Here is a 144179-nt window from a genome sequence, read left to right on the forward strand (position 1 = left end):
GGTACCAGCAGCAACCTCCATTTCGGCCTTTCCGGCCCAATGCCAACTGGTCTTCTACGTCCTCTACCTCTGCATCAGGACGAGGTTCGCGCGGTGGCCGAGGCACCCAGGTCTCTTACAGACCTACTCGCAACTGGAGACCCAGGCCTAAACCACCTGGGTCTAAGGGATCCACATCCCATGGATCCTCCGCCCAATGACTCCTTGCAACAGCCGGTGGGCACCAACAAAGTAGGCGGACGCCTGCTCTTGTTCCGCCAAGCCTGGCTCTCAGTCGTCTCCGACGAGTGGGTCAGAGAACTGGTGTCCACCGGATACAAAATAGAATTTTCCTTTCCCCCCCCCTACGCGCTTCTTCCAGTCTTGTCCTCAAAGGTCAAAAGCCACTGCGTTTCTCCAGGCAATACGGGCACTGCAAAGGAACGGAGTCATCATTCCGGTCCCCCTAGAACAAAGATTCAAGGGTTTCTATTCGAATCCATTCGTGGTCCCAAAGAAGGACGGATCACTACGTCCGATACTAGACCTAAAGCTACTAAACAGATTCGTAAAAATCCGGCACTTCAGGATGGAGTCCCTCCGTTCTGTAGTCGCGTCTATGGAAACAGGAGAATTCCTGGCATCCATAGACATCAAGGATGCCTACCTGCACATACCAATCTTCCCTCCGCATCAGCAGTTCCTTCGCTTCGCTTTTCGCAGGGAACACTTCCAATTTGTGGCCTTGCCCTTCGGTCTCGCCACCGCTCCCAGAGTCTTCACGAAGGTCATGGCGGCTGCCATGGCCATTCTTCATTCCAGGGGAGTGGTGGTAATTCCGTACCTGGACGACCTACTGATAAAGGGTCCTTCCTACCCAGCGTGCGAAGAGTCCGTCGTTCTCACGGTGGATACTCTTACTCGCCTGGGATGGAAGATAAACTTCGAAAAGTCTTCTCCAATTCCGGCTCAACAGATCTCCTTTCTGGGGATGATACTAGACACTTCCCACGGTCTGGTCATACTCCCTCAAGACAAGGCTTTGGCCTTGCAGCAGGGAGCTCAGAGTCTTTCCCGTCCAGTCTCCCACTCCATTCGTACCAGCATGCGAGTCCTCGGGCAGATGGTAGCTGCCATGGAAGCGGTTCCATTTGCGCAGTTTCACCTCCGTCCCCTGCAGCATGCGCTACTGTCGGCTTGGGACGGCAACCCGTCCTCCCTCGACCGCCGATTCATCCTGCCCCCACGGGTCAGGAAAACCCTCAGGTGGTGGACGCTGAAGTCCTCCCTAACCCAGGGAAGGTCCTTTCTCCCAGTACGGTGGCTGGTGGTGACCACCGATGCCAGTCTCCTAGGATGGGGAGCGGTCTTCAACCATCACACAGCCCAGGGACGGTGGTCCATTCAAGAATCTCGCCTTGCCATCAATATCCTTGAGATTCGAGCTATCCGACTAGCTTTGTTCCAGTTTCACCGCTTTCTGGCAGGTCACCCAGTCAGAATCCAGTCCGACAACGCCACGGCCGTGGCGTACATCAACCGTCAGGGCGGAACCCGCAGCAGGACGGCCATGCTCGAGGTGTCTCACATCCTTCATTGGGCGGAGTCAAACCAGTCGCCCATCTCGGCGATCCACATTCCAGGTGTGGAGAATTGGGAGGCGGACTTTCTCAGCCGCCAGGGCCTCGCCGCCGGAGAGTGGTCCCTTCACCCGGAGGTCTTCCAGCAGATTTGCCATCGCTGGGGGACCCCGGATGTGGATCTCATGGCTTCCAGGATGAACAACAAGGTTCCTCAGTTCTTTGCTCGGTCCCTCGACCCACGGGCCCTCGGAGTAGACGCCCTGGTCTTGCCTTGGCGCCAATTCCGCCTCCCGTACATTTTTCCTCCTCTTCCCCTGCTACCGAGGGTCATCAAAAAGATCAGGGCAGAGGGGGTGCCAGTGATTCTCGTCGCGCCAGACTGGCCGCGTCGGGCATGGTACGCCGAACTGGTTCAGCTGGTAGCCGATGTCCCCTGGCGTCTTCCAGATCGCGTGGATCTTCTTTCACAGGGCCCGATTTACCACCAGAACTCAGGGGCCCTGTCTTTGACGGCTTGGCCGTTGAGTCCTGGATCCTAGGCCAAGCGGGTTTCACTCCCGAGGTGTCCTCCACCATGATCAGAGCCAGGAAACCTGTTTCCATGCGCAGTTACCACCGTACCTGGCGAATTTTTTTCTCATGGTGTGATGCTCAGGGACGATCTCCTCTAGTATTCTCTATTCCTTCCATACTAGAGTTTCTTCAGTCTGGACTAGAGTCGGGACTTGCCCTTAGCTCCCTAAAGGGTCAGGTTTCGGCTTTGTCAGTCTTTTTCCAGAGGAAGATTGCCAATAGGTTGCCGGTGAAAACTTTTTTCCAGGGAGTTTCCCGTGTGGCGCCTCCCTACAAATCGCCCTTGGATCCGTGGGATCTTAATTTGGTTCTCGGAGCTCTTCAGGAGACTCCCTTTGAACCGCTACAGGACGTTTCCTTGACCTTCCTTTCCTGGAAGGTAGTTTTCCTTGTAGCCATTACGTCCATCAGAAGGGTTTCGGAGTTGGCTGCACTCTCCTGCCGCCCTCCCTTTCTAATTTTTCATCCGGACAAGGCGGTATTGAGGACCTCTCCCACCTTTTTGCCCAAGGTTGTCTCTTCTTTCCACCTCAATGAGGAGATTGTTCTGCCTTCGTTCTGCCCGGCACCATCCCATCGTATCGAAAAGGCTCTCCACACTCTTGATGTGGTGAGGGCTCTTCGTCGGTACGTCTCGAGGACGGCTCCCTTCCGCACGTCGGACGTCCTGTTCGTACTTCCAGAGGGGCCCAGGAAGGGTTCCCCCGCTTCAAAGGCCACTCTGGCTAAATGGATTCAATCAGCCATTCAAGAATCCTATCGTGTCAAAGGGGTTCCTATCCCAGAGGGGATCAAGGCCCATTCTACTCGGTCGGTGGGCGCCTCGTGGGCCATTCGGCACCAGGCGTCAGCACAGCAGGTCTGCAAGGCTGCGACGTGGTCCAGTTTGCACACTTTTACCAAGCATTACCACATTCATTCTATCTCTTCCGCAGACGCTGCCCTTGGCAGGCGCATTCTGCAAGCGGCAGTTCCTTAAGCCGTAGGCCAATAGTACATGGGGTATTAGCATATTGCTCCCCACCCAGGGACTGCTTTTGTACGTCCCATGGTCCTGTGTCCCCCAATGAGGCGTAGGAGAAAAAGAGATTTTTGTATACTCACCGTAAAATCTTTTTCTCCGAGACACTCATTGGGGGACACAGCACCCACCCTGTTAGCCTGTTTTTTTTTTGGGGGGGCTTGTTGTTTACTTCTTAGTTTTGACATAGTCTGTCTTTGTTCATGCTCCTACTGCTTTACTACCGAACTGGTTGAAATTGTATCCAGTGAAGGGGTGTATACTGCAGAGGAGGAGTTAATCTTTCTGTCTACTTAGTGTCCTCCTAGTGGCAGCAGCATAACACCCCATGGTCCTGTGTCCATGGTCCTGTGTCCCCCAATGAGTGTCTCGGAGAAAAAGATTTTACGGTGAGTATACAAAAATCTCTTTTTCTACACTCGGGTCAGGAGTGCCGCTAGCCAGTCCGAGCATTGCAATCCGATCTCTGTTCGATTTATACAGTTGTCTGGCTGCGCCTTTAACAGATATTCAAGTAGGAAGCCATTATTACCTAATCAAAAGGATAGATTATAGTAATCTGACTTCCACCAACTTAGGAGGCTTACAATAGTGCACATGCTTCACTGTCACCCCATTTATTGTCTAAGGGACTGCCAGTCCAATAGCAAATGAATGGTGCAATAGTGCAATTGACTGCAGCTCCATTCTAAAAAGGACTGGAAGTGCCCCAATCTGGCAATGGATGGAGATCCCCAGCAAGCAGAAGACCACTAATCTAGAAGTTATCACTTCTATCTACCAATACCCATTTAGGAGGGCTTGTTCACTATTGGACCAGCCCTCCTGAACAGCAATGAGGCACCAAGACTTAGTCCGAACAGTCATTCTGTGCTGACAGTCCCTTTAAGTTCAGAGAAGGGGTATAGAAAGTTTGATATTGGTTGTCAAAACAAAAAAACACCACACGGCCATGAAAAACTGAAAGATGCCAATATCCCAAAATAAATGACCAAATGTACCGTTACATGTATTAGTAAACAGAGATTCACTATTATATGGCCAATTCTGGGTATAAGGGGTCTTTTTAAAAACCCTTTTGATCTGTGAGGGGGTCTCAGAACCCAAACTTTATATCAATGGGGCATTGTATGGACTGGCCGGAAGTGAAGCGTGACCGCTACACAGAAGTACATGAAGCCTTCACGCTCAGATCGGGAGAGCCGCCGGCCAGTCCGTTCCCATCTTGGTCTGATTTATACGACTGTGACTGTGGGGGGTATAATATATTTAAGAAGTAAGTAAATATCATATCCCATAGAAGTGGATAGGACAGACTACTTGTCTTGTATGTGATAGAAAATAAATATTTCTGGGAAATACTGGAAGTCCTTGACTTTGTAAAATTTTTACTTAACATTCGTCCACTTATATTAACAGGGCAGAGCCTTAAAGCTCCGCTACATTGTGTACTTGATTACAACATTATTAATTTCTGATAATTCTCCATTTACAGAACATTCATCTATACAAAACTTGTCTTTCCTTTATTAACAGATGAGACGGCCCGTCTTCAGCAACCCGGTGGCGTAGGGAGACAGCCGGCTTACTGAAGGCAGATCGTATCGGACAGAATTGGTCGCGTGGTCAACCTGGCCATATCAAATTATAAATATAGGAAGAAAAAAAAAAATCCGATTCTTGAAGTCGCCGTCATGCGCACGTTACAAAACTCCGTAAATGTACACCTTTCCTGTATCTTAACCAAATATTCTTTGGAATATAAATTAAGCCCTAAAAAGGTTTCATTTACAGAAAAATCACAATCCATAGTTTCTAAGGAAAATGACTGACCAGCAGAAGGCCACGTGTATAGAAAACAATGGTCAAATACTGTATTTTGTCTGGCAAAAATAGACACTTTGTAGTATGGTACAATTAGTTACAGTTTTTGCAGTTACATTGATGCATAATTATAGTGCAAACCCTTTTCCAAAAAAAAAAAAGAAAAGTAAAATGGAGCAAAATAACATTTCAGGTGTCCGTTGGAGAGAATGTTACTGCAACCAAGTCAGAAATGGCCGTGGCTATCCAACAAGGGCAAGTTTTAGCCCCCGAAATGGATAGAAATACTCCAAATGTGATGGTCCAGTCCCAACAAGTACCTTAAGGAATGAATGTGATGTCCATCGTACACACGATCTAATCCGGGATGTATCTCACGTGTTAATAGATCTTCCATCGCGCTCCGGTCCATGTCGTTCAGGCCGTGACAGACAATATGGCCATTCTCCTGAATCTGATGCGAATACAAAACACTTGAAAATGACAGTATCTCGTTCATTAAAGAAAAAAAGGAAAAAGGACATCTTCCTGCATTTACTCCACAGAGGTCAAGAGATGTGAGAAATTTGGCGGACACGAGTCTTTATCTCCTGTCGACACAACGGACAAGTCTCCAGCTGCAGAGCGCACTCCATACACAGATCACTGCGGAGGAAGAAAGGACAGTTTCCATTATTTCCCTTCTTGTACCTAATAGGGTACAGGTAGATTCTAGCTGTAAATATCTAGTTTTTTGCAAACTGCAGGCTGCCATTCCTATCTGCTATTGCTGCAGTTACAGCGTTTAGGAAAGTGGGTCGCAAAGTTTGCTGAAGAAAGGACTTCCCACGTAGGCGCGGGGACTCAAACGTATTTTTCAAGAATGCCGAAGACACTGTTAGCACCCGAGCATGCTCAGATAACACCTTATCCCAGCATGTCCGCTCATTACTGCTCATCACCTCTCCCCATTCTTGAACAACTTTCTTTAAGAGACTGTCAACACACAATGACTGTTCAAACAAAGCACTTTCCCACATACTTGTTTTCCCATCTATGTCTGCCCTCCTCTGGTTCCTATATAGCCACATCTATCAAAGCAGGAAAATGGATGGAAAACGAGCAGGTAGGAAGTCGCACTGAACTGCTCCGCTATGGCAGAAGGTGCAGCGAGCATCTGTGCTGGGTTTGAACAGTCATTTTGTGCTGACAGACTGGTTGGTCAAGAATGTGGAGTACATCAGCACAAAAAGACTTCAAACCAAGCACGGACGATCAGTGCACACTTGCGATGGTTGAGCAGTTCAGTGCACCTTCCCACCTATCTTCAGAGTTTACCTGCCTCAGTGAAAAAAAATGGATGCAACTAGAATACCTGAGGTGGGGGGGAAAAACACAACACGTTGCGTTTCTCTCCTGTGGTAACGAACATGGATGTGTGAATACAGCCTTAGAAAGAAAGCTCTGCCCGCTACTGTCTTTCCAATGGCACAGAGCCATTCTAAGGTCACTAACGCATTGTACAGATGCCAGACGATACTTTAGACTGTTTCCACTTATTAAAAAAAAAAAAGCAAAAAAAGGGAGTAGAAAACAGCCTACTGTGGTGTAATCACTTTTCCTGTGACAGTCGTTGATGTTTTTGCAACAAATTCTTCAAAATGTCATGTGTGGGTCATGAATTGTAAAAACTTAACGCTCTAGTGATATTTTCTCATGACAGTAGAGTCAGTAATGTGGTCGCCACATCTCAATTTATTGAAACAAAAGCAAACAGTCATGAGACCTTGAGCATCAATTATGGCTGACAACGACGTCTGTTGCTCTTCTCAAGTGGAGTTACTGTCTGCTGAGGCATGGAGTCCCTCTCGTCTTGAAGGGCGGCCCTAAGGTCATTGAGGTTCTGAGGTACAGAGTTACGAGCCTCTACACGGCGGTTCAGCTGATCCCATAGGTTTTCTGTGTGATTGAGGTCTCCAGCAGCCGTTCCCTAATGATGGGACCTCGATGAGCTGGAGCATGGTCGTCGATGAAGATGAAGTTTTTGCCTCTGGATGAACAACACAGTCCTATGACTGGACTAATGATGTTATTCATGTAGTAGGGGCCCATCACTGTACCATCCACAAAATGTAGGGCAGTTCTGTATTGACTAGACACACCTGCCCACGCCAACACCACCACCAAAGGATCGTCTGGCGACAACAATGGCTGACACATAGCTCTACTTGACGCCTCCAACATTGTTGGCGGCCATCATTTCTGCTCAGCACGAATCGACTTTCATCACTGAGGCTCACAGGTCCGTCGTCCAGCGTAGATGCTCCTTGGCCCATGTGTCGGTGTCTGGCGGTGTGGTAAGGTAGCCATACAGACCACACTGATGTAAACGGTTTCAATTGGTCTGACGTGACATTTGGGTTCCTCTCACCTCCCTTACATGTGCCTGGAGTTGTGTGGCATTCATCATCCGATTCTGAAGGGCTTTTTTCACAATAATGTCAGATGTGGCCAAAGACGTCCACTTCTCTGCCTCTATCGCTGTTGCACCCTGCTAGTGACTCTGTGACCCTCTAAGCTCAGTGGTCGCTTCCATCTGAGAACATCCTGCTTGAAGCTTCACAATGGCGAGGTCCTGGTCATCAACTGTTAAGTGTCATCTTGGTCTCATGATGTCAATATGTGACCAGCATGATGTGGAGAACTGAATAATACCAATTCTAATTGAACCCCGAAATGTATTGGCAGATTCATTTACCAGACACCTGCTGGGAGTTTTGCCATTAAGTTCCTTGTTAAAGAACAGTAAGTTGTGCAAAAAGTCCTGAAACACTGAATAGTCGGACATATGCGATCACAAGTTTAGAGACATTACAATAAGTTCTGAAAAGGTTACAGAGCATTTTAGGTTCACCTGAAATTTCACCCGAAAGCCGAACATCCCTAACTTTATGTGATTAGTGTATGTGCAAAAATAGGGATTTTTGTGTACTCACCGTAAAATCCTTTTCTCCGAGCCATTCATTGGGGGACACAGACCGTGGGTGTATGCTGCTGACACTAGGAGGCTGACACTAAGTGATACAAAGAAAGTTAGCTCCTCCCCTGCAGTATACACCCTCCTGCTGGCTCTCAGCTAACCAGTTCGGTGCAAAAGCAGTAGGAGATCAATAACATATGAGCGTATAGCATGTCACATTACATATGAGAGTATAGCATGTCAAATTATAAAACAAGCACAAACTAATAATAGAGAGGGAGCTGTGTCCCCCAATGAATGGCTCGGAGAAAAGGATTTTACGGTGAGTACACAAAAATCCCTATTTCTCCTTCGCCTCATTGGGGGACACAGACCGTGGGACGTCCCAAAGCAGTCCCTGGGTGGGGACAACATCAGAACAGGCCGGTGTAACCGCTACTTACAAGTGCGTCACCGTGGCCTGCAGAGTCCGCCTGCCCAGACTCAAATCTGTGGAAGTGTGGGAATTATAATGCTTCAAGAATGCATGCGGACTGGAGGAATTCGCAAGCTTGCGGCCGTGCTTGCCGACATCTGGTGTCTAGAGCCCTCAGACAGGGAGATAGGCTGACATCTAGCACGGAAGGACTCCTGGATGGTGAAAAGAATCCACCAGGCTAACATGGCTGATGAAACGGCTAAACTCTTCCTGTGACCGTCAGGAAGCCTTCTTACCATTGAGAAGCCCAAGTAAAGTGTCCAACCTTCGGAAGGACGCCGTCCTCGATACGTACCCACTCGGAGCACTCACTTCTTCCAGATTATGGAGAACCAATTCCGTTTTGTGGACTGGAGCCGAAAGAGATGAGAGAAGGACGATGCCCCTGCGACAGTGGGAATACAATACCACCTTGGTAACGAGGGAAGGAGATGGCCTGAGGGCGACCTTGCCTTGATGGTAATAAGGAAAAAAAGTCTGAAAGAACAGAGCGGCGAGCTCTGATGACAGGAACGCAGAGAAAAAAAAAAAGCGACCGGGGAGCGACCATCCCTGATAGTAAAGTCTGTCCGGATCAAAAAAGGAGTCTACTGTAAGATCCCCAGGACCATTAAGGTCCCACAGATCTAACGGTACACGGTAGGGAAGAACTACAGGTGAAGACTCCCTGCTAGAAATTCCATATTTGCAGTTTTGTCGCAATAAGACGGAAAAAAATACTAGTACGGCAAGCGAGAGAACCTGACAATGTCAGTGTGGGTCTCCCGGGACCACTGGGGCCCTTTCTGCTTCCGAAAAGATCTCAGAAGTAGTGGAAGAGGGGTTATGGAAATTGGTACCATGGAAGAACAGAGCATGCACTGCGATGGTCTTGGATCTCGATGTCAAACCATGAACTGGAATACATTGGTGTTCAATTTGGACGCCATCCGACCTACATCTGGAGCACTTCAGTGAAGGCAGATCTGATGGAAGACTTCCGAGTGAAGTTCCCACTCACTTGAGGAGAAACCCTGACGGCTGAGTATGTCTGCCGCCCAGTGTTCTACTCCAGGGATATGTACTGCTGAGATCACGGAGTGATAGATCTCGGCCCATCAGAGAGTGCGAGGTACCTCGGCCATGGCGCTGGACTGTGGGTACCTGCTAGATGGTTGACGTATGGCGCAGCCGTGGCATTATCCAATTGAAGACAGATGGTTGACCCACCTGAAGGCAGTGGACCTGCTGTAGGATTAGCCGTACCGTTCGGATCCCCAGTGCAATGATCGGGAGAAGAAGACTGGCATTGGTATTCCCTAATAACCATTGGACCAGGAGAAGGCTCTGGATGAGGAAGGAGCTCAGAGACTGCCCTTTGAAAGCCTGATTGACTTGCTGAAAACGAGCGGAGTGAAAGAAACTGCTTCCATTGTCGTCTTTCCCCAGAACCCTCCTAGCGAATTGAATGAACCGAGGGAATGAGTGACCAAGTGCACGAGCTCCCTGTTGAAGGGCCACGACCTTGACTCAAGAGAGGATTACCATCCTTCTTGTGCAGGATCATCCTCAAAAAGGATCTGCTGGGCTGGGAATGAGGAAAAACTTGTCCAAGTTTAGCTGCTAGCCCAAGTGAGAGGGTATTGCAAGTGATATAGACGACTCAGCGTAGTCCTGGAAGAGCGGCTAGAAAGTCGACCAAATAGGGCAGGACGACTGTGCTTCTAGGGTGCAAGAGGCACATGACAACCGCCATGACCCTTGCGACCACTCTGGTGCGGTAGCTAGGCCGAAGGGCAAGGTCGTGACTCGAAAATGCTGTTCGCGAATGGAAGGCGAAGGGATTATTGTAGAGGGGAAAAATAGGAATGTGAGGGTAAAAATCCCGAATGTCGATGGATGCCAGAAACTCCACATTTTTCTGTTGAAGTAATGGCTGAGCGGAGGAACTCCATTTGAAAAAGGAGGACCTTGTCAAAGGTTGTTAGAAGTTTGAGGTCCAGGATCGGTCTTACTTTTTATTCCCCCTTTTTGGAACCAAGATCCCTTAGATCTAGACTGTCCTGGACAACGCTTCCACTGCTGGTTGGGTCTGTAGAAAAGATACGATCCCTTGTTAGTCTCCCTCTCAGAAGATTTGATTGGCCAGCTGTACTGTCTTCGGGGAAAGGTTACTTGTGTGAATCGAAGTAGTTAAGGTCTCTGACCAGGAGACTATTGGTCCAGCAACCCATGTGGCGGCTAAGGAAGGGTAGAGCGCTGAACCCAAAGCCACAAGACGGAACGAACCAGATTTGCTATCCGACCGTCTGTGGTATTTTAATTGATACATCGGGCAGGGACACTGGTAGGTATACCACAAGAAATTCTACCCGGTTAGTCTGCCAAGTGGCAGAATGCGGGACTGCATCCAGCAGGTCAGGAAAATACAGTCTCTTGCCATCGTCATGCAGAGTAGAAAATTAGGAACCCTCGATCCACCATCCTCTTAACAGGGAGGAATCGTCCGCTTTCTTGCATCAGCCGCTAAATAGTTGTGATACAAAGACGCCAGGGCAGGTTGTCTGGCGATAGGCCTGGATGCAGAAGAGGATACATGGAGGCAACACTGCATGTGCTCGTCTGTTGATGGTGTGGGGGGGGGGGGGGGGGGGGGGTAAGAAATCGGTGCCCTTTAAAGGACCCGTCGCCCTGAAAAATCAGACCAGGTATGGCATCCCACGTAGAGGCTTCTGTCCAGGGAACTGCTCGTCAATTTGTTGATATAAATAGGCGAGTCCCTCTTTTTCTGAAGCTCTGGCAATCCAAGGCAATATGTGATCCATATTCAGAGCGTTGTTGTCAAGAAATCATAGGGGAGAGATCAGGAAATGAAAACTTCCATTTTCTAGACGCCTGTACATTTTTCTAGAATACTTGCGGCCTCTGCTAGCCGACGGCTCCCATTGTAGAAGAGGGACCAAGTATATCGGTCCTGCGAGCACTCCGAGCCACAGAGGGTTCACAGAGGGATTCGATCTCTTGGTCAGAGAAACCATGGGTTGCGGTTAGTGACAAAGTCCACTGAGGGGGACTAGGTATTCTGAGATAACTGGGATCAGCGGCGGAGGGCTCCAGAGCTCAGTTAGGGTGACCAGCTTCGGATTGAACATGTGCCCTTAAGACCAGTGAATACTGGTCAAGTGCCTTTAGGGGGGCATACTGTTTATGTGCCTTTAAATGGTCATGTGCCTTTAAGAACCAGGGTATACTAGTCATGTGCCTTTAAGACCAGGGCATACTGGTCATGTGCCTTTAAGACCAGGACATGCTGGTCATGTGCCTTTAAGACCAGGACATGCTGGTCATGTGCCTTTAAGACCAGGGCATACTAGCCATGTGCGTAAGACCAGGGCATACTGGCCATGTGCGCAAGACCAGGGCATACTGGTCACGTGCCTTTAAGACCAGGGCATGCTGGTCATATGTCTTTAAGACCGGGGCATTTTTCAAGGATTACGCCAGAGGTGAAGCCCCTTGTGGGGAACTAGGTACTCTGGGAAGAGCCGGGATAGGCGGCGCGCCGAACAGGGGAAAATGTGCAGAGCCCTCCAACCGTTCGAGTCCCGGCACGTACCCCAGTATGCAGCTTCGTTCAGCAGGTCAGAAGGTAGAAAAAAGATCCTGTGCTGTTGCTGCTGTTTGGACGGTGCAGGGACAAAGAAAAAACCCTCAATCCATCGTCCCTTTAGCAGGGAGGTGGAGAGGAACCGTCCGCCTCCTTGTACCATCCGCTCTTAATAGTGGTGGTGCAGTGGGGGCTGCTCGGACACCACGCTGGAATGTGCCTCTGAACAGCCGAGGGTAAAACCTGGTGGGCAGGGCTGAATGTCCGGCAATAGGCCTGGCTGCAGAAGAGGATACTGGAGGGGACACTCCAGTGCTCGTCTGATAAGGGAGGGGGGAGATCTGTGCCCTTGAAGGGGCCCGTCGCCCCTAGAATCAGCTCAGGCAGTGGCTTCCCACGTCGCAGGAGAGGATACGGAGAGGTAAGACTCCCGTGCTCGCCTGTTGATGGTTCGGGGAGATGGGAACATGAAAGAATCCGTCGCCCCATTCGTCCGTTGTAAAGGTAAAAAGGTAAAAGTAAAAAGAGTTCTTTGGGTCTGAATAGCAGACTAGTCCGTGTGCCTCCTACGGACACTAAGCAAGAACTGGTTAGCTGGGAGCCAGCAGGAGGGTGTATACTGCAGGGAAACTAACTTTCTTTGTATCACTTAGTGTCAGCCTCCTAGTGGCAGCAGCATACACCCACGGTCTGTGTCCCCCAATTAGGCGAAGGAGAAATTGTGGGACTTTTTGAAGAGTTACAATTGATGAATCAGCCACAAACATATAGAAGCAAAAAAAAAAAAAAAAACGACCAATGGCAAATTTAGTAATCAATAACATATTCTTTCAATTTGCACCATTTTGGACGTATAATTTATGTGCTCACCAGTGTTTGTTTTTTTTAAATATATGTTTATTACCGTATATACTCAAGTATAAGCCGACCCGAGTATAAGCCGACCCGAGTATAAGCCGACCCCCCTAATTTTGGCACAAAAAAAACTGGGGAAACTTGACTCGAGTATAAGCCTAGGGTGGAAAATGCAGCAGCTACCGGTGAATTTCAAAATTTAAAATAGATGCTCCATACTGTTCATTATGGCCCCATAGACGCTCCACATAAAGCTGCCCCATATATAATGCTCTGCACTGTTCAGTATGGCCCCATAGATGCTCCACATAAAGCTGTGCCATATACAATGCTCTGCATCTTTGATTATGGCCCCATAGATGCTCCATAGAAAGCTGTGCCATATACAATGCTCTGCACCTTTGATTACGGCCCAATAGATAGCTGTGCCATATATAATGCTCTGCACCGTTCAGTATAGCTCCATAGACGCTCCACATAAAGCTGCCCCATATATAATGCTCTGCACAGTTCATTATGGCCCCATAGATGCTCCACATAAAGCTGCCCCATATATAATGCTCTGCACAGTTCATTATGGCCCCATAGATGCTCCATAGAAAGCTGTGCCATATACAATGCTCTGCACCTTTGATTATGGCCCCATAGATGCTCCATAGAAAGCTGTGCCATATAAAATGCTCTGCACCTTTGATTATGGCCCCATAGAAAGCTGTGCCATATACAATGCTCTGCACCTTTGATTATGGCCCCATAGAAAGCTGTGCCATATACAATGCTCTGCACCTTTGATTATGGCCCCATAGATGCTCCATAGAAAGCTGTGCCATATACAATGCTCTGCACCTTTGATTATGGCCCCATAGATGCTCCATAGAAAGCTGTGCCATATACAATGCTCTGCACCTTTGATTATGGCCCCATAGATAGCTGTGCCATATATAATGCCCTGCACCTTTGATTATGGCCCCATAGATAGCTGTGCCATATATAATGCCCTGCACCTTTGATTATGGCCCCATAGATAGCTGTGCCATATATAATGCCCTGCACCTTTGATTATGGCCCCATAGATAGCTGTGCCATATATAATGCCCTTCACCTTTGATTATGGCCCCATAGATAGCTGTGCCATATATATAATGCTCTGCACCTTTGATTATGGCCCCATAGATGCTCCACATAAAGCTGTGCAATATACAATGCTGCTGCTGCTGCTGCAATAAAAAAAAATAAAAAAACACAAAAAAAAACACATACTCACCTTTTGCTTGCAGCTCCTCAGCGTCCCTCCGCACTGACTGATCAGGCAGAGGGCGGCGCGCACACTATATGCATCATCGCGCCCTCTGACCTGCACAGTCAGAACAAGAGGACGCGAAGACAGAGCAGCGCTCGACGTGTGGAACGCGGACAGGTAACTATGAGATACTTACCTGCTCCCGGCGTCCCTGGCTCCTTCTCCCGGACAGCTGGTCTCCGGGTGCCGCAGCCTCTTCCTCTGTCAGCGGTCACCGTTACCGCTGATTAGAGGAATGAATTTGCGGCTCCACCCCTATGGGAGTGGAGTCCATATATATTTCTTTAATGAGCGGTCCCATGTGACCGCTGAACAGGGGACGAGCTGCGGCACCGAAGACTGTGGGACGGGCAGGGGGAGCGCCGGGACTAGGCGAGTATGCGACACGCTCTCTCCCCCTCACCCGCCGACCCCACCGCCGACCGTGACTCGAGTATAAGCGGAGAGGGGCACTTTCAGCCCAAAAATTTGGGCTGAAAATCTCGGCTTATACTCGAGTATATACGGTATATTAGAATAAAAAAAATTGCTTAAAATATACTTTCAAAATGGTGCAAATTGAAAGAAGAATTTGGCACAAATTAAAAAAATGTTTAAACTACAAAAACTAGACAATAGGGAACCTTAATGCAAGTAGGGGCACAAAATAAAAGTGACCGCTGCACTTCAGTGAACCCGTCCCAGCCAATGTGGCCTTGCCAAGGTGCATTGACCGACCTGTGTCCACAAGGCCTCAGTTCTGTGTCGGCCACCTCGTCACAGCAGAGCGTGCAGCAGTTCTCCCGAATGCTGACTTGTTTTAACAGTGCTAAGCGTCTGTGCCTGGAGAGAAAGGAAAAAAAAAAAAAGTCATTTATTGCTTATAAATACCATGCCCTTTAAGTGGCCATATACCGGGACACTAGCCAAGCACTGAGATTTATCCATCTGATGTGTATGGAGACCCCTGCACTAGATTCTGGGGTATGGGGGCGGAAGTCCTGACATTTTGGATTCTAGCATGCCCAGTCTCAGGCAGTGATTCCTCCTCCCTATCTTGGCCATATGTACAAGCTTTTGTAGACTGGGCAAGTACTTAAATGGGTCATCAACATCAGATTGTTGGGGGGTCCGAGTCCCGATGATCAACCTATATCAGGGCAGTGGTGCATGAGAATCTCCTACCTTGGCAAAATGACCTTTTCTTCAGGAGCCAACACGGCATATTCGTTAAAAGTGCTAAATTTGTTTGCAGGTGGATATTTAAAGGGCTTCGCTCCAAAATTGAACTCGCACTGCTGATAGGACATGAAACTTGCTGCAGCAAAAAACCCCGATCTGAGGAGGAGAGGGGGAAAGGGTCACTGATGGCAGCTGCATTACACAGGACGCAACTGTAACATTCACTAAGGGACAATGGCGCCATAAAATACAATGTTGGATAGAACTACCATCCCAAGACAAGCAGTGTGTACATAGTGTGCTATGCTGGGAAACAGTGATGATATAAGTGTCCCCTTGTTAAATGCTGTTGTCAATCACTGACAGCGGTATATAAGGGCTTGTTCACACTATCCTTTTTTTGCTGCGGATTTTTCAGCTGCGGAATTGGAAAAACCACAGTGCAAAACCGCGGTGGTTTTCACTGCGGTTTTTTGTGCGGTTTCTACTGCGGATTCCACTGCGGGTTTCCAACTGCACTTTCCTATTGGTGCAGGTGGAAAACCGCTGCAGAATCCGCAGATAAGTAGCATGTCAATTCTCTTTTTTTTCCGCAGAAAATCCGCGCTGATTTTCAAGCGGAAATCCGCAGCGTGGGCACAGCGGGTTTTGTTTTCCATAGGGTAACATTGTACTGTACCCTGCATGGAAAACGGCTGCGGATCCGCAGCTGCAAATCCGCTGCGGATCCGCAGCAAAAACCGCAAAGTGTGAACATAGCCTAAGACGCGCCAGCCGGAACAAAGTCACAAGTCCCACCCATCAGCGCCCGTCACGTGATCGCCGGGTCTGCAGAAGACCTATCATTGTGAATCTCCTGCGGCCGGCAGTTGTAAGAGATTGTAATCTTTGCTATATATGAAGCACTTCTATATGTAGCAGTAGGCATTCAGACTATCACAGCTTCAAGTCTCCTAAGAGGACCATTAAAGTAAGAAAAAAAAATAAAAATTTCAAATCGCCCCCCTTTTTGACCCATTAAAAAAAAAAAAAAAAAAACAACAAGAAAAAAAACCATCTGGTATCGCTGTGTTAAAAAATGTCTGCTCTATCGAAACATAAAAAAAATTAATCCGATTGGTAAATGGTGTAGCAAAAAAATAAAAGACCAGAATTAAGGGTTTTTTTTGTCCACCACAACATTGCATTAAAGTGCAATAACAGGCGATCAAAAGATCGTATCTGCACCAAAATGGTATCAATAAAAGCATCAGCCCGGCACACAAAAAAATAAGCTATCACCCAGACCCAGAAAAATGAGAACGTTAAGGCTAAGTGCACACGTTGCAGAATTGCTGCGGAAATTTCAGTGGCAATTCTGCAACTCCTGCCACAGGTATATCGCATGCAGAATTGACATGCATATTCCCACAGAAAACTAGCGTTTTGCAAGCGATCTGTAGCATTGCTTGGAAAACTGATTGACAGGTTGGTCACACTTGTCAAACATAGTGTTTGACAAGTGTGACCAACTTTTTACTATTGATGCAGCCTATGCCGCATCAATAGTAAAAGATAGAATGTTAAAAATAATAAAAAAAATAAAAAAAATTGTTATACTCACCTTCCGCAAACAGCCGATCTCCTCAGCGGCTTCTGTTCCTATAGATGTGTGTGTGCAGGACCTTCGATGACGTCGCGGTCATGTCACCGCGACGTCATCGCAGTTCCTTCACACACACCATCTATAGCAGAGGTGTCAAACTGCATTCCTCGAGGGCCGCCAACAGGTCATGTTTTCAGGATTTCCTTAGCATTCCACAAGGTGCTGGAATCATTCTGTGCAGGTGATTAAATTATCACCTGTGCAATACAAGGAAATCCTGAAAACATGACCTGTTGGCAGCCCTCGAGGAATGCAGTTTGACACCTCTGATCTATAGGAACGGAAGCGGCCATGTGCACCGCTGAGAGGCGGGAGGACTCCGGGGCCATCAGAGGGTGAGTAGATAACGATTTTTTATTTTAATTCTTTTTTTTAACAATTATATGGTGCCCAGTCCGTGGAGGAGAGTCTCCTCTCCTCCACCCTGGGTACCAACCACACATGATCTGCTTACTTCCTGCATGGTGGGCATAGTCCCATGCGGGAAGTAAGCAGATCAATGCATTCCTAGGTGTGTGGAATCCCCGCGATTCCGCAAATGTAATGAACATGCTGCGTTTTTTTCTGGAATGCGATTCCGCTTAGGAAAAAAATGCAGCATGTGCACAAAAAATGCGGATTGCATTCTATTAAATAGGATGCTTAATGTGAGCGTTTTTTTTTCGTGGTTTTATAGCAAAAAAACGAAAAAAACCTGCGATAAATCTGCTACGTGTGCACATAGCCTAAAGGGTCTCGGAAAATGGCGACAAAAATAAAAAACTTTTAATGCAAATTTTGGATTTTGTTTTGTTCACCACTTAAAATAAATAATAAGCTATACATGTTTGGTATTTGTGTACTCGTACTGATCTGAGGACCGGAGAACCCCTCTCTAAGGGGATACGGCTTAGTGAATGGGATCCCATAGGCATCTGAAGAGAGTAAATCCCTTTAAATCTTAAAGGCTGAATTGGCGTGTCTGCATTATCTAGTGTACCCCTAAGGCACTTTTATGGGGCGACTGCTGGTATATATTCAGGGCAGACAAAAATAGTCTTCCATTATCTGTCCAAATTATATAAAAACACATGCACAATATTAAGCATTTCTCCTTGGAAAACTGGAGAGATGCCGGAGGGAGCAGCAATGCCAGCACAATGGGAGAGACGCTCCGAGGACAATGGAGATGGAGTAAAATCCATTCATGTCATTATATTAAAAAAAAAAAAAAAAAACACAGACGTTATTCCTTGTGATTCTCATATACACTCCCTTTATGGCAGGCACCATACAAGCCCAATACGGTACATAAAGTGTCACAACGTGCGGAAAATACACAGTGATTCCAGTATAAGACCCAGATAGGATATGGAACTGTTTCTCTAATCCATTAATCACAGGCGCCGGGAAAGCAAACACAGCACTTACGTGGTGGAAGAGAAAACTTGTTTCTCAGGCGGAAGTTGGCTCCCGTTAAGAGAAAAGACCATTAACTTTTTATGCAAGTCCAATAAAAAGCCGACAGTGTCTCCTGCAGGACAAAGACACAGAAAGAAGAAATACAAATGTACAAGCAAAAATGGAAATATCAAGTAGAGATTGAACATATGTTCACAGCTGTAAGATAAATACACAGAATATCTCCCAAATAATCATGCAGAGACCCCACTTTGCTACAAAGTCTGATTTCTGTTGAATCTGAACTCCAGGCTATGTGGGTGCTGAGGCAGCAGAGGCGCCAGCTCAGGCAGCAGCAGAGGCGCCAGCTCAGGCAGCAGCAGAGGCGCCAGCTCAGGCAGCAGCAGAGGCGCCAGCTCAGGCAGCAGCAGAGGCGCCAGCTCAGGCAGCAGCAGAGGCGCCAGCTCAGGCAGCAGCAGAGGAACACAGTTTTCTTCATCAGAAAAATGGTGCACAATTTTGAAAAGATGTAAATTAGAAAGTTGCTCGTTCTTACAGACACAATCACATATCTTTGAAGATGGGTATAACCTTTTAAACCATTCCCAACATATGACATACAGTTACGTCATATATCGGGTCCCTTACTTTTGCGGCAGATGATGGATTCATTATTCAGCCATCATCTGCCTCTAACAGCCACGGGTTAACAGCTCCTGGTAATTAACATGTAAAATGGTGCTGTCAATCTCAAATAGTGGAATTTTTTTTTTTTCAGTAAATATAATTATTGAAATTTTAAACAGGAAAAACAGTAAAAAGAATCATTACAATGTCCAGAGCTATACATTACATCTCTGAGAACACAGCATCAAATAGTGGAATTTAACATGCACTGGCAGGAGGGTGCATTATTCCAGATGCCTACTGTCGTGCTCGTGACGCCAATGGGTTGCCATGACAGCCAGGAGTCTGCTGAAGACCTCTGTGCTGGTCACGAATGTTTTCCTGTGAAAGCCAGCGTTTGGTTGGCATTCATAAGAGATTGTGACTTTCACTATACATAGCGGTGCTGAGGCCCTGCTACGATCAGGTGATCGCAGATTTATGTCCCTTAAAGGGACTAACAAAAGCAGTACTGAGCTATGTGGCTCTGGATCCAGCACTGAAGTGAAATACATTTACTGGGAGCTGCAGCACAATCTGCCTGGTCTCTCAGTGTGCCAAGCGCACCTCTCACCCTTCCTCCTCTGTAACCCGTGAGCTGTTTTGCTTTGACAAGGCAGGGTTGGAAAGGTTTCTCCACTTATGAGCCACAAGTAGATTTCTCTTATAAGATGAACCACAAAGTTTTTACATTGGCTATTGTTTGATGAAATGACAGCGACCATTTAAAGATCTCAGGGTTCCTACCTTCTTTCCAGCAGGGATGTTGGTGAGCTTTACTTTTAGCATTATACCATATCAGCTGCCTGCAGCCATCGTACGCACACGAATACTCATCATCCCCGATGCCGTATCCTTCCTATGTGCACACAGAGAAGACAGTGAAACAGAATGCATTTGTACTGTATTATAGGCGTCTATGCACAGAGGAACCCCCTATCCCCACAACTGTAGCTCTCACCTCCACCCAAAAATGAAATAAAAAGCAGACAAAGGGTCGCATGTAGCCCTCAATGGTACCAAAACAACTACAGTTTGCCCTGCAAAAAGCGAAGCTGCCGACGCATTTACAGCCGAGGAGCCGGTCTACACAAATCAGAAGCATCAGGGAGGCGCTTACATGATTAAGGAACTTGCTGTCTTTGGTCGCCCAGCCTATCTGCATGACTCCAGAGGTGATCACCGTTACTTCATAATACCAAACACCATTGTCTACACAGAATGTGCAGCGAACACTCTCAAAGGAGGAAGCATCGCACCGGGCCTGCGGGAAAGAGAAGAAGGAAAAAAATAAATAAATCTTAAAAGGGTTGTCAGGGACATTAACGTTAATGACCTAACCTTAGAATAGGTCATCAATATCTTAACGTTGGAGGTGGGACACCCAGGACCCCCGCTGATCAGCTGTCGGACGGAATTGCTCAGCACAGAACAGCTCCGTCGACAGTTTAGTGGCTGTGGCCGGGTACTGCACATCCGCGTGGATGTGCAGTACCCCGCAGTGGCCACTATGCAGTCGATGGAGCTGTGCAGGTCTGTAACTGAGTAGTTCCAGCCGCCAACACCAGAAACAGCTGATCGGAGAGGGGTGACGGGTGTCGCACCCCCACTGATCACACATCCTGAGGGCTGACCATCAATGTTAAAGTCTCGGACAACCCCTTTAAATATTATAGGACAAAACAGAGGAGGAGGATGAGACAGAATAATCTAGTGCTAGCGTTATACTACAACTGCATTTGTCGGATTGTCCCAACTCCTTGTATGAGGATTAGCAGGAATATAACCCTTACTTCTAATCCATAGGGGGAAATCTTCAGGTACTCGCTCACGTCATTGCTGTTCAGCATGGCATTGATGGGCACTAGGTCAGCTTTCTCGTACGTCAGTTGTCTCCCTTCTTTCAGGACTGCAACAGAAACAGGTAATGGAAATCCGTAGGGGGCGTCTGCTCCACATTATGTACAAGGCGAGAGGACACTTACATAAATTGTCCAAGCTCCACTGGGCACAGAAGCCCACCTGACGCTTCAAGAAATCCCCATTATTTGTCCACGTCTCAAGCAGGAGAAGACGATCGCTTATCCGAGACTCGGAAACAGTCATTTTATTTTCACCTACAAGAATGAGTCAGCAAGGAGGAATGATCGCATAATAATAATAATAATAATAATAATAATAATAATAATAATAATAAATATTATAACCCCAGAATAAAAACCATCACCCCAAAAAACGTCGCTCCTTACTTGTTTGTGAAAACTTCTCCAGTGCAATAAGTGCAAACAGAATGACCATGGGATGAAACCTGAAATTCTAGATCAGAGAAGACAAGACTATTCAAGGGGTTGTTCAGGACCATTTCACATCTTCTAGTGATGGCCTCACCCCCAATCAGCAGACTGCAGGAGCTGGCTGCACATAATGTGCCGAGCCAGAGTGCCACAGCGCCACACACTGTAGTGGCCGCTCTCAGGTACTGCCGCTCTCAGGTACTGCAGCTCAGCTCTCATTCACTTCAATAAGAACCGAGATGCAGTACCCCAGAACAGCCACTATGTCATATGCTGGTCAGAGAGGATCACTAGTAACTATTCACACTCACCAGACTTTCTAACAAGTACTCCAAAATCCCAGGGCTCAGCAGAGAGATACTAGCGGGACCTAAAAGGAAAAAATATATATATTAAAAAATATTGTAATGTAATATACCAGTGACTTTCACCTTTCCTATCAAAACTGCAAAATCCAGGCTTAACCCCTTTGGGACAGGATGACTTTTCATTTTTTGATCATCTTCTTCAGAGGGTCATAAACTTATATATATATATATATATATATATATATATATATTATATATATATATATATATATACACACACACATACACACACACACACACACACACATACATACAGTGCCTACAAGTAGTATTCAAGCCCCTGCAGATTTAGCAGGTTTACACATTTGGAATTAACTTGGCATTGTGACATTTGGACTGTAGATCAGCCTGGAAGTGTGAAATGCACTGCAGCAAAAAAGAATGTTATTTGTTTATTTATTTTTTTTAAATTGTGAAAAGTTTTTTCAGAGGGTCATTTATTATTCAACCCCTCAACCCCCCAGAATTCTGTTTGGTTCCCCTAAAGTATTAAGAAGTAGTTCAGGCACAAAGAACAATGAGCTTCACATGTTTGGATTAATTATCTCTTTTTCCAGCCTTTTCTGACTATTTAAGACCCTCCCCAAACTTGTGAACAGCACTCATACATGGTCAACATGGGAAAGACAAAGGAGCATTCCAAGGCCATCAGAGACAAGATCGTGGAGGGTCACAAGGCTGGCAAAGGGTACAAAACCCTTTCCAAGGAGTTGGGCCTACCTGTCTCCACTGTTGGGAGCATCATCCAGAAGTGGAAGGCTTATGGAACTACTGTTAGCCTTCCATGGCCTGGACAGCCTTTGAAAGTTTCCTCCCGTGCCGAGGCCAGGCTTGTCCGAAGAGTCAAGGCTAACCCAAGGACAACAAGGAAGGAGCTCCGGGAAGATCTCATGGCAGTGGGGACATTGGTTTCAGTCAATACCATAAGTAGCGTACTCCACCGCAATGGTCTCCGTTCCAGACGAGCCCGTAAGGTACCTTTACTTTCAAAGCGTCATGTCAAGGCTCGTCTACAGTTTGCTCATGATCACTTGGAGGACTCTGAGACTGACTGGCTCAAGGTTCTCTGGTCTGATGAGACCAAGATCGAGATCTTTGGTGCCAACCACACACGTGACGTTTGGAGACTGGATGGCCCTGCATGGCCCTGCATACGACCCCAAGAATACCATCCCTACAGTCAAGCATGGTTGTGGCAGCATCATGCTGTGGGGCTGTTTCTCAGCCAAGGGGCCTGGCCATCTGGTCCGCATCCATGAGAAGATGGATAGCACGGCCTACCTGGAGATTTTGGCCAAGAACCTCCGCTCCTCCATCAAGGATCTTAAGATGGGTCATCATTTCATCTTCCAACAAGACAACGACCCAAAGCACACAGCCAAGAAAACCAAGGCCTGGTTCAAGAGGCAAAAAATCAAGGTGTTGCAGTGGCCTAGTCAGTCTCCTGACCTTAACCCAATTGAACTTGTGGAAGGAGCTCAAGATTAAAGTCCACATGAGACACCCAAAGAACCTAGATAACTTGGAGAAGATCTGCATGGAGGAGTGGGCCAAGATAACTCCAGAGACCTGTGCCGGCCTGATCAGGTCTTAGAAAAGACGATTATTAGCTGTAATTGCAAACAAAGGTTATTCCACAAAATATTAAACCTAGGGGTTGAATAATTATTGACCCACACTTTTATGTTTAAAATTTATAAAAATTTAACTGAGCAACAAAACTTTTTGGTTTGTAAGATTTATGCATCTGTTAATAAATCCTGCTCTTGTTTGAAGGCTCTAATTATTTGCATCTTATTAAACCTGCTAAATCTGCAGGGGGTTGAATACTACTTGTAGGCACTGTATATACATACATACATAGCATCGTGATTACTCGCTAATCCCACCCCCTGCACAGTAGCTCCGCCCCCACCCCATTACCACACACAATCCCGCCCCCCACCCCATTACCACACATAATCCCGCCCCCCACCACCACACATAATCCCGCCCCCCACCACCACACATAATCCCGCCCCCCACCACATCACCACATAATACCGCCCCCCTTTGATTTTACACTGTGAATAAAAAGTATTATTAGTATTATTCAGATTTTTAATTAGTATTGTTATTAACTTCACTTAAAGTTAATTTACCACCTGCGTAAGTGCTATTGAATGTTGTCATTTACTTTAGTTTAATCACTAGCAGATGCTGACTGTATTATAGCCGGTATCTGCTTTGTCTGTGACGGACATGTACACAGGTTACACCTAGGAGATGTCCACCTTTGAGGACATTTATTTTTACGTATATTGAGCTAAAAACTACAATTTTGCAATTGGTCTTCATTAAATGTATTGTGCAGTTTGTGCTTTTACTGGCTCCTTGCTTCCCAGCACATTGGACTTTGATGTGGTTTGTCGTCCTAATTCAGTGGAGAAGACCATGGAAAGAGAAAATAAACGTTCCAGTAAGAAATTCAGAATGAGCTCACTGACGGATTCTCAGTTTACTTATTCTGCAGTAGCAGAAAATAGAAAATGAAATATGGAGGCGCTATTACAGCGATTATCTGTCCATTCCATGACAGGTGAATAATACAAGTAATCGGGAGAGTAAGTTGCAGTTGGTGGATTTACTGAGGACATAACACTCACCTGCCAATTTCTCTGCCAAGCAGCCTAAAACTGCAGTGGTGTTACGGTGCTTGGCGGGATTACTGGAGTCTTGGACCGCCGTGGCCGCGCTTAGATTTAATTTCTCCGTCAGCTTCTGTAGGGCATCCTGTAAAGAGAAATGATCAGGGCTGAGTGATAATTGTAGGCGAAGTATCTGGATAAGCGGCCGCTTCTAGCATCAGATCGACGCCGTGAACACTCAGCAGTTCTCTCCCGGGACTGAGCAGACGGATCGCGCTAAGGATGCAGTCACCGGGCTAGTCAGGGTCGCTTCCGAGTCCCAAAATCAGGGTTGTGCCATAGATGAGGGGATAAGTAGTCAATCGCTGGGGGTCCCTAGTGCCGAGACCCCTGGGTCAGTGAATGCGGATAGAAGAGTCTGCAGCACCGCCACACTCAGACTACAACTGGAATAGTGTGCGCATGCTCAAAAAGAGGACGGCGGACCCCCGCTCTCATGTCTGGAGGTGGTTTAGCAGAGGGCACCCCAACAATCACCCCACCTGGGATTGATGAGGAGCCGTGATTGTGGAACAACAACCACCCTCCAGTTCTTGGTAATTTTTTCATACTATAAAATTTTTTACTAAAATTGAAGATTACCGAAAGTCCATTTAAAAAAAAAAAAAGTTTAGAAACTTTATATTGGTTGGTAATGCCAGAGACCTGCATCTCCCAGGAAGCCTATACTTTACACAGCCATTATTAAACCGTTGGCATGTCTTTATGGAGCGATTAGGGCACATTCAGCGCCCCGTGCACCCTTCATTATGGCGATTCATGTGGAGCTGAGAATACCCACATGACACGCACCTTTGTTGGCAGCGGACATTCATCCAGGAGCAATGTGATGACGGCCGGACCCAGAGGATCTTCTAGTGGAATGACTCTGATGAGGGACTGCACCACGTCCAGCCAGCCGTTATCTGTACGGGAAAGCAGAGCGCTCACAGTGATGCCACAAAGGAGAAAAAAAAATAAAAAATACACCATATGCCCGACTGCAGAGAGGATGACAACTCCCACCAGGCTCCGGACATTATAGGGAGGCGGAATAAGAAACAGGGAATTACAGAGGTTGGTCCAGTTCTTATAGTTTATCCTCATGTATATCAGATCAGTGGAGGTCCGACTCTCTGCAGCCCCCTGTCAATCACCTGTTAAGGTCCATTTACTCTTCACAATTACGATGACTGGTCTTAGAAAAGCTCATTTCACTATAAACGTGTAGTGTAAACAGGCGCAAAATGCTCATTTGTCATGTGAAAAGTTCTCGGCAGCACGTCATCTAAATAGGACCTGTGCTGCCAAGAACAATGGCAGCCTATATGTACTAAATCTAATATTGATCATTCAGTGCCTGTGTAATCGGGGTACTAAACGACAGCCAACCGGTAAACAAGTAGCTGATCGGCTGCCGCTTAGTGGCCCACCCAACGTGTCCAGTGATGGTCTCATGCCCTGTCCCACTGCCCGCAGTCTCACATGCCCTGTCCCACCACCCTTTTACATAGGCAGCAGAGTAACTCCAGCGTTTGTGCGAGATGGCCCATAGGAGGCCCCACTAAAAGAGGCTTCTTCCCGATAGCACTGGACACATTGGGCAGCTAGTCTGAAAAAGGGAATAGAAAGAACAGCAGGGGGCGCTATAACCAGTATGTAATGGCAATATTGCACACAGGAGCATTTTATTCCATTACTCCAATGGGGCCGAATGAGTTGCTGATCCATCACTTTGGATATGGTATATGAGGACTCTAGGCTACAAGAAACCAACTAGCCAAATCTAGGAGCCAACAAGAAAAGTAAATGCAAAAAATAAATAAAGTACCTGTTTCTGCCATTTCATGCAAAGTGATCATGGAATATGGGGGCTCCTGGTCACTGAAAAGCAAATGGTTACAGGTAATATCTCACCGATTCATCAACACCAATCAGTGATACAGGGGTTACAGGATCAGCACAGAGTTGATGAATCTGTTTTTTCCCCCCCCCGAAAATAAAGAGCAAGCTGGACAGTAGGAAGAGATCACAGATGCTTTTGCCATGCATATAAGCCAGGGACATTTTTTGCAGCTCTCATAGAAATGAATGGAGAGAGCAGAAAATCTGTGACCACCTCTCCTTTCCTGACAACGAGCCGCAGCCTGTTCTTAAGATAGATGGTGGTTTCAGCGGTGAGACCCATGTCTACTGATGTGCCGCAAGTCTCTCAGATGGGATCACCCCTTTAAAAGGGAGTCTTTCACCTCAAAACGCTAATTATACCACTTATACAGATGTGTAGGGGATTTCGCCCTTTTGTTGTTTTTTCCTTCCAACTATTTCATAGGCAAATGAGGGGCTTCCGGACGGCTTTGGTGATCATGGACCCTACAGCAGCGTTCACACAGCGCCATCGCCGGCTTTGGTTTTCTCATCTATCCATAGTAATAAGCTGACGGGCGGAGGTGGAGAGCAGCGTTATAAGGGTTATTCGGGGGTCCTTTCCACCTGGGAAGTCAATGGTGCTGATGATGTTACGACCCCAGACACATACATGATAGGTAGGTATTGTGCACACGTCTTGGCAGTGTCGGGTGGTCTTCCATTATTGGCAACCTTCCAATATGGGTGTGAGTGGCGCAGGATAGACCCCTTTAAACTCAGACCCCTAAAGCTGACAAATAATAATAATGTGAATTTAGTGAAAAGTAAAAGAAATCCATTGCTGGAAGTTTAGATACCTACATCTTAGTATCTATTGTGACACTGTATGGCCTTACATGATGTAAGCAGGATGTGAACTAATACCCCGGATTAAAAAACCCAACTTACTTGTCTACAAGAGTTCTTATGACGGCCAAAGTATCCAGCACCAGGCCGTCCACATTGGGCTTTTTCCTCCGTGGCTCATGTGGTCCCCTTCCTCTCCTTGGTGGTCTTACTGGGTCTCTTGGACGGTTCCTAGATTCACTGGCAGGTACAATACGGCTCTCAGTTTGTTGGCTGGGCGAGTCTACATTGTCCTCCGCCCCGCTATCTTCTCTGCAAACGCAATTGTTCCCCATGTCACTGGTCCCCGACTGTTCATTTAAATGGACTGGATGGTGCCCAAAGTGCAGCAGAAAACCTTGCACAAGGCTCCTGCTAGCGTGAAATGCAATCCAAGCGAGCACAATCATCTAGAACGTTGGACATGTCGCAGCTGCGTGATCAGGAATCCGGATTTTCTCCATCCTCTTTGTGCAGGGTGCCGAGAGGTCCGCTACCCAAAATTATCTGGGACCAGGATCCATGTCTCCAATGCAGCACTGGAAAAAAGAAGAGGGCGTCAGTCCAGGTAGCAATGAATACAAGACAGACCTATGAACTCATGTTATGACCATTTATTGCAAAACCACCCTTTAAATGACTGCAGTGCATCATACCATTGTCCTGACTGTGTGATGACGTAGCGGAAGGCACGTGCGACAGAGGACGGAAGAATCAGCTCAGAGACCAAAGCAGCTCCCGCAATAGCACAACCAGGGGCTGACAAGGCTTCAGTCATTTCCATAGGCCCTCGTCAATCACAGTGGTCGCAGCTATTTTTTGGGGGAGAGGTTGAAGAATTCTGCAACCCATTTCCTAGTTCTTTAAAGTGGATCTGTCATCAGACTTCATAATATAAACTTCATGAATTATAAGGGTATGTGCACAAGCTGCGGATTCTGCTGCGGATTTTTCCGCAGCGGATTTGGAAAATCCGCAGTGCAAAACCACTGCGGATTTTCTCGCGGTTTCTTCTGCGGTTTTTCAACTGCACTTTCCTATTGGTGCAGGTTGAAAACCGCTGCGTTTCCGCGCGGATTTTTCCGCAGCATGTGCACAGCGGGTTTTTTTCCCATAGGTTTACATGGTACTGTAAACTTTGGGAAAACTGCTGCGGATCCACAGCGTCAAATCCACTGCGGATCCGCAGCAAAATCCGCAGCGTGTGCACATACCCTTAAAGGGACATGATGAGCCCTCCCAGCCTCACTGACAGCTGCAGCTTGCACTGAGCAGTGCGAGATCTCAGCAGCAGCAAGGAGGAGGGACACGGAGAAGCCGTCAAACAAGCTAAGTGGGCAGACATTTGGTTTATCTTTCAAAAAGGATTAGACAGCCATGCCAACATGATTTTTCAAAGGAAATACACTGGCCTCATCAGGTTTCTGATCTATATATTGTGTAGTTTGTATTATTTAAAGGGCATTTCTATTTTAGTAAAAGGTAGCATTTTGCTAGAATATGCCATCACGTCCTGAAAATGGAAAAAAAAAGGGGGCAACTAAGTGTAGACCCTTCACCGTTCTTCCTTTCCAAAGGGGCTAATCCGAGAAACCCAATTGCAATTCCCTGGGAAATACCTACAGCATCAGAGGTAATTCATAGCAATATACCATCATGTGAATATCCCTTTTATATGGTGAATATAAACATTTACCCCAATCAAAAGTGCAATAAACAAGATGGGATTTTCAATTCTATTAAAAAAAACAAAAAAACAAAACTTGCATTAGAACAAGACACACTGGAAAAACCTATATAACCACCATCAACTATAGGAGGTCTGCAGCGGATATGTACATAAAAATGTACAATGTAAAATATGGTCACACAATCTTTAATTATTTTTAATAATAATATATATTTTTATATTGCGCTAATATATTCTGCAGCACTTTACAGTTTGCACACATTACCATCGCTGTCCCCGTTGGGGCTCACAATCTAGATTCCCTATCAGTATGTCTTTGGAATGTGGCAGGAAACCTGAGAACCCGGAGGAAACCCACGCAAACACAGGGAGAACATACAAACTCTTTGCAGATGTGGTCCTTGGTGGGGCTTGAACCCAGGACTCCAGCGCTGCAAGGCTGCAGTGCTAACCACTGAGCCACTGTTCCGCCCTTGTAAACACAAGCACTTTTCCATTTTACCACTTATTAAAATTTGCAACCGTTCCTGAGATATTATCACTTTTCTTTACAGCTTGTTGCCAAGGAGACCGACCACCTCTGCCGTCTAGATTGTAAGCGCTGAGCTGAAGCGGTCCGGGATCGGGAGGTAACAGCGATCCTGGCAACCAACTTCAAACCAGCGCTTACAATCCCACTAGAAAAGAGCTTGTAAGAACGGTGCATGATCTGCTGTCTCGCCGCAGTGGTCGGTCTCCAAGGTAACGAGCTGAAAACAAAAGAAGAAAAAAAATGTTAATATCTCAAGAACAGCTGAAAATTTTAATAAGCTGTAAATTGCAAAAACAGAACAGTTCAACAAGATGGGAATAACCCTTTAATACATGGACAGCTGAAGTCTGGCCATTGTTAGTGGGTCAAATGGGGAGTCCCAAGTGGTGACCCCCATCTATAGGGCTGGACACCCACAGGGGTCCTTGTGCCATTGGTTGCCCCATACCGACCCGCTAACAATGGCAGGTCCAGGTCCGGTGACGCCGTGTCGCCACGACATCCAGCAGTCGTGTCCTTACCGTGCAGTACAAGGTGCACCTGTCCGGTCAGGCCTCCACATGTGATGTCACAGCAGCACAGAGGATGATGTCCTCCTCACACCTCACGCCTCATCTGCAGGACAAAGAAGCAGGCGACACAATGAAGGGCTGGGCAGCACCTGCCATGCTCTGCTGCACCCCTCCCCCAGCTCTGGGATACATGCATGTACCGAGCAGCCTCTCACCGTTATAAGGCTCTCGCACTATACCGCGCACTTCCTGTTTCCTTCGCCTCTCTGTCGTTGAAGACAAGACCAATCGTGACGACACCAGCCGGGAAGTGAGTTGTATCTTCTGCGCATGCTCACAACCTTCTTTCCCTTGCACTGAAGCCGGGACGGCCATCTTTATTAAGACGCGCTGCGATTGGTTAGTGTCTTCAGACAGGCATGCTTGGATTGGTTGGAAGGTGACGTCAGCGAGGATTTCATTGGTCGTTGCTATGTAGTAAGGCTGGTGTTGATTGGCTAGAATCGCTATCAGCTATACTATAGCTTTTGCTGGAGAGAGCAGTGCAGAGAACGGCATCGGTAAGAAGGGGCTGTCTGCCGGGTGTGGGGGGCTGCAGGGGTCACCTGGGGGAGAGCAGGGATGGGGGGGGGTCTGGTTGAGTAGCTATTTGTGGTCTACTGTTCTGTTACGTCACCCTGTTGGCTGCTTGTTGTAGAACTACAAGTCCCAGTATCTGAAGCTTGGGAAAAGTTTGTTTAACCCCTTAAGGACCGGCCAATTTTCAGTTTTCGCTTTCTCATCTTCTTCTCCGAAGAGCCGTAACTTTTTTTTTTCTTTGCCGGATCGGTTGGAATTTTGACGCAATTGGTTTCCTGCGCTGGAAAATGGTGGAAAGAAATCGCAATGGTGAAAAAAAAAAAAAAAGCGTAATTCCGCCAAGTGGTTAAACAGCAGTGATCGGAGGGGGGCTCTGATCGCTGCTTGTGTAGGCGGATACCAGCCATAGAAAATGGGTCGGCCCCCGCCGTGTGTGGCGCCATACAGCAGCGTAATGCTATGTCATTGGGCAAGAAGGGGTCAAAACAAATGTGCCGGCATTGCTGTGCACTCCCAGTATGCACAGTACATGCATAGGGCACCCACAAAAAGGACGCTCCTATGCACGCCATATTTAATAGTTTTATGATCAGCACCCCCTCCCCCACTACTAGAAAAGGGGGCTCCTCATCGCATGAGGAGTGGATGGACACACACTGACCAAAGCTCCCGAAATGCAAGACCCTAAAAAACTAACTTGGCTGAATCCCTATAATTGGAAGTTCAGTTGATGTATTGGTTGGTAGCGCCAATTACATGAAGTGCAATGGCATTTTAACTGCAGAAATGAAAAAAAAAAAAGTGTAAAATTTACATTAAATATAAAGGTAAAACGCATTAAAAAATATCTATATAATCGATAGTACAATCATGGTTCTTGTTTTTCCGCAGGGTTCACAATGGACGGACATGAAGGGGATCTGGTTATGAACAAACGGTTTGTGACAGAATCAGAAATAGAGGAAAGACGGAAAAAAAGGCAGGAAGAATGGGAAAAGGTGCGGAAGCCAGAAGACCCAGAAGGTAGAAGGGGAAGAATAATGATTCTTTCTTTATAAGGGGGGGGGAAATAAATGTACTGTATGTTTTACAATGAGAGATAACCTCCCTTGTTTATTAGCCAGCATGTCCAATGTTTACGCAGGGAGAGCGGGGCAGGGACAGTGGGAAATGGAGAGCGGGGGAGGGACAGTGGGTCATGGAGAGCGGGGCAGGGACAGTGGGTCACGGAGAACGGGGCAGGGACAGTGGGTCACGGAGAACGGGGCAGAGAGAGCGGGGCAGGGACAGTGGGTCACGGAGAACGGGGCAGAGAGAGTGGGTCACGGACAATGGGGCAGAGAGAGCGGGGCAGGGACAGTGGGTCACGGAGAATGGGGCAGAGAGAGCGGGGCAGGGACAGTGGGTCACGGAGAACGGGGCAGAGAGAGCAGGGCAGGGACAGTGGGTCACGGAGAACGGGGCAGAGAGAGCGGGGCAGGGACAGTGGGTCACGGAGAACGGGGCAGAGAGAGCGGGGCAGGGACAGTGGGTCACGGAGAACGGGGCAGAGAGAGTGGGTCACGGAGAACGGGGCAGAGAGAGTGGGTCACGGAGAATGGGGCAGGGACAGTGGGTCACGGAGAACGGGGCAGAGAGAGCGGGGCAGGGACAGTGGGTCACGGAGAACGGGGCAGAGAGAGCGGGGCAGGGACAGTGGGTCACGGAGAACGGGGCAGAGAGAGCGGGGCAGGGACAGTGGGTCACGGAGAAAGGGGCAGAGAGAGCGGGGCAGGGACAGTGGGTCACGGAGAACGGGGCAGAGAGAGCGGGGCAGGGACAGTGGGTCACGGAGAACGGGGCAGAGAGAGCGGGGCAGGGACAGTGGGTCACGGAGAAAGGGGCAGAGAGAGCGGGGCAGGGACAGTGGGTCACGGAGAACGTGGCAGAGAGCGGGGCAGGGACAGTGGGTCACGGAGAACGGGGCAGAGAGAGCGGGGCAGGGACAGTGGGTCACGGAGAACGGGGCAGAGAGAGCGGGCAAGGGACAGTGGGTCACGGAGAACGGGGCAGAGAGAGCGGGGCAGGGACAGTGGGTCACGGAGAACGGGGCAGGGACAGTGGGTCACGGAGAGCGGGGCAGGGACAGTGGATCACGGAGAATGGGGCAGAGAGAGCGGGGCAGGGACAGTGGGTCACGGAGAACGGGGCAGGGACAGTGGGTCACGGAGAGCGGGGCAGGGACAGTGGGTCACAGAGAATGGGGCAGAGAGAGCGGGGCAGGGACAGTGGGTCACGGAGAACGGGGCAGAGAGAGCGGGGCAGGGACAGTGGGTCACGGAGAGCGGGGCAGGGACAGTGGATCACGGAGAATGGGGCAGAGAGAGCGGGGCAGGGACAGTGGGTCACGGAGAACGGGGCAGAGAGAGTGGGGCAGGGACAGTGGGTCACGGAGAACGGGGCAGAAAGAGCGGGGCAGGGACAGTGGGTCACGGAGAACGGGGCAGAGAGAGTGGGTCACGGAGAATGGGGCAGAGAGAGCGGGGCAGGGACAGTGGGTCACGGAGCACGGGGCAGAGAGAGTGGGGCAGGGACAGTGGTCACGGAGAACGGGGCAGAGAGAGCGGGGCAGGGACAGTGGGTCACGGAGAAGGGGGCAGAGAGAGCGGGGCAGGGACAGTGGGTCACGGAGAACGGGGCAGAGAGAGTGGGTCACGGAGAATGGGGCAGAGAGAGCGGGGCAGGGACAGTGGGTCATGGAGAATGGGGCAGAGAGAGCGGGGCAGGGACAGTGGGTCACGGAGAACGGGGCAGAGAGAGCGGGGCAGGGACAGTGGGTCACGGAGAACGGGGCAGAGAGAGCGGGGCAGGGACAGTGGGTCACGGAGAACGGGGCAGAGAGAGCGGGGCAGGGACAGTGGGTCACGGAGAACGGGGCAGAGAGAGCGGGGCAGGGACAGTGGGTCACGGAGAAAGGGGCAGAGAGAGCGGGGCAGGGACAGTGGGTCACGGAGAACGTGGCAGAGAGCGGGGCAGGGACAGTGGGTCACGGAGAACGGGGCAGAGAGAGCGGGGCAGGGACAGTGGGTCACGGAGAACGGTGCAGAGAGAGCGGGCAAGGGACAGTGGGTCACGGAGAACGGGGCAGAGAGAGCGGGGCAGGGACAGTGGGTCACTGAGAACGGGGCAGGGACAGTGGGTCACGGAGAGCGGGGCAGGGACAGTGGATCACGGAGAATGGGGCAGAGAGAGCGGGGCAGGGACAGTGGGTCACGGAGAACGGGGCAGGGACAGTGGGTCACGGAGAGCGGGGCAGGGACAGTGGGTCACAGAGAATGGGGCAGAGAGAGCGGGGCAGGGACAGTGGGTCACGGAGAACGGGGCAGAGAGAGTGGGGCAGGGACAGTGGGTCACGGAGAACGGGGCAGAGAGAGCGGGGCAGGGACAGTGGGTCACGGAGAGCGGGGCAGGGACAGTGGATCACGGAGAATGGGGCAGAGAGAGCGGGGCAGGGACAGTGGGTCACGGAGAACGGGGCAGAGAGAGTGGGGCAGGGACAGTGGGTCACGGAGAACGGGGCAGAAAGAGCGGGGCAGGGACAGTGGGTCACGGAGAACGGGGCAGAGAGAGTGGGTCACGGAGAATGGGGCAGAGAGAGCGGGGCAGGGACAGTGGGTCACGGAGCACGGGGCAGAGAGAGTGGGGCAGGGACAGTGGTCACGGAGAACGGGGCAGAGAGAGCGGGGCAGGGACAGTGGGTCACGGAGAAGGGGGCAGAGAGAGCGGGGCAGGGACAGTGGGTCACGGAGAACGGGGCAGAGAGAGTGGGTCACGGAGAATGGGGCAGAGAGAGCGGGGCAGGGACAGTGGGTCACGGAGAACGGGGCAGAGAGAGCGGGGCAGGGACAGTGGGTCACGGAGAACGGGGCAGAGAGAGCGGGGCAGGGACAGTGGGTCACGGAGAACGGGGCAGAGAGAGTGGGGCAGGGACAGTGGGTCAAGGAGAGCGGGGCAGGGACAGTGGGTCATGGAGAACGGGGCAGAACGAGCGGGGCAGGGACAGTGGGTCAAGGAGAGCGGGGCAGGGACAGTGGGTCACGGAGAGCGGGGCAGGGACAGTGGGTCACGGAGAACGGGGCAGGGACAGTGGGTCAAGGAGAGCGGGGCAGGGACAGTGGGTCACGGAGAACGGGGGAGAACGGGGCAGAGAGAGCGGGGCAGGGACAGTGGGTCACGGAGAATGGGGCAGAGAGAGCAGGGCAGGGACAGTGGGTCAAGGAGAGCGGGTCAGAGAGAGCGGGGCAGGGACAGTGGGTCAAGGAGAGCGGGGCAGGGACAGTGGGTCTCTGAGAATGGGGCAGAGAGAGCGGGGCAGGGACCGTGGGTCTGATTCTTTTCTGCTGGAGAGGAATTACACTCCACAACAGGCAGTGAACAGCAAGTGAGGCAGATGTTAGAAAGCTTGTGGGGATTTTTAGGATTAAAGATTCCATGATTTGCAGATGAACGTTATCTTATCTAGGGAGATCACATTGGCTGTAAATATGGGGAATGTTTAATATATTTTATTTTTTAAATTTCTCTCCATTTATAATTTTGTATGTGAATTACACTGACTTGTTTTTGATTGATACCAGAGTGCCCAGAGGAGGTTTATGACCCACGATCTTTATATGAAAGGCTTCAGGAACAGAAAGAAAAGAAGCAACAGGAATTTGAAGAAAAGTTAAAATTCAGTAAGAATCATTTCCATGTCCTGCTTTACACTGTGACTGTCACATCGGTAATGGAGCGACCGCTCAGCACGTGGACCCTTTTTTTTTTTTTCTTGCAGAAAATATGGTCCGAGGTTTGGAAGAGGATGAATCAAACTTTCTTTCCGAAGTTTCAAGGAAACAAGAGTTGCTGGAAAAGCAAAGGAGAGATGAAGAACGAAAAGAATTAATGGAATTTAGAATATCCTTTCCGAAACGAACTGTTGAGAAAGTGACGTTAAACAACTACACTTAGTAGCAGCCACTAAGCAATGTATGGGGCCACTGTATTCTGCCCTGTACATGGCTTATATCCTGCCAATGCCTGAGCAGATTTTAGACTGTGGTGGGGCTGGATTTTAGCTAACTGTGGTGGGGGGACGGAGTTTAGCTGACTGTGGTGAGGGATGGATTTTAGCTGATTGTGGTGGAGGGGACGGATTTTAGCTGACTGGTAGGGGGATGGATTTTAGCTGACTGTGGGGGGGGTACGTATTTTAGCTGACTGTGGGGGGGACGGATTTTAGCTGACTAGTGCTGGTGGATTTTAGTTGACTGTGGTGGGGGGACAGATTTTAGCTGACTGGGGGCGCGGATTTTAGCTGACTGTTGAGATGAGAAATGAACATGTCTACAAGACTAATGAAATACGCCATGTATATATCTTGGGACCTTCCCTCCATTGTTTCGTAAATAATTGCTCCACTATTAAAAACTGATTCTTAATTGTCTTGGCCCACAATGCCCGGACTATAGCCAGCACATCTACAGAAAATAAGAAGAGGGAGACCGAGAAGAAGCCGCTGGCAAAACCCCCCGACAACAAGTATAAACTTTCTCAGTCCAAGTTGCTGGCAGGAGCCGTGCGACACAGAAGGTCAGCATGAATGGCTCAGTGATTATTGTTATAAGGTTTGTGCCGACCCCATAAAATTGGGGGATAAAGTCCTGATCCCGAGAACAGGGCTTGGGCAGGCTCCACCTCCCTTTTTTGGGGATCGGTACAGATCCTCAACAATCAGGTTAGTATCTCCTATCTAAACCCTTTTAGGCTACTTTCACACTAGCGTCGGGCTCGGCCCGTCGCTGTGCGTCGGGCCGAGGTTACCGACGCTAGCGTTCTCTGCGCCGCACAACGGGGGCAGCGGATGCATTTTTCCAGCGCATCCGCTGCCCCATTGTGAGGTGCGGGGAGGTGGGGGCGGAGTTCCGGCCGCGCATGCACGGTCGGAAAAAGCGTACCGTCGGCGGCAAAAAACGTTACATGTAGCTTTTTTTGTGCCGACCTTCCGCCACAACACGGCGCAACCGTCGCATGACGGTTGCGACGTGTGTCAATCCGTTGCAATACGTCGCATAATATTAGTCTATGGTGAAAAAACGCATCCTGCAAGCACTTTTGCAGGATGCGTATTTTCTGCAAAACGACGCATTGTGACGGATTGCAGTTAACGCTAGTGTGAAAGTAGCCTAAGGTGTGTTTTGTTTTTTTTTTGTTATTTGCACATACTGTATTTAGGTGTAATATCGATATTTATTTATTTTTTTAGTAATTCTGAAAGCTCCAGCGCAAAGAAATTAAAAGTTGAGCAGGAACAAGAAAAGTTAAAAGGTATGTCTTATTAATGTGGCCGTTTCTGGTGTGTGCCGGGCCACTAGTGCCAGTGATTATTGGTTACTTGTATATTAGGTGTCGGCCATATTTTCATACCTTGATGTTTTGTGTTTTCAGAGAGCCGCTCCAGCTCTGCCGACAGCTCCTCTACCACCATTCCCCGAGTCCATTGCCCTCCAGCCTCCATCTGTATTGGAATCTTACCTGGTCTCGGCGCCTATTCAGGAAGCAGCGATTCCGAGTCCAGCTCGGACAGTGAAGCCACGATAAATAACATGGGGAAGATTGTCTCCTCCGTATTTCGCTCCGGCACGTTCCTTGATGCACCTTAAAGTGCGTCCGTAAACCAGGAATAGTTGCTCTCGGTAATCCCAGCAGCGATGCCATCTGCTCACATGGACACAGTCTCTGCATATAAACCGTGGAGCGCCCAGACATCATGCCCACTTACCACCCATCAGAATATCTTTCTTTTGTGCAGTGCGTTTTTAAGCTTAAGAGCTTATTAAAGCAATTAAACTTGGAGATGTGTGCTCGTGTCATCTCGGCTACAAACATGGGCCATCGATTCTGCAACTCCTTCACTAAATACATCTGATAATGTTGAGATTTTTCTCCATGGTGTTACTCAAATCTGTGGTGTACAGTGCCTTGAAAAAGTATTCATGTCTCCTGGGTCGTCGTCCTGCATGAATGTGAACCTACACCCTAGTCTCATAGGCTGCAAAAGACTAAACAGGATTTCCCTTTTATTTAGCTCCATCCATCTTCCATGCATCCCCAACAGCATGATGCTGCCACCACCATGTATGATGGTGAAGATGGTGTTTTAAGGGTGATATGCAGTGTTCATTTTCCACCACAAATAGTGTTCTCTATTTACTCCTGTAAGGACTACTGTAGTCTCATCGGACTAGAGTCTTTGGCGTCATGTTCATAAGTTTATTTCAGGCCCATATCATTAATGATTTGTATAGATTTGTCCAACACAGACGTCATTTCTAGACTTCTACAGATCCAACTCTACTTCTATTGTTATACGGATGCAAAAATGGTGTCAGAAGAGAAACCCTGGACGCTCCCTTTGCCTCCAATAATTCTGGATATTGGCATGCTTGAAAAAGTTTTTATACAAAGTTTAACAACTTTCAAAATAGGCTTCCTTTAAAACTTTTCTTACATTTTGCTGCTGCAAAGTGTCTGAAACTCCTTTTTATCTGGCTGAGTGCTTTGTAAAAATGTAACAAATCCATCAGATCTCTGCTCCTAGATATGATAGCTCTCCCTTCCCTTATCTCAGTGTGAAAGATAGCAGCAAGTTGGGTTGTACACAGATCTCAAAAACCTTGGGGGAGTAGAGGAAAGTATCTGAAAGAAGAGCAAAAAATAGGGAAGGCACATGAAGGGGAAATAAGTGCAGGATAGAAGCTGTATGATTATTAGCTACTGAAAGCTTCAACACCCTAGATACACATCCAGCATGTATTACAGGGAGGGACCCTCCCTCAAGAGAAAAATCTAAAACTTGGCTGCAAACTGCATATCAGCTTTATACAGGTTGGAATTAGGACAGAACAGTAATATTATCTTTTGCATAATACTTTAAGGTAAATGTATTTGGTATAACATGTAAGTTTATTGAAAAAGACGGTGAAATATACACAAAGTATAGAAATATGAATATGGTCATAATGTATCTACCTCTAATTCCTACATAGAAATATAAAATAAGTGCACGGTTTTTGGACTAGGAAGTAAAACCTTTTTATCATATATGCTTGATATTTTAGGGCACCCTTTTATTCTTATACCGTTATTTTAAGGCATTGTGATCTACAACGGCAGTATAAAATCTCGTGACTTATCCTTCTGCTCAGCCTCTGAGCTCATAAACTGGTACCTAAAAGCAGTCATGGCTTCCTTACAAACGGCCTGAATTTGCCTGACTTTCTGGAAGGGAAGAACGTTCCTCCAAACTTCCGATACGTTCAGTGCATCTCTCGGAGTGGTTTCGAAGGCTTCCTTTCATTTGGCTGGTCCTTCCCCATGAGTTATGTCGTAGATCCACTGACTAAGATGATCCATCAATTGTAAATTTGCGAATTTATACATCTCCACTTTTTCTAATGGGTTTTTCACCAGATCTTCATACGTGACCAGCATGTATTTCCCTTTCATGAATGGAGGAGGTTTGTGGGTGGCCATCTTGTACATATTGACGTGACTCTCGCAGATTTTCTGTAAGACCTCGTAGTTTGTGTCCTTTATCTTCGTGCCGTTGGTGTCGAGGATGACGCCATTGTCACCCGCAAGAGCTCTGAGTCTGTCCGAGAGACTTTCCGATTGCTCGAGGGTCTCGTACCAAATGGAGAATTTTCAGGTTGAAGGAAGGGTCTTTGAGAAGAGGATAGAGCACCGTGATGTCCAGGAATCGAAGCTCTTTCACAACAATGTGGCTATACTTTTCACATGCCTTTTCCACTTTACTAAATGAATGGTTTCCGCAAGGTTTCCTACAAGCCGTTCCATTCGTGATGTTGGAACGCGGAGGGTGAACAGAGAGCCGTGTTGGAATACCACTGGAACAGATTCCAAACTTTCTTCTTCGTGTTCAATACATACATAGAAACTGACATCGCATTTAAAGACCGATCGGATCATGTCCCTTACGGCCATGTGAAGAACGTGGGCACTGTAGCGCGGTAGGGACTTCCATACGTGCCAAGCCGGCTCCATCAAGTAGAAGACATCAGGGTGCTGGCTAAAAATGTGACCTAAGAAAGATGATCCAGACCTCCAGGTGGAAAGGATGAGAAGATGAACCTTCCTAGGTTGTCCTTCCGTAGTCTGTGAATTAACGTATGATTTTTGGTCCAAATTAACCAGGAAAATGATTTGTAGGAATATTACTACAGAAATTACACAGCCCATCACCCTTATCTTGGCCATGGTTTCCAAATGACCTCTTACTATAAAAAAAACAAATAAGCTAAATCCATCAAATAATAAAAATATATTGTAAACTACAAGTTAGAAAGGTATACTAGGTAAGTTTGTGTACTACATTAGTGACTTACTAAATCAACCACTACATTTTGACACTTCTACAGTCTTAACTATTAGCAAGTATCCATCGTTTTAATTATTTTTTTTTATATAAATTAATAGTAAATGTGAAAATAACATAATTTGTAATATATCTTATTAAAGAAATCTGTTTCTTTCTCCTTCTGGACTGATCATTCACTCTCAATTCATGGGTAAAATCTCTATCTTCAGTGTATACAAGCTTTTCCATTACAGAGATAGAAGATGACAGTTGATGCTTATAAAAGTCTATGGAGGAGGGAGGAGTTATAGGCGGAGACAACATTCTGCTGCAGGTTCTCCTGAAATTACAGTTACACTTCCCAAAAATTTTTTTCCAACTGTCATCTTCGACCTCAGTACAGGGAGTTATTCACTGAAGACAGATTGTACAGAATTATCTCTGAATTGAGAATAAAATATCAATTCAGGTATAAAAGAAGCTGATTTCTATAATAAGATATGCTTATCTTCATGGGTATAATTGATTTATAACAAAACATTCCTTTTTGAAGGGAAGCTGCCAGCATGATGTAGCAGAGACCCTGATTCCAGTGATGTCACTTACTGGACTCTTCTTGCTGCAGACCTTGGCACTCTCCACAAGGAGAGATAGTATTCCTTAGAGTCCCATCAGAGACCTCTCATCCAGCCAAATCAGATCTCTTTCTTTGTGCTGAAGAGGGGTAAACACCCTGAAACACGTGTCTGTAAATAATACCTGGTTTGGCTTTTATCCTAACTCGTGGCAATGCTCGATAAGGGGGTTGATATGGACCTTTAGAGTTAAAACTTCTAATAGGAGGCAACAGAGTTTATGTCCTCTGCCTAAGTTAAGTGGACGCACATGTTTTTACATTACCACTACACTTCTAGTGTATGTGAGAAATGTCACATCATATCATGCAGCAGCTACGGGTAGGAAACAGTCTAGAGACACTGAACGTCTCTGCACTTCTCATGGCAACAAGCATGCAAACAGAAACTGGCCATATGGGAATGGTCATGTACCAGGCAGAGGACAGTGCATTAGGATCTTGCATAGATCTTCTTGTAGGAGTTCTCGGGAAAATAAGGACATGTACGAGAATATACCTATCTGTCCTAATAACTGCAGGAAATCTTAGGCCTTATTCACACGAGTAAAACCTGGAATTTAACCGCATTGCATGTTGCCAACTCTATGTCATATAGCAATACAGTGAGACCTCTCCTAAAGACCACCTCTCGAGAAGACCACCCCCTATCCAGACTCCATTTCCTGTAACAGATTTTCTAATTCACCATGTATTCTGTATACGGCCCATTATCTTTGAGAAGACCGCCCCCTAGAAGACCACTTTTCAATTCAATTTTGGGTAGTTGTATCAAAGAGTTTCCACTGTAGTCAGTTCAAATCACCCTCTTTTCTCAATAAAATAATAATATAAAATCTTTAAAAAATTAAATCTTAAATGTTATTAAAATAAGATAGATGAAGAAAGAGATAGAGAAGACGATAGAGAGATAGAGGAAAAGAGAGAGATAGAGGGTGATAGAGTGAAATAGAGAGATGAGAGAAATAGATAAACAGATTAATAGATGATAGATAAGATGGATAATAGATAGAAAATAGATGATAGATAAGGTAGATAATAGATGATGGCTAGATAATAGATGGATAACTAGATAGATAATAGATAATAAATATATAGATGATAGATAAATAGATGATAGAGAGAGAAAAGAGAGACCATTTTACAGCACCAAAGCTTGGGTCCCCATTGACTTCTATGGGGTCTGGTTCAGATTCAAGTTCCGGTAGAGTTCTTGTACAGGAACCGTACCTTTGGACTAAAATTGGCTCAAATCTGATGACCCCGAACATCCACGTGTCCGCTCATCCCTACACACAGCCCAATGATCCTTGTTCTCCTCTTCATGTTCTGACGTTTCTCCATATGGAGGGCAGGTCTACTTTTCCCACTATTATCTTTTATATCATGTCGCTTAGACCTGCCATATAAGTATAAGTCACCATTGTCCGCAGAGACGTGGCTTATATGATAAACCAAGGACCCTCACTTGGCTCCTTCTCCCAGGAGAGTGACGGCTTATACCTGGCCAAAACACTCGACATAAAGGTTAATAATGGGGGAAAAAAACTTTAATTCGCTCTTAGACATTAATTCCCCTCCCATTAAACTTATATACAATCACATTACAGAAGGGAAGAACTATGAATAACAGATACTTGTAGATGTTACTTACATTTCTAAAAAGGAAAATCATTTGTGTGACCAAATAAATAGTAATTAATTGAATGAAGCAGGGAGCATACATGGGATGCGTTACCTTAGATGCAGGCGTTATCCGCTCTTATAAGGAGGCATGTTTCCATCTCTGCACAGCGCTGTGAACACTGCATGAAAACAGGACATGTGCCAGACGGACACGGTATACAGCAGGAGATGGCGGTGCGAGCAGATCACCTGTGTGACTATGTATAGATACACAGCAGCGTATGGCAGGGGAGGTAACAGAATATGCCAGAAGGACAGATGGCAGTGTATTCCCTGTGGGCGCAGATATAAGGATGCTGCTTTATCTTTGTCATTTGTAATATAATCTGCTTCTTTCACCTCCTGGATTGATCTTTCATTCTCAATACATGTTATTCACTGAAATATTACATCACTGCTATAAGAGATGACAGTTGGTGCTTTTAAAATTCTATGGAGAGGGAGGAGCTAGAGGCGGAGACAGAAATTCTGCAGCAAGTTCTCTTGAAACAGTTACAGTTCTCCATAGAACCTTATAAGGACCAACTGTCATCTATCTCAGTAATGAGAAAATCTGTATCACTGAGATATTACATTACTGAGATAGATGACAGTTGCTGCTTTTAAAATTCTATGGAAAGGGGAGGAGCTAGAGGCGGAGACAGAAATTCTGCTGCAAGTTCTCCTGAATCAACACTCACAGTTCTCCATAAAACTTTATAAGCAACAACTGTCATCTATCTCAGTAATGAGAAAATCTGTATCACTGAGATATTTCATTACTGAGATAGATGACAGTTGCTGCTTTTAAAATTCTATGGAAAGGGGAGGAGCTAGAGGCGGAGACAGAAATTCTGCTGCAAGTTCTCCTGAATCAACACTCACAGTTCTCCATAGAACTTTATAAGCAACAACTGTCATCTCCTATCTCAGTAATGAGAAAATCTATCACTGAGATATTTCATTACTGAGATAGATGACTGTGGTGAAATATGTGTATATATATATATCTATATGTGTGTAGTGACCTATGTCTAGGGTTATATGTGTGACTAGTGATAATGTAACATCTGTCCTGAAGGCAAGTCGCACCTAGGTGTTAATAGGTACTTCCTTGGGACTAGTAGGAATTGTGTCTCCATATCCCACCAGGAGGTCTAGCTAGAGCCAAGAAGAAGGTAACATTTGGCACCTCTTAGGTCTTGGAGGGGAGATGCTAATTGCGGCCGGAGGGCATCTATTCCTGAGAACCTTTTCACACGTATCTCAAGAGAAAATAATGTATTCATTGGGGGCGTGGCCATGGCCCAATCAAACAGGCAGCAGTTATGATATTGACCTGAGGGGTCGGTCTAGAAACCTGACCTCCAGACCAAAGTTATAAATTTAGGCTGCAGACAGAGAATTGTGTTCACATGTGAGGGCAGCCTGAGAAGCTGATGTGTTCCACCAACTCCATTCACCCCCCCTCAGGGAGCAGAAAGCAACTACCAGTTAGATAATTTCTGTAAGTTTCTCCTGTTTATTTTAGTACTGTTTTGCATAAGTTGTATGTCTTTTTATTATCATATTTTTATACCTTTTTCTTATTTTAAGCATTGAACCTTTTGTTATTAAAGTATAAAACTTTAACAAGTTGAACCTTGAATGTTCTAAAAGAATCCATAGCCTAAGGTGTGTGAGCCTTATGAGTGATAGACATATTTTTATTAGTATTATTATTTCTGGGACTCATCGCCCGTGTATTCGATGAGTGGTGGCAGCGTATATGAGCGGGTGTGTGGCCTGGGTCGGTGTGTGATTTATGCTCCCATTACAGCATAGGACTGAGGTTGAATGCTGGACTGAGAGAGGGGAGATAGATTAACCCTTGCAGGCACAACCCCAAGTCACGTGTGAGAGCGGGCACATGACAAATTAGTGACACCACGGAGAAGGGATCTGTGACAATGACAGTTGGTGCTTTAAAATTCTATGGAGAGGGAAGGAGCTAGAGACAGACATTCAGCTGCAAGTTCTCCTGCAAGTTAGGCAATTGTTCATATGTATCAGTATTTGTAAGTCAACACCAGGAGTGGGACAATCAGAGAAAAGTATAATAGAAACACGTCACCACTTCTGTATTTATCACCCCCTCCTGGTGTTGGCTTACAAATACTGATGGAAAATACTGACCAAATACTGGACGTGTGAATACGACCTTATAGTTCTTCGTAGAACTTCATGAGCACCAACTGTCATCTCTTATTTCAGTAATTGGAAAATCTGTATTCACTGAAATTTTACCCTTGGTTTGGGAATGATCAGTCCACGAGGAGAAAGAACAAAATTTGTCTGATAAGAGATAATGAGACAATCCATCAAAGCTTTTACGCCAGAAAATTTTCATAAAATTCACACAAAAAAAGTGTCTTCAGTAATTCCAGAATTCCCCATCACTGAGATATGAGATGACAGTTAGTACTCATAATGTTATATGGATCTTGGAGCAGAATGTTTATTTCTGCTTTCATTTCCCCCCTCCTTCTCCCTTCTTCATAAAATATTAGAAGCACCAACTGTTATCTCCCATCTCATCAATGGGAAAATCTGTCTTCACTGAATAAAGATTTTACCCATTAATTGAGAGTAAAAGATCAATCAATGAGGAGAAAAAAAAGCAGATTTCTCTGATGAGAAACCTTACAAAGTTGCTTATTTTTATGTGTATTTTTGATTTATATAATGAAACATTAAAATGAATGTTAATCTTTAATAAATGGCTACCTATGATAAAAATCTTTTTTTTTTTTTTAATTGATCCATAGTTAAAGGGAATCTGTCAGCAGATTTGTGTTATGTAATCTGACAGCAGCACAATGTAGGGGCAGAGACCCTGATTCCAGTGATGTATCAGTTTACTGGGTGCAGCAGGTGTGATAGAATCACAGTTTTCTCTGCAGCGGATCTAGCAGAGCTCAGAATGCTGAGCTCTGTATAGCCCCGCCCACACCACTGATTGGCTGCTCTCTGTGTACACTCTGCATAAAGCTGCAAAGATTCATTTGGTCATAATTGGTTACACCTTAAAAGCTAAATATTTTTTTTAATAGGGTAAACGTAAGGGTGGGGTGGGGGAGGTGTCCAAAATACTTTTTCTCAGCGCTGTGACATGCAGAAATAGCCATAAAACATCAAACAAGCAAATACTGTGACTTTTTATGTTACTATTTTTTATTCATGCTTTCATATTTGGCAGCACTGACCGAGCACGGCTCAAACATTGTAACACTGGGGTATTATTGGTCATGGGTTCATCTTCTATAGGGTCTTTTTCAGGAAATCCACCAACAAATGATGAGGAAATCCAAAATCCAGCTGGACTAATAAATAACCCTTCAAAAAAGGAAATACAAGTTTATTTGAGACAGATTCATGGCATATGAAGTACGGACCAACATAACGCATTTACAGCAGTATTTATTTTTTTCTCAACCTTTTACCACATTTTTTCACATTGAGCTGAACATGCAACAGAGCAGAATAAAAAATATATATTTTTTTAATTTTGCCAATCCGTTGTGGAAATATTAGAAATCAAAGTATTTGACACCTAATGAGTTAACTTTTATTAATTTGAAGTGGTTATAATCAAAGAGTTTTCACTGGGGGCGTGTCTTTCTTCTCCCTGTATGACATTGCCCAATCATAAGCAGGCAGCAACACACAGGAGAGAAAGAACAAGCCCCCACAATAGCTCAGAGCACATTATTCAGTGTGTGAGGTGTAATGACAGCCTGCTCTGATCTCACTGCAGACATTATTACATTGTTGAACATAAAACAAATGGTGAAAGTATCTCTGGCTTTTTTGTTCTTTGCATATATAATCACTCCATATTTTTGTTGTTTATTTATTTCATCCCATATCAGTCACATCTATACACTATTCCTCCTTCATTGTAGCAAGTTAGGTCATGTGATCCCTAGTCTAATAACCAGTCCAGTACATGTACTAATGTGTAAACAGGAAGTCAGGAAGATAGTAGATGGGACATGCTGAAGCTGCATCACAAAAGATACACAGAGACCCATCTGAGTCAGTGGAGTACGAGCCCATAGACTTTTAACTTGGCGCATGCTCATGCAGGAGCTGCGCTTCACAGCTCTACCATTGAGGTCTCAGGACCCCCACCATATTGTAACACATTTCACACTGTATAAAGTATTAAAAAATGACATGAAATGATAGGTACCCTTTAAATGAAACTGCAATACCAGACAATGCCTCATGGACAAGAGTGGTGCTGTTTACGGGCAATAAAATTCCATTAATACATTTTATATTACATTGCACTTACCTCATGTGAGATTATTTCAGGATTTATGATTTCAAATAAATTTAGGCTTTTACTGTCCATCAGGGATGTCAAAGCTGACTCCAAACCTGCAAAAATACTCAAAAGATGTTAAAAAAAAAATCCACACACCTCATCATACAGTAACATAGAGACAAGCACCATATTTTTTTCTACTATTGTGAAATAGTCCCATTCATTTTACTGAGTTAATAAACATTACTTGTAATAAATATATTGAATATTAATGTATAACAGCAGCCAAAACATTTGACTGACCGCTTTACTGTCTTCCAACACTAGGAGAACTTTTACATGGCAGAATTTTCCATCAAATTTTGTCAGTCCAAACTAATAGTGGGTCAAAAACACTGAAGAGGTGCAAATATATCCATTAGGACCCTTTAAACTTTTTTGCATTGTTTTTTACGTTTGTAGAAAATGCCATACATTTCATGCATTGTGTTTTTTTGTTATTTTAGACATCGTTTTTTTTTTTTCCATGTATCTTCCTGTCGGGTGGAGAAGCCCATTGTAAAATGTCCATATGCGTTCAGGTATTTTCCTATCAAAGACGTTAATGGGATTGTCTCACCTTTTTAAATAGTTAAAATTGATCAGTATAAGTGAAAACAAATTACTTTGCAATTTACTTGTTATTAAAATTAATCTCCTGCGCTTCTCCGATGCTGCAAAGGTAAAGCTGACTCATCTTGCAACATTGGAGAGTGAGCGCACAGTTTGGGACATCGGTACCATGCTGCTGGTCCAAAATGTCAATCTTCGAGAGAACACCGCTCCTGGCAAGCTGGCAGTCAGGGGAGCTGTGGACTCCTGAAGATTTAATGTGAAACAACCCCTTTAATGGCATATTCATAGGTGTGTCACAGTTTCTACATTGGCTGTTCCCAAGTTATGCAGTGAGTGACAGCTCAGCCGCCCAATGGGATCTGAAGTGTGCTGGAGTGTCAGTTTTGTGAGTGACAGTCCAGGTATCCAATCTTATCCTGGGGCGTGCTGGGTTGTCAGCCCTGCTGCTCACTTTGGTTTAGTCTGCGGGCGTTTCCTCATGTGCCTCTTATCACTAATAATTTGCAAGGTATTTAGCTGGCTAGCTGCTAGTAGTCTGCGTTGGTTGTAGATTTGCTTTAGGTAGGTGTGTTTGCTTGCTCTGTGTCTGATCTGGATGAGGACCCTGGGTTTTGTTGTGACTACTCATTTGGAATTCCCATTCTGCTTTGACGTACCCTCCTGGTATTTGACCCCGGATTGTTACCTGACGACGCTTTTGTATCACTCCTCTGTACTATGAGCCCTCCTGGTATTTTACGCCGGACTGTTATCTCACCACGGTTTCGTATTACCCCTCTGTACTATGTGCCCTGGTATTTGACCCCGGACTGTTACCTGACCATGCTTTTGTATCACCCCTCTATACTACGAGCCCTCCTGGTATTTGACCCCGGACTGTTACCTGAGCATGCTTTTGTATCACCCCTCTATACTACGAGCCCTCCTGGTATTTGACCCCGTACTGTTACCTGACCATGCTTTTGTATCACCCCTCTATACTGCGAGCGCTCTTGACTACCCGGACTCATGGTTTTCCCTCATATCCTATATATATGCCATATGTTTTGTTCTGTGTATGTCATCCAATAATTGCTAATCCAGACTTACGTTCCACTATAGCTTGAATCCCAAATTCAGACACCACAGTTTGTAGAAATTGTTTAATCTGTTCTTCATTCTGTAGAAGAAATATACATTTCTAGGTTATATGCTGATCCATGCAGTACTAGGTATAGTCCTATTTAAAATCTGGAGAACAGATTTGCGGCTAATAGAGGGTCCTTGTATAACTCACCAAACCGACATATGGAGACTTAGAGAAGACAAAATTGGAAAAAATTGTATGCATATAAACTATCCTTCAAAAAAGGATAGTAGAAAGCTGGCTCTCTAGTGCCACCTATAATAGGGTAATACCCTAAAAGGCAATTATAAGCCTTGCCAATTGACGAGGGGCAACACCTCAAAATACTGTGTCTGCAAATTGAGATATTAATTTGGCTTTTATCCTAAGTCATTGTCTAGCTGTGACTATAGTGTAGCTAGGACTGTGGCCCCTAATTTAGTCCCTCAAGCTAAAGGGGCCCTAGGCTCTCCCTGTCCCCAGGATTACCCCTGCTGGTGGGGATGCCTGGGTCACTCAATTCCTGCATCGTACTAATCTGATCAAATCCCCCCCCTTCCCCAGGGAACAGGGGGGCAGCAGTGAAAGGGTTAACACAGAAAAGACAGACGTGAAAACAGCAGCTCAGTCACACAGGAATAAACACTAAGGGTACCGTTACACAAAACGATTTACCAACGATCACGACCAGCGATACGACCTGGCCATGATCGTTGGTAAGTCGTTGTGTGGTCGCTGGGGAGCTGTCACACAGACAGCTCTCCAGCGACCAACGATGCCGAAGTCCCCGGGTAACCAGGGTAAACATTGGGTTACTAAGCGCAGGGCCGCGCTTAGTAACCCGATGTTTACCCTGGTTACCAGTGTAAACGTAAAATAAAAAAAAACATACTCACATTTCGGTGCCCGGCGTCCGCTTCCCTGCACTCCTCCTGCATCCTGTGTAAGCGCCGGCCAAAGCAGAGCGGTGACGTCACCGCTGTGCTCTGCTTTCACTTTACGGCCGGCGCTCACAGTCAGTGCAGGGAAGCAGACGGCGAGGGACCTGACGGACACCGGAATGTAAGTATGTACTGTTTTTTTTTTACATTTACGATGGTAACCAGGGTAAACATCTGGTTACTAAGCGCGGCCCTGCACTTAGTAACCCGATGTTTACCCTGGTTACAAGCGAACACATCGCTGGATCAGCGTCACACACACCGATCCAGCGATGACAGCGGGAGATCCAGCGACGAAATAAAGTTTCAAACGATCTGCTACGACGTACGATTCTCAGCGGGGTTCCTGATCGCTGCTGCGTGTCAGACACAGCGATATCGTATGGATATCGCTGGAACGTCACGGATCGTACCGTCGTAGCGACCAAAGTGCCAATGTGAGACGGTACCCTAAGAGTAAGAAGGCTGTGAGGCAAAGAAACTTCACGAAACAACAAAGGGGAAAGAAAAGGATTATACCAAAAACCACACACAACAATCACAGAGCAACCACCTATCCAGACCAGGGTAAGCTATAGCTGGCACTACCTGAATAGTCCAGCACACGTATATAGGGGAAGAGAAGATATGATTGGTTCCCCCACAGCATGTGACCTAGGAGTATTAACAACCTAACCCAGCAGAGATTTACTCTCGGTAACCTATGTTTGCTTCGACACCCAAGTCTCCCTGCACTGATTACAGCCATTAGTGAAGCTACAAGGAAAATGCTAGAACCTAGAGACACTAATGCCGCCATCACAGTTAGCGATGTTTGCAAAAACCTCCTTGTGACAGTCATATAGCAAGGCTCGTTAAAGAGTCGATATTAACTTTTAGGATAATTGCTTCCAATAGGTGGCGCTAGAGTTCAAGTCTTCTTCCTCTCTGAAGACACAATTAGCATGTTTAGTATTTCTCTGTACGTTTTGTTCTTGATTGACCGGTGAATAATGTCATAGGCCTTTTTCACACCCATGTATTTCATATATCTATAATACGGATCCACAGTAGTTAAATGCGCTTATATTAAGGAGGCCATGGTCTTCTATCAGTTGAATGTATTATAGGTTGCTACTGCAGATCAGCAATAAGGATGTAGAATTGAGCAGGATGCATAAAAAAAAAATTTCATTAGTATTTGGATTTATGGCTATTATTTTCGGGCAAAAACAAATCTGATAAAGTGGTTGTTTTTTTTTGTTTTGTCTCCCAGTTATTGTTGGTTTAAATAAAAAATGAACTTTACTCACCCTCCCTGGTCCAGCACTGAGTCTCTGCCACTGCTCCCAGTGTCTGTTATAGTCACGTCGACAGCACTGCAGCCAATCAGTAAATTCAACGGCTTTGTCCAAGTTGACAGCATGAGTCATTTATAAACTCTGAGGTCACTGTTTGGCTGCAGCGCTGTCGACATAACAGTAGCGCTGCAGACGATAACAGATACCGGGAGCAGCAGAAGACACACAGTGCTGGACCTGAGGAGGCTGCATTAGGGGTCATGTAGGAGTCTGTGTAAATCGGTCCACACACAGCCCGAAATACACGGTCTCCCAATATGACTGTCGCAGTCTCATAGACATATATGCAGCTGTCACGCTTGGGTGAGCCGCGGCCAGTCCGTGTATTGGGGTCCGTGCTCAGAATGATCTACACAGATGTCTACATGTGACCTAAAGCTCAGTTTTCAGCCAAACTATAGCTCGAGACAGGGGTTTTTGTAGATCGGAAACTCCCTTTAATTTAGTAATTATAGATAGTAAATAGCATGTACTCACCATAGAAACCGATAGGGAACTTCTGACATTTTTAATAGAAACTCTGATACCAAGAAAAAAAAGAGGAAAAGGGATATTAAAGTTTGCATTAAACGATCTATTTTTAAAAATGAATAAAATACTTAGAAAACCTAAGTGGTAATCAGGGGTGACCAAAGCATTACAAGCTGCACCACATATCATTGGGGTCAGAGCTTTGTTTTCCTTACATACAGCTCCATTCTCATTATTCCGTATAGGGATTTTCCAGTTTGCGGAAAATTTCTGTCTCCCGGCTGCAATTTGTTTAATAAAAAAGCAAACAAATTGTGCTTTACCCTCCTATTGTAAGTGATTGTCTGCAGTGCTACAGCGCTGCAGCTAATCGGTGAGCTCAGCAGCTCTGACGGCACAAGCTGTTCAGAGCCGCTGGGCTTTGATGACTTTTGTAGTCTCTTAGCAGTCCATATAGCCGCTATATGTCCCACAATTCTATCGGCATCGAGTAATAAAAATTTGTAAATGAACACATTAGATACATATTTGTATGGAAGGATCGCGGTCATTTTGTGGTCCACGAGTTGGGTACAGTACTTTGAAATTCAACTCACAGAGGGTTAGATGGGTGCAACTTCAGTTTTTTGTCTGCATACGAGGCCTGGACGGCGGTAACCGTTTCCTGCAATTAAAAAGAAACATTGATCCATTGATAGTAATTGCTTACGCCGCAATATTCCTTCATGGCAAAAACACCATATTTTACATATCTCTCCCGATTCCCCATTACACAGGCCCAACGCGACTATCTTCCTTGTAGGAGACCTTACCCCTCTGAAAAAGGTTTGGTTTCATTTTTTTGGTTATTCATTCATGGTCCCCGGATATTTTTCTGCTCTATTTATTGCTTATTGGTAATTGACAACTGAAAGCCTCATCAAAACTGACATTACATCTTTCTGGGGGTCAACACTAAAGAACAGGGAGATTCCTAATACTCCGCTTGGAGGGTCCACATTGCAGCAAAAAAAGTGACACAATCTAACTGTAAAATGCAGCAATGGTGTCTCATGATTGTAGGGTTGCATGAAAGGATAAGGAAACATCATCTCATATGGATTTTTAAAGAAAAACGCGACGTGTGCACATACCCTTACATTGAATATTTTACAATGTTACACTCATTACAACTGGAGAAAGGAATAGTTTTCTAGAAGTCTTCTATCAGATGACTTGAGTGTCATCTTATGGGTTTCAGTCCTTGTACTCACCGTTTCAAAATATAAATCTGATGCAGAAGTGATGCTTATGTGGACCGCGACAGAAGAGGTGACCATCGTGCCCTTTGGTGTAATTTTAATTCCCGGGGCCGTGAGGCTCCACACTTTTGCAGAGATTTCGTTAGCTGCATGCTTGTGGAGGATCTAAGAGATAAAATAAGCACATTTACTGAGCTATATTTCTGGATATTGAACAAAAAAAAGACATCCCAGGGTGTCTTTCAGCAGGACTCCTCAGTTTACGGAGGTGCTGGGCAGCAGATCTGATGACCCACTTGAAACTGTATAGAGCAAACCTCCCAATATGTGCACTACCATGTGCACTTAGTCCATATTATTCCTTATTCCTAGAAAGGAAGAAAATTGGAAGTATCCAGTTATCACCATTTTTATTTCGCAGTGAAATGGCTGTATAAATTGGACCGAGATCAGAACATAATGCACGGACTGGCCGGTGGCTCTACCGACTTGAACGTGTCAGCTTCATATATGTCTATGCGGCTGTCATGCTCAGGTTGGGAGAGCCGCTGGCCAGTCCGTGCACTGCCTTACGATCTTAGTCCAGTTTATATGGCTGTCTATATACTGTAGATTGGTTCCAGAAAGTTGTAAAAAACAAAGTCTTTTCTTGTCATTGTTTTCCAAACATTTTGACTTATGAGTACAACTTTTATGGTACAAATATGAACCACAGTTTCACGAAAAACGTATCGTGATTATTGTGCATACTTATAGTTACCTCTCGTAGGATTTCCTGATGGGATGAGTCATTATCATTCTGAAGAAAATCCTGAATACAAAAAAGTTATAGGTTTCTCTTTAATAAGCCATAAAACTGCAGAAATAGTTTTCATTCATTTTGATGTAAATTTTAATTTAGTGGGGTCTTTCCATTTTTTTCACAAGACGATCATTGATGTACTGCCGAGGACGATGATCTTTTGGGCAAAGCAAAAGAGAATTTCACCTGACGAACAAGCATTTTGCAAATAAGTAAGTAATATAAAGCCACACATGGAAACTGACACATGGACCAAACATTGATAAAAATTGGTCTTTACCAGAAAAATACCAGAAAAATCACTGAAGTCTGAATGAGGCCTTATAACGTTAGATCTGTGAGTTTCATGAAAATCTCTGTATTTCTAGTCAGAGGACTATTTTAGGAGTAAATGCTCTTCAAATTTACCTTTAGCTCTTTTCCGGTAAGACTCAGTGCCAAATGCTGATCGAGAAAATATGCCAGCATTAGAGAATCCAGGACCTGCTCTGAAAACCAGAAGTAGAGCATCCTATTGTATGTTAGAAGTGAAGGGGAGAAGATGGAGTCATTGTAGGAAACTGAGAGATTCTTGTAGGCCAGAAAACCCTAAGGAAGAGAGGGAAGACACGCATGAGATGTAAGGATCCTCAAATATTGCTTTTAAAAAAACTTTTCCTTTCCCAGGACTTGTGAAATTTGATTTTCCAAAACCTCAGTTAATAATTTTCCTCAAAGTATTTTTTATATTTCTTATGTCATTGAATTGTCTAGCTTTTAAAAAAGTACCATTCCCTGGATTTTTTTAATTGTCGCTTCTCCACTGATTCTGGAACAGTTTTACTTTTTCTTCTTTGTTCCTCCATTCAGTAATAATAAAGGTGCACATTTTCCCTTTAACTAATTGGGCGTAAGCCACAAAACCTCTTCTTGGGCGTAGCCATGTTTTGGTTGACCAGTGTCAAAGGAAAAAAACATCTTCGTGGGCATAGCCATGTTTTGATTGGCCAGTGTCAGAGGAGAAAAAGCATCTTCGTAGGCGTAGCCATGTTTTGATTGGCCAGTGTCAGAGGAGAAAAAGCATCTTCGTAGGCATAGCCATGTTTTGATTGGCCAGTGTCAAAGGAGAAAAAGCATCTTCGTAGGCGTAGCCATGTTTTTATTGGCCAGTGTCAGAGGAGAAAAAGCATCTTCGTGGGGGTAGCCATGTTTTGATTTGCCAGTGTCAGAGGAGAAAAAGCATCTTCGTAGGCATAGCCATGTTTTTATTGGCCAGTGTCAGAGGAGAAAAAGCATCTTCGTGGGGGTAGCCATGTTTTGATGGCCAGTGTCAGAGGAGGAAAAGCATCTTCGTGGGTGTAGCCATGTTTTGATTGGCCAGTGTCAGTGGAGAAAAAGCATCTTCGTGGGCATAGCCATGTTTTGATTTGCCAGTGTCAGAGGCGAAAAAAGTAAACGCCTACAGAGAAGTTTTGTGGTTTACACCAAGTTTATTAAAGGGAAAATGTGCATCTTTAGTTCCATGGGCCATAACTTTGTAATGGATGGGCACAGAAGAAAAAGAAAAACTGTTCCAGAATCAGTGGTGCATAACCGATTCAAGAAGGTACTCAGTTTAAATAATAAAGAAAAATCCAATGAGAGGTCATTTTTAAAATTCTGACTTTTTACAGCTTCACATGGGCTGTCGTTTAACTTTCCAAGGCTCTAGAAATAAAAATCTACACAGTGATGTAATGATTAATCTTCTTCATTCTTGAATTTGTATAACAAGGCAGATAAGCCTTACAGGAGTTTCTGAAAGCTAAAAGAAAACCCAGTGGGAGCTTTAATTACTGATTGAACGCACACAGGAAAAAAACACATCTAATGAGCGGGGAATTCCGGGATTACATTTTCCATTGACAAATCAAGATAAATACTCAAAGCAAAAATGTGGATAAAGCACACTTACTAAAAATCAGTCAGTCAGCCAGTCACCTGTGTTCTGTATGAGGCCAGATTTAAATATTGCAGATGTGGCTAAAGGGATCCTGCCGATTGATTCATTCTGCCCATGGTTTGTAATTGTGCAGCGCCCCAGAGTCCTGGTCGTTGCAGTACTGTCGCTCCGCCACTAAGGGGAGTGATGGTATGTCTGATGGCACTAAAGGAGTTCACCTGACCAGGTATCACAGTCACACATTACACTTCACACTCTGGCCACCAGGGGGAGCAAAGGGTTCTATGTATTAGGCCACTTCTCACACTCTGGTAAAACTGGGGGTTGGATAGGAAGTTAGGGAGAAGCTGACTGGGTTTTGCCCAGGTAACATCTAGTGAGAGAAGAGCGTTGCTTGGGAAGATCCAGGGGGGTCCCTGTCAGGGGTGGGATCCTGACAGAGGCCTAGCGAAAAGGACAGATTGTTACGGAGCCGCGCCTGCACTTCATTGCGGCGGCATCTTAAGAAAGGACACGAAGCGAAGTATATTGTGGAGAAGTGAGAAACGAAATCACAGCACAAAGGTGATAGAAGCAGTAGGAGTCATGCCCCGAGATCGGCAACATCCTACTGAGGCGCGTAGCCGGTGGCCGGAACGCCGAGGAAGTATTGGGCTCTACGCATTACTTCAAACCAATGGCAGGGCAGTTAATTATAGGTTGGCTGCCTCACCTAAATCACCTAATGAAGACAACAGAGGCAATTGTGGGAGAGGGGCGTCTCTAGGGTCCCTATAAAATAACTCCAGGCCTACCCCGTCATACGGGTGCGTCCTATCCATATAATCTGGGGGACGGAGAGAAAGAACAGAAACATACACGACAGTTGTGAGGCCTATCCCGTGGTGCTCAGCAGGGAAGTACTACAACACCCAGGCGCTAGTAGGTAGGCACTGATTTCCACCTGCAAAGGGAACTCTGGATGTGCCTTCGGACCTGCCGGTCTCAGCCAGCCCTGTTAGCAGTGCTCTGGATTGCGGATGCCGAAGCCTTCAGTAAAGAGGTAAAGAGACTGCAACCCTGTGTCCTCGTTATTTACTGCGACCTACACCACCACCTACACCTTTTATTGGGCCCCCCTTAGCAGGACCACGGACCGGGTCAGGCCACCGTGACATCCTCAGAACCGAGAGACCCGGATCCGAGTACCCTTCTGTCCTGCGTCTGGGGGCAGCTCCAACTTGGCGTCACGAACAGGATCTACTTAAGTCTGAAGAATCAGGTCATGTGTGCCTTGGAACTGTGATTGAATTGTGCTTGAACCGTGATTTATTGCAAAGACTGTGTATTGCTATTTGCCGCCAAAAGTTCCCGCCAAAACCGCCGCCATTACAGCGCAACGCGGAGTGCAGGAGAAGAAGAAGGGCGTGGATTTGTGGGCGTGGACAAACTGAAGAGCGCGAAGAACAATGGCTGCCCAGTCTAAATATCTCTGTACCGTGAGGACGTGTCCGTCAGCAGCCGAGATCCGCCTCCTGATTCTCAATGGAGGGCGGAGACAAAGAAAGCGAAACCACCCACGAAGGAGAGAGCGGGAAAAAGACCAGGAAGTGAGCCACGTGGAGGACGCCATGGCCAGTCGCTCAGACCCAAAATGCGGGGTTGAAGCAGAGGACTCCCCCAGCTACCCGGAAGAGCACCACAGCCAGATCTCCACGCTTGGAACCGGCCTCCTGCAGATCGAGATGGAGGAATTGATTGGGCAGCTTCTCCAACTACGGATGGAAACCAAGGCCTCATCCCAGGAGACGCCAGCGGAGGATTCCCCGACATCGGTTCCTGTACCGCTGCCCGAGTTGTTGCCGATGACTCCACCGACGTCACCGCCAGCAAAGCCAGTCGCGAGGGAGGACGCCGCACAGGCCGGTAAGCCCGCCGACCCTGCCCCGCTAGCGGAGGACCTGCTGATAGGCCCCGTCGCAGCACCACCTCCCCCTGGGACCCATAGACTCCAGTGCCTTGCACCCTGGGATTAGGCCAAGGGTATGGAGCACCTCCTCAAAGCCCCGATCTCGCTGATTACCGTGGCAGGAGAGGTCTATGCAGAGCGGACCGTATGCCGCTGGGTGAACCCAGGATCAGACTTTATGGGGTTCCCCGGGATGAAGACGCGTGAAGGGGAGATGGTGGAGGCCCTTAGCTGGGAGGAATACCAGGCCCAGCTAGACCAACGATGGGAGAAGGAGGAGAAGGAGTACCAGGCCCGGCGGGAGGCCCATCACCAGCAGGACCTAGCAGTGAAGGACCGGGCCCGCAAGGACTGCACCACCCACCAGGCCCCACGTAGGCAGGGCACCGTTGTAGCCTTTAGGCTCCGTGGAGGTTGGGGCTTCATTAAAGAACCGGACCTCTATGCTGAGGTCTTTGTGAACCGACGAGATGTGGAGTCCCATCTTAGAGAAGGCCACCCGGACCGGGATCTTTACCCGGGAGACATTGTCACCTATACCAGGCACTTCGGGGAGAAAGGCTGGTTCGCGCTAAACGTGCACAAACAGCCAGACTTAGTAGTGCCTACACCCGAAGCGCCAAGGAAAGTGTCTCCCGTGGCAGTGGCGCCCCCTCGTAGCCAGGCTACGGTTACCACCAAAGACCACCGTTGCTACCCCGACATGCACCATCGTCAAGACTACGATCTGCACTATTGCCACCACCGCCACTGTGGTGGCTAGAGAACTGACCGCGGTGATGGCTAGTGCCCAGGCCATCTCAGGATCCAAAACTGTGGGTACCCAGACCCCTGTCTGGAGTGAGGGAGCTCCTGGTGCAACACCTGGTGGCCGCAGGTATCCGGGCGGATGGCCTCGCCCATTGCTACCTGTGGAGCCACGGCCACCAGAGCAAGAGTAAACCTAGGAGCCATGACACTGTATATAGTTCGTTAAAACTGCTTTTCCTGTTTTTGCTGCTAAAACCCGACCAGGGTTAGTTCTTAAAGGGATCCCTTCGTTTACCCGGGATCCCTAATGCTTTATGTTTGTTTTGCATCACTGTTTTAAAAGACTGCCGAATCATGGACGGTGAATGATTCACAAACTGTTGCGTGCCCCCTACTGGTTTTACAAAGGAAAGAGCTTTTTGAAGAGACTGTTCCTGGATACAGCGCAGAAGCTCTTGTTCACTGCGGACTTGCAACTTGAGAGTTGCACTACCTCAAAGAGTCTTGAAATGTCCCTTTTAAAGGGGATGTTCACTGTTGCAATTAGTCAAGATATAATGTTGCTTTAAGAAAGTTGGAAAGTAATGATGTTTTACATAGTAGTATGTAGCTAGAAAGATAGTGATAAGGAATAGAACTGTTGATAATGAATAAAAATTGAAGTTGAAGTGATTGTCAGAACTAATGATAGAGAGCCAAGGAAAGATGCAGTAAGCCCATGGGGGTAGACGAGAGAGTCCTGCATAGGACAAAGAGAGCTCAGGAAAATATTGATTTGCACTTTTAGTTTTGTAGTATGCCTTTAGTGGGTACCTGCCTTACACCCTTAAAGGAAAAGTTAAATTATTGTTCAGAATTTGCACTTAGTTGATAGAATGCCTGGCTGGCTAATAATGGTTATTTATAGTTAGTTATTTAATAAATGTTATTTAAGACCTTAAGCACTATGTAAATATGTTTTGTTTGTAACGTTCAAGTGTTCTCACCTCCCATAAAGGGAAGCATTGTTAAATTTACTTGTTTATTGCATTTCAAAATTTTGTATGTCTTTTGCTAACATGTATTGTTGTTCTTCTTTCCCAGTCCGGGAGTACTGGATTTAACTGGGGGGGGGGGGGAGTGCAGCGCCCCAGAGTCCTTGTCGTTGCAGTACTGTCGCTCCGCCACTAAGGGGGGTGATGGTACGTCTGATGGCACTAAAGGAGTTCACCTGACCAGGTGTCACAGTCACACATTACACTTCACACTCTGGCCACCAGGGGGAGCAAAGGGTTCTATGTATTAGGCCACTCCTCACACTCTGGTAAAACTGGGGGTTGGATAGGAAGTTAGGGAGAAGCTGACTGGGTTTTGCCCAGGTAACATCTAGTGAGAGAAGAGCGTTGCTTGGGAAGATCCAGGGGGGTCCCTGTCAGGGTTGGGACAGATTGTTACGGAGCCGCGCCTGCACTTCATTGCGGCGGCATCTTAAGAAAGGACACGAAGCGAAGTATATTGTGGAGAAGTGAGAAACGAGATCACAGCACAAAGGCGATAGAACCAGTAGGAGTCGTGCCCCAAGATCGGCAACATCCTACTGAGGCGCGTAGCCGGTGGCCGGAACACCGAGGAAGTATTGGGCTCTACGCATTACTTCAAACCAACGGCAGGGCAGTTAATTATAGGTTGGCTGCCTCACCTAAATCACCTAATGAAGACAACGAAGGCAATTGTGGGAGAGGGGCCTCTCTAGGGTCCCTATAAAATAACTCCAGGCCTACCCCATCATACGGGTGCGTCCTATCCATATCATCTGGGGGACGGAGAGAAAGAACAGAAACATACACGACAGTTGTGAGGCCTATCCCGTGGTGCGCAGCAGGGAAGTACTACAACACCCAGGCGCTAGTAGGTAGGCACTGATTTCCACCTGCAAAGGAAACTCTGGATGTGCCTTCGGACCTGCCGGTCTCAGCCAGCCCTGTTAACAGTGCTCTGGATTGCGGATGCCAAAGCCTTCAGTAAAGAGGTAAAGAGACTGCAACCCTGTGTCCTCGTTATTTACTGCGACCTACACCACCACCTACACCTTTTATTGGGCGCCCCTTAGCAGGACCACGGACCGGGTCAGGCCACCGTGACATCCTCAGAACCGCGAGACCCGGATTCGAGTACCCTGTTGTCCTGCGTCTGGGGGCCACTCCAATTGCAGCCAAGACCAACTTTGCAACTACAACCGGGCAGATAATGCATCTAGGATGACTATTCCAAGAGGCAGGACCATGGCTGCTTCTGCACCCTCCAATCTTCTTGACTGATGGCTCACTCCATATATACACAAACATTGGGAAAGACCTGTCAATGTAGGAGAGTGGGACTTGGAGAAGGCATACATGGCTACCATAATGGAGCCAGTGTCTGATCCATGCTGCCTGGTTCCTGGGAAACATGAATCATCTGCCAGGTTCCCTTTCCCAAAGTACCGTCCTCCCTCCTGGTACAGAACTATTACTATTGTCGTGTAGAAGAGTAACAAATTTTGGCACACAGAATAATTGCTCCAAAAGAGTTTCGACTTTTCTGTATCCATGCCATTTTTTAATGTAGGAAGGGTTCGCATAAATATTGTGACAACACTGAACCACAAGCAAACTTCCACAAGCAACCTCCTACAGTATGCTACTCTAAATTCTAGCATTAAAAAAACAAACAAATAAAAAGTGGTAAAAAATAAGCATATAAATAAATACATAAATAGGCATAAAAGGATACAGGGAGCGTGAGAAAAGAACGTTTGGTTTTCAATAAAAGAACCTGCTGTCGGGGGTACAAGGGATTATCCAAAACCAGAAAAACCCTTCAGGGTATGTGCACACAATGTCTTTTAGACACTGGCTTTCCCATCGAGAGAAATGGTGGTGGTGTCTTTCCTAAATTGTCCTTTTTTTGGCATTTTTGGGGCAACCACACTGCCAGTGTTTTTTTTTACTTGTTTGTTTGTTTTTTACAATAAGTATACAATAGTAAATGGCTTCCAAGTGTAAGCTGTTTGACATATGGTTTTATCTCATCTTTTAACTTCTTTGCAGCTTTCAAAGTCAGAAGCGGTAAAAGGAATCTCAAAAAGACTGAACATACACACACCAAGCCGTTTTGACATTACAGTGCCTATATTCATTCATTTTAGGATTTCAGAGGGGACCTTCCTGTATTAGACGTCATGTGCACATACCCTTAAAATATCCGTAAGGCTGTATTGAAAGTCAAAGGCCTAAAGAGTGTTCTCTTGGCTTCAGTCTGGTCAGAACACCTCAAAATACCTTAAAAAGAGTTTTCAGAAAGTGTAGGAAAATTGGCTATTCCATCACCTGGGGTCCAATTAAAAAGAAAAAAAAAGGATATTTAAAACATATATCGTCAATCTACCCTAAAAAGAGGTTCTATAAAGTGTAGGAAAATCAGCTATTCCATGACGTGGGGTCCAATTAAAAAGAAAAAAGGTATATTTAAAACATATATCCTGTGGTCCAATTAAAAAAAAGGTATTTTTTAAACATATATCGTCAATATACCATAAAAAGCGTGTCGGAGAATCGGCTATTCCATTACGTCCAATTAAAAGAAAGGTAGATTTTATACATATATTTTGAATAACTATTTGTGAGAGATGCCACTATGACATCCTTTAAATAGATATCTCATTAACTTTTTTTAATACAGTAGCTTTTTATTAGGTTTCCATCTAACAGATGCAATTATAGCCTACCGGACTAGTCCTTCTTCATAAACATACCTGACACTGCAGGATTGAGGCAGCGTTCACATGCATTCACGCTGCGTCTGAATGGCAGCAGCCTGGTGGTGCTGCTATCTTTCCATTGTTTCACCAACAAAGCCTCGGGGCCGTTGCGATCAGTGTGTGAATGCGTCTTAAAGTTTCAGATAAAAGAAACCCCCCGAAGTGTATAGGTGATAATTATTATTTGTGGGAAAATCCCATTTAACCTCCTAGCCCTCTTATTATCACTCACCTTGTGATGGGACTCCAGGTAGTTTTCTTTAATGACTGGGAAGTCTGTGACATCAATATTTACTCCGATATCTCCATAACTCAGAAAGTTTTCTATAAAAAGGTTTGAGACGATATGACTCTAAAATAGTTGTATATATTCGAATAATTCATACAATGCCCATCTATCACTGTGTTTTGTAAACCCATTAGTCTAGTTAAAGGGAATAAGTCACCATGTTTTTGATCCCTGATCTGAGAGCAGCAAAATGTAAGGGCAGAGACCCTGAATCCAGCAATGTATCACTTACTGGGCTGCTTGATGTAGTTTTTATTAAATCAGTTTTATCAGTAGGAAATTATGACTACAAGACTACTTAGTCTGCTGCCAGGTAGTCCAACCACGCCCCCCACCACTGATTGGCCACGTTCTGCCTATGCACAGTGTACACAGAAAGCTGCCAATCAGTGACGTGGGCATGGTTATACAGGGCTCAGCATTTCATCTCATTCAGTGAGAACTGCTAGATTTGCAGCAGAGAAGGAAAGCATCTACAAATTGGAAAACCCTTGAAGAATGGCCAGGTCACTTTTTTTAGCCACTTGGCTTTTTTGAAAACCGGAAGGGGTTAAAAGACGATCAAGAGCCCGAACATATAAAAAGAAAATAATTTTTACATAGCAGCTCATCCTTTTGAATGTTTACTGAGCACTTTTTTTAAGGTGGTTTTTTTGAGAAGGGGATACCCAATAGAAAAAGACGTTGCAAGTACATACCATATTCAAAACCAAACACTACACCCATCATCTCACCCATCATTTAACATTATGAGCTTTTCTTAGCTGTGATTTTTGAAAAATGGAATATAACAAATGAAATCTTATAAAATATACCTGCTCTGTCTTGGATGAAATCAGCAAGTAGGTTTGCCACGTAATTTATTTCTTTACAAATCTGAAGAGTAAAAATATGTAGAATGTGTCACTTAATTTATTCTTACAAAATATAATTTATTTTTTTTTTAAACTTTGTCTCCTGTTGCCCTTAAGGGTTTGTATTGCAACATCAACTTGTTTCCTTGGGAACGCTATGCAATCTATGGGCAGCATGTTATCGACAATGAAAAGCTGAGCAAATTGATATATAATTTTGGAACAGATTCAGTATGATTTGCATTTCATTCATTTACATCCCTGCTCATTCTTCTCTAAGGAGTCCAGTGGGCGGTCCCATTCAGTGATCGACAGCCTTTCCTGTATGCATATCTGTCAATCATTAAGTAGGCCCACCCCTATTCTGAGACTCCTTGGAATGCCCTAACCCTATTCAGAGAATGCATTTGACACAACCTAGATTGCTCAGTTTTGGGCAGGGTGTTCTGCGTACCCTTGGTGTGGCCAAGAGGCACAATGTACCGTTCCACCCACTGGTTTTGCTTGCCCCTGCCTCCTTCATGGGCAATCAACAGCACTTTCTCTGCACATAATGATCACTGCAGGCAAACTAGGGCTATAAATCACAAGTGATGTTGGTAGGGGTATGCAAAACCAGTAGGCAAAATGGTGCACCAGGAGTGCGCTGAACACTCTAATTAGCATATTTGAAAAACTTCAGTTTCTGCATAATGGAGGGATCGATTAGATCATTATATGTAATTTATTTATAGGGGCTATATCCCCTATAAAGCATATAGGCTTACTTTTTATTGTCACCTGACAGTCTATCTTTAAAACAGCAGTAGTCTGCAGTCGTTTGAGAAAACTATGCCAATCCTTTTTTTGGCCACATTGTGGGATAACCTTGTTTGCATAGAACAAAAGAACACAGAACACAAAGAACACAAAAAAATTCTCATTAATACTGTCCAGCAAAGTTAACCTTGCCCTTATTATACCATGTGTCTAATATCTTAACCAAAACCATAAGACACCCATGTCAGGCACCAAATATCACATATATCATGAGAGAATACTCCTCATAGCCTGGGGACTAATGTGAGTCAAGGGGGAATAAGACCAAGGTTTCCATACCTTCTCAAATTTTTCAGGACAGTCTGTATTTTTATATACCACCCTCTCATAGGAATCTGCAGTATTTACCATATTGACCCAGTGTGAAATTTGTGGGGGTCTTCTATCCATCCATCTCAGGCGATAGCCTCATGTGCCAAAAACAAAGTTTCCCTGAGAAGAGTGCGAGGGTAGCGGGGCCGGGCTACATACCTTAGGGCGATAGTATGATCTCGATGAGGATAGCTAGGACCGCTTTCCAAAAGTCCTCAATAGGACGGTAATACCACATCAGGTGTATAAACTCTGCCGCCTCTTCCCCACACCTATGCCAGTCTGCGGTGGTGGATCTACACATTGTATATAACCTGGTAGGAGTCAGGATCCATTGCTGGACTATATACATTAGGACTAGCCTGTTATTAATTGCCAAGGAACATAATGTGGGGAGGTCACGGCCTCGCTCCAATCCTCCTCTGATAGGGAGGGTGATACTGTCCTCCATTTGGCCTCAACCAACAATGGCGAAGAGGTGCATCTCCCGCTTAGTAACCGGGTGTATAACGAGGAGATCAACCCCTGGGGTCCCTGGCTCCTTAGATTGCCGAACGGGGTATAAAGATACGAGATATTTCCCAATATCTGGGAACTGGGCTTTTAGGGCATGCCTTAGTTGCAGATAATGAAATAAAGCATGTCTGAGGACTTGATAGAGCTATTGATATTGATCAAAGGAAACAAGAACACCCTGGATAAATACCTGGGCCAGAGTCTTGACCCCTAAATTCAACCAAAACTGAGCATCTTGGGAATGTAGTAATTCAGAAAGAGCACTGTTATGCCATGAGGGAGACTCAGATACTGTGTAATTGAGATGAAAAATTTTTTGGTGGCTCTTCACACTTGAACCACAACCTGCAGAATTCATCCCCTACTTTCCATCCCAAGTGGCTTAGAAGTAACAACATGGATTTCTGACAGTTTATGTTTAGACCGGAGAACCGGCAAAATTCATCAATCAGATCCATTACCAAAGGCAGCGTAAAGGCCCCGTCACACATAGCGAGATCGCTGCTGAGTCACAAGTTTTGTGACGCAACAGCGACCTCAGTAGCGATCTCGCTATGTGTGACACGTACCAGCGACCCGGCCCCTGCTGTGAGATCGCTGGTCGTGTCGGAATGGCCTGGGCCGTTTTTTGGTCGTTGAGTTCCCGCTGACATCGCTGAATCGGTGTGTGTGACACCGATCCAGCGATGTCTTCACTGGTAACCAGGGTAAACATCGGGTTACTAAGCGCAGGGCCGCGCTTAGTAACCCGATGTTTACCCTGGTTACCAGCGTAAATGTAAAAAAAAAAAAAACAGTACATACTCACCATCTGATGTCCGTCAGGTCCCTTGCCGTCTGCTTCCCACACTGACTGAGCGCCGCAAAGTGAAAGTGAAAGTACAGCACAGCGGTGACGTCACCGCTGCGCTCTGCTCTCACTGTACGGCGGCACTCAGTCAGAGCAGGAAGTAGATGGCAAGGGACCTGACGGACATCAGATGGTGAGTATGTACTGTTTGTTTTTTTTGGTAACCAGGGTAAACATCGGGTTACTAAGCGCGGCCCTGCGCTTAGTAACCCGATGTTTACCCTGGTTACCCGGGTGCTGCAGGGGGACTTCGGCATCGTTGAAGACAGTTTCAACGATGCCGAAGTCGTTCCCCTGATCGTTGGTCGCTGGAGAGAGCTGTCTGTGTGACAGCTCCCCAGCGACCACACAACGACTTACCAACGATCACGGCCAGGTCGTATCGCTGGTCGTGATCGTTGGTAAATCGCTATGTGTGACGGGGCCTTAACTCTTAGACTGGCCATAAACGGGATCCCAAGCAGTTCTCATGGGAACCCACTTTATCCCCTTGATGCCCTGCAGTTTGACAGATCCTGACAGCTAGTGGATCCATAGGTATCAGATAATATTTAGCAGGAAAAATTAAAACTGAGCAAAATCAGACCCACACAGAAAAGTAAAAAAAAGGATAAAAGTAAGAATTGTATTCCTCACCTGACCTTTAAGCACAAGCTTTAAGGTGAATGAAATAAAATCTGTGAATAGTTGCTTAAACCATCCAGGCCTGCAAAATAAAAAATACATATATTTCTAAGGATAACAAAATATTTTATATATTTTTCAATAGAAATTTGATAACATCTGTATATCTTACTGCTTGTCTCCATGAAGGTGTAAAATCAGTTCATGAAACGACAGGTAGCAGTCAGAAGTATCAGCAGCAACGCGGTTATTTCCACAAGCTGTAAAATACAAGGTCTGAAATGTAATGCAAAATATAGTAATGCAACAGACAAAAACTGCAGAATATAATATACCGTAATAATATTATTATTATTATCAGCCACTATACAAAACTACAAAGCACAGATTAACCAATCAAAGGGCTGCCACATTCGTCACCGTGTCTGCAAACTGAGATTCTGTTTTGGCTTTTATCCTAAGTCATATTGCAAGGCTCGTCAAAGAAGCGATATTAACTTTTAGGATCGCTGCTTTCAACAGGTGTCGCTAGATTCTAGTTCTCTTCCTCTCTGAGTTTGCAGGTTTTCCCACCTACAAAGAATGAAGAGGTCTGTCACTTTTATCCTATGTGCACTGCAACTGTGAGAGACAGAATCTTACAAAAATCCAAAAAATCACATTGTATGATTTTTACATTATTTGCATTTTATTGCATGAAATAAGTATTTGATACAATAGAAAAACAGAACTTAATATTTGGTATGTTTGCAATTACAGACGTTTCCTGTAGTTCTTGACCAGGTTTGCACACACTGCAGCAGGGATTTTGGCCCCCTCCTCCATACAGATCTTCTCCAGATCTTTCAGCTTTCAGGGCTGTTGCTGGGCAACATTGATTTTCAGCTCCGTCCAAGAGATATTCTATTTTGTTCAAGTCTGGAAACTGACTAGGCCACTCCAGGACCTTGAAATGTGTCTTACGGAGCTGTTCCTTAGTTGCCCTGGCTATCTGCTTCGGGTCATTGTCATGCTGGAAGACCCAGCCACAACCCATCTTCAATGCTCTTACTGAGGGAAGGAGGTTGTTGGCCAAATTCTCGCAATACATGACCCCATCCTCCCTTCAATACGGTGCAGTCGTCCTGTCCCGTTTGCATAAAAGCACCCCTAAAGTATGATGTTTCCCCCACCATGCTTCACAGTTGGGACGGTGTTCTTGGGGTTGTACTCATCCTTCTTCTTCCTCCAAACACAGCAAGTGGTGTTGATACCAAAAAGTTCTATTTTGGTCTCATCTGACCACATGACCTTCTCCCATGCCTCCTATGGATAATCCAGATGGTCATTGGCAAACTTTTAATGGGCCTGGACATGTGCTGGGGTGAGCAGGGGGACCTTGTGTGACCTGCAGGATTTTAATCCATGACGGCGTAGTGTGTTACTAAAAGTAATATTTGAGACCGTGGTTCCAGCTCTCTTCAGGTCATTGACCAGGTCCTCCCGTGTAGTTCTGGGCTGATTCCTGACCTTTCTCAGAATCATCCTTACCCCCCCCCCCCCCCCCCCGACGAGATCTTGCATAGAGCCCCAGACTGAGGAAGATTGACAGTCATCTCGTGTTTCTTCCATTTTCTAATAATTGTGCTAATAGTTATTACCTTCTCACGATGCTGCTTTCCTATTGTCCTGTAGCCCGTCCCAGCCTTGTGCATGTCTACAATTTTGTCCCTGGTGTCCTTAGACAGCTCTTTGGTCTTGGCCATGGTGGAGAGGTTGAAATGTGATTGAGTGTGTAGACAGGTGTCTTTCATACAGGTGACGAGTACAAACAGATTCAATTAATACAGGTAATGAGTGCAGAGTAGGAGGACTTCTTAACAAAGAACTAACAGGTCTGAGAGAGCCAGAATTCTTGCTGGTTGGTAGGTGATCAAATACTTATGCAATAAAATGCAGATTAATTATGTAAAAATCATACAATGTGATTTTCTTTTATTTTTTACTATTAGATTCTGTCTCTAGCAGATAAAAATTACAGACCTCTCCATTCTGTATATAAATAGTACAGTATATATCAAAAAGATTAATTTAGAATAAATATATTTACATAGATTCATATTTACTTACGGAGTTTAGTGTTCACTTGTAAATCAATGGAGGAAAAGATTTCAAAGTCAATAGAATGTTCAACCTGAACACTAAAAATTAAATATAAGACAAAACATTACTTACTTATATTTTGAAAATAATGCCAAATCCAATATATGATATTAGATCACAGAGATATGTTCACCTTTAAACACTGTTTTACAGGTTATGTATAATCTACAGAATACAGAGCTGAAACACCACCGCGCCTTACAAATATGGTGGTCGCTCTCAGGTACTGCAGCTCAGCTCCCATTGAGATGAATGAGACTTGAGTTGCAGTACCAAGAATGACCACTATGCGATGTACAAAGCTGCGATATTTTGGCTCCATACATTGTGCACTTGTGCATCAGTTCACCAGTGATGGTGTCAGGTTCTGCGCCCCATAATCTAATATTTTATATATTAAACATACTCTCCATATCATTTCTATGTATATATTTATTTATAGAGTATATTTTATAATTTTCAAATCCACTTACAACCAGGTCCCATATCCGTAGTTCAGAGTTCCTTTGAAAGATGCGCTGACGTTTTTGATCATGATCTCCACGGCGTCATCCTCCTTCAGATCCACTTCACTGCTTTCTATCGATAGATTACTGATCTGAATACTGAAGCAGATGCACCTTAGTCAGTGTCTGTATTATTTACCCTAAATGAGCAGCTACACTGGTCAGCAGGCTATGTTGCCCTATGCAAAGGCAGCAAATTTGAGCAAAGGTACGCTCTTCTAATAGCCAAAATAATGCGTGGCTTGTCTAATAGGAGCAATCAAATATACGGCACATGGTTATGAGTGTAGTGCATTCATGAAGAGAGCGCTCCTCACACCTACTCACTGGCTACTCTTGATGCAGAGAAGCAAGGAGTCAGTCACCGCAGAGTGGGGGTGAGCGCACCCCATCATGAATATATCAGACTTATAACTAAGAGACCAGACATATCTCCATATATAAGGCAGGTCTGCTTTAATGCTAGCCCTAGGATTTGTGATTTATTAGTGGTGAACATCTGTAACAATACATCTTTATAGATTGTGTACTATATTTACTATTATTTTTATTATTATAATTATTAATATTGTTATTATTTGTATTATTATTATTTGTATTATTTTTTATTATTGTTATTATTATTTGTAGTATTTTTATATTTTATTATTTTTATTATTGATGTTATTATTATTATAATTATTATTAATATTGTTGTTGTTATTTTTATTATTATTATTTGTATTATTATTATTGTTGTTATTATTATTATTCACTGTCGATCTTTCCACCTCACCTTGCTAGGGCCATAACTCTTTTTTTTGTTTGGGTCAATATGAGCTGAGTTTTTATTACTACCACATTTTGAGGTCCATATGGCTTTTTTTAAATCAGGGGTGGGGTGGGGGGATTTAAGTAGCCAAAAATCAATTATTCGACCATTTCAGATACTTTTTTTTACTGTCTTCAGGTAAAAAAAAATTACTAAATAGTATGAAGTGTTATTTGGGCGGACAGTAATGCATGCTCCGATACAAAATATGTTTTTGTTTTTTTTTATCTATGATCTGGAAAAAGGAGGGTAGATCTTAACCTATATATACCATACATATAGCCTAAGAAGGTCCTACACGTTCATGGGAGCATAAATAAATTGTATAGCCAATAGAAATACTGAATTGAATAAAAAGGTTAATTTTATTAACATATACAGTGGGGCAAAAAAGTATTTAGTCAGTCAGCAATAGTGCAAGTTCCACCACTTAAAAAGATGAGAGGCGTCTGTAATTTACATCATAGGTAGACCTCAACTATGGGAGACAAACTGAGAAAAAAAAATCCAGAAAATCACATTGTCTGTTTTTTTTTATTATTTTATTTGCATATTATGGTGGAAAATAAGTATTTGGTCAGAAACAAAATTTCATCTCAATACTTTGTAATATATCCTTTGTTGGCAATGACAGAGGTCAAACGTTTTCTGTAAGTCTTCACAAGGTTGCCACACACTGTTGTTGGTATGTTGGCCCATTCCTCCATGCAGATCTCCTCTAGAGCAGTGATGTTTTTGGCTTTTCGCTTGGCAACACGGACTTTCAACTCCCTCCAAAGGTTTTCTATAGGGTTGAGATCTGGAGACTGGCTAGGCCACTCCAGGACCTTGAAATGCTTCTTACGAAGCCACTCCTTCGTTGCCCTGGCGGTGTGCTTTGGATCATTGTCATGTTGAAAGACCCAGCCACGTTTCATCTTCAATGCCCTTGCTGATGGAAGGAGGTTTGCACTCAAAATCTCACGATACATGGCCCCATTCATTCTTTCATGTACCCGGATCAGTCGTCCTGGCCCCTTTGCAGAGAAACAGCCCCAAAGCATGATGTTTCCACCACCATGCTTTACAGTAGGTATGGTGTTTGATGGATGCAACTCAGTATTCTTTTTCCTCCAAACACGACAAGTTGTGTTTCTACCAAACAGTTCCAGTTTGGTTTCATCAGACCATGGGACATTCTCCCAAAACTCCTCTGGATCATCCAAATGCTCTCTAGCAAACTTCAGACGGGCCCGGACATGTACTGGCTTAAAGGGGTTGTCCACTACTTTCAATTAACCCCCCTATGTATCCCCCCGGGGCCCCTGATGATTTGTGTAAATACCTTCTTTAGCCGTTTTCCCCTGTGAGCGGTGCTATGCTGGTGCCTGAGTCCAGGTCACGTGACCCCCAGGCTTCAGCCGCCGCTCATTTCCGCCGACGTCACGTCAATTTCCAGACTCTGGAAATTGACGTGACGTCAGTAGCAGGCGTGTCCCCAGGCTCCACAGACAGCAGTCACTCATAAAGAGTGACTGGGCTGCGGGCGGGGCTGAGGCTGACTGCGGGGCTGTGCTGGGGGCGGGCGGGGCTAGGCAGGGATGTGCGGGCGGGCGCCGGTGCTGTGCGGTCCCGGGCGCCGGCGATGTGCGGTCCCGGTCCCCGGCGATGTGCGGTCGCCGGCGCTTTGCTGTCCCGAGCGCCGGTGCTGTGCGGTCCTGGTCCCCGGCGCTGTGCGGTCCCGGGCGCCGGTGCTGTGCGGTCCCAGTCCCCGGCGATGTGCGGTCGCCGGCGCTTTGCGGTCCCGAGCGCCGGTGCTGTGCGGTCCCGGTCCCGGGCGCTGTGCGGTCCCGGGCGCCGGTGCTGTGCGGTCCCGGTCCGCGGCGATGTGCGGTCGCCGGCGCTTTGCGGTCCCGGTCCCCGGCGCTGTGCGGACCGGTATGTGCTGAGGGGTGGTGTGTGTGTGTGTGTCTGTCTCTGTGTGCAGGCATCGTCCGATGGGACAACAAGTCCCATCGGGCTCTGCCTGCTACAGTGGCAGTGAGTGACACATTAGCCAATGATGGGACAGTAGTAGTCCCATCATCCGGCTAATGTGTTGAATGTAAAAAAAAAACAAAAAAAAACAGTACATACATACATACATACATACATACATACAACACACGACATGCGACGACACTCACCATGCGACGACATGCGCCATGCAACTACATGCACCATGCGGCGACATGCACCATGCAACGACACTCACCATGCGGCAACATGCGCCATGCGACGGCATGCGACATGTACCATGCAATTACATGCGCCATGCGACGACATGCGCCATGCGACGACATGCAGCATGCGACGACATGCGCCATGCAACTACATGCACCATGCGGCGACATGCACCATGCGACGGCATGCGACATGCAGCATGCGACGACATGCACCATGCAACAACATGCGACATGCAGCATGTGACGACATGCACCATGCAACATGCGACATGCAGCATGCGACAACATGCGCCATGCGACGGCATGCGACATGTACCATGCAATGACATGCGCCATGCGACGACATGGGACGACATGCACCATGCGACGACATGCGGCATGCGACGGCATGCGCATACAGTACATACATACAGACATACAGTACATACATACAGTACATACATACATACATATAGACATACAGTACATTAAACATAGATTACATACTCACCATCACTTGTCACTTTGATCCCCGAAGCCATTGTCATCTGTAAAAAATATTAAAATAATAAACAAACACTATACTCCCTGATCCGCAGAAATCCAATTAAAACGAGTGTCCCTCGACGATCTCCCGTGGAGAGCTGGAGCATCTGCTGATGCAACCACTCACCAGGGGCTCCAGGAACACAATGAGGGGAGGAAGGTATCCTTCCACAATGTATTCCCCACAATGTATTCCTACGCCCCTGTGAGAAAATAGTCCCTAGTCTCACTTTATGGCATGCTGTATGAGAAAGTTCCCATGCAGCTTTTTGCCATAAAGTGAGACCAGTGAACTTTAGTAACCTCAGTGATACACTGCAGGAGCCATTGCCTCCTGTCAGTGTGTCACTGAGGGTCCTATAGAGCGGTGACATCAACCCTAACCCTAACCGTAAACGTGACAGAAATACGTGGCACTTTAATACGTGACACTGAAATACGTGGCACGTGGCACTTACATACGTGGCACTGAAATACGTGGCACTGAAATACGTGGCACTGAAATACGTGGCACTGAAATACGTGGCACTTACATAGTTGGCACTGAAATACGTGGCACTGAAATACGTGGCACTGAAATACGCGGCACGTGGCACTTACATACGTGGCACTGAAATACGTGGCACTGAAATACGTGGCACTTAGGTGGCACTTAAATCCGTGGCACTGAAATACGTGGCACTGAAATACGTGGCACTTACATAGGTGGCACTTAAATCCGTGGCACTGAAATACGTGTCACGTGGCACTTACATACGTGGCACTTACATACGTGGCACTTACATACGTGGCACTTACATACGTGGCACTTATATACGTGGCACTTATATACGTGGCACTTATATACGTGGCACTGAAATATCGTGGCACTATGTCAGAAAATGTTCATTAAACGGTTAGGGGTGAGGTTAGGGGTAGGGTTAGGGTTTGGATCCCTTTATCACCCTGATGGTGGTGGGTGGTGTTTCAGTGTTTTTTTCTGTTTTTTTCTATAAAAACGCATGCGTTTTTAACGCAAACGCATGCGTTTTTAACGCAAACGCATGTTGCTTAAAAACGCATGCGTTTACATACACAGCAATGCATTTTTTTGCCGCAAATAAACGCATGCGTTTTTTTGCGGCAAAAAAAGTATGAAACTGAGCTGTGAAATGATGAATCCGGCCTTGGAATCCGTTTTTTCATGCATGTTTCCATTCAAATCATGCACATTTTCCGTTTATTTACTTATTTCCAAAAACGGCATTAAAACCGCGCATAAACCGCACCAAAAAAAGCATCAAAACTGCACCAAAAACTGCATCAAAACCTGGTGCAGTTTTGCAGTTTTGGTGCGGTTTTGATGCAGTTTTTGGTGCGGTTCTGATGCAGTTCTTGGTGTGGTTTTGGTGCAGCTTTTTCTGCAGCATGTGCACAACAAGTCTGCGGCTCCCATAGACTTACATTGGTTGTGCACTACACTGCGGATTTGATGCAATTCAGTGCAGCAAAAAACGCTGCGGATCTGCAATCAGATCCACAACGTGTGCACACAGTCTTAGCATTTAGTGAACCAAGCCAAAAAGCCAAGCAAAAAACAAGTGTGGGATTGCACTTTTTTGCCATTTCATTGCACTTTGAATTTTTTTCACATTTTCTGCTACACGACATGGTAAAACCAATGCGGTCGTTCAAAAGTAGAACTTGTCCCGCAAAAGATCACATGGCCATATTGACGGAAAAATTATGGCTCTGGAAAGAAGGGGAGCGATAAACGAAAACAAAAAAGCTGCAGGGGTGAAGGGGTTTAGAAACATGGATATGGACATATCTATGGAAATAGACATAGATATATAGATATATCTGTATCTATCTATCTATCTATCTATCTATCTATCTATCTATCTATCTATCTATCTGTCCATTTATCTGTGTGTAATGGAGTGTGGGTTGGACAAATGTAAAGAGGAGGTTGGACAGAAATGACATCACAAATCTTTCTGAAGATAGAGGAGGGAGAGGAGGGAGGGGTTGGGGTGTGTTTTGGAGTGGGTGTGCTAGGTTCAGGCTTAGTAGCAGTGCAATGCATCATGGAACTTGTAGTATTAGAGCACAATGACTCAGGAGAAAGGAAGTTGTCGATTAACCCCATGAGAGCTGAATCCAGCACTAAAATGTGCTGCTACAGCATGATAAAAGGTAATATTGCTAAAATAAACACAGCAGATGTTTTCAGTGGCCCATAATAGCAAGATTTATGAAAAAAAAAAAAAAAAAAGGTTATAGTAGTGGACAACTTCTTTAAGCAGTGGGACACGTCTGGCACTGCAGGATCTGAGTCCATGGTGGCGTAGTGTGTTACTTATGGTAGGCCTTGTTACATTGGTCCCAGCTCTCTGCAGTTCATTCACTAGGTCCCCCCGCGTGGTTCTGGGATTTTTGCTCACGGTTCTTGTGATCATTCTGACCCCACGGGGTGGGATTTTGCGTGGAGCCCCAGATCGAGGGAGATTATCAGTGGTCTTGAATGTCTTCCATTTTCTAATTATTGCTCCCACTGTTGATTTCTTCACTCCAAGCTGGTTGGCTATTGCAGATTCAGTCTTCCCAGCCTGGTGCAGGGCTACAATTTTGTTTCTGGTGTCCTTTGACAGCTCTTTGGTCTTCACCATAGTGGAGTTTGGAGTCAGACTGTTTGAGGGTGTGCACAGGTGTCTTTTTATACTGATAACAAGTTTAAACAGGTGCCATTACTGCAGGTAATGAGTGGAGGAAAGAGGAGACTCTTAACCCCTTAGTGACAGAGCCAATTTGGTACTTAATGACCGAGCCAATTTTTACAATTCTGACCAGTGTCACTTTATGAGGTTATAACTCTGGAACGCTTTATCGGATCCCGCTGATTCTGAGATTGTTTTTTCGTGACATGTTGTACTTCAAGTTAGTGGTAACATTTCTTCGATATTACTTGCGATTATTTATGAAAAAAATGGAAATATGGCGAAAATTTTTAAAATTTTGCAATTTTCAAACTTTGTATTTTTATGCCCTTAAATCAGAGAGATATGTCACAAAAAATAGTTAATAAATAACATTTCTCACATGTCTACTTTACATCAGCACAATTTTGGAAACAATTTTTTTTTTTGTTAGGGAGTTATAAGGGTTAAAAGTTGACCAGCAATTTCTCATTTTTACAACACCATGTTTTTTTTAGGGACCACATCACCTTTGAAGTGATTTTGAGGGGTCTATATGATAGAAAATAACCAAGTGTGACACCATTCTAAAAACTGCACCCCTCAAGCTGCTCAAAACCACATTCAAGAAGTTTATTAACCCTTTACGTACTTCACAGGAACTAAAACAATGTGGAAGAAAAAAATTAACATTTTACTTTTTTTTGCAAACATTTTACTTCAGAACCATTTTTTTTAATTTTCACAAGTGTAAAAACAGAAATTTAACCACAAATTTTGTTGTGCAATTTTTCCTGAGTACGCCGATACCCCATATGTGGAGGTAAACCACTGTTTGGGTGCACCGCAGAGCTTGGAAGTGAAGGAGCACCGTTTGACTGTTTCAATGCAGAATTGGCTGGAATTGAGATCGGACGCCATGTCGCGTTTGGAGAGCCCCTAATGTGCCTAAACAGTGGAAACCCCCCACAAGTGACACCATTTTGGAAACTAGACCCCCCAAGGAACTTATCTAGATGTGTGGTGAGCACTTTGAACCCCCAAGTGCTTCACAGAAGTTTATAACGTAGAGCCGTGAAAATAAAAAATCGCATTTGTTTTCACAAAAATGATTTTTTCGCCCACAAATTCTTATTTTCACAAGGGTAACAGGAGAAATTAGACCACAAAAGTTGTTGTGCAATTTCTCCTGAGTACGTCGATACCCCATATGTGGAGGTAAACCACTGTTTGGGCGCACCGCAGAGCTTGGAAGTGAAGGAGCACCGTTTGACTTTTTCAATGCAGAATTGGCTGGAATTGAGATCGGATGCCATGTCGCGTTTGGAGAGTCCCTGATGTGCCTAAACAGTGGAAACCCCCCACAAGTGATACCATTTTGGAAACTAGACCCCCCAAGGAACTTATCTAGATGTGTGGTGAGCACTTTGAACCCCCAAGTGCTTCACAGAAGTTTATAACGTAGAGCCGTGAAAATAAAAAATCTCATTTTTTCTACAAAAATGATCTTTTTGCCCCCAAATTTTTATTTTCACAAGGGTAACAGGAGAAATTAGACCACAAAAGTTGTTGTGCAATTTCTCCTGAGTACGTCGATACCCCATATATGGGGGTAAACCACTGTTTGGGCGCACCGCAGAGCTTGGAAGAGAAGGAGTGTCGGTTTACTTTTTCAATGTAGAATTGGCTGGAATTGAGATCGGACGCCATGTCACGTTTGGAGAGCCGCTGATGTGCCTAAACAGTAGAGACCCCCCACATATGACACCATTTTGGAAACTAGACCCCTTAAGGAACTTATCTAGATGTGTGGTGAGCACTTTAAACCCCCAGGTGCTTCACAGAAGTTTATAACGTAGAGCCGTGAAAATAAAAAAATCGCATTTTTTCTACAAAAATGATCTTTTTGCCTCCAAATTTTTATTTTACCAAGGGTAACAGGAGAAAATGGACCCCAGAAGCTGTTGTACAATTTGTCTTGAGTATGCCGACACCCCATATGTGGGGGTAAACCACTGTTTGGGCGCATGGCTGAGCTCAGAAGCAAAGGAGCGCCATTTGACTTTTCAATGCAAAATTGACTGGAATTGAGATCGGACGCCATGTCGCGTTTGGAGAGCCCCTGATGTGCCTAAACAGCAGAAACCCCCCAAAAGTGACCCCATTTTGGAAACTAGACCCCCCATGGAACTTATCTAGATGTGTAGTGAGAACTTTGAATGCCCAAGTGCATCACAGAAGTTTATAATGCAGAGTCGTGAAAATAAAAAATATATATTTTTTAACAATAAAGATTTTTTAGCCCCCAAGTTTTTATTTTCACAAGGGTAACAAGAGACATTGGACCCCAAAAGTTGTTGTCCAATTTGTCCTGAGTATGCTGGTACCCCATATGTGGGGGTAAACCACTGTTTGGGCGCATGGCAGAGCTCGGAAGGGAAGGAGTGCCATTTTGGAATGCAGACTTTGATAGAATTGTCTGCGGGCGTTATGTTGCCTTTGCAGACCCCTAATGTACCTAAACAGTAGAAACCCCCAACAAGTGACCCCATTTTGGAAAATAGACCCCCAAAGGAACTTATCTAGATATGTGGTGAGAACTTTGAATGCCCAAGTGCTTCACAGAAGTTTATAATGCAGAGTAGTGAAAATAAAAAATATTTTTTTTCCCACAAAAAAGATTTTTTTAGCCCCCAAATTTTTATTTTCACAAGGGTAACAAGAGAAATTGGACCCCAAAAGTTGTTGTCCAATTTGTCCTGAGTATGCTGGTACCCCATATGTGGGGGTAAACCACTGTTTGGGCGCACGGCAGAGCTCGGAAGGGAAGGAGCGCCATTTTGCAATGCAGACTTTGATAGAATTGTCTGCGGGCGTTATGTTGCGTTTGCAGACCCCTAATGTACCTAAACAGTAGAAACCCCCACAAGTGACCAAATTTTGGAAACTAGACCCCCTAAGGAACTTATCTAGATATGTGGTGAGAACTTTGAAAGCTCAAGTGCTTCACAGAAATTTATAATGCAGAGTAGTGAAAATAAAAAAATATATTTTTTTCCAACAAAAAAGATTTTTAGCCCCCAAGTTTTTATTTTCACAAGGGTAACAGGAGAAATTGGACCCCAAAAGTTGTTGTCCAATTTATCCCGAGTACGCTGATGCCCCATATGTGGGGGTAAACCACTGTTTGGGCGCACGGCAGAGCTCAGAAGGGAGGGAGTACCATTTGACTTTTTTAGCGCAAAATTGGCTGTCGTGTTTGGAGACCCCCTGATGTACCTAAACAGTGGAAACCCCCCAATTCTAACTCCAACCCTAACCCCAACACAGCCCTAACCCTAATCTCAACCCGATCCATAATCCTAATCACAACCCTAACGATAATCACAACCCTAACCCCAAAACAGCCCTAATCTCAACCCTAACCATAACCCTAATCAAAACCCTAAATCCAACACACCCCTAACCCTAATCCCAACCCTAACCCTAATCCCAACCCTAATCCCAAACGTAACACTAATCCCAACCCTAATCCAAACCCTAACCCTAATCCCAACTCTAACACTAACTTTAGCCCCAACCCTAACTTTAGCCCCAACCCTAACCATAACTTTAGCCCCCGTCGTCACAAAAAAAGTTCAATGTAACCTTTTTTTTGTACGTCGCATCCGCCATTTCCGCGGATGCGTGGCCGTAACTCTGCCCCCTCCTCCCCAGGACATAGACTGGGCAGCGGATGCGTTGAAAAACTGCATCCGCTGCCCACGTTGTGCACAATTTTCACAACGTGCGTCGGTACATCGGGCCGACGCATTGCGACCGCCCCGTACCGACGCAAGTGTGAAAGAAGCCTTAGGCTATTTTCAGACATAGCGCATTTTTGAGCGCTACTTTGCGGGCGCTTTTCAAAAATGCGCAATGTCATTTTCGTCTGCCGGCAAAGTGAATGAGAAATTCACTTTGCCGTTCAGACACACCGCAAAAAAACGCGGCGCTTTTGTCTGCAAACACGCCGGCGTAAAAAGAATTGACATGTCAATTCTTTACGCAGCGGCGTGTCTGCGTATCCCCCTAGGGCCCCATATTACCTTCCACACACAGCGCCTTTGTCCTGGGTGTCGGCGTCTTTGTACGGAGGGGTTGACACCCAGGACCGGACGTGACGTCGGACAGGAAGAGGGAAGCCCCCGCCCCCCAGTGAAGCAGCATGGAGTCCTTCTGTGTGTGTGTGTGTGCGTGTGTGTGCGTGTGTGTGCGTGTGTGTGTCCCCATGCGACGCTAGTGCCACCATTGTGCTAAGTCGCCGTATGGGACTACTACTCCCATCCGGTATTAGGATGGGAGAGTTGTCCCTGTGTCCGGCGACTTAGCACAATTGTAAAGTTACACAAAACACCTACACACAATACACATACATGACACACAGTACATACAACATATAACACAGAGTATATACTCACCAACAGCACACTTGTAGGCGAAGCCCTCGATCCTCCAGGAAAAAATCCAAAAATAATAAACCAAATTCATACTCCCTGTCCGCAGAATCCATAAAACGAGTGTCCCACGCCGATCGGCTGCTCTCCGGCGATACACTGCCAGGAGCGAAGCTCCTAGCAGTGTATCGCGTACTGTTCCGGAGTTCAATGACTCCGGCGTCTCGGTTAACAGCAGTACAGCTGCGTTGAACTTTCCCACGCAGCACTGCCGTTAAGCGAGAGTGCCGGGGTCAATGACCGCCGGTAAACTCGCTCGCGCATGCGCAGTGACACACCGACAGGAACTATGGCTCCTGTCAGTGTGTTGCTGCAGCCGTGGAGAGCAGACATATCTCTGGATGTGTCTGTTCTCCATGGAAAATCTTGATACGTGGCACTTAAATATGTGGCAATTAAATACGTGACACGTGGCACTTATACGTGACACGTGGCACTTATACGTGATACGTGTCACTTAAATACGTGGCACTGAAATACGTGATACGTGGCACTTTGATACGTGGCACGTGTCACTTAAATACGTGGCACGTGGCACTGAAATATGTGGCACGTGGCACTTTGATACGTGGCACGTGTCTCTTAAATACGTGGCACGTGGCACTGAAAGATGTGGCACGTGGCACTTTGATACGTGGCACGTGGCACTTTGATACGTGGCACGTGGCACTTTGATACGTGGCACGTGGCACTTTGATACGTGGCACTGAAATATGTGGCACGTGGCACTTTGATACGTGGCACGTGGCACTTTGATACGTGGCACGTGGCACTTTGATACGTGGCACGTGGCACTTTGATACGTGGCACTGAAATATGTGGCACGTGGCACTTTGATACGTGGCACGTGTCACTTAAATACGTGGCACGTGGCACTGAAATATGTGGGACACGTCGCACAAAAAAGTTACATGTAGTTTTTTTTGTGTCGACGGTCCGCCGAAGCACGACGCATCCGTCGCACGACGGATGCGACATGTGGCAATCCGTCGCAATGCGTCGCTAATGCAAGCCAATGGAGAAAAAACGCATCCTGCAAGCACTTTTGCAGGATGCGTTTTTTCTCCAACGACGCATTGCGACGGAAGCCAAAAAACGCTAGTGTGAAAGTAGCCTAACCCTAACCCTAGCCCTAACCCTAACCCTAAATTTAGCCCCAACCCTAACTCTAACCCTAACCCTAACTCTAACCCTAACCCTAACCCTAATTTTAGCCCCAACTTGTCTTCTCCTGCCGGCCGGCAGATGGCAGCAGATGGCGGGCGCACTGCGCATGCGCCCGCCATGATGAAAAAGCCGGCTGGCAGGAGAAGACAGAAGAGGACCCAGGGACCCCGGGTGAGTATGATAGGGTCCCCGAATCCCCCTATTTCTCTGTCCTCTGATGTGCGATCACATCAGAGGAGAGAGAAATAACTGATCGCTTTTTTTTTTTTTGCGGTCGCCGGTAAACTGTTAATTACCGGCGATCGCAAAGCAGGGGTCGGTGCAAATCGACCCCGATCATGTTCTTTGGGGTCTCGGCTACCCCCGGCAGCCGAGACCCCAAAGAACATCCGGGTGCCGGGCGGCGGGCGCACTGCGCGTGCGCCCGCCATTTTTTCCCGGAAAAAAGATGGCGGCGCCCATGGGGAGACACGAGGAGCACCGGGGGAGGTAGGTAAGTATTGGGGGGCTATTGGGGGCCATCGGGGACCACATTTCTCTGTCCTCCGATGTGCGATCACATCGGAGGACAGAGAAATTAAACGGCAAATCGCGTTTTTTTTTTTTTTGTTGCGACCGCCGGTAAACGGTTAATTACCGGCGATCGCAACTCGGGGGTCGGTAAAAACCCCCCGAATCATGTTCTCTGGGGTCTCGGCTACCCTCGGCAACCGAGACCCCAGAGAAAATCCGACTCTGGGGGGCGCTATTCACTTTTTCCACAGCGCCGTTAATTAACGGCGCTGTGGTTTAAGTACCCTTAGCGGCCGCCGTTAAAAGGCGTATCGGCGGTCGTTAAGGGGTTAATGAAGAAGTTACAGGTCTGTGAGAGCCAGAAATCTTGATTGTTTGTTTCTGACCAAATACTTATTTTCCACCATAATATGCAAATAAAATGATAAAAAAACAGACAATGTGATTTTCTGGATTTTTTTTTCTCAGTTTGTCTCCCATAGTTGAGGTCTACCTATGATGTAAATTACAGACACCTCTCATCTTTTTAAGTGGTGGAACTTGCACTATTGCTGAATGACTAAATACTTTTTTGCCCCACTGTAAATCTGACAAAAAAAAAACACAATTAAAAAGGGAATCTACTGGTAAATGTAAATTTATAACCTGCATTATTTTATGAAGCGATTGTTGGATGGTATTTAGGTCACTAAATAGAATATGGCTATATATGAAGAAATTGTGCTTCATTTTCACAATTTTTTTTACATGTGCAAAGAAGGTCCATATAAATCAACAGTCCTTTGCACAATGTCTCTATCTAGTGGAGTCAGATGGAAATACAATTAAAATGGAGGCATATGGGAATACAATAGCAGCCCCAGAGGAATAAATATAAAGTGCAAAGTGCATTAAATTCAACCTTTAAAAAAGGGAGACACCTTCAGGTATTCAAGAGTGGAGGGACACAATGAACATTTCAGATCATGAATAAATACATCATATTTACCAGGACTTGAACCCCCTAACGCGCGTTTCGCTTTGTTGCTTCTTCAGAGAAGCTTCTCAGTGTCCCTTCTCCTTGCTGGTGAAACCTCAGTACACGCTGCAGCCGTCAGGTGGAGACCGAATACACTTGGACTAAGGGCTTGTTTCCACTTGCGAGAAACACGTCCGTGTCTCGCATGTAGAAACCAAGCTGTGGTGCCGGCACTCCAGAGCGGAGCGTGTGGCCGCATAGGAACACATGGAGCTGCACGCTCTGCTCCAAAGTGCCGGCGCCACAGCTTGGTTTCCACATGCGAGACACGGACGCAAGTGGAAACAAGCCCTAAGGCTCGCTCACTCTTTAGCTGGACTCAGAAAATGCTAATTTTAATACGAGGATTATAATAATTAAATTAAATGGCCATTCTGACTCTAATTTTCAAAGTGATGCAAATGCACCAGCCTCATCAGGTCTGTGATCTATTTAATAATGCATGCACTGCGTATTGTGAAATCTGGAGACATTATATTTCCCGGATGACTCATAGCCAAATATGTGGCCACTGCACTTTTTATTGCCATAAAAGCACCACCTAAGACACTGCGTTTCTGCTAAAAATCCTGTGTCATCGCAGCCTTAGGCCCCCTTCACATGTCAGTGCCTTCAGTACGTGTGGTGGCAGTTTTCACACGTGCTGGAGACACTTACACATGTAGACCCATTCAAGTACATGGGTCTGTGCAAGTCAGTGTGTTTCCCGGACAGTGTGTAAAACACGCAGACATATCCCTTTTGGCCAGCAGCACAGTCCGCAATACATCCTGCACACTGATGACATCACAAACCCCTGGGCTTGATGTCAGCAGGCATAAAATGACTGACATCAACCCAAAAACTATTACCCCACTTGCCAAACGTACCAGGACAAGTGGGAAAAGCCAAGACTAAGAGCCAGAATTGGCGCATTTTATGCATGCACCATTTCTGGGGTGAATGAGGGCTGGTGCTCTTAGCCTGGGAGAGGGCCAATATCCATGGCCCCCTTCCCAGCCTATTAATATCAGCCCGTAGCTGTCTGTTTAGCCTTTGCTCGTTAGTAAAAATAGGGGGGATCCCTTTTTACTAACCAGTAAAGGCTAATCACACAGCTGTAAGCTGTTATTAATATGCTGGGAACCTTTATGGTTATTGGCCCCTTCCGAGAATAATAACAACAGCCCCGAGCTGTTTGCTTTACCTCAGCTGGTTAGGAAAAATAAGGGGGACCTCAAGCCATTTAAAAAAAAAATTATTTAATATGCGCGATACACAGACGGTGGATGCTGACTACAACTGTCATCGCAGGGAGACCAGGCGATGATGATGATGATGAGTGTTGTAGTTAGTGCTATTCCCAGGAGGTGTGTACTGACTACAACTGTCATCAGCGTCGCCTGGTCTCGCTGATCGCAGAGAGAGCATGCGACGATGGTGAGAGCTGGATTCAGCCCCCGACGCCTCAGAACCGCCGTTAACTATACTGATTTTCCCTAGATGCCGATACATGTCACACTGATGGTGCACAAAAATGCCACATGGACGTTACACATGCACAAAGATGCCACATGGACGGTACATATAGACATAGATAGCACCGGAACTGTTTTTTTTCCAGGACATGTGAAAGAGCCCTTAGTGTGTTGTACCCGGTTCATAAAATTCAACAATGCTGTCATTCTTACTTTGTTAAACCATATGTCACTTTCCCCAGAAAGCTGACAGCTTTTTCTCCCATGATGTTAGGAAAAGAGGCATGTCTGAAAGCAGCCTGGATAACTTCAGAAGTCTTCTCATTCACTGGAAAGGCACATGAAGAAGTCAAACCATTTACTGTATAATGGCACACAGAAAAGTTTTAACACTTTAAGAAAAAAAAATGGATGGATGGTAGCAGCATGATGGTGAGCTTGTGTTGGAACAGTTTGTAGGTGTATTGTGGTATTATTGGTAATATTTGGCTTTGAAAAAGTGTGTTCTATTCCAGGAGTGTGGTAATATTATTCAGTATGTAGTGGAAATGGTTTTGGTTAAGGTTTAGAGGTTTTACTTTGGATCAGTTTAGTGGTATCATTGGTAATGATGGTCTTAATACAGTGTGTTTTGTTCCGTATAAGTATGCTAATACTATTCATTATGGAGTTGAAAAGGTTGTTGTTATGGTGTGGTGGCATCATTTTAATCCAGTATAGAAGTATTATTGTAATATTAGTCCTTGTACAGTGTGTATTGCTCTGTAAAAGTACGGTAATAATATTTGCTGTCTGTGTGGGGATACGACTGTGGTTATGGTGTGGCAGTATTATTTCATCATGTAATAGAGGTATTATCGGTAATATTAGTCTTTGTGTAGCTTTGTGTTTTGTAGAAGTATGGTAACATTATTCATTTTATATATAGAGGACACGGTTTTGGTTATGGTTTGGCGGTATTAGTTTGGCTTAGTATAGGGTATTATTGGTCAAACTGTGCTTTGTTCTGTAGTCCTGGTAATATTAATTCGCTATGTAGTGGGAACAGTTATGGTCACAGTGTGGCAATATTATTGGGAATATTGTTTTTTGTACTGTATGTGTTTGTTCTCTAAAAGTATTGGTAATATAATTTCACTAAGTAGTGGATATGATAGTGGTCACAGTATGGCGGTATTGTTGGTCATTAAACTGTTTTATTCTGTAGAAGTATTGGTAATATTAATTCGCTATGTAGTGGGAATAGTTGTGGTCACAGTATGGCGGTATTATTGGTTTTTGTACTGTGTGTATTTCTTCTCTAGAAGTATTGGTAATATTATTTTACAATGTGGTGGATGTGGTTGTGATCTGATCACAGTATGTCGGTAATATTTTGGCTTAGTATAGTGGTATTATTGGTGATAATGGGCTTTCTATAGCATATTGTCCCTTAGGGCTAGTTTCCCTGGTGTAAATACATATAAATAAAATGGAGCACACTAAGGGTACCGTCTCACAGTGCCATTTTCATCGCTACGACGGTACGATTCGTGACGTTCTAGCGATATCGTTACGATATCGCAGTGTCTGACACGCAGCAGCGATCAGGGACCCTGCTGAGAATCGTACGTCGTAGCAGATTGTTTGGAACTTTCTTTCGTCGCTTGATCACCCGCTGACATCGCTGGATCGTTGTGTGTGACACCGATCCAGCGATGTGTTCGCTTGTAACCAGGGTAAACATCGGGTTACTAAGCGCAGGGCCGCGCTTAGTAACCCGATGTTTACCGTGGTTACGAGCGTAAACGTAAAAAAACCAAACAGTACATACTCACATTCCGGTGTCTGTCCTCCGGCGTCTCAGCTTCTCTGCACTGTGAGCGCCGGCCGGCCGGAAAGCGACCGCTGTGCTTTCCGGCTATGGTGCTTACACAGTGCAGAGAAGCAGAACGCCGGGGGACAGACACCGGAATGTAAGTATGTACTGTTTGGTTTTTTTACGTTTACGCTGGTAACCAGGGTAAACATCGGGTTACTAAGCGCGGCCCTGCGCTTAGTAACCCGATGTTTACCCTGGTTACCCGGGGACTTCGGCATCGTTCCAGCGCCGTGATTGCAAAGTGTGACCGCAGTCTACGACGCTGGAGCGATAATCATACGACGCTGCGACGTCACGGATCGTGCCGTCGTAGCGATGAAAATGGCACTGTGTGACGGTACCCTTACTCACGGAGTATTATGGCACAGGGAGTGTCGTAACCAGTAGGGTTGATGCATGAGATATATTTGTAGAAGCATTAAACACAATCTTATCTGCAGCTTAGTGGAAACCTCCTGTGAATATAACAGGACTACACGGGGCTGTGTGCGAGCAAATATATCCTGATAATAGTATAATAGATGTGACTTCAATATTTGTGTACATTAATGCCTATACAGTACATAATTATTATAATACGATTCTATATTTCAGGACTACGTTTCTGTGAGGTAAATTTATGAGGAAAAAGTGTCATATTTTGGGCACATTAATGCCTTCTTGTCCAAAGCAGCCAAAACACAGCTTATACACAGGTGAGGTAAAATGAAAGCTGCTCTGTGATTGGTTGCTATGGGCAACGAGGCCTGTTCTGACATATGAGGCCTAATGTTGTGGAAAAAAGATTGAGAAATCTAACTTTTTTTCCCCAATGATATAATTCAGTGACAGAAATTTCTGCAACAAAATCTGTCTTAGGCTACTTTCACACTAGCGTTAACTGCAAACCGTCTCAAAACATCTTTTTTCAGAAAAAACGCATCCAGCAAAAGTTTTTGCTGGATGCGTTTTTTCCCCATAGACTTGTATTGGCGACGTATTGCGACGGATTGGCATACGTCGTGTACGTTTTACGACGTATGTGTCGAAATTTGGCGACACGTCGTCGGCAAAAAACGTTGATTGTAACTTTTTTTGTCTCCGCCTAAAAAACGTGTCGCGACGTATCCTGCGGCATACATCGTTGGCTGCAATGGAAGCCTATGAGCGACGGATGCGTCGGGACACGTCGTACGACGCAATACAGCGCTGCAATACGTTTTTTTTACACTGAGCATGCTCAGAAGCAGAATTTTGTTGCCAATTGGCCAGACACCCCCAAATCTATATAAACCTGGCCTGGGCCTTCAACCCCACATATGCCTGCAAGACCCAGAGAGGAGAAGACTGCCAGCAAGACCCCAGCCAGCCCCAAGACCCCAGCCAGCCACAGGACCCTGTTGTGAAATTGGATTTTGGGCTCCCCCGGTGGCCACTGGTGGAATTGAACTGGTGTGCATCATCCCCTCTGTTCACCTGTTTCCATCTGGATGTGGGAGTCGCTATTTAACCTTGCTCCTCTGTCACTTCCATGCCGGTCAACATTGTAATCAGAAGCCTTTCTGTGCATGTTCCTGCTTCTAGACAACTCCCAGCTAAGTTGGACTTTAGTCCTCGTTTGTTTTTGCATTTTGTTCCAGTTCACAGCTGTAGTTTCGTTTCTGTGTCTGGAAAGCTCTTGTGATCTGAAATTGCCACTCTGATGTTATGAGTTAATACTAGAGTCCTAAAGTAATTTCAGGATGGTATTTTGATAGGGTTTTCAGCTGACCATGAAAGTGCCCTTTCTGTCTTCCTGCTATCTAGTAAGCGGACCTCAATTTTGCTAAACCTATTTTCATACTACGTTTGTCATTTCATCTAAAATCACTGCCAATATATGTGGGGGCCTCTGTCTGCCTATCGGGGAAATTTCTCTAGAGGTGAGCCAGGACTATATTTTCCTCTGCCAGGATTAGTTAGTCCTCCGGCCGGCGCTGGGCGTCTAGGGATAAAAACGTAGGCTACGCTACCCGGCTACTGTTAGTTGTGCGGCAGGTTTAGTTCATGGTCAGTTTAGTTTCCATCCTTCCTAGAGCTAGTACTCATGTTTGCTGGGCTATGTTCTCTTGCCATTGAGAACCATAACAGTTTGACCGGCCGCAAAGGGTTAAATTAATTGACAGAGAAAGGAGAGAAAAGAGAAGTCTGCTGAAGATTTTTTTTTTTTTTTTTTCCCTTCCCTTCAGTTCTGAGTGTGCTTGTAATTGAATCTCTTGCAAGTCTGCCTATATTGCAGCCTTTCTCTCTCTCTCTCTCTCCTTCTAATCCTGGAATGGCTCTGTGTTCACCTGTTTAAAATGGATATTCAGAGTTTAGCTGCAGGTTTGAATAATCTCACCACGAAAGTTCAAAATTTACAAGATTTTGTTGTTCATGTTCCTATATCTGAACCTAGAATTCCTTTGCCTGAATTTTTCTCGGGGAATAGATCTTGCTTTCAAAATTTCAAAAATAATTGCAAGTTGTTTTTGTCCCTGAAATCTCGCTCTGCTGGAGATCCTGCTCAGCAGGTCAGGATTGTGATTTCCTTGCTCCGGGGCGACCCTCAGGATTGGGCTTTTGCATTGGCTCCAGGGGATCCTGCGTTGCTCAATGTGGATGCGTTTTTTCTGGCCTTGGGGTTGCTTTATGAGGAACCTCAGTTAGAGCTTCAGGCGGAAAAGGCCTTGATGTCCCTATCTCAGGGGCAAGACGAAGCTGAAATATACTGCCAGAAATTCCGTAAATGGGCTGTGCTTACTCAGTGGAATGAGTGCGCCCTGGCGGCGAATTTCAGAGAGGGTCTCTCTGATGCCATTAAGGATGTTATGGTGGGGTTCCCTGTGCCTGCGGGTCTGAATGAGTCCATGACAATGGCTATCCAGATCGATAGGCGTCTGCGGGAGCGCAAACCTGTGCACCATTTGGCGGTGTCTACTGAGAAGACGCCAGAGAATATGCAATGTGATAGAATTCTGTCCAGAAGTGAACGGCAGAATTTAAGACGAAAAAATGGGTTGTGCTTCTATTGCGGTGATTCAACTCATGTTATATCAGCATGCTCTAAGCGTACTAAGAAGCTTGATAAGTCTGTTTCAATTGGCACTTTACAGTCTAAGTTTATTCTATCTGTGACCCTGATTTGTTCTTTATCATCTATTACCGCGGATGCCTATGTCGACTCTGGCGCCGCTTTGAGTCTTATGGATTGGTCCTTTGCCAAACGCTGTGGGTATGATTTGGAGCCTCTTGAAACTCCTATACCCCTGAAGGGGATTGACTCCACCCCATTGGCTAGTAATAAACCACAATACTGGACACAAGTAACTATGCGGATTAATCCGGATCATCAGGAGATTATTCGCTTTCTTGTGCTGTATAACCTACATGATGTGTTGGTGCTTGGATTGCCATGGCTGCAATCTCATAACCCAGTCCTTGACTGGAAAGCTATGTCTGTGTTAAGCTGGGGATGTAAGGGGACGCATGGGGACGTACCTGTGGTTTCCATTTCATCATCTATTCCCTCTGAGATTCCTGAATTCTTGACTGAATATCGTGACGTTTTTGAAGAACCTAAGCTTGGTTCATTACCTCCGCACCGGGAGTGCGATTGTGCCATAGATTTGATTCCGGGTAGTAAATACCCTAAGGGTCGTTTATTTAATCTGTCTGTGCCTGAACATGCTGCTATGCGAGAATATATAAAGGAGTCCCTGGAAAAGGGACATATTCGTCCTTCGTCATCTCCCTTAGGAGCCGGTTTTTTCTTTGTGGCTAAGAAAGATGGCTCTTTGAGACCGTGTATTGATTATCGGCTTTTGAATAAAATCACGGTTAAATATCAATATCCGTTGCCACTGCTGACTGATTTGTTTGCTCGCATAAAGGGGGCCAAGTGGTTCTCTAAGATAGATCTCCGTGGGGCGTATAATTTGGTGCGAATTAAGCAGGGGGATGAGTGGAAGACCGCATTTAATACGCCCGAGGGCCACTTTGAGTATTTGGTGATGCCTTTTGGTCTTTCAAATGCCCCTTCAGTCTTTCAGTCCTTTATGCATGACATTTTCCGTGATTATTTGGATAAATTTATGATTGTGTATCTGGATGATATTTTGATTTTTTCGGATGACTGGGACTCTCATGTCCAGCAGGTCAGGAGGGTTTTTCAGGTTTTGCGGTCTAATTCCTTGTGTGTGAAGGGTTCTAAGTGCGTTTTTGGGGTTCAAAAGATTTCCTTTTTGGGATATATTTTTTCCCCCTCTTCCATCGAGATGGATCCTGTCAAGGTTCAGGCTATTTGTGATTGGACGCAACCCTCTTCTCTTAAGAGTCTTCAGAAATTTTTGGGCTTTGCTAACTTTTATCGTCGATTTATTGCTGGTTTTTCTGATGTTGTTAAACCATTGACTGATTTGACTAAGAAGGGTGCTGATGTTGCTGATTGGTCCCCTGCTGCTGTGGAGGCCTTTCGGGAGCTTAAGCGCCGCTTTTCTTCCGCCCCTGTGTTGCGTCAGCCTGATGTTGCTCTTCCTTTTCAGGTTGAGGTCGACGCTTCTGAAATCGGAGCTGGGGCAGTTTTGTCGCAGAGAAGTTCCGATTGTTCCGTGATGAGACCTTGTGCCTTTTTCTCGCGTAAATTTTCGCCCGCCGAGCGGAATTATGATGTTGGGAATCGGGAGCTTTTGGCCATGAAGTGGGCTTTTGAGGAGTGGCGTCATTGGCTTGAGGGGGCTAGACATCAGGTGGTGGTATTGACTGACCACAAAAATCTAATTTATCTTGAGTCCGCCAGACGCCTGAATCCTAGACAGGCGCGCTGGTCGTTGTTTTTCTCTCGGTTTAATTTTGTGGTGTCCTACCTGCCGGGTTCTAAGAATGTTAAGGCGGATGCCCTTTCTAGGAGTTTTGAGCCTGACTCCCCTGGTAACTCTGAACCTACAGGTATCCTTAAGGATGGAGTGATATTGTCTGCTGTTTCTCCAGACCTGCGGCGGGCCTTGCAGGAGTTTCAGGCGGATAGACCTGATCGTTGCCCACCTGGTAGACTGTTTGTTCCTGATGATTGGACCAGTAAAGTCATTTCTGAGGTTCATTCTTCTGCGTTGACAGGTCATCCTGGAATCTTTGGTACCAGGGATTTGGTGGCAAGGTCCTTCTGGTGGCCTTCCCTGTCTCGAGATGTGCGAGGCTTTGTGCAGTCTTGTGACGTTTGTGCTCGGGCCAAGCCTTGTTGTTCTCGGGCTAGTGGATTGTTGTTGCCCTTGCCTATCCCGAAGAGGCCCTGGACGCACATCTCGATGGATTTTATTTCGGATCTTCCTGTTTCTCAGAAGATGTCTGTCATCTGGGTGGTGTGTGACCGTTTCTCTAAGATGGTCCATTTGGTTCCCCTGCCTAAGTTGCCTTCTTCTTCCGAGTTGGTTCCTCTGTTTTTTCAAAATGTGGTCCGTTTGCATGGTATTCCGGAGAATATCGTTTCGGACAGAGGAACCCAATTCGTGTCTAGATTTTGGCGAGCATTCTGTGCTAGGATGGGCATAGATTTGTCTTTCTCGTCTGCTTTCCATCCTCAGACAAATGGCCAGACCGAGCGGACGAATCAGACCTTGGAGACATATTTGAGGTGTTTTGTGTCTGCAGATCAGGATGATTGGGTTGCTTTTTTGCCTTTAGCGGAGTTTGCCCTCAATAATCGGGCCAGCTCTGCCACCTTGGTGTCTCCTTTTTTCTGTAATTCGGGGTTTCATCCTCGATTTTCTTCTGGTCAGGTGGAATCTTCGGATTGTCCTGGAGTGGATGCTGTGGTGGAGAGGTTGCATCAGATTTGGGGGCAGGTAGTGGACAATTTGAAGTTGTCCCAGGAGAAGACTCAGCTTTTTGCCAACCGCCGGCGTCGGGTTGGTCCTCGGCTTTGTGTTGGGGACTTGGTGTGGTTGTCTTCTCGTTTTGTCCCTATGAGGGTTTCTTCTCCTAAGTTTAAGCCTCGGTTCATCGGCCCGTACAAGATATTGGAGATTCTTAACCCTGTGTCCTTCCGTTTGGACCTCCCTGCATCTTTTTCTATTCATAATGTTTTTCATCGGTCATTGTTGCGCAGGTATGAGGTACCGGTTGTGCCTTCCGTTGAGCCTCCTGCTCCGGTGTTGGTTGAGGGCGAGTTGGAGTACGTTGTGGAAAAAATCTTGGACTCCCGTGTTTCCAGACGGAAACTCCAGTATCTGGTCAAATGGAAGGGATACGGTCAGGAGGATAATTCTTGGGTGACTGCCTCTGATGTTCATGCCTCCGATCTGGTCCGTGCCTTTCATAGGGCTCATCCTGATCGCCCTGGTGGTTCTGGTGAGGGTTCGGTGCCCCCTCCTTGAGGGGGGGGTACTGTTGTGAAATTGGATTTTGGGCTCCCCCGGTGGCCACTGGTGGAATTGAACTGGTGTGCATCATCCCCTCTGTTCACCTGTTTCCATCTGGATGTGGGAGTCGCTATTTAACCTTGCTCCTCTGTCACTTCCATGCCGGTCAGCATTGTAATCAGAAGCCTTTCTGTGCATGTTCCTGCTTCTAGACAACTCCCAGCTAAGTTGGACTTTAGTCCTCGTTTGTTTTTGCATTTTGTTCCAGTTCACAGCTGTAGTTTTGTTTCTGTGTCTGGAAAGCTCTTGTGATCTGAAATTGCCACTCTGATGTTATGAGTTAATACTAGAGTCCTAAAGTAATTTCAGGATGGTATTTTGATAGGGTTTTCAGCTGACCATGAAAGTGCCCTTTCTGTCTTCCTGCTATCTAGTAAGCGGACCTCAATTTTGCTAAACCTATTTTCATACTACGTTTGTCATTTCATCTAAAATCACCGCCAATATATGTGGGGGCCTCTGTCTGCCTATCGGGGAAATTTCTCTAGAGGTGAGCCAGGACTATATTTTCCTCTGCCAGGATTAGTTAGTCCTCCGGCCGGCGCTGGGCGTCTAGGGATAAAAACGTAGGCTACGCTACCCGGCTACTGTTAGTTGTGCGGCAGGTTTAGTTCATGGTCAGTTTAGTTTCCATCCTTCCTAGAGCTAGTACTCATGTTTGCTGGGCTATGTTCTCTTGCCATTGAGAACCATAACAGGACCCCAGCCATAAGACCCCAGCCACAAGACCCCAGCCTGCCACAGGAGCCAGCCACAGGACTCCAGCCACCATAGAGCCAGTGTGAGTATTGCAATTTTTGTGTGCATCTGTGTGCCTGTGCATTTGTGTGTATATATGAGGTACTGACTACAGCAAGAGCTTAAAACCTGAAGAGAACCAGAGGCCTGCCATCGTCCTGCACCAGCCAGTGCCATGCTAGAGTCCAGATCCACCCTGATGCCAGCCTGTTGTGAAATTGGATTCTGGGCTCCCCCGGTGGCCACTTGTGGAATTTAACTTGTGTGCATCATCCCCTCTGTTCACCTGCTCCTATCAGGATGTGGGAGTCGCTATATAACCTTGCTCCTCTGTCAGTTTCATGCCGGTCAACAATGTAATCAGTAGCCTTTCTGTGCATGTTCCTGCTACTAGACAACTCCCAGCTAAGTTGGACTTTTGTCCTTGTGTGTTTTTGCATTTTGTTCCTGTTCACAGCTGCTGTTTCGTTACTGTGTCTGGAAAGCTCTTGTGAGCGGAAATTGCCACTCTGGTGTTATGAGTTAATGCTAGAGTCTTAAAGTAATTTCTGGATGGTGTTTTGATAGGGTTTTCTGCTGACCATGAAAGTGCCCTTTCTGTCTTCATGCTATCTAGTAAGCGAACCTCGATTTTGCTAAACCTATTTTCATACTACGTTTGTCATTTCATCTTAAATCACCGCCAATATATGTGGGGGCCTCTGTCTGCCTTTTGGGAAAATTTCTCTAGAGGTGAGCCAGGACTGTCTTTTCCTCTGCTAGGATTAGGTAGTTCTCCGGCTGGCGCTGGGCATCTAGGGATAAAAAAACGTAGGCATGCTACCCGGCCACTTCTAGTTGTGCGGCAGGTTTAGTTCATGGTCAGTATAGTTTCCATCTTCCAAGAGCTAGTTCTCATATATGCTGGGCTATGTTCTCTCGCCATTGAGAATCATGACAGTTTGACCGGCCAAAAAAAAGGGTTAAATTACTGGCTGAGAAAGGAGAGAACAAAGAAGTCTGCTACAATTTTTTTTTTTTTTCCCCTCTAGTTCTGAGTGTGCTCTTAATTGAATCACTTGCTAGTCTGCCTATACTGCAGCCTTCCTCTCTTCCTCTCCTTCTAATCCTTGAATGGCTCTGTGTTCACCTGTTTCAAATGGATCTTCAGAGTGTAGCTACAGGTTTGAATAATCTCGCCACAAAGGTACAAAATTTGCAAGATTTTGTTGTTCATGCACCTATGTCTGAGCCTAGAATTCCTTTGCCTGAGTTCTTCTCGGGGAATAGATCTCACTTTCAAAATTTTAAAAATAATTGCAAATTGTTTTTGTCCCTGAAGTCTCGCTCTGCCGGAGACCCTGCACAGCAGGTCAGGATTGTAATTTCCTTGCTCCGGGGCGACCCTCAAGACTGGGCTTTTGCATTGGCACCAGGGGATCCTGCGTTGCTCAATGTGGATGCGTTTTTTCTGGCCTTGGGGTTGCTTTATGAGGAACCTCATTTAGAGCTTCAGGCGGAAAAGGCCTTGATGTCCTTGTCTCAGGGGCAAGATGAAGCTGAAATATACTGCCAAAAATTCCGCAAATGGTCTGTGCTTACTCAGTGGAATGAGTGCGCCCTGGCGGCGATTTTCAGAGAAGGTCTCTCTGATGCCATTAAGGATGTTATGGTGGGGTTCCCTGTGCCTGCGAGTCTGAATGAGTCCATGACGATGGCTATTCAGATCGATAGGCGTCTGCGGGAGCGCAAACCTGTGCACCATTTGGCGGTGTCTACTGAGAAAACGCCAGAAAATATGCAATGTGATAGAATTCTGTCCAGAAGCGAGCGGCAGAATTTTAGACGAAAAAATGGGTTGTGCTTCTATTGTGGTGATTCAACTCATGTTATATCAGCATGCTTTAAGCGTACTAAGAAGCCTGACAAGTCTGTTTCAATTAGCACTTTACAGTCTAAGTTTATTCTATCTGTGACCCTGATTTGTTCTTTGTCATCTATTACCGCGGACGCCTATGTCGACTCTGGCGCTGCTTTGAGTCTTATGGATTGGTCCTTTGCCAAACGCTGTGGGTATGATTTGGAGCCATTGGAGGCTCCGATACCTCTGAAAGGGATTGACTCCACCCCATTGGCTAGTAATAAACCACAATACTGGACACAAGTGACTATGCGTGTTAATCCGGATCACCAGGAGGTTATTCGCTTTCTGGTGCTGTATAATCTACATGATGTTTTGGTGCTGGGATTGCCATGGCTGCAATCTCATAACCCAGTCCTCGACTGGAGAGCTATGTCTGTGTTAAGCTGGGGATGTAAAGGAACTCATGGGGACGTACCTTTGGTTTCCATTTCATCATCTATTCCCTCTGAGATTCCTGAATTCTTGTCTGACTTTCGTGACGTTTTTGAAGAACCCAAGGTTGGTTCACTACCTCCGCACCGGGAGTGCGATTGTGCCATAGACTTGATCCCGGGTAGTAAATACCCTAAGGGTCGTTTATTTAATCTGTCTGTGCCTGAACACGCTGCTATGCGAGAATATATAAAGGAGTCCTTGGAAAAGGGACATATTCGTCCTTCGTCATCTCCCTTAGGAGCCGGTTTTTTCTTTGTGTCTAAGAAAGACGGCTCTTTGAGGCCGTGTATTGATTATCGACTTTTGAATAAAATCACGGTTAAATATCAATATCCGTTACCACTGCTTACTGATTTGTTTGCTCGTATAAAGGGGGCCAAGTGGTTCTCTAAGATTGATCTCCGTGGGGCGTATAATTTGGTGCGAATCAAGCAGGGGGATGAGTGGAAAACCGCATTTAATACGCCCGAGAGCCATTTTGAGTATTTGGTGATGCCTTTTGGTCTTTCAAATGCCCCTTCAGTCTTCCAGTCCTTTATGCATGACATTTTCCGCGATTATTTGGATAAATTTATGATTGTGTATCTGGATGATATTCTGATTTTTTCGGATGACTGGGACTCTCATGTCCAGCAGGTCAGGAGGGTTTTTCAGGTTTTGCGGTCTAATTCCTTGTGTGTGAAGGGTTCTAAGTGTGTTTTTGGGGTTCAGAAGATTTCCTTCTTGGGATACATTTTTTCCCCCTCTTCCATCGAGATGGATCCTGTCAAGGTTCAGGCTATTGGTGATTGGACGCAACCCTCTTCTCTTAAGAGTCTTCAGAAATTTTTGGGCTTTGCTAACTTTTATCGTCGATTTATTGCTGGTTTTTCTGATGTTGTAAAACCATTGACTGATTTGACTAAGAAGGGTGCTGATGTTGCTGATTGGTCCCCTGATGCTGTGGAGGCCTTTCGGGAGCTCAAGCGCCGCTTTTCTTCCGCCCCAGTGTTGCGTCAGCCTGATGTTGCTCTTCCTTTTCAGGTTGAGGTCGACGCTTCTGAAATCGGAGCTGGGGCGGTGTTGTCGCAGAGAAGTTCCGACTGCTCCGTGATGAGACCTTGTGCTTTTTTTTCCCGTAAATTTTCGCCCGCCGAGCGGAATTATGATATTGGGAATCGGGAGCTTTTGGCCATGAAGTGGGCTTTTGAGGAGTGGCGTCACTGGCTTGAGGGGGCCAGACATCAGGTGGTGGTATTGACTGACCACAAAAATTTAATTTACCTTGAGTCTGCCAGGCGCCTGAATCCTAGACAGGCGCGCTGGTCGTTGTTTTTCTCTCGGTTTAATTTTGTGGTGTCTTACCTACCGGGTTCTAAGAATGTTAAGGCGGATGCCCTTTCTAAAAGTTTTGAGCCTGACTCCCCTGGTAATTCTGAGCCCACAGGTATCCTTAAAGATGGAGTGATATTGTCTGCCGTTTCTCCAGACCTGCGGCGGGCCTTGCAGGAGTTTCAGGCGGATAGACCTGATCGTTGCCCACCTGGTAGACTGTTTGTTCCTGATGATTGGACCAGTAGAGTCATCTCTGAGGTTCATTCTTCTGCGTTGGCAGGTCATCCTGGAATCTTTGGTACCAGGGATTTGGTGGCAGGGTCCTTCTGGTGGCCTTCCCTGTCACGAGATGTGCGAGGCTTTGTGCAGTCTTGTGACGTTTGTGCTCGGGCCAAGCCTTGTTGTTCTCGGGCTAGTGGATTGTTGTTACCCTTGCCTATCCCGAAGAGGCCTTGGACGCACATCTCGATGGATTTTATTTCGGATCTGCCTGTTTCTCAGAAGATGTCTGTCATCTGGGTGGTGTGTGACCGTTTCTCTAAGATGGTCCATCTGGTTCCCTTGCCTAAGTTGCCTTCTTCTTCCGAGTTGGTTCCTCTGTTTTTTCAAAATGTTGTTCGTTTGCATGGTATTCCGGAGAATATCGTTTCTGACAGAGGGACCCAATTCGTGTCTAGATTTTGGCGGGCATTCTGTGCTAGGATGGGCATAGATTTGTCTTTTTCGTCTGCTTTCCATCCTCAGACTAATGGCCAGACCGAGCGGACTAATCAGACCTTGGAGACATATTTGAGGTGTTTTGTGTCTGCGGATCAGGATGATTGGGTTGCTTTTTTGCCTTTGGCGGAGTTCGCCCTCAATAATCGGGCCAGCTCTGCCACCTTGGTGTCCCCGTTTTTCTGTAATTCGGGGTTTCATCCTCGATTTTCCTCCGGTCAAGTGGAATCTTCGGATTGTCCTGGAGTGGATGCTGTGGTGGAGAGGTTGCATCAGATTTGGGGGCAGGTGGTGGACAATTTGAAGTTGTCCCAGGAGAAGACTCAGCTTTTTGCCAACCGCCGTCGTCGTGTTGGTCCTCGGCTTTGTGTTGGGGACTTGGTGTGGTTGTCTTCTCGTTTTGTCCCTATGAGGGTTTCTTCTCCTAAGTTTAAGCCTCGGTTCATCGGCCCGTACAAGATATTGGAGATTCTTAACCCTGTGTCCTTCCGTTTGGACCTCCCTGCATCCTTTTCGATTCATAATGTTTTTCATCGGTCATTGTTGCGCAGGTATGAGGTACCAGCTGTGCCTTCCGTTGAGCCTCCTGCTCCGGTGTTGTTTGAGGGTGAGTTGGAGTACGTTGTGGAAAAGATCTTGGACTCTCGTGTTTCCAGACGGAAACTCCAGTATCTGGTCAAATGGAAGGGATACGGTCAGGAGGATAATTCTTGGGTCACTGCCTCTGATGTTCATGCCTCCGATCTTGTCCGTGCCTTTCATAGGGCTCATCCTGATCGCCCTGGTGGTTCTGGTGAGGGTTCGGTGCCCCCTCCTTGAGGGGGGGGTACTGTTGTGAAATTGGATTCTGGGCTCCCCCGGTGGCCACTTGTGGAATTTAACTTGTGTGCATCATCCCCTCTGTTCACCTGCTCCTATCAGGATGTGGGAGTCGCTATATAACCTTGCTCCTCTGTCAGTTTCATGCCGGTCAACAATGTAATCAGTAGCCTTTCTGTGCATGTTCCTGCTACTAGACAACTCCCAGCTAAGTTGGACTTTTGTCCTTGTGTGTTTTTGCATTTTGTTCCTGTTCACAGCTGCTGTTTCGTTACTGTGTCTGGAAAGCTCTTGTGAGCGGAAATTGCCACTCTGGTGTTATGAGTTAATGCTAGAGTCTTAAAGTAATTTCTGGATGGTGTTTTGATAGGGTTTTCTGCTGACCATGAAAGTGCCCTTTCTGTCTTCATGCTATCTAGTAAGCGGACCTCGATTTTGCTAAACCTATTTTCATACTACGTTTGTCATTTCATCTTAAATCACCGCCAATATATGTGGGGGCCTCTGTCTGCCTTTTGGGAAAATTTCTCTAGAGGTGAGCCAGGACTGTCTTTTCCTCTGCTAGGATTAGGTAGTTCTCCGGCTGGCGCTGGGCATCTAGGGATAAAAAAACGTAGGCATGCTACCCGGCCACTTCTAGTTGTGCGGCAGGTTTAGTTCATGGTCAGTATAGTTTCCATCTTCCAAGAGCTAGTTCTCATATATGCTGGGCTATGTTCTCTCGCCATTGAGAATCATGACACCAGCCACTGTGAAGACCTGCTGCTTCAGCCAAAGGATTGTCAGCCTTTTGTATGTGTGTGTGTAATGTGTGTGTGTGTGTGTGTGTGTGTGTGTGTGTGTGTGTGTGTGTGTATGCGTCTTCTGATTGCGTTCACCTTTCTGCCTTTGTTGTACATATGTGTATTTGCATAAAGCTATGTGCGTGCATGTGTATGTGTGTATTTTTGTACGGCTGTGTGCTTTTGTAAGTATGTCTTCATGTGCCTGCACCTTATTATGCCTTTGCCAATCTTATGCCTGTTCATGTGGGAGGGTATGTGTCCCTGTTCAGGATTGCATCAGGATTTGGTCAGGATTTTCCATCAGTATTTGTAAGCCAAAACCAGGAGTGGGTGATAAAAGCAAAAGTGTGCCTGTTTTCCTATAAGGCCGGAGACACACTGGTGCGAGATACGGCCGAGTCTCGCTGGTTAAAAGCAAGCTGTGGCACCTGCACTCCGGAGCGGAGCGTGCGGCTCTATGTATTGCTATGCGGCTGCACGCTCCGCTCCGGAGTGCAGGTGCCACAGCTTGCTTTTAACCACCGAGACTCGGCCGTATCTCGCACCAGTGTGTCTCCGGCCTTATACTTTCCCTCTAATAATTGTTACACTCCTGGTTTTGGCTTACAAATACTGATGGAAAATCCTGACCAAATCCTGATGCGATCCGGAATGTGGACACATACCATGCATGTTTGTGTGCGTCTTGTTGATTGCATGTGCATTTGTCCATGCTTTAATTGGTTAATTGCCTTTTTCTGATGTATTGACTGTATAGTGGTCTGTGCAGCATGTGGTTTAAATGTGTTTTTTTTTGTTGTTGTTGTTTTTTAAATCTGATGTATTCTTTAAAAGTCTAGTGGTCTGCAGCTTGTGGTTTGAATGTGTGAGTGTGTTTTTTTTTTTCTATTTAAAAGTGTTGATTTTATTTTACTGTTGAAACCATTTGCAGTAGATGTACTTGTATTTAAAATAAAGAGCTTTTCTGCTCCTAATTGTGATTTAAAAAAAAAAAAAAAGTAAAAAAAAAACAACTAAAAATAAAATGTTTATTAAAAAAATGTCCGTAGTATCATTTCATAAAGGTAAATTTAAAACTGGTGTATGTACCAATGGTTACACATGCAATACAGAGTTGGTTGAGTGCTTATTTTTTAATAAAGGTTATACTGTAAAGGTGTTTTTTGGGGGGGAGGTGATTTTTAAAAATAAAATGTGGAAAACATATTTTTGCATGGTGGGTTCACATTTCAAAATTTTATTTTTTGGGACATGGAAATGAATGCTATAACGTGCAACTTTTTTTGAGGGGTTTTGGTGTTCACCTGTAATGAACATTTCTGACATAATTTTAGCAGGGTGTTTATCATTAAACATTACCTAGTTCAGGGGGTGGTCTAACTATAAATCCATTATACATATTACAGATACACCAGGACCGCAGCCACTGACCAGCCCACCAGGACCACACCCACACATCTTTCAAAGTAAGTTTTGAAGACCCCCAATCTGCTACTTCAATGTGTAGAGCAGATTGCAAGTGTGTTTTTAACTTACAGAAACACCAGGACCACAGCCGCTGCCAGCCTTGCCCACCAGGACCACAGCCGCTGCCAGCCTTGCCCACCAGGACCACAGCCGCTGCCAGCCTTGCCCACCAGGACCAGGACCAACAATTGTTTTAAAGTAAGTTTTGAAGACCCCCAATCTGCTACTTCAATGTGTAGAGCAGATTGCAAGTGTCTTTTTAACTTACAGAAACACCAGGACCACAGCCGCTGCCAGCCTTGCCCACCAGGACCACAGCCGCTGCCAGCCTTGCCCACCAGGACCACAGCCGCTGACTGCCTTGCCCACCAGGACCAACAATTGTTTTAAAGTAAGTTTTGAAGACCCCCAATCTGCTACTTCAATGTGTAGAGCAGATTGCAAGTGTCTTTTTAACTTACAGAAACACCAGGACCACAGCCGCTGCCAGCCTTGCCCACCAGGACCACAGCTGCTGACTGCCTTGCCCACCAGGACCACAGCCGCTGCAAGACACAGCAACAATGTCCTCTTCTAACAGCCCTCCTCCACAGCAACAGCGTGTATTGGTAAGGCTGGTTTCACACTTGCGTTTTGATCTGCATGCGTTTTTGAAAAAACGCATGTGGTGAAAAAACGCATGTAATCGCGGCAAAACGCCGCGTTTTTTAGACGCATGCGTTTTTTTTTTCCCATGAAAAAATCAACTAGAAAATCCACTAATAGTAGAATTAGTTAGGGTTAGGGGTAGCTTTTTATTAGAAGAATGTCCTGGTCACCCTAACCCTACCCCTAACCCCTAAACGTAACTGAAATACGTGGCACTGAAATACGTGGCACTGAAATACGTGGTACGTGGCACTGAATACGTGGTACGTGGCACTGAAATACGTGGCACTGAATATGTGGTACTGAAATACGTGATACGTGGCACTGAAATACGTGGCACTGAAATACGTGGTACGTGGCACTGAAATACGTGGCACTGAATACGTGGTACTGAAATACGTGATACGTGGCACTGAAATACGTGGCACTGAAATACGTGGTACGTGGCACTGAATACGTGGTACGTGGCACTGAAATACGTGGCACTGAATACGTGGTACTGAAATACGTGATACGTGGCACTGAAATACGTGGCACTGAATACGTGGTACTGAAATACGTGATACGTGGCACTGAAATACGTGGCACTGAAATACGTGGTACGTGGCACTGAAATACGTGGCACTGAATACGTGGTACTGAAATACGTGATACGTGGCACTGAAATACGTGGCACTGAAATACGTGGTACGTGGCACTGAATACGTGGTACGTGGCACTGAAATACGTGGCACTGAATACGTGGTACTGAAATACGTGATACGTGGCACTGAAATACGTGGCATTGAAATACGTGGCACTAAAATAAGTGATACGTGGCACTTAAATACGTGGCACTATGACTGTCACAAAAAGGTTCATTAAACGGTTAGGGGTGAGGTTAGGGGTAGAGTTAGGGTTAGGGTTTGGATCCCTTTATCACCTTGATGGTGGTGGGTGGCTTTTCAGTCTGTTTTCTGGGTTTTTTCTATAAAAACGCATGCGTTTTTAATGCAAACAAACGCATGTGCTTAAAAACGCATGCGTTTACATAGACAGCAATGCATTTTTTTGCCGCGAAAAAACGCATGCATTTTTTCGCGGCAAAAAAAACGCGCAAAAAAATACTACAGGTTGCATTTTTGAAAAAGAACGCATGCAGAAAAAAACCGCATGCGTTTTCAATGTTAAGTATAGGGGAAAAAAACGCATGCGTTTTTTGTGCAAAAAACGCTGCAGACAAAAACGCAAGTGTGAAACCAGCCTAAGTTAACACAAAAAATGGGTTTTTTTTTAGTTTTTTTAAATTACATTTTTATGGATAACTACATGCATAAATTATGTTTCAACAGGAAGCTGAATCAGATGAGGAGCTGTCAGAAGGGGGCGAGACGGGTGGAGAGATGCAAGTGGAGGAGGAACCAAGTGTAAGTAGTGGTGAAACAGTTGCTTCGCACATCACACTGCACCATACACAAAACAGATTTTCATACATAACTAAACACAGAAAATATATGCCTACATTACTGAGAATTTGTTTCCTTTATTTCAGTCTCCTGCTGCTGCTGCTGCTGCCGCTGAAGGTTCTCCCAGACACTCCCAGAGTCGGCGGACTCGTCGCCGCGGTCGGCCATCAGTGAGTTGTTTTTTTTTTGTTGGGAGGGGGATTCTATTGGTACTTTAGTGTTTCAGTGTAATAATTTGTTTGTTATTCTTTTTCTTTTTTTTGGGCACAGGCTTCACAGCGTGCTCCCGCCGTAGAGTACGATGATGACGATGATGACGACATCGACATAGATAGTCTTATCGAGGAGGTTCGCGAGCGGGAGCCGCTGTGGAACATGGCTGACCGCAAGCATTCCGATACCGGTGTCACCCGTCGGCTCTGGGACGAAGTGTGTCACAACCTCTTTCCAAGGTGGGAGAGCCTTCATCCTCAGCAGCTGAGCAAACTAGGTAAGTATTCACTTTCCAGTGATGTTTTGAGCTGACTGTAATGTATTGCATTTACCAATTTATTTTTTTTTCTTATTATTCTTGTCTTCACAGGTGGAAAGGTTAGGAAGCGGTGGCGGTCACTGAGGGATCGATTTAAGAGGGAATTCAACGCGGAGATGCAGGCCCCGAGTGGCTCTGCAGGAAGGAAGAGCAAATATAAACATGGCCCGGCCCTCTCCTTCCTGAGGCGAACAATGCTGAGCAGAGTGTAAGTATTCTACAGCCCACTAATAACCATGTTAACCTGTCTACTTAGTTTGCTTTCAGTCAGGGCTTTTTCATATCAATGTATTAATTTCTTTTTTTCTTTCACAGCACCTTCTCCAGCCACCGGGCGCCTGCATCTTCCTCTGCGCCCTCTGGAGCGATCCCTCCTGAGTCCGCCACTGAGGGCCACGTCGGTAGGCCCCACACCACTGACCCCTCCTCTGACCCCTCTGTCCCCTCTTCTGACCCCTCTGTCCCCTCCACTTCATCCGCCCCAAGCAGTGGAGCATTATTGCAGCCTTCATTGCTCGCATCTGATGCTGAACAGTTAGCGTTCCCTTTACCCCACCCCTCTGATCCTGCCACCTCTAGACCACCATTAGGTTCTTGGCGGCAGCGACAGAGGGGTCAGGAAAGGAGCTATGCTCCTGAGTTCTTACACCTGAATGCATCCTTCCAAGGCTCTTTCAAAATTTTGGGAGAGCAAGTGACTGCTGGTTTCAACATGGTGCAGTCACGCATCAGTGAAACAAGCCAGGAAACCAGCAGTCGCTTGGATAGGCTGCATTCAGCTGTAAGTCCAGATCCGGCCAATATTTTTTTCCAATCCATGCTCAGGAGCATGGAGAAGCTTTCTTTTGAGCAACAGATGCGGGTAATGAATACCTGCCATAATGCTCTACTGCAGGCCATTTACAAGCCCCAATCGACCCACACACCTCCCCACACATCCACTACAATTCCACCCCAGGTCCCATTTCCACCACAGGCCCCACCCCAGGCCCCATTTCCACACCATGCCCAACCCCAGGCCCCATTTCCACACCATACCCCCCATTACCAAACCCAGCCCCAATACCCACACCAGCCCCATTACCAAACCCAGCCCCAATCCCCACACCAGCACCATTACCAAACCCAGCCACAAACCCCACGCCAGCCCCATTACCCAACCCAGTCCCACTACCCAACCCAGTCACAATACCCAACCCAGTCCCCATACCCATCCCGGCCCCAAAACCAAATTCCTTCCCCACTGTTTTCTTCCTTGCCCAGCTTCCCTTCCCCAATAAGTATTCCCCCTACCCCAACACCACCCCCCCTGTGGTCAGCCTCCTGGTTTTACCCCCCCTTCCACTGCACCCCAAACAAGTAGGGTTTCCCCACCTATCGACGTGGTCCAACCTTCCAGCCCCTCCTCCTCTCGTATCTCCACCCCACACTTTCAAGACCTATAAATGGCTGTTTGTTAAAGTTATTTTCTACCCAAAAATGTAAAAACTATTTTTTATGAAAGTTTTAACAGAAAAAATATATATATATGGTTTTTGGAAATAAAATAAAGTTTTGAAAAAAGAGTTCCAATAAAATTAAGTTTGATTAAAATTCTACTCTGTGTGTGTGTGGATTTATTAAGGTCATATGGTAACTAATAACAAAGGTAAAATAAAAATAAACACCAGACGTGTCACAGGTATAAAATATTGGTTTTACTAGCAAGAAAACCACTCTTTTGTAATTTGTTTTTTTTTTTTTCTGAAGAAACACATTTTTTACATAAACAAACACATGGAAAACAGGTTAAACAATCATGTCTTGTCATGGGATCCGCCCGACAGGTGACACAAAATAATCGGCAAACTGGTCCCTCATCCTTGTAACAGAACCTGTAGAGCGAACCGAGCTGCTGCGGTAGTCCCACAAGGTGGTCTCCAACTCTTCGTCATCCAAGGTAACGGGCTCCTTTGAAAGGACAAAGTTGTGGAGCACCACACAGGCTTTAACTACCTCATCTATAGTTGTGTTTTTCAGTTTGATAGCCGTCAGTAGAACTCGCCACTTCGCCGTCAATATGCCAAAAGAACACTCCACTACTCTTCGTGCTCTAGTAAGCCGGTAATTAAAGACCCGCTTGGTATGGGTTAAGTTCCGGCTACTATATGGTTTCAGTAGGTGCGGCGACAGTTGAAAGGCTTCATCACCTACACAGACATATTCCATGGCTGGTTCACTTGTTCCTGGCAGTGGTCTGGCTGACGGGAAATCGTAGCTCTCTCCATAAAGGCAACGACCCATTGGTGAGTTTTTAACCCCTTCATGACCCAGCCTATTTTGGCCTTAATGACCTTGCCGTTTTTTGCAATTCTGACCAGTGTCCCTTTATGAGGTAATAACTCAGGAACGCTTCAACGGATCCTAGCGATTCTGAGATTGTTTTTTCGTGACATATTGGGCTTCATGTTACTGGTAAATTTAGCTCGATAATTTCTGAGTTTATTTGTGAAAAAAATGGAAATTTAGCAAAAATTTTGAAAATTTTGCAATTTTCACATTTTGAATTTTTATTCTGTTAAACCAGAGAGTTATGTGACACAAAATAGTTAATAAATAACATTTCCCACATGTCTACTTTACATCACCATAATTATGGAAACAAATTTTTTTTTTTGCTAGGAAGTTATAAGGGTTAAAATTTGACCAGTGATTTTTCATTTTTACAACAACATTTACAAAACCATTTTTTTTAGGGACCACCTCACATTTGAAGTCAGTTTGAGGGTTCTATATGGCTGAAAATACCCAAAAGTGACACCATTCTAAAAACTGCACCCCTCAAGGTGCTCAAAACAACATTCAAGAAGTTTATTAACCCTTCAGGTGTTTCACAGCAGCAGAAGCAACATGGAAGGAATAAATTAACATTTAACTTTTTAGTCACAAAAATGATCTTTTCGCAACAATTTTTTTATTTTCCCAAGGGTAAAAGGAGAAACTGGACCACGAACATTGTTGTCCAATTTGTCCTGAGTACGCTGATACCTCATATGTGGGGGTAAACCACTGTTTGGGCGCACGGCAGGGCTCGGAAAGGAAGGAGCGCCATTTGACTTTTTGAATGAAAAATTGGCTCCAATCTTTAGCGGACACCATGTCGCGTTTGGAGAGCCCCCGTGTGCCTAAAGATTGGAGCTCCCCCACAAGTGACCCCATTTTGGAAACTAGACCCCCCAAGGAACTTATCTAGAAGCATAGTGAGCACTTTAAACCCTCAGGTGCTTCACAAATTGATCCGTAAAAATGAAAAAGTACTTTTTTTTCACACAAAATTTATTTTAGCCTCAATTTTTTCATTTTCACATGCGCAACAGGATAAAATGGATCCTAAAATTTGTTTGGCAATTTCTCCTGAGTACGCCGATACCTCATATATGGGGGTAAACCACTGTTTGGGTGCACGGCAAGGCTCGGAAGGGAAGGCGCGCCATTTGACTTTTTGAATGGAAAATTAGCTCCAATCGTTAGCGGACACCATGTCGCGTTTGGAGAGCCCCTGTGTGCCTAAACATTGGAGCTCCCGCACAAGTGACCCCATTTTGGAAACTAGACCTCCAAAGGAACTAATCTAGATTCATAGTGAGCACTTTGAACCCCCAAGTGCTTCACAGAAGTTTATAACGCAGAGCCATGAAAATAAAAAATAATTTTTCTTTTCTCAAAAATGATTTTTTAGCCCACAATTTTTATTTTCCCAAGGGTAACAGGAGAAATTGGACCCCAAAAGTTGTTGTCCAGTTTCTCCTGAGTACGCTGATACCCCATATGTGGGGGTAAACCACTGATTTGGCACACGTCGGGGTTTGGAAGGGAAGTAGTGACGTTTTGAAATGCAGACTTTGATGGAATGCTCTGCGGGCGTCACGTTGCGTTTGCAGAGCCCCTGATGTGCCTAAACAGTAGGAACTCCCCACTGTCATGCTCACGCCCAGACTGGTTGGCGCGGGCGTGCGGGGGAGTGGCCCCACTGGACCACAGACCAAACCTCCCTGGAAGGGGCGTAACTAAGTAGCTTCCTAGGTGTTCGCTGGAGCCTCTGATGGTGAGGTCAGACTTGTGCAATAGGAAGCTACCAGCTACCACTCCAGGGTGGTGTCTGGCTGTGGCTGCTGATCCCACCGGGGAACGGAATATAGACAAGCAAGCGGGCACGGCTGGCAGGCACATAGGCAGGCAGACGGGTACAACAGGAACACTGTCAGGCAGGCGGGCACGGCTGGCTCTCTGGTAGGCAGGCGGGCACGGCTGGCTCTCTGGAAAGGCAGGCGGGCACGGCTGGCTCTCTGGAAAGGCAGGCGGGCACGGCTGGCTCTCTGGAAAGGCAGGCGGGCACGGCTGGCTCTCTGGCAGGACTGGTGGACAAGACTGGTACACTGGAAGAACCGGTAGGAACCGGTCTGCAGGCAGGTATGTAGAACGGGTAAGAACCTGTTCAGACACGAGGACCTAGGAATAAGTAGATAAAGACCGCAAGAGCGAATGCAGAGCGAAAGCACAGGAGCTAGAGCCAAGAACAGAAATGCAGGAGGCGGAGCCAAGTGCAAAACCGCAGGGGGCGGAGCCAAGAGCTGGAGGCTGAGCCAAGTGCAAAACCGCAGGAGGCGGAGCCAAGAGCTGGAGGAGGAGCCAAGTGCAGGAGAAGTAGAACCGCAAAGAGCGGAGCCAGGTAGAACCGCAAGGAGCGGAGCCAGGTAGAACCGCAAGGAGCGGAGCCAGGTAGAACCGCAAGGAGCGGAGCCAGGTAGAACCGCAAGGAGCGGAGCCAGGTAGAACCGCAAGGAGCGGAGCCAGGTAGAACCGCAAGGAGCGGAGAGGAGCTGCGGGAGGGAGTAACTCAGAGCAAGGCCAGGCAAACTCAGAAGCAAGACACTAACTGAGCTAACACATTGCACAGGCGCAGAACACTGGGTGGAGCTGCACTATATACTGGAGGCCTCTTGACAATTGGTCAGGAACAGATTGGACAGATGCACCAGATTCCTATAAGAACCAGAGAGTTCAGGCGCCGCCCCTCTATACACAGAACCATGAAGCATGCAGAGAGCAGAGACACAGAACATGGAGCTGGCATAAAACAGAAACCACATCATGACCTGGAGCAGTGGGTAAGATAGTGTGAGAAATGCGAGGCCATGCCGTGATGCCAGCAGAGTTGTTACAGTACCCCCCCCTTTACGGCCCCTCTTCTTCAAGCCCGCCAGAATAACTTGCAGAAGAAGGATGGGAGCATACATAGTCCAGGCCAACATGATATCTTCAGGGTAGAAGGCGGCAGGAGGGTCACCAGGTATCTCAAAAAACAAAGTCTCTTTGTGCTCTGCAGGTTTAGCTTCATCAGAAATCTCGGATAGCAAAGTCTCATTGTACCCAATAGGGTTAGCCTTCTCAATGGACTGGACCATTTCCTCAGGGTAGACAAGAAGCAGGGACTTGGAAGCTACCGACTTGTTATCTTCACCAGCCGGCCACATGGAAGCCGAATGAATACTCACAGGATACACCCTCTGCCCGATATCCAGAGACAAACTTTCAGATAGCAGAGATGTTCTAGAGTACTGAACACAGGAAAAATCACTAGAAATGAGGGTGGAGAACAACAGCTCCACCGGGTCAGAGAAAAGTTGAGGAGAACAAACTTCTGTTTTGAAGTCTTCACCAGCCGGCCACAAGGACGCTGAAGGTATAAACATAGGAACCATCTTCTGCCCGTTATCCAGAAGAAATCGTCCAAGCGGCGGGGATGTTCCTAGGAACGGAATACAGGAAAAGTCGTTGGAGACGTGTGGAGAGATAGTCACCGCTTCCCCATCTTCGGTGACATTAGCACATCTTGACTCGACGACTAAGTGTTTACTGGTATAGTCGCTGGAGATGTGTGGAGACATAGTCACCGTTTCCCCATCTTCGGTGACGTCAGCACAGCTTGACTCGACGACTAGCAGACCAGCAGAAGAAGATGTCACTGCTGAGTGTCTTTGACGCATGGGAACCAGACACTTCTCAAGACTGGGTAAGTTCAAACGAAGCACCTTACTGCAACTCTTGACCAGAGCGGGTGGTAGAGTCCTTGGCTTAGAATGACCCATGGGCATAACAGACAGCATACGGAAAACAAACTTCTTCGTGTATAAGGCTCCAACTTGGAGCTGTAGTTGTCCTTGCAGGACTAGACTGCTCTTTAGCAGGGTTCGGCCATTATCAGGCAACGCCCACACTGGGTTCTGGAGCTGAGGAATGGAGACCATACACCGACTCCGTATGACAGGCGGCTTAGACACACCAAAGCTCCCAGAAGGCAGAGAAACAGTCATTAACTTAGATGGAGAGGAAGTACTCTCGCCAGGGGCAGCCTCTCCAACTGGCCCAAGGTTTTGGAGCTTAAGATCCCCTGGACAGAGGCCATTCAGGTGTTCCTCACAACAGCAGCGACATTGTATGCCCTTCTTATGGTTGATTTCAGGCTGCTGCTTTGCCAGCCCACTCTCATCAACCTTCTTAGGCTTAACACAGGTTGCTGCTTTAACGGGTAGAGGAACAGGAGGGTCACAGACGGTCATGGCTCGACGTGGGGGTTTCTTCACGGGTTTCGCCCGTCTGGAGCGCCTCTCGGATCTAGATGGGGAAGACTTAACAGGAGCAGCAGGACAAGGCTTGTCAAAGACTTTACAGAAGGCCACCAGGAAGGCCCCTAGGTTCATGACGATAGGATCCCCTGCTTCCCAGAGGGGAGTTATCCATATTAGAGCATCTTCGGCCAGGTAGGACATGATGTAACCCACCTTGACCCAGTCAGAGGGGAAACAAGCTGCATTCTGCAGGATGTAGCGTAAGCACTGCTTCAGGAACCCCTGGCATTCTTCAGGATTCCCATAGAACCTAGGTGGGTCAGCTGGGTAGTGCTCCTCCTCATAGGCCTGAAGTTGCTTGAAGAGAGCATTAGAGACAATAATTGGGTCAGAGGTCTCTTCAATCTGAACCACCCTTGGTGGAACAAATTTTTCAGGTTGCTCATACGGGCAGGAAAAATGTTCATCATGCTCTGCGAGCGGTAGGACATGGGATACAGCGGGGGCCATGGCCTGTGCAAACTGTCATGCTCGCGCCCAGACTGGTTGGCGCGGGCGTGCGGGGGAGTGGCCCCACTGGACCACAGACCAAACCTCCCTGGAAGGGGCGTAACTAAGTAGCTTCCTAGGTGTTCGCTGGAGCCTCTGATGGTGAGGTCAGACTTGTGCAATAGGAAGCTACCAGCTACCACTCCAGGGTGGTGTCTGGCTGTGGCTGCTGATCCCACCGGGGAACGGAATATAGACAAGCAAGCGGGCACGGCTGGCAGGCACATAGGCAGGCAGACGGGTACAACAGGAACACTGTCAGGCAGGCGGGCACGGCTGGCTCTCTGGTAGGCAGGCGGGCACGGCTGGCTCTCTGGAAAGGCAGGCGGGCACGGCTGGCTCTCTGGAAAGGCAGGCGGGCACGGCTGGCTCTCTGGAAAGGCAGGCGGGCACGGCTGGCTCTCTGGAAAGGCAGGCGGGCACGGCTGGCTCTCTGGCAGGACTGGTGGACAAGACTGGTACACTGGAAGAACCGGTAGGGACCGGTCTGCAGGCAGGTATGTAGAATGGGTAAGAACCTGTTCAGACACGAGGACCTAGGAATAAGTAGATAAAGACCGCAAGAGCGGATGCAGAGCGAAAGCACAGGAGCTAGAGCCAAGAACAGAAATGCAGGAGGCGGAGCCAAGAGCTGGAGGCGGAGCCAAGTGCAAAACCGCAGGAGGCGGAGCCAAGAGCTGGAGGCGGAGCCAAGTGCAAAACTGCAGGAGGCGGAGCCAAGAGCTGGAGGAGGAGCCAAGTGCAGGAGAAGTAGAACCGCAAAGAGCGGAGCCAGGTAGAACCGCAAGAAGCGGAGCCAGGTAGAACCGCAAGGAGCGGAGCCAGGTAGAACCGCAAGGAGCGGAGCCAGGTAGAACCGCAAGGAGCGGAGCCAGGTAGAACCGCAAGGAGCGGAGCCAGGTAGAACCGCAAGGAGCGGAGCCAGGTAGAACCGCAAGGAGCGGAGCCAGGTAGAACCGCAAGGAGCGGAGAGGAGCTGCGGGAGGGGTCTCTGCAGCAAAGCTGAGCAGAGCCACAAAGAATGTGGAGAGAAGCTGCAGCAAGGGATAACTGCAACAGCAGAAGATAAGCTGAGTAGAAAGGAGCAGAAACGCAGAAGTGAGGAGCAGAGGAAAAGTAACAAAGGTTCAGAGCAGGCAGAGCTGCAAGAGTGCGGAGTGAAAGCAGACTGAGAGTACAAGGAAAGACAACAGGGAAGGAAGCCAAAGACTAGAAGACCGAGGTAAGACTAAGTGCAGACAAGGCAATGGAACAAGACACAAGGACAAAGACACTGGGACCAGGATATTCTGCCTCCTGGTGGGCGGACAACAAGACCAAGGAAATAACAGAGAATCCTCCAGAGAGGGAGTAACTCAGAGCAAGGCCAGGCAAACTCAGAAGCAAGACACTAACTGAGCTAACACATTGCACAGGCGCAGAACACTGGGTGGAGCTGCACTATATACTGGAGGCCTCTTGACAATTGGTCAGGAACAGCTTGGACAGATGCACCAGATTCCTATAAGAACCAGAGAGTTCAGGCGCCGCCCCTCCATACACAGAACCATGAAGCATGCAGAGAGCAGAGACACAGAACATGGAGCTGGCATAAAACAGAAACCACATCATGACCTGGAGCAGTGGGTAAGATAGTGTGAGAAATGCGAGGCCATGCCGTGATGCCAGCAGAGTTGTTACACCCACAAGTGACCCCACTTTGGAAACTAGACCCCCAAGGGAACTTATCTAGATGTGTGGTGAGCACTTTGAACCCCCAAGTGCTTCACAGAAGTTTATAACGCAGAGCCGTGAAAATAATAAATGTGTTTTCTTTCCTCAAAAATATTTTTTTAGCCCAGAATTTTTTAATTTTCCCAAGGGTAACAGGAGAAATTTGACCACAAAAGTTGTTGTCCAGTTTCTCCTGAGTATGCTGATACCCCATATGTGGGGGTAAACCACTGATTGGGCACATGCCGGGGCTCGGAAGGGAAGTAGTGACGATTTGGAATGCAGACTTTGATGGAATGGTCTGCGGGCATCATGTTACGTTTGCAGAGCCCCTGATGTGCCTAAACAGTAGAAACCACCCACAAATGACCCCATTTTGGAAACTAGACCCCCCAAGGAACTTATCTAGATGTGTGGTGAGCATGTTCAACCCCCAAGTGCTTCACAGAAGTTTACAACGCAGAGCCGTGAAAATAAAAAATAATTTTTCTGTCCTCAAAAAAGATGTTTTAGCAAGCAATTTTTTATTTTCACAAGGGTAGCAGGAGAAATTGGACCCCAATATTTGTTGCCCAGTTTGTTGTGAGTACGCTGGTACCCCATATGTGGGGGTAAACCACTGTTTGGGCGCACGTCAGGGCTCGGAAGGGAAGTAGTGACATTTGAAATGCAGACTTTGACGGAATGGTCTGCGGGCGTCACGTTGCATTTGCAGAGCCCCTGATGTGCCTAAACAGTAGAAACACCCCACAAGTGACCCCATTTTGGAAACTAGACCCCCGAAGGAACTTATCTAGATGTGTGGTGAGCACTTTGAACCCCCAAGTGCTTCTCAGAAGTTTATAACGCAGAGCCGTGAAAATAAAAAATAATTGTTCTTTCCTCAAAAATTATGTTTTAGCAAGTAATTTTTTATTTTTGCAAGGGTAATAGGAGAAATTGGACCACAACAGTTGTTGCCCAGTTTGTCCTGAGTACGCTGGTACCCCATATGTGGGGGTAAACCACTGTTTGGGCGCACGTCGGGGCTTGGAAGGGAGGGAGCACCATTTGACTTTTTGAAAGCAAGATTGGCTGGAATCAATGGTGGTGCCATGTTGCGTTTGGAGACCCCTGATGTGCCCAAATAGTGGAAACCCCTCAATTCTAACTTCAACACTAACCCCAACACACCCCTAACCCTAATCCCAACTGTAGCCCTAACCCTAATCACAACCCTAACCCCAACACACCCGTAACCCTAATCCCAACCCTAACCCTAATCCCAACCCTAACCACAACTGTAACCCCAACACACTCCTAACCCTATCCATAATCCTAACCACAAGCCTAATCTTAACCCTATTTCCAAACCTAGCCCTAATTCCAACCCTAACTCTAATTCCAACCCTAACCCTAAGGCTATGTGCCCACGTTGCGGATTCGTGTGAGATTTTTCCGCACGATTTTTGAAAAATCTGCAGGTAAAAGGCACTGCGTTTTACCTGCAGATTTACAGCGGATTTCCAGTGTTTTTTTGTGCGAATTTCACCTGCGGATTCCTATTGAGGAACCGGTGTAAAACGCTGCGGAAACCGCACAAAGAATTGACATGCTGCGGAAAATACAACGCAGCGTTTCCGCACGGAATTTTCCGCACCATGGGCACAGCTGATTTGGTTTTCCATAGGTGTACATGGTACTGTAAACCTGATGGAAAACTGCTACGAATTCGCAGCAGCCAATCCGCTGCGGATCCGCGGCCAATCCGCTGCGGATCCGCGGCCAATCCGCTGCGGATCCGCAGCCAAATCTGCACTGTGTGCACATGCCCTAACCCTAACCCTAACCCTACCCCTAGTGGAAAAAGAAAAAAAAATATTTTCTTTTTTTTATTATTGTCCCTACCTATGGGGGTGATAAAGGGGGGGGGTCATTTACTATTTTTTTTTATTTTGATCACTGTGAGGTTTTATCACAGTAATCAAAATGTATATGGAACGAATCTGCCGGCTGGCACATTCGGCGGGCGCACTGCGCATGCGCCCGCCATCTTGGAAGATGGCGGCGCCCAGCGAGGAGACGTACGGACACCGGGAGGATCGGTAAGTATGAAGGGGTGGTGGGGGGGTGATCGGAGCACAGGGGGGGTGGATCCGAGCAAGGAGGGAGCGGACAGGAGGACGGGGGAGCGGGCAGGCGGACGGAGGGGACCGGACCACATAACGGAGGACTGGGGGGGCGATCGGTGGCGGTGGGGGGGGGGGCAGATCAGGTTTTCCAGCCATGGCCGATGATATTGCAGCATCGGCCATGGCTGGATTGTAATATTTCACCGTTTTTTTGGGTGAAATATTACAAATCGCTCTGATTGGCAGTTTCACTTTCAACAGCCAATCAGAGCGATCGTAGCCACGAGGGGGTGAAGCCACACCCCCCTGGGCTGAAGCACCACTCTCCCTGTCCCTGCAGATCGGGTGAAATTGGAGTTAACTCTTTCACCCGATCTGCAGGGACGCGATCCCTCCATGACGCATACGCTGCGTCACAGGTCGGATTGGCACCGACTTTCATGACGCAGCGTATGCGTCAAAGGTCGGGAAGGGGTTAAAAACTTGCGAATCGTTGGACCGTCCATACGCTCCTATGTCCACGGCAAGGAACCTGCAGTTGGCATCTGCAATAGCCATAAGGACGATGGAGAAGTACTTCTTGTAATTATAGTACTCCGATCCTGTTCCTGCCGGTTTCGCAATCCGTATGTGTTTCCCGTCAACTGCACCCACACAATTAGGGAAATTGCAAATTTGCTGAAACTCTTCTGCACTTCGCAACCAGATTTCCATGGATGGTTGGGGGATATACTCTGGTTGCAAAGTGGTCCAAATAGCCCGACGTGTCCTTCACTATTCCTGAAATAGTGGAAATGCCCAGCCTGAATTGGTAATGAAGCGAAGTCATAGATTCACCCGTAGCTAGGAAACTTTAAAAAAAAAAAGAAAAAAAAAAAAAAAAAAATGTTAGAAAAAATTGCACAGACCAACAAGTTTCAATATGGCACTGCTAATTTTTTTTTAAGGACGGGACACACAATCAAACCAGCATGAAACCGGTGTAAAAAAAAAAAGTGGAATGTCCGCAAAGAAAACCAAAATTACATGCTGCAGAAAATAGTGCGCATTATGCCAGCGCAGTATTGTCTGCAGCATGTAATATAACATTCAAAATGACCAATGACAGAAAAAAAAGCAGTTGCATGTCATCAAACCCAAAAAAAAAAAAAAAAAAAACTGCAGAAAATGCAACGCAATATTTCAGCGCAGTATTTTCTGCAGTCTGTTATATAACATTCAATATCAGCAATGACATTTAAAAAAAGCAGTGGAATGGCCGCCAAGAAAACCAAAATTACATGCTGCAGAAAATAGTGCGCAATATGTCAGCGCAGTATTGTCTGCAGCATGTAATCTAACATTAAAAATGACCAATGACAGGAAAAAAAATGAGGCTTACCGCAGGGTCACCATCAGCCGCTCCGCCGGTGTGATGGCAAGCCTCATCCTTGTGTCCTGCCTTCGGATGACATCCTCCAGTTTTTGAAGCAAAAAGTCAAAATTTTCCATCCTCATCCGCACGTAGTTGTGGAATTTGTGTGGATTGTGCCGCAACTCCAGGTACAGAGTGGACTGGACACCCCGGGTCATCCGCAGTTCATTAATCGGATGAATCCACAGTCGCCTCCGTCTCCGTTGCTGCAGAAGCATCCTACGCCTTTCCGCTGCCGCCTCCTTCTCCCGCACTATGATGTCCAGGCGATTCGTCTCAAAGATAACGTCGGTAACCAAACTAGCAATCCTCACAAGAACACCTTCCATCGCTGCCACAAAACTAAAACCCTCAAAGATGGGCTGTAAAAACAGTAACTATATAGTTTTCCATATTTTCCAGTAGCCAATCAAATTTGGGAGCCTCCCATTTTAAAAACGGATCCGTCGTAAAAACGGATACAACGGATGGTAAAAACGGATACAACGTATGCAACGCATCCAGTATTTTCGACGGAAACGTTTAGCGGATTTGCAACGTATCCGTCGAAATGCTGTATGCGTGGCATACGTTTGTCAGTTTTTCACTTTTTTGACGCATCCGTTTTTTCGGCAAAAAATACGTTTTGAGATGGTTTGCAGTTAACGCTAGTGTGAAAGTAGCCTAACGCTACGTTTCCACAATGCGTTTTTTGTGTGATTTTTTTACTCTTTGTATTTTTGATAAAATGCAAGTAGCCTATTTTACTTAATAGGTGCAGAAAATCTGCAACATCAAAAGCTCATTGTGGGAACATAAGGGAATTCATCAGCAGGATTTTATACCCCAAACTATGTAAGCCCTTTCAAAGACAACTCCAGAAATACTGTTACATGGCCAGTCAGTTCCCCCATTACTGAGAAATCAGTGTTTGTACTGATATGCAAATGAAGATGAAGTGCTATGGTAGATCTGAAGCCTCTGTCACTCCAGCTCTATTCCACACTCAAAGCTGCTTTCTCCTGCTTTACGGACAGCCTCTATGCTGTGTGAAAGCAGGCAAAGGAGCTGTTGGTCAAGCAGGAGGGGAATAGAGCTGGAGAGACAGAAATACGATGAGCCTGCACACAGAGTGGAGTATTGGATCATACATATATATTGAATTTGTACAGTGGTGCATGCATGCTCATCCAAGAACTGAGTGCTGCTGCATGCAGAAGAGAGTATCAATGCAATATTTTGAGCTATTGGTGCTGGTCTCAGGAGCCGAATCCACCCCCATTGACAGCACATTTAGTTATGTAAAAAATCTAAACAAAAAATATATTTACAGGATAATCAGCTATACATAATGTGATGAATGTGTGCAGTGACGTGTGCATGCTCATCCAAGAACTGAGTGCTGCTGCATGCAGAAGAGAGTATCAGTGCAATATTTTGAGCTATTGGTGGTGGTCTCAGGAGCCGAATCCATACCAATTGGCAGCACATTTAGTTATGTAAAAAATCTAAACAAAAAATATATTTACAGGATAATCAGCTATACATAATGTGAAGGAGTGGAGCATGACAAGGTTCCCGAAGATGACGCAATAACTTACACACTAATGCTGCTGGCTTTGTCACCCTGCAGACTATGCCGGTCTCTCGGGTGGATGATGGCGTAAACTCACAGGCTGATGAAATTCTCAGAAAGTAAATAGCGACGAGGATCAGTGGCCACATGGTGATGCTTCTGCACGGAGGCGGCTAGTGAGATCTGCTACTAGTGCTCCAAAAAAATTACATAAAAAAAAAAAAATCACAGGAAACTACACATTTCCTTTGTGTTAGGAAGGGGCACAGGGTTATAGCCAGTTATTACAATTGCTGGAAATGGGCCGCACAAAGTAACAGAATATTACATATCTGCAAAGTTTACTAAAGTTTACAAAGCAGCAAATACTAAATGCGATTATGGCCGTAGTGCACTTACGGTCATTTTTTTTTTTTTTAATTTCAAAGAAAGTTCATTGAAAGGGTTTCCTAGAACTATTGCAAAAGTCAGCAAAAACACTTCCAAAAGGTACTGTGGCCAAAAACAAAAGCCCGTGCACATAGTGATTCCAGTATATTGTGTCAAGTACCCTCATATAAGAGGCTGGTGGTCCACCTGAGGATTTTCCTGTTCACCCGTGGCCAGTCCAAGCCTGCCTGGGAGAACAAAAGGATCAGGAATTGTAAAGATAAATAATCTAAATTGTCCAATTTTACTATGTGTATCGGAGGTTTTTACATCACCCCTGCAGAATCGTTTAAGGCTATGTTCCCATGTGCAAAAGCTCTTTTCTCCTGCACTTATCTACTCAAAATTGTGCAATTGCAATTTGCTTTATTGCAGAATCACCACCCCAGATTTCTTTTAAAAAATTTGCAGTTTGAAAGAGACATTTATTTAATGAGGAACAAAAAAAAAAAAGTTCAATAGCATTTGGGCATTAGTTTTCATGAAATCACATCCACTTTGCATGAAATCTCAAAATGCAGATTTTCTGCACAAAAAGGAGATTTTTGTGTACTCACCGTAAAATCTTTTTCTCCGAGTCAATCATTGGGGGACACAGGACGAATGGGTGTTATGCTGCTGCCACTAGGAGGACACTAAGTTAAACACACACAAAAGATTAACTCCTCCCCTGCAGTATACACCCACGGGCTGGACAATCCAGAGCCAGTTCGGTAACAAAGCAGTAGGAGTAAACCAGTTAAAAACAGTAAACATGTTATAGTCAAAACACGGACTGAAGAGAATAACCGAGCCAACTAGGCTAACAGGGAGGGTGCTGTGTCCCCCAATGATTGACTCGGAGAAAAAGATTTTACGGTGAGTACACAAAAATCTCCTTTTCTCCTACGTATCATTGGGGGACACAGGACGAATGGGACGTCCCAAAGCAGTCCCTGGGAGGGTAACAAGAAGTTATAAATGCTGTGCGTGCCTACGAGCTACAGATGAGACACTGCCGCTTGTAGGATTCGCCTACCGACGGACGCGTCTGCCGAGGCCTGAGAGTGCACATGGTAGTGCTTCGTGAATGTATGCAAGCTGGACCATGTAGCAGCCTTGCAGACCTGTGCAGCCGATGCCTGGTGCCGGATGGCCCAGGACGCGCCGACTGACCGGGTAGAATGAGCCTTGATCCCCGGAGGTGCGGCGTGACCCTTGACACGGTAGGACTCTTGGATGGCGGAACGAATCCACTTGGTAATGGAGGCCTTGCAAGTGGGCAGTCCCTTCCGTGGCCCCTCCGGAAGAACGAACAAGGCATCTGACCTACGGAGAGACGCCGTTCTGGAGACGTAACGTTTGAGACCCCTCACTAAGTCCAGAGTGTGGAGAGCCCTTTCCGTGCGGTGGGAAGGGGCGGGGCACAGTGAGGGAAGGACAATTTCTTCATTAAGATGGAAGGAAGAAACGACCTTCGGAAGAAAAGTCGGACATGTCCGCAGAACTACCTTGTCCTGGTGGAAAACGAGGAAAGGCGGTTGACACGACAGAGCTGCCAGCTCAGAGACACGTCTAATAGACGTGACAGCCACGAGGAAGGCAACCTTCCATGACAAGAACAGCAAGGACACCTCCTGCAAGGGCTCAAAGGGGGGCTCTTGAAGAGCACAGAGGACCAGATTCAGGTCCCATGGTTCCAAAAGGCATTTTGTAAGGAGGAACCATATGAGAAACTCCTTGGATAAAGGTTTTGACTTGTAGTCTGTTTGCAATCCTTCTCTGGAAAAGAACCGAGAGAGCAGAAATTTGGCCCTTAAGAGAGCTGAGGGCAAGGCCCAAGTCTACGCCTGATTGAAGGAATTCCAAAATGTGAGGAATAGAAAAACGGAGGGGAGAACGTCTCCGATCCCTGCACCAGGCAAAGTATGCCTTCCAGGCGCGGTGGTAGATGCGCATGGAAGAAGGCTTGCGTGCGCGGAGCATGGTAGATATAACCGTCTGGGGCAGCCCCTTCTGCCTCAGTACCCAGGACTCAACGGCCACGCCGTTAAACACAGGGCCTCTGAGTTCGGGTGGTAAATGGGCCCTTGAGACAGGAGGTCTGCGCGGCTCGGCAGCCTCCAAGGTACGTCGGAGACCAATTGTACCATCTCTGCGTACCATGTCCTGCGTGGCCAGTCCGGAGCGATGAGAATTACTGGAATCCGTTCTGCCTTGATCTTCCTGATCACCTTCGCCAGAAGGGGAATTGGAGGAAAGATGTATGGGAGTCTGAAACCCTGCCATGAGAGAACGAGAGCGTCGGCTCCGAGGGCTGAGGGGTCGTGAGACCTGGCCATGAAGACGGGAACCTGGCAATTGAGGCGAGATGCCATTAGATCCACGTCCGGAGTCCCCCATCGATAACATATCTGGTGAAAGATTGCGGGATGGAGAGACCACTCTCCGGGATCGAGACTGTGGCGACTGAGAAAGTCCGCTTCCCAGTTTTCCACGCCTGGGATGTAAACTGCTGAGAGTATGGAGTGGTTGGTCTCTGCCCAGCGGAGAATGAGCGTTACCTCGGCCATGGCCGCTTTGCTGCGAGTGCCCCCTTGGCGGTTGATGTAGGCTACCGCAGTGGCGTTGTCGGACTGGACTCTGACCGCGCGGCCGGAAAGGAACGGATGAAACTGGCGGAGAGCCAGTCTGATTGCCCGAATCTCTAAGATGTTGATGGGCAGCTGGGACTCCTGCAGGGACCAGCGACCCTGGGTCGAGTGGCGTTGGAACACTGCACCCCAGCCGAAGAGACTGGCATCCGTTGTGACAACCAGCCAGTGCACCGGAAGGAAAGACTTCCCCCGAGTCAGGGAGGACCTCTTGGTCCACCACCTGAGAGACTGCCTGACTGGGCGAGAGAGCAGGAGACGGCGGTCGAGCGAGGCGGGATTCCTGTCCCATACTGCTAGAAGGGCGTGCTGAAGGGGACGGAGGTGAAAAACTGCAAAAGGCACTGCCTCCATCGCCGCCACCATCCTGCCGAGTACCCTCATGGAGAAGCGTAGGGAGTGAGGGCGAGGTTGGATAAGCTTTCGGACTTCCCTCTGTAGAGTGGAAACCTTTTCCGGAGGTAGGAGTACTAGACTCTGAGAGGAGTCTAGGATCATTCCCAGGTAGGATATGGTTTGAGCCGGGACTAGGGAAGATTTTTTGAAGTTGATTTTCCAACCCAGGCGCAAAAAGGTATTTATGGTGACGTCTACTGCTTCTGAGCAGGATCGAAAAGAGGAGCCCTTTATGAGAATGTCGTCCAAGTAGGGCAACACCACTATGCCTCGAGCATGGAGAATGGCCACGGCAGCTGCCATGACCTTGGTGAACACCCGAGGAGCGGTGGCCAGCCCGAAGGGTAGGGCGACAAACTGAAAATGGTGCCCCTGGACCGCGAAGCGGAGGAAGCGCTGATGAGACGGTAGGATGGGAATGTGCAAGTAAGCGTCTTGAACATCTAGAGATGCAAGGAACTCGCCCTCTTCCAGAGAGGCAATTACCGAGCGGAGGGACTCCATGCGGAATTGACGTACGCGAACGTACTTGTTGAGAAGCTTGAGGTCTAATATTGGACGTACTGATCCGTCCTTCTTTGGAACGATGAAAAGATTGGAATAGAAACCTTGGTACCTCTCGTTCTGAGGTACCGGGATGATGACCCCGTCTTCCCATAGCGACTTTATGGCCTGGAAATACTGACGGACCCTTGCTCTGGGAGGAGGGGACTGGAAGAAACGAGATGGGGGAAGAGAGACAAACTCTATCTTGTAACCGGAGGACACTAGGTCGCGGACCCATCGGTCGGGAACTACCGAGAGCCACGCGTCCCGAAAAAAAAAGTAGGCGGCCGCCAACTCTGTCGGTGTCCTTCGGCATTTGCCAAAAGTCATTGAGGTGGAGACCTGTTAGGTCTGGGCCCTCGGGATCCCTGTTGTCTGGGTCTGCCCCTCCAGGAAGGAGAAGGTTTGTAAGACGGCTGGGAGGCTCTGTCCTTGCGCTGACCTCTCCCGACGCCGGGTGGTGCGGAGGAGGGATTGGACCAATTGGAGCTAAAACGGAAATATCGGCCTCGGCCCTGCTGGTTGCGAAAGGGCCGAAAAGTTCGTTGCTGGGGAAGGAATTTGCTCTTGCCTCCTGTGGAGTCTGCGATTATTTTGTCTAGTTTGTCCCCAAAAAGACGTTCGCCCTGGTATGGAAGAGACGTGAGAGATTTTTTGGAGCCCGAGTCCGCCTTCCAGTCCCTGAGCCAAAGGGATCTGCGAATCGTGACAGCATTGGCCGCTGCCTGTGAGGCACAGTTGGCCGCGTCTAAGGATGCGGAAACTACGAAGTCCCCCGCTCTAGCAATCTGAGTGGACAGGTGTGAAATTTCGGGGGGTAAGTCGGCACGTAGTGCTGTAGAGGTTAAAGACTCGGCCCAATGGGTCATGGCTTTAGCAACCCACGTGACGGCAAAAGAAGGAAAGAGAGAAGCCGAAGAGGCTTCAAAAGCCGAACGAGCCATCTGATCAATTTGTCTATCAGTGGGATGCTTGATGGAAGCACCCTCGGAGGAGGATAGAACCGCCTTGGTGGCTAGCCGCGACACTGGCGGGTCCACGGAGGGTGACTGAGACCACTCCTTAGCTAGGTCCTGAGCAAACGGATACTTCAATTGCATAGCCTTCTGACCTGAGAAACGTTTATCCGGACGGACTCTATGGAGATCGACAATGTCCTTGAATTGAGGGTGCGTAGGAAAAAATTTATGAGCCTTTGTGGTTCGCCCGAATGACACGGGATGAACCGCCTTGGACGGGGTTTCCTCCTCTAACTGTAGCGTCTGACTTACAGAGTCTATGAGAGAATCTAGGGTCTCTTGATCGTGATGATACTCTGGGGAACAGGACGCGTTGGATGCGTCGTCCAGGAAGGATTCCCTGCTATGAGTCGGGGATGAGTGGCGAGAGACCTCGCTCTCTGAGCCGGAAGGCTGATCACCGACCGGAGATATGACCCTGGACCTCTTTGTAGATAAGTGAGGGCTTCTGGAAGCGGTACGACCTCTAGACCGAGAGGAGTTCTTAGACCGCGTTACATCATCCGTGGAAGTGCCCTGGGTAAGGGACGGCTCACGGAGGGACTGTATCGTCCTTTCCAAGGATGCCACAGATCGAGCAAGGGAGGACGCCCATGCGGGGGTACTAGGCTCGCTACATTCCGGGACAGAGGCCGGAGTATCCTGTGCCGCAGACATTTGGCAGGCGGTGCACAGCGGGACAGTGTGACCTCGGGGCAGAGATACCTTGCAGGAGGTGCACACAGCAAAAATAACAAAGTGGGTCTTTCCAGTCCGTTTTTGCTTAGACTGTGACATATTTGTAATTAAGTGAGCGTACTGACAGGGGGGGAGACAATCCTACTGAGTGCGTCTCACCAAAGTTCTGCGGTGGCCTGGCAGGTAGATCCTGAAGTCCTGTGCGCTGCGGAGCTGCAGAGCCACCAGCGCACTTCCCGGTCCAAGATGGCCGCCGAGATGTGAGAAGGGCGCTTCTCGGGAACGAGAAGCGCCCAGGGAGGGGGCGTGTCATGGGCGGGCGGTAGGCGGGCGCAGGAGTCCGGCCCGGGCCGGGTTGCCATCGCGCCAACGGAGCGCCGGATTGCCCGCCGTGCCCCCTCAGAAGTACAACGCTGCCCCGCGGCTGCAGAGCCGCTTTAGTAAGGGAGTAAGGGGCCCCCTCCTGTCAGCTCGTCGGTCCCCGCACTTACCCTGTGCGATAGAACCGATGCTCCATCCACCTTCACCTTGGTAGGGAGAGGGTGGAGAGCTTCTGCCGCCGTGCGTCATCCGCTAAGTTCAGTGGTGATGCAGTGGGCGGCTGCACGGACGCCATGTCCTTCTGTCCGGCTGTGCCCTGGCTCCAGGAAACAGGTGGATGATTAGTCCCCGTGGTCGCCTGAGAGGGAGGGAGGGAGATCGGAACGCTAAGGAACCGTCGCCACACTGAAAAGTGAGCCAGGGCTGGCATCCATCGTCGCGGGAAAGGATACAGGAGGAACGCTCCATGTACTTGCCCGTTGTTGGTGCGGGAGAGATCAGAGCTGAAAATTTGCCTGTCGCTCCCTTCTCTCCGTTAAAAAACAAAAATTGGTGGGGTCCAGAGGACCCAAGTGCCTCCTGAGACACTAAGTAAGAACTGGCTCTGGATTGTCCAGCCCGTGGGTGTATACTGCAGGGGAGGAGTTAATCTTTTGTGTGTGTTTAACTTAGTGTCCTCCTAGTGGCAGCAGCATAACACCCATTCGTCCTGTGTCCCCCAATGATACGTAGGAGAAAACAAAATATTGCAGGACTCGCTCATATGTGGATTGTGTATATTTATCTTTTAGTTTGCATTAGGAATCAGTGGCACATATTGCTGATAACGAGTGGAAATCTTTGTTTTGTGTCATATTCCCATTTAGCGGAAATACTTTTTTCCTGTCCCTAGTAATAACCTTGCCAGACCCCATCTTCTGATGTTCTTGGTACAGCTCTGGTTGTCTTCTGCCAGTTGTCATCTGCCAGATTGGTCCGGTGGTTGCTGGATAAGACTGCAGTCACTTCTCCATGTAAGTCTATGAGAGCTAGAACGAGGCTTTCAGTCTTGGCCAGGTGCAGACAATCTTTTATTCTCTCAGCTGAGAGAATTGGGTGATTACGTGGTTCTTTAATCACCATTTCAAGTTTTCTGCTAATTACATTTTGGTGCACAGGGGCAAGATTGTGCAATGGGTTTTCTCCTCCTTTCTGTCATTCCCCGCCCCCTCCGCCTACATCCGGTCTGTGCTCAACAGGTCACCGCTAAGATTTCAAACAGAGACCGCAGATCATTCAAAGCCAGGAGGCAGGCGGAAGGGGACAGAGGAATCACCGAAAGGAGGCAGGCGGAAGGGGCAGAGGAATCACAGAAAGGAGGCAGGCGGAAGGGGACAGAGGAATCACAGAAAGGAGGCAGGCGGAAGGGGCAGAAGAATCACAGAAAGGAGGCAGGCGGAGGGGGAAGAGGAATCACAGAAAGGAGGCAGGCGGAGGGGGAAGAGGAATCACAGAAAGGAGGCAGGCGGAAGGGGACAGAGGAATCACAGAAAGGAGGCAGGCGGAAGGGGACAGAGGAATCACAGAAAGGAGGCAGGCGGAAGGGGACAGAGGAATCACAGAAAGGAGGCAGGCGGAAGGGGCAGAAGAATCACAGAAAGGAGGCAGGCGGAGGGGGCCGAGGAATCACAGAAACGAGGCAGGCGGAAGGGGACAGAGGAATCACAGAAAGGAGGCAGGCGGAAGGGGCAGAAGAATCACAGAAAGGAGGCAGGCGGAGGGGGCCGAGGAATCACAGAAAGGAGGCAGGCGGAGGGGGAAGAGGAATCACAGAAAGGAGGCAGGCGGAAGGGGCAGAAGAATCACAGAAAGGAGGCAGGCGGAGGGGGAAGAGGAATCACAGAAAGGAGGCAGGCGGAGGGGGAAGAGGAATCACAGAAAGGAGGCAGGCGGAAGGGGACAGAGGAATCACAGAAAGGAGGCAGGCGGAAGGGGACAGAGGAATCACAGAAAGGAGGCAGGCGGAAGGGGACAGAGGAATCACAGAAAGGAGGCAGGCGGAAGGGGACAGAGGAATCACAGAAAGGAGGCAGGCGGAAGGGGACAGAGGAATCACAGAAAGGAGGCAGGCGGAAGGGGACAGAGGAATCACAGAAAGGAGGCAGGCGGAAGGGGACAGAGGAATCACAGAAAGGAGGCAGGCGGAAGGGGACAGAGGAATCACAGAAAGGAGGCAGGCGGAAGGGGACAGAGGAATCACAGAAAGGAGGCAGGCGGAAGGGGACAGAGGAATCACAGAAAGGAGGCAGGCGGAAGGGGACAGAGGAATCACAGAAAGGAGGCAGGCGGAAGGGGACAGAGGAATCACAGAAAGGAGGCAGGCGGAAGGGGACAGAGGAATCACAGAAAGGAGGCAGGCGGAAGGGGCAGAAGAATCACAGAAAGGAGGCAGGCAAAGGGGGCCGAGGAATCACAGAAAGGAGGCAGGCAGACGGGGTCGGGGAATCACAGACAGGAGGCAAGCGGAGGGGCTGGGGAATCACAGACAGGAGGCAAGCGGAGGGGCTGGGGAATCACAGACAGGAGGAAGGAGGTGAATCACAGACAGGAGGCAGAGGGGGCGGAGAATCACAGACAGGAGCAGGCAGAGGGGGCCGGGGAATCACAGACAGGAGCAGGCAGAGGGGGCGGAGAATCACAGACAGGAGCAGGCAGAGGGGGCCGGGGAATCACAGACAGGAGGCAGGCAGAGGGAGCCAGGGAATCACAGACAGGAGGCAGGCAGAGGGAGCCGGGGAATCACAGACAGGAGGCAGGCGGAGGGGGCGGGGAATCACAGACAGGAGGCAGGCAGAGGGGGCCGGGGAATCACAGACAGGAGGCAGGCAGAGGGAGCCGGGGAATCACAGACAGGAGGCAGGCGGAGGGGGCGGGGAATCACAGACAGGAGGCAGGCGGACGGGGACGGGGAATCAGACACAAGGCAGGCGGAGGGGGCCGGGGAATCACAGACACGAGGCATGCGGAGAATCAGATAGGAGGCACGCAGAGGGGGCCGGGGAAACAGACAGGAGGCAGGCAGAGGGGGCGGAGAATCACAGACAGGAGGCAGGCGGAGGGGGCGGGGAATCACAGACAGGAGGCAGGCAGAGGGGGCGGAGAATCACAGACAGGAGGCAGGCAGAGGGGGCGGAGAATCACAGACAGAGGGGGCGGGGAATCACAGACAGGAGGCAGGCAGAGGGGGCGGGGAATCACAGGCAGAGGGGGCGGAGAATCACAGACAGGAGGCAGGCAGAGGGGGCGGAGAATCAGACAGAGGGGGCGGGGAATCACAGACAGAAGGCAGGCAGAGGGGGCGGGGAATCACAGGCAGAGGGGGCGGGGAATCACAGACAGGAGGCAGGCAGAGGGGGCGGGGAATCACAGGCAGAGGGGGCGGAGAATCACAGACAGGAGCAGACAGAGGGGGCCGGGGAATCACAGACACAAGGCAGGCGGAGAATCAAATAGGAGGCACGCAGAGGGGGCCGGGGAAACAGACAGGAGGCAGGCAGAGGGGGCGGGGAATCACAGGCAGAGGGGGCGGAGAATCACAGACAGGAGCAGACAGAGGGGGCCGGGGAATCACAGACACAAGGCAGGCGGAGGGGGCCGGGGAATCACAGACACGAGGCATGCGGAGAATCAAATAGGAGGCACGCAGAGGGGGCCGGGGAAACAGACAGGAGGCAGGCGGAGGGGGCTGGGGAATCACAGACAGGAGACAGGCAGACAGGGCCGGGGAATCACAGACAGAGGGGGCGGGGAATCACAGACAGGAGGCAGGTAGAGGGGGCCGGGGAATCACAGACAGGAGGCAGGCGGAGGGGGCTGGGGAATCACAGACAGGAGGCAGGCGGAGGGGGCTGGGGAATCAGACAGGCAGACGGGGCCGGGGAACCACAGACAGAGGGGGCGGGGAATCACAGACAGGAGGCAGAGTGGGGCGGGGAATCACAGACAGGAGGCAGAGTGGGGCGGGGAATCACAGACAGGAGGCAGGCGGAGGGGGCTGGGGAATCACAGACAGGAGGCAGAGTGGGGCGGGGAATCACAGACAGGAGGCAGGCGGAGGGGGCCAGGGAATCACAGACAGGAGGCAGGCGGAGGGGGCCAGGGAATCACAGACAGGAGGCAGGCGAAAGGGGGCAGTGAATCACAGACAGGAAGAAGGCAGAGGGGGGCGGGGAATCACTGACAGGAGCAGAGGAAGGAAGCTGGGGAAATCACAGAACGGAGGCAGGCGGAAGGGGACAGGAAATCCCAGACAGGAGCAGGCCGAGAAATCACAGACAGGGAGGAGAAGATCCAGTGTACGGTCTGGCCCCTGTGCACCGAAATCCAATTAGCAGAAAGCTTAAGATGTTGATTAAAGAACAACAACAATGCGGATTTCTTCACCAAAGGTATGAATGTACCGTAATCAGTATTACAGGCATGTCTTTCCAAATTCGTGTCGACATGTTCTCTTTAATTGACATTAACTTGGAGAACCAGTCCGCTAATTGTTCTAGGCAGTTATTTCCATGTAGATAAATTATAGTCTGATCTTCATGAATCATTCAGCACGTGCACGTACTTATTTTTACAAGAAACTATGGAAGTCAATGCGGAGTGAGTGCCAGATACGAAACCTTTCCCCCTCTTCTTCCTGGGATCCCAGGATTATGTATTGTTCTATGTTCATTGGTGGAGATTTAGTGTGCGTGGGAGTCTGGTGTTTCCCTGTAATAAAAAAAACAAACATTGAAATTACAGCAAGATGAATCCCTAAAATGGTAATTTGCTATTCATAGATAAAGCCATATACAATTTCAAATACAACCTCAATTAAAAAAAAAAAAAAGCAGACAGGTTTCTGACGTTACTTACGAGTAAGGACTGTCTGAAAAGGGTGTGCTTTTTTTTTTTTAATCAGTGTTAGACTTGGAATTTTTTCTGGCTTTTTCTATAAACCATAAGTTACCATTTTAAGGATTCACCTTGCTGGAATTTCCATTTTTTCTGCTATACTACATGACTTCCATGCAATTTTGATCTTTATTCTCCCAGGTTGGTAGATCGTCTCCTGGTTGTTTGTTCACATGTTTCCGAGCATTCACCAACTCCAGACCCTGTTATCAGAAATCTACTTACTATTGCACAGGTGATCATTTCATTACTTTTGTGATATCAAGGAAATTCGGAAGACAAAATCTGCTGGAGCTTGAAGACTGGAGTTGGAGGAACACAGTATAAGGACGCAGTCAGACGGACGTATAAATCTGAATGCGGTACACGCCCTGGTAGGTGGCTCTCCAGACTTGCCAACCCCGCAACATTTCAGAGTAAAACATACGTGTCAGCTTCATACCGCCTCATAGAAGCATTAATCGGATGACAGGTTCCCTTTAATATAGCGAGCACATGTATTAGCTTAACGCCAAGCATCGCAGCCCCAGGAGATCCTACATCCACGTCAATAAACATAGAAACTAAGCACTATACAAAGCATTTCAATTTATTGAAAGTATTCATTAAAGTGCAGGCTTGTGCATAAAATATGAGCACAAAGGAAAAAAAAATATTTTGAAATGCAAAGTAGCATACCGATAATATCAAAGTCTGCTCTGCAGCCAACGGAGCTCATGGCAAGACTGGCCAGTATGCTAGATGGGTTACAGCAGTCGACTGAGCACATGGCAAGACTGGACAGTATGCTAGATGGGTTACAGCAGTCGACTGAGCTCATGGCAAGACTGGCCAGTATGCTAGATGGGTTACGGCAGCCCACCAAGCTCATGGCAAGACTGGCCAGTATGCTAGATGGGTTACGGCAGCCCACCAAGCTCATGGCAAGACTGGCCAGTATGCTAGATGGGTTACGGCAGCCGACTGAGCTCATGGCAAGACTGGCCAGTATGCTAGATGGGTTACGGCAGCCCACCAAGCTCATGGCAAGACTGGCCGGTATGCTAGACAGGTTACGGTTTGTAAACCTTAACACTACAATTAGTGTAAATTATGCAGACATTCCACAAGGAATCAAATGACATGAGCAGAGTAGGGAAAGGGGGTCTGCTCAGATTTATAGTTGCATACACTTCTTTGGACTGGTATAAAAAGTAAGTACGAAATCCATCTCAGATCGTCTTCCCCGAAACACTACGAAGCATCGGTCCCTTGATCAGGCCAAAGCTCGCCACGTAGAAGATGGAAGACTAGAAGCATGCGGCTCGAAGTCCGAACGTCCCTTATTGATTCTAACATCACTGAACCACGGCTGGAGGGCCTTCAGGAATCAAAGAGGCAAAAAAAGTTTTGAAAAACACCCAGGCAGTAAATACAAATGAATTTGGAGGAAGAGGAGCGGCAGCAGGCTCGTTGACCACATCTTCTCTGGTGGGGTCGTTTTCCTGCAAAGAAAGAAGGCTATGGTAATCATCTGCATATCTAACAAACTATATATAATCAGAACTGAACAGGGCGCAGAAAGTAATGGGTTAATTTAAAGTAGCCAAATGACTGCTGCAACCAGTTCGTGGACTCATGCCGTACTACTGGCATCACCGCAAGAAACAGCAGTGGCCAGTTCGGGGGAGCCGCCAGGGTCTCTTCACTGGATTGGCATGTATAGATTTTACACCTTGTCACGGCGGGATGGCTGCTATGCTTTTTTGATAAGAAAAGGTTTAATTAAGTACCCCATACTATATACATATACTATTCGCTTACATTAGGGTTCATGCTCATTTTCTTTTTAGCTTACGTTTTGTCTTTTAAATGGCCACAGTGTGAACATGCTCTTACACATTGCATTTCTACCAACTTATGCTCCGGCTCATTTCTTTGGTTTTGCTGTAGTTTCGTTTCATGCACTTTGTACAAATAGGGGTACGGATCCCCCTTTTGAGTTAGGCATTTAATCTATACAGCTTCCCATGGACAGGTGTCTGAGCAGTCGGGCTCAGGTCCTGCTCTGTCCCCATCAACACTGAGGTTGGCTGACACATAGAAAGGTTTAATACTAGAGGATAGGACCATCCCGATTGGGTACACCAGGTGGGATGGCTTTATATGTTTTTTTCTTTTTAGCAAAATAGTGTTAACCAAGAGCCCTGCTATTTACATGTGCTATTACTAATCATTTATTATAGGGTATATGCTCATTTTGTTTTTATCTTAGGTTTACATGTAGGGAAAAAGAAAAATTATGCAAGCAAAAATTAAAAATTGGAGAAGCAATTGTCCAAAGCAAGAAGTTACCAGCTATAATTTTTAAGAAATCTTTTGAAAACTGAAAGGCAAGTATTCTACTCATGCCTTATCCCAATGGGTTGGGAGATGCGAGTAGGGAAAGTGACTCAAAAATGTAAAAGCCACTAGACAAGTCTACACCTAAGGAGCTTACCTGCAAGTTGTTGTTTGGATCTTGGTGGTTTGGGACAGGTTGTTGGACAGGGGCCGCAACTTCCTGTGGGGGTCTCTGTCTGAAGGGAAACAATCCTACTGTGTGTCTAAAATAAAAGAATGAAATCCACTTTAATCTGAGCTCTGCAGGTCCCATTAATAGATTCTGGGGTCTAATTTTTTGCCACATGCAGACTATTTTTTTGCACGGGTGCTCCAAGCAGCCAATTCCTGATTGTAGGTTGGCTGCATTAGTATTATTTGCACCTGTGTATTTGCCATCTCTACTTGGGCCTGGTGCACCCTGGTTAGTGCAATTGTTGGAGGCCCTGAACAGGTAAGCATCTCTGCCTGTGTTCTGGTGTTTTTTTGTTTAGTATAGTGGAGGTTTTTCCTCTTATGGTGTTTTTTTTTGTCTAATTTTTTGCCATGATCGGTCACTGCTGTATAAAATAATTCTTACCCCTTCATCCAGAAGAGGATTTGTGAGGTCAGACATGGAAATTGGGTGAGTCTGGGGTCACAATCACTGTTCTAGCTCATCACCAAACATGTTGGATGGGACTGAGGTCCGGATTTTGTGCGACCGCTCATGTTCTTCTCACCAAACTCCCCCCAATCCTGGACCTTGTGCTGCTGGGCACATATATGGGTAACAGAAAAGAACCTTCCCTAAACTGTTACTACAAATCCAAAATATTTTGTGCTGAAATATTAAGATTTCACTTCACTAGAACAATGGGACCGAGGCCGACCCCCAAAACAACCCCATAGCTAAATCCCTCTTCTGCCAAAGTCCAGGCATTCTCCAAGACCAGACATGTGATTTGTTCCTTCACATAGTCCAATACTGGCAGCTTTACACCACTCCCTCCAATTTTCAGCATTGTGCTTGGTGGTGTAAGGCTGCATGCAGCTTCTAGGCCGTGGAAACCCATGAAATTAAGCTCCCGGTGTACAGTAGTTGTTCGGATGTGAATGTTAGCGGAGGTTTGGACTTTTACTACCATGATTTGCACACCGCTTTCCAGTCAGGCTAATCCAAGTGCGATCTGCTGCCTGAGCAAAGATGAAAGCTTCAGTCCGCTACCGATTAATTGATAAATTCACCCCTATTGGTGTGAACACAGCCCAAGCCTATACTCTTCCTAGCCAATTTCCATATAGGATACTCACAGGTACATCAGGATCATGGCGCCCAGGACCATCATGAATCGGCTCAGGCTGGAGTAGAAGTAGAGGATACTGAGGAATATGGAAAAGCGCGCGGCTGTGTACACCCAGTCTAACCAGTCTCTGTTGAAGTCGTCTTCTTCCTCCACCAGGCCTCCTTGAGCATTCATCCGCAGGTTTGGATTCGCTACTGGATTGACTGCAGCGGGAGCTTCTGGATTGGGAGCCTGGTTGGCAGCAGGGAAAGGATGGGGCAAAGGGTCCGGAGCCGCAGGTGGTACAACTGGTATCTCCTGTCTTCTCTGGGAAGGAGGACTGGTGGCCGTAGCAGCGGCGGCAGCATAGCTATAGGGCAAGAACAAAAAGTTACAAAAAAGCACAAGTAATCTCACAAGAGTAAACTTAAAGCAATTAACCCCCCCTCCCACCTTGGGCACAAACCCAATTATAAGCAAACTACCGCATGGATGATACCATCAGATATACAGGTACTTACTACTGCATATAGTACTGTCTGGCGTACATCTGCTGCAGCCATATGATCTGCTGCGGGCTGTACACCGAGTACGGGGAGAAAGAAGCATTTACGTCTTCGGAGCTTTAAAGAAAAGAGAAGTTGGTGTTAATCTCTACTAAGACGTAGCAGTAATCTGAGCAATAATCTGCGTCACCAGAATGTGTCATAAGTACCTGGGTGTGTGTATTTGTGCCATGGGAGAACTCTGTGGGATGATCCGCTGTCTGATGCCGTCCGCCGGAGGAGCGGAGGGGCTGGGTGTGCCGGACGTGCCCGCTGTAGGCTGAGGTTTGCTTTCCTGAGTCTGAAAGCAATTAAGGTAGTTAGAGAAAAAGCCCAGTGACATTAGGGGATTTTACACCAAGAACTAGTGCAACCTATTAGGCAAATCTGGATCTTTGTCCCAAGCAAAGCCGAACGGCACTAAACAGAATTTAAGCATGGCAGTCATTTCACAATAAGCTGTAACATTCATACTGGCTATTATAGGACTTGCATCCTGCCGTTTGTCCGGGGCTAGAAAGGGGAATTTAGCTGCTATAATGTCTTCTATACAGAGCACATAGACATCTGCTCTCCTGTGTGTATATAGCACAGTACAGATAGTATAATACACAAGGACTGAACTGTGTAGCTGTGAATCCCCGCACTGCGTAGCTGCCAATCCCTGCCACCGCACAGCTGCCAATCCCCACACAGCACAGCTGCCAATCCCCGCCACCGCACAGCTGCCAATCCCCACACAACACAGCTGCCAATCCCCGCCACCGCACAGCTGCCAATACCCACACTGTGTAAGCTGCAAATCCCACACTGTGCAAGCTGATAAATCCTGCACTGAAGAAGACACTTGGTAGAATTTGCAGCGCAGTCTTCCTCTCCCTCCGTATAGTTCAGTTCACCGTCGCACCTGTCACCCCATCCTCAGGGTTCTAGGATTACACTGTGCCATTGGGTTGTTATGCACCTGGGTATCTAATAAGGTGCTTAGAACTGCACCAAGTTTTACAGAATGAAGGATTTAAGAAAAAAAATAAGAATAATCACATTACCTGGTTGTGCACAGCACTTCTAATGGAGCAGACAAGGTGCAATACATGCCGGACTTCCTGCAAACCAAAAACAAACAGGACTACATGAACAGCGCCTGACTGATTGAAGTGGCGCCGACAGCAACGCCCGGGCAGCAGATCTTTACCTTGGACAGGACCTCATCCAGCTTCAGATGGTCGGGAAGGAGCTTTCCCGAATAGATCAGCCGCTGTTCTTGTTCCATCTGCAGATCCCCAAAAAAAAAAAAAAAAAAAAAAAAAGAACAGACGTCAGTATTGTACCAGCGAAGAAGTGTAACTTACAGCACAGGTGGGGCACTGATCTCTGGGAGCTTGTGTAGCTCTAGCTAAGCCAGCAGATTCCCTACTATGGGGGGCTCTGATCCAAAAATTCATAAGGCGAAGGTTTCACATTTTCCCAGTGCTGATCCTCCTGTGGTGCTCCCAGTCTGTGTCACGTAGACTCCTGGCATCATGGCTCCCATCGCTGATCAGTGGCGCCAACAGTACAGCATGTGACCAAGACGGGGGGACGCCAGGGTCAGCAACATGCACAGGTTTTTACAAAGTTGCCAAATGTTAGATCCATAGACATGAAGCAACCGAAGATCTGTGGTCTATAGGCTCTGAAGACTGCAGCCTCGGGGCCAAGACGGATTTGGGGGGATTTCCTGAAAGAAAGTCCGGCAGCCATATGTCGCCCTATTGACCCGTGCATGGATGATCACAATAACGGGGGCACTTGGCTCTTTCCACCGTCACCTAACAGGATAAACTAATGATCGGGCAGTGACGTGGCTTGTGTGTGTTACATAGCCAGCACCAGTTGCCGCCCAGCTAACTAAGACTGCCATAGCCGGCACCAGATGCCACCCAGCTAGCTCAGACCCCCATAGCCAGCACCAGATGCCCCCCAGCTAGCTCAGACCCCCAGAGCCAGCACCAGATGCCCCCCAGCTATCTCAGACCCCCAGAGCCAGCACCAGATGCCCCCCAGCTATCTCAGACCCCCAGAGCCAGCACCAGATGCCACCCAGCTAGCTCAAACCCCCATAGCCAGCACCAGATGCCCCCCAGCTAGCTCAGACCCCCATAGCCAGCACCAGGTGCCACCCAGCTAGTTCAGACCCCCATAGCCGGCACCAGATGCCCCCCAGCTAGCTCAGACCCCCATAGCCAGCACCAGATGCCCCCCAGCTAGCTCAGACCCCCATAGCCAGCACCAGATGCCACCCAGCTAGCTCAGACCCCAGAGCCAGCACCAGATGCCACCCAGGTCGCTCAGACCCCCATAGCCAGCACCAGATGCCACCCAGGTCGCTCAGACCCCAGAGCCAGCACCAGATGCCACCCAGGTCGCTCAGACCCCCATAGCCAGCACCAGATGCCACCCAGCTAGCTCAGACCCCCAGAGCCAGCACCAGATGCCCCCCAGCTATCTCAGACCCCCAGAGCCAGCACCAGATGCCCCCCAGCTATCTCAGACCCCCAGAGCCAGCACCAGATGCCACCCAGCTAGCTCAAACCCCCATAGCCAGCACCAGATGCCCCCCAGCTAGCTCAGACCCCCATAGCCAGCACCAGGTGCCACCCAGCTAGTTCAGACCCCCATAGCCGGCACCAGATGCCCCCCAGCTAGCTCAGACCCCCATAGCCGGCACCAGATGCCCCCCAGCTAGCTCAGACCCCCATAGCCAGCACCAGATGCCACCCAGCTAGCTCAGACCCCAGAGCCAGCACCAGATGCCACCCAGGTCGCTCAGACCCCAGAGCCAGCACCAGATGCCACCCAGGTCGCTCAGACCCCCACAGCCGGCACTTCTTTTGCCCAAACAGTAAAAAAAAAAAATCACCAGTAAGAAAGGGGTTAAAGGAAGGTTGTGACTAACTGTCACTGCAGAGTGGCTGATAACAGAGGGCACTAGATAGCTCAGTGTCAGGGCCGAGCAGCACAACAGCTGGTGAAGTCCTCAGCAGTAGTTTACGTGTACAGAAGCTTTGCTGGGATTTATAGTCCTACAGCCACTCTTGGGGTCCAGGGGCTATATCGCGATAGCACTGATGTAATCAAAACCCCAGGGGGAGGGGTCTTCTACGGTGGGGGGTGGGCAGGGCAGTTCCGTTCCTACCGGATGTCCGGGCAGCTCCCGTCTCAACTGCGACTTTAGATCCCGCACGGTAAAGCTGCGCAGAGCCGTCATCTCCCGCTCCTCCTGCTTTAGGCTGGGGCTGCGGATCACAAGCGTCACTTCTCCGTCCGCCATCCTGGATCACAGACGCGCCACTTCCGGCCAACAAGCCTTTACACCTACTAGTTCCGTTTTACGCTCAGACAAGGCAAAGTGTATGTGAACGCGGAGCGAGTGCGCTCTGACTTATATAGCCACGTTCTGGTAACCATAACAGTGTGTGTCCGGCGGGGATTGGTTGAGCGTTGGTCTCGTGGTCAGACGTGTACCAATCAGCGAGGGGAGATTTGACAGTAGGCGGGGCGTGTCTGATGCAATCTGAAGGAAAATTCCTGAGGTACTGCTCTAGTCTTTACGCATGCGCGGTGTGATTGAGTGATTGTTGCACGGCCATGTTGGATTTGGTTATTTACAGTGTTCTGACCTCTGGAGATCAGTGAGGAATGCGGAGGAGCTGCTGCATACAGAAGCACATACAGTATGAGGCAGGAGGCTGCTCAGCTCCGAAAACCTGGTGCAACTAAAACACTAATAATGTTAATAAAAGGGCTAAAACAGTCACCCAGCATTGAGGCTTCTGGTCTGTTACTGTCTGCAGGGCTGACATCATGTCAACAACGCTGCAGTCAATCACTGAGCTCAGCGGTTCTGTCCTGAGTTGACAGTACAAGTGGCAGAGCTCACCGATTGGTTGCGGTGCTGATGGCTCCTCAACAGCGCTGCAGCCAATCAGACATTGAGAACAGCGGCAGCGACTCAGAGCTGGATACAGGACCCGTCACCCATTGTAGATACCAAACACCACGTACTGGGACCCCCACAAAACCTCCCAGTGTGAGGACATTCTGCCCTGACGTCCAGCCATCACTATCTGACCCCAGTCCAAAGTCACCGAGATCCTGACACTCGCCAATTTTTACATTGATTTCTGCTTCCAACAAATTAATTTTGATGAGCTGACTCTTCACTTGCTGCCCAATATCTTCCAGCCCTAGTGTGCAGTGGCGTAACTGGAGGCTGATGGGCCCCCACATACATACATGACGTATTAGTCTCTGTAGGATTCTAACTCCTGAAATTACATACGTGTGCCCCCCATAATGTAATAATGGAGGCATCCTGTACTGTTCCCATCCTGAGCCCCTTCCTCGTATAATGTCCCCCATTCTCAGCCCTTTACAGTAATGCCCACCACTTTGTGCCCCTTCCAATAATGTCCCCCATTCTGGGATCTATCTGGTAATAATATTCCCCCTGTCCTGGGCCCCTTCCAGTAATAATGTCCCCCATTCTGGGCCCCTTCCAGTAATAACGTCCCCCATTCTGGGCCCTTTCCAATAATAACGTCCCCCATTCTGGGCCCTTTCCGGTAATGTTCAATCTTCTGGCCCCCTTGGTGGTAAAATGTCCCTAACCTGGGCCCCTTCCAGTAATAATGTCCCCCATTCTGGGCCCCTTCCAATCACAATGTTCCCCAGGCTCTTTCCGGTAGTGTCCCCTATTCTGTGCCCCTTCCAATAATAACGTCCCCTATTCTGGGCCCTTTCCAGTAATAATGTCCAAACTTCTGGCCCCCGTTGTGGTATAATGTCCCCCAAGCTGGGCCCCTTCCAGTAATAATGTCCCCCATTCTGTGCCCCTTCAAATAGCGATGTACCCCATTCTGGGCTCTTTCCGGTAGTGTCCAAACTTCTGGCCCCCTTGGTGGTATAGTGTCCCTAAACTGGGCCCCCTCCAGTAATAATGTCCCCCATTCTGGGCCCCTTCCAATAGCGATATTCCTCATTCTGGGCTCTTTCCGGTAGTGTCTCCTATTCTGTGCCCCTTCCAATAATAGCGTCCCCCATTCTGGGCCCTTTCTGGTAATAATGTCCAAACTTCTGGCCCCCTTTGTGGTATAATGTCCCCCAACCTGGGCCCCTTTCCAGTAATAATGTCCCCCATTCTGTGCCCCTTCCAATAATAATGTCCCACATCCTATGCCTCTTCTGGTAATAATCTCCCCCATCCTGGGCCACTTCCTGTAATAATGTCTCCATCCTGACCCCCTTACTGCTATATCCCCATCCTGATATAATGTCCCCCCACCTGGGCTCCTTTCATTAATCAGTAATAATGGGCCCTTCCTGGCATAATTTCCCCATCCTGTAATAATGCTCCCATTCTGCCACTGTCCGACATAGTGGCCAGCCGCTAACTTCAGCATGGCCGCTGTGGGCGATTCCTGACGTCACTGTCGACGTCATCTGGTGGCCTGTGATGTGGCACTGTCATTTATTGAGGTGCAGGGACCCAGGATCCTCCGAATTGTTCGCTTACAGGCTATAGGTGAAGACTATTTTGCACGTTTTGTTAATTAGACTGAGACACCCATTGGGATCTGGTTCCAGCAGGTGCTGATGACAGTTATGTAAAGTATTGCAGCGCGGTCTCCGGAGAGTCCTCCTAGAGCTCACCTGGTGTAACAGGCAGCAGACCAAGTGCAAGAATAGCACAGAGTGCGGGAAAAATACATTGCTGATAACAGAGAACAATAGCACGAACTCACCATCCACATCGCAGTTCTGCATTGAGCCCATAGAGGCATTGCGAGGAATGGGTTCACTTACTTTTCAGAAATGACTGCAGGGAGAAGCTATGCTGACTCTTTATACACAACACATTTTCATTAAGAGGCATTCGCTTGGGTCATTAACAGAAGTGTCTTAACGAATCAGGGGCCGCCAATTGCATTTTATTTATTTATTGTTTTTAAGTCAATTTTTTTTTTGAGTTTTGTTTTTTTGCTGACTTTTTTGTGCCAAATACATAAAAATGTCCCATGCGATTTATGAATTTTGCGCACGTCCCACAATTGTCTTTTTCTGGCTTAAAACATTTTTACAACTTTTAAGGTAAAAAAGTCACAGATTTTGCAGAATTAAAAACAAATATACATATAAGCCATTTTGCTCTTAAACAGGTAAAATGTCAGTGCTGTGTACTTTAGATGTGACTGCAGATGTTCCGGCTGCATGACCTCTAGTTTCAGAACTGGCAATTTTTAGATGTGGTATTTTGTCACGGCCGGCTGTTACCAGGTATGAAACTTGTGCTTTAAGTTTTGTCTTAAGCCTGTGAAATGCTGCTCGGTGGGGCCGATGTCTGGCGATGACTCGTCCATTGGGGAATATTCCACTTGGGTCAATGTTCTGTCCTGTGATGCTCAGTCCAATCTACCTTGTTGCATTTGGTTGAATCTGAGCAAAGTCCTGTATACTTCAGAATTCATCCGGCTGCTTCTATTTCAGTCACATCATCAATAATCACTAGTGACTCTGTGCCATTGGAAGCCATGCATGCCCGCACCATCATATGGCCTCCACCATGCTTCACAGGGGATGTGCTGTGCTTTGGATCGTGAGCCATTCCAAGCCTTCTCTGTACTATTTTCTTCACATCATTCTGGCACAGGTTGATCATAGTTTCATCTGTCAATAGAATGGTTTTCCAAAACTGGACGGCTTCTTTATTTTAGATTTTTTTTTGGCAAACTCTAATCTGACACTAATTTTAAGGCTGATTAAAGGTTTGTACCTTGTGGTGACCCCTCTGTATTTGTGCTCGTGAAGTCTCTTTATGTTAGACTTAGATAGTGAAATACCTACTTCATGGAGAGTGTCCTTTACTTGGGGGGATGTTGTGGAGGGATGTTCTTCACCATGGAAAGGATTCTGTGATCATCCACCACTGTTGCATTCCATGGAGGTCCAGGCCTTTTTAAGTTCCCAACATCAGCAGTGTCTTCTTTCTTTTTGCAGTACGTACCAAACTGTTGAGTTGGCCACTCCTAATATTTCTGCTATTTCTGTGATGGATTGCTCTTTTTTTTCCAGCCTAATGATGATGTTTCTCTCCCATTGAGAGCTCTTTTGACAGCATGTTGTGGGTTCACAGCAACAGCTTCCAAATGCAAATACCACATCTGGAATCAGCCCCAGACCTTTTACCTGCTTAACTGATATATTAACAAGGGAATAGCCAATGCAGTCCATTAAAGAGCTTTTCAGATAATTGTCTTTTGGTCCATTTAAAAAGAGGCAGCTACATATTATTATGGAGCTGTAATTCCTAAACTCTTACTTCAATTAGGATGTGATTACCCTCAAATTAAGATGGAGAGTCTGCAGTTTAAGCCCATATTGATTATAGAACTTGAATATGTTTTGGTTAATAGCTAAAATACCCGAACCTGTGTTCCTGCCCAAATATATATAAAAAAAAATCTAGGAAACTGCATAAATATAGCATGAACGGGGCTTTATAATGTTCCATATTTCTAAGTCTGATGGAGTTATGAAGGGATATAGGATTCACCGTATACCACATTACAGCTGCTGTTCTGTATTTCTAGCTGCTGAGAGATTCAGGTTTATGCTATGGGGATCCTGAAGTTATTACCCAGCGCAGCACAAGGAACTGTGTAATCTCTGACTGATCTGATGAAATTCTCATACCTAAAACTATGCAGGAATAATAACATCTGAAATAAGGGTGACTAATCTAGAGCAAGCAATTACACAGCCTCATATATGCTCAATCATTAGACAATTTAAAGGGAATCCGACGGCATGCTTTTGCCATTTAATCTGAGAGCAGCATAATATAGGACAAGTGAGCCTGATTGCAGCGATGTGTCACTTAATAGGATGTGTGTTTTAGTTTTAATATAATTAGTGTTTTAATCGGCAGGAGATTATCACTCTAGGAGTTAAGGTACCGTCACATTAAGCGACGCTGCAGCGATATCGACAACGATGCCGATCGCTGCAGCGTCGCTGGAGAGCTGTCACACAGACAGCTCTCCAGCGACCAACGATGCCAAAGTCCCCGGGTAACCAGGGTAAACATCGGGTTACTAAGCGCAGGGCCGCGCATAGTAACCCGATGTTTACCCTGGTTACCAGTGTAAAAGTAAAAAAAAAACAGTACATACTTACATTCCGGTGTCTGCCGCGCCCCCCGGCGCTGTGCTTCTCTGCACTGTGTAAGCGCCAGCCGGAAAGCACAGCGGTGACGTCACCGCTGTGCTTTGCTTTCTGGCCGGCACTGACACATTCAGTGCAGGAAGCTCTGAGCAGCAGCGCGGACGCCGGGGGACGTGACAGACATCAGAGGGTGAGTATGTACTGTTTTTTTTTTACTTTTACAATGGTAACCAGGGTAAATATCGGGTTACTAAGCGCGGCCCTGCGCTTAGTAACCCGATATTTACCCTGGTTACCATTGTAAAACATCGCTGGCATCGTTGCTTTTGCTGTCAAACACGACGATACACGCCGATCTGACGACCAAATAAAGTTCTGGCCTTCTAGCTCTGACCAGCGATATCACAGCAGGATCCAGACCACTGCTGCGTGTCAAACACCACGATATCGCTATCCAGGACGCTGCAACGTCACGGATCGCTATCGTTATCGTTGCAAAGTCGGTTAGTGTGAAGGTACCTTTAGGTCTCACATGCCAGGCAGTCCAGCTAATTTGTGTAACCCCGCCCCCACCACTGATTAGCAGATTGCAGTGTACACAGGAAGCTTCCAATCAGTGGTGTGGGCGCGGTTATACACAGCCCAGCATTCTGATCACTGTTACATCTACAGCAGAGAAAACCAGGATTCTATAAAAAACTGAACCAAGCAGCCTAGTAAGTGATACATCGCTGGAATTAGGGTCTCTGCCACTATATCATGCTGCTCTCAGATTCCATAGCAAAAACCTGCTGACATTTTCCTTTTAAGGGGATTAAAAAAAATTAACAGGATAGCACAAAAAAAGGAAACATTACTCACCCTACCAAATTGTCCATTCCGAAACTGCCAGGCGTCAAGTGATGCAGGTGACTCGCTGAGAGGTTCCTTCCTATGTGCATTGACAGACCAGGAAATAAAGGCCAGCAGAAAAACTGTGAATCAGCGCGTGATCCGTGATTATTATTTTCTTTTTATGTAATTCTGACCATTTAAAAAATTGGGCTACTCCAATTATGTATCATGTTCCCTGTCTGCAGTTGCCCATTCTAGGGATGAACCTTTTTACAACATGGGCCGTATATGTACGGCGCAAGTCGATAGCAGATGTGTGAACTATATACAGCACAAGCAATCAGACAATTGCAGCTTCAAGTCCCCTACAGAGACTAATACTAACAGTGAAAAGTAAAAGAATGTTTTTAAAAAAATGAATTAAAACCCCCCAAAACTTACATACTCTTACATCATACTCTTCCTATCCCATTAAAAATAGGAGGAAACTAAGAATAATGGGAGAAACCTAGCTGCTATTATATCCCACACACATAAAAAGAGGCATTCCTGATCTTATTCCTTTGATTGCACACATAAAGAAGCAGCAGCAGTATTGAGGGCCTTATACAGAGCAGTGCAGCTGTGAATCCAGTTCTTAGAGGAGAAAAAAAACTTGATAGAGAAACTGCATGATGAATCTATTTCCCTGTCTGTGTCAGTGGCTTTCTCTACTCCTCCATACAGTATAATAAGAAGTGTAACCTGACACCTCACTGAACAGAATCTAGAAACAAGAAAAACAAATGGCATTTAATTTCTAAATTTCAGTTGTCTCTGAGCTAGTGGGAGAATGCTAACAGCTATTATGTATCCCATGCACAGCGCGCAAAGTGAGTCCTACTCTTTTTTCTTTGGTAGCACACAGGGAGAAGCAGCATTGAGGGCATTATACTGAGCAGTGCAGCTGTGAATCCAGCACTTAGGGGGAAAAAAAATGCTTGATAGTGAAGCTCTGCAATGGATCCGTTTCTCAGCCTCTCTTCACTCTCCTCTCCATAGACTATAATAAGAAGGGTGACACCTCACTGTGCTGAATCTAAATGAAAAAGATTAAAAAAAAACAGTGCTCCATTGTGTAGAGGTTTTGAATGGACAATGTATGGGTGAAAGCGGAGGTGCACACCTTGGTGAGATGTGCTTATAACAGGCAAAATTCTGTCCAAAAAGCTTGTAAAGTGTGGACAAGCTGCTGCTGCTCCTCTTTGTGCTGGTTATGCTCAATGGCAACCACAGTGAATGCAGTAGAGCAAATGAAAAAATCAAAACCACATGTTGGGGACTGAAACGAGTAGCCTCTAAGTGACCATATATCTGGCAAGTTCAAGAATCAGTGGAAGTGGCTCATAAGTGGAGAAAAAAAGATTACACTGATAAAATTACTATTTTTTTTATGTATTCGTTTATAATAAATGTCAGCAAAAAAAAATTATTAATTTGAGTTGCAATATCTTTAAGACAAAGGATAACAAAAAAAAAAATCATCAAATGTGTCAAATATTTTTTTATTATATATCTATTCCAAACATTTACTTTTGATCTTAGCATTGGGCTAACAATGGCTGTAAATCTCATGTTGATTAGTTTTTAGGACTATGTGAGAAGAAACACAAAGTTACATGAAATTTACATAGGAATATTGGACACATGCAAAATACAAAGTGTCCCTCTCATAGGGTATAGGTGGCCTATATATATCATAACCCTGAAAGTCAAATAGAACGAATAATGCCCAATATGTACAGTAGGTGAATCATCAAATTCTGCAAGATCTACATACCGGGATCCAGAGAAGCAGCAGTATTGAGCGCATTATCCTGAGCAGTGCAGCTGTGAATCCAGCTCTTGGAGGAGAAAAAAAATACTTGATAGAGAAGCTGCAGGATGGATCTATTTCTCTGACTGACTATGTCAGTGCCTTTCCCTACTCACCTCTCCATAGTGTATAGGTAGTGTAACTTGGCTCCTCACTGTAAAGAATCTAAAAGAAAAATATAGTTCTTACCGATAACGGTATTTCTCTGAGCCCATGACGGCACCACGGAGAGAGGGGATCCGCCCACCAAGGACAGGAAACCTACAGATAAAAAAGGCGGTACCACTCTCCCGCATCAGTTGTTTACTAGAGAACGATAGGAGACTATGGAACAACTTATTACTTTCAATATTACTTAACTTAACTGAGATACCGCGTGACCTATCGTAAAATAACCTATGGCACTATATTAGTGTGCACACCCAAAAGTGAAGGGAGGGAATGTACAGGTGCCGTCATGGGCTCAGAGAAATACCGTTATCGGTAAGAACTATATTTTTCTCTGTCACCCATGACGGCACCACGGAGAGATTTCATAGATTGTACATTCAGGGAGGGACCACCGCTTCCAGAACCCTTTTACCGAAGGTAAGGTCCAAAGAGGAGATAAGGTCCAATCTATAGTGCCTATAGAATGTGGACGGTGATGACCAAGTAGCAGCTCTACATATCTGGTCAATTGAAGCTCCGGCCTTCTCCGCCCAAGAAGCTGCCACTGTCCTCGTTGAGTGAGCCTTGACCTCCCCTGGAACGGACATTCCACTTGATGAGTATGACAGGCTGATAGCGTCCTTGATCCATCTCGCCAGAGTGGGTTTGGAGGCTTTTTGCCCACAAAAAGAGAGGCATCCTCCCTACTCTCTCTGGTGGCTTCTATGTACTGCATGAGGCATCTCCTGACATCTAGTGTATGTAATGATTCCTCCTCCTTATTTTTAGGGTTAGGACAAAAGGAGGGAAGAGATATCTCTTGAGTGCTGTGGAACCGGGATGCCACCTTCGGGAGGTATGCTGGGTCTATTTTGAGAATACCTCTATCCTCTAAAAACTGTGTATGGAGGGTTAGCAGATAGTGCCTGTATGTCGCTAATTCTACGAGCAGATGTGAGGGCGACTAGCAGGGATGTTTTGAGGGATAGGAGTTTTAATGGGACATCCTCCAAGGGTTCGAAGGGTGGTTTAGTCAGGGCTTTAAGGACCAAATTTAAATCCCATTGAGGGGCAGTTTTTATTGGAAGTGGCCTCGATCTACCTGCTGCCCTGATGAACCTGGAAACCCACCGATTACCTGCCAAATCATAATTAAACAGGGCTCCCAATGCTGCCATATGGACTTTTAGGGTACTCGTGGCTAAACCGATCTCCAACCCGTTTTGTAAAAATTATAATATGGTTTTAAGGGGGACCTCTTCCCCCATTTTGGTGCCCGATGATGCCAGGAATTTTTTCCATATCTTCCCAAATTGCTTTGTTGTAACCGGTTTTCTACTTTGTAAAAGAGTGGATACCAGCCCTGGCGAAAACCCTCTGTCTTCTAGTAGCTTCCTCTCAAATGCCAGGCTGTCAAGTGTAAGCTCGTAACTTGTGGATGGTTGACCGGGCCTTGGGAGAGTAAGTCTGGAAGGTCTGGAGTACCCACGGGTCGGATATTGACATTCTCCTCATCAAAGAGAACCAAGGTTTCTTCGGCCAGAACGGGGCTATTAAGATCACATGAGCCCCGTCCTCCCGAATCTTCCTCAGCACTGCCGGAATCAGAGCAAATGGGGGAAATGCATAAGCCAGCTGATGTAGCCATGGGATCAGGAACACATCCAGAGCTACTGGATTCCCCCGAGGAGTTATGGAGCAGAAAAAGGTTACTTTTTTGTTTGTGTTGTTGGCAAAGAGGTCTATGTCCGGAACCCCCCATTTTTCCGTGATCCGGGTGAATACTGACTGATTTAGCTCCCATTCTCCTTGTTTTAGACTGGAGCGGCTCAGAAAGTCCGCTTTGTAGTTGTCTACTCCCCTAATATGCAGACTTG

At 46.7% G+C, this 144179-nt stretch overlaps 4 protein-coding genes and 1 pseudogene across 5 annotated transcripts; 1 reads left to right on the top strand and 4 right to left on the bottom strand.

Annotated features, from left to right (window-relative positions):
- Positions 1-4524: 4524 nt before the first annotated feature.
- On the bottom strand, positions 4525-30179 carry RSPRY1 (ring finger and SPRY domain containing 1). 2 transcript variants are annotated; one of them, XM_077288318.1, is made up of 16 exons: positions 30042-30179; positions 29836-29929; positions 27156-27631; positions 26170-26222; positions 25152-25264; positions 24318-24444; positions 21616-21674; positions 21260-21326; positions 20996-21127; positions 20804-20919; positions 20131-20274; positions 19758-19869; positions 18375-18477; positions 15323-15475; positions 14876-14980; positions 4525-5625 (listed from the first exon to the last, which is right to left on the bottom strand). In XM_077288318.1, the coding sequence occupies exons 3-16, from the start codon at positions 27500-27502 to the stop codon at positions 5529-5531; spliced, it is 1728 nt and encodes a 575-aa protein (XP_077144433.1). In that variant the 5' UTR covers positions 27503-27631; positions 29836-29929; positions 30042-30179; the 3' UTR covers positions 4525-5528. The 2 variants fall into 2 exon arrangements, with proteins under 2 accessions (XP_077144433.1, XP_077144432.1); XM_077288317.1 differs by lacking the exon at positions 30042-30179 and having other exon boundaries at positions 29836-30022.
- A 69-nt stretch (positions 30180-30248) lies between these two features.
- Positions 30249-37276, top strand: PSME3IP1 (proteasome activator subunit 3 interacting protein 1). The gene is made up of 7 exons (XM_077288319.1): positions 30249-30386; positions 31297-31428; positions 35022-35120; positions 35219-35340; positions 35879-36015; positions 36689-36750; positions 36871-37276. The coding sequence occupies exons 2-7, from the start codon at positions 31305-31307 to the stop codon at positions 37083-37085; spliced, it is 759 nt and encodes a 252-aa protein (XP_077144434.1). The 5' UTR covers positions 30249-30386; positions 31297-31304; the 3' UTR covers positions 37086-37276.
- A 1281-nt stretch (positions 37277-38557) lies between these two features.
- Positions 38558-39832, bottom strand: LOC143807101 (carbohydrate sulfotransferase 5-like; annotated as a pseudogene).
- Positions 39833-45294: 5462 nt separating this feature from the next.
- Positions 45295-116305, bottom strand: CETP (cholesteryl ester transfer protein). Its single transcript, XM_077288320.1, has 16 exons — positions 116159-116305; positions 83320-83434; positions 68205-68336; positions 67699-67769; positions 65762-65849; positions 65602-65671; positions 62430-62490; positions 61558-61649; positions 53337-53516; positions 52887-52937; positions 52139-52291; positions 51482-51549; positions 50892-50934; positions 48118-48187; positions 46441-46526; positions 45295-45476 (listed from the first exon to the last, which is right to left on the bottom strand). The coding sequence occupies exons 1-16, from the start codon at positions 116280-116282 to the stop codon at positions 45402-45404; spliced, it is 1479 nt and encodes a 492-aa protein (XP_077144435.1). The 5' UTR covers positions 116283-116305; the 3' UTR covers positions 45295-45401.
- Positions 116306-127655: 11350 nt separating this feature from the next.
- HERPUD1 (homocysteine inducible ER protein with ubiquitin like domain 1) lies at positions 127656-134664 on the bottom strand. Its single transcript, XM_077288321.1, has 8 exons — positions 134437-134664; positions 132454-132531; positions 132308-132364; positions 131429-131559; positions 131235-131336; positions 130742-131083; positions 129567-129672; positions 127656-128571 (listed from the first exon to the last, which is right to left on the bottom strand). Exons 1-8 carry the CDS (start codon positions 134569-134571, stop codon positions 128425-128427), a joined length of 1098 nt encoding a protein of 365 aa, XP_077144436.1. The 5' UTR covers positions 134572-134664; the 3' UTR covers positions 127656-128424.
- Between the last annotated feature and the right edge of the window lie 9515 nt (positions 134665-144179).

The sequence above is a fragment of the Ranitomeya variabilis genome, chromosome 2 (genome assembly GCF_051348905.1).
Source record: "Ranitomeya variabilis isolate aRanVar5 chromosome 2, aRanVar5.hap1, whole genome shotgun sequence".
Lineage (NCBI taxonomy): Eukaryota > Metazoa > Chordata > Amphibia > Anura > Dendrobatidae > Ranitomeya > Ranitomeya variabilis.

What these genes read in the sequence shown, in the direction of transcription:
- RSPRY1 (XM_077288318.1), bottom strand. Translation starts at nt 27,502, where the DNA reads ATGATTGTGCTCGCTTGGATTGCATTTCACGCTAGCAGGAGCCTTGTG. An exon ending in GCATGAAATGGCAGAAACAG is followed by an intron (nt 25,265 to 26,169) that starts GTACTTTATTTA and finishes TTTCCCGTACAG; the next exon opens with ATAACGGCTGGCTGGACGTG. An exon ending in ACAGCAAGTTCCTTAATCAT is followed by an intron (nt 19,870 to 20,130) that starts GTAAGCGCCTCC and finishes GTGTGCACATAG; the next exon opens with GAAGGATACGGCATCGGGGA.
- PSME3IP1 (XM_077288319.1), top strand. Translation starts at nt 31,305, where the DNA reads ATGGACGGACATGAAGGGGATCTGGTTATGAACAAACGGTTTGTGACA. An exon ending in TGAAGAAAAGTTAAAATTCA is followed by an intron (nt 35,121 to 35,218) that starts GTAAGAATCATT and finishes TTTTTCTTGCAG; the next exon opens with AAAATATGGTCCGAGGTTTG. An exon ending in AAGAATTAATGGAATTTAGA is followed by an intron (nt 35,341 to 35,878) that starts ATATCCTTTCCG and finishes GTCTTGGCCCAC; the next exon opens with AATGCCCGGACTATAGCCAG.
- CETP (XM_077288320.1), bottom strand. Translation starts at nt 116,282, where the DNA reads ATGTGGCCACTGATCCTCGTCGCTATTTACTTTCTGAGAATTTCATCA. An exon ending in CACCTTCATGGAGACAAGCA is followed by an intron (nt 65,672 to 65,761) that starts GTAAGATATACA and finishes TTTATTTTGCAG; the next exon opens with GCCTGGATGGTTTAAGCAAC. An exon ending in ACCTGGAGTCCCATCACAAG is followed by an intron (nt 53,517 to 61,557) that starts GTGAGTGATAAT and finishes TCTCTTCCTTAG; the next exon opens with GGTTTTCTGGCCTACAAGAA.
- HERPUD1 (XM_077288321.1), bottom strand. Translation starts at nt 134,571, where the DNA reads ATGGCGGACGGAGAAGTGACGCTTGTGATCCGCAGCCCCAGCCTAAAG. An exon ending in TGGATGAGGTCCTGTCCAAG is followed by an intron (nt 132,365 to 132,453) that starts GTAAAGATCTGC and finishes TTTGGTTTGCAG; the next exon opens with GAAGTCCGGCATGTATTGCA. An exon ending in GAAGTGCTGTGCACAACCAG is followed by an intron (nt 131,560 to 132,307) that starts GTAATGTGATTA and finishes AATTGCTTTCAG; the next exon opens with ACTCAGGAAAGCAAACCTCA.